The 144,179-nt window shown below is 44.5% G+C and overlaps 1 protein-coding gene and 1 long non-coding RNA gene across 2 annotated transcripts; one reads left to right on the top strand and one right to left on the bottom strand.

Moving 5' to 3' along the window:
* Positions 1-64,045: 64,045 nt before the first annotated feature.
* Positions 64,046-141,290, bottom strand: BASP1 (brain abundant membrane attached signal protein 1). The gene is made up of 2 exons (XM_083624122.1): positions 141,021-141,290; positions 64,046-65,885 (listed from the first exon to the last, which is right to left on the bottom strand). Exon 2 carries the CDS (start codon positions 65,874-65,876, stop codon positions 65,139-65,141), a length of 738 nt encoding a protein of 245 aa, XP_083480248.1. The 5' UTR covers positions 65,877-65,885; positions 141,021-141,290; the 3' UTR covers positions 64,046-65,138.
* LOC310767295 lies at positions 67,092-75,500 on the top strand. The gene is made up of 2 exons (XR_014550850.1): positions 67,092-67,615; positions 75,136-75,500. It is a non-coding gene; the product is annotated as an uncharacterized lncRNA (long non-coding RNA).
* Positions 141,291-144,179: the final 2,889 nt, after the last annotated feature.

Below are 144,179 nucleotides of genomic sequence, written 5' to 3'. Positions count from 1 at the left end.
CAGCAGGAAGGTCACCAACTCAAATACAGGTATTTTGTCTTTGTCTTACCTAACTTAGCTAATTAGTACTTTCCAGAGAAATATGCAAACCAAAATACAGCCATCCATAAAAATTCACAAGTGTTTGAATTTTGCAGGGCAGTTCTCCAGTCAAGTAATGTGTTCAAAACATATACTGGGGTAAAGTGTGCATATAAATTCCTATATTAATTAAAAAATAACCCCCCAAAATGCATTGTTTTAGGAGAAATTGCTTTGCAAAAAATGTGTAGATTAGGAAAATGTTGCACTAAAATTCAGGGGCATTTTCATTAGAATATTTTTCTAAACAAAAAATTGCAAACTGATGTGGAATTCCGGAGAACCAAATTTAAGTTTTGATAAATGAAACAGAGAAACCAGAACTGGCCTATTTGCCCATCCCTACCTAAACAATGTAGCCAAGCTCATCTCTCCCTCAACCTTTCACACATTCCAGTCCTCAAATGCTGGACAAAAGCCGCCACCATGTAAAAGTGGGAAAGAGAGCAGGCTTGTGTTGCAAATTGTACAGTATATTCTGCCATGCACTGTGACTGGTAATAAAAATATTTGCATAAGTTGTCATGAACCTCTCTGCTATGCACAAACACAAACCTTACTTTGTACACATCCTGAAAATGTCTGAGAAAATGTATGGGTATGCCAACTCTAATAGAACAGGGAGCTGGTAAAATATTGGCAACAGCCCAAGCAAGAATGGCACCAATGGCAGGGAGGGAGAGAGCAGATCCGCATAAATGTTGAGGTTTGGACAATCAGTGACTGGGTTGCCTCAAAACATTTTGTTCCATGTTAAGTATAAATTATTCAAAGTTTAAGCAGCAGTTCAATATTAATGTCCATTGATCATATACAGGGTATATGGAAATTAGTGTCTTTTACACAAAAGGTTATTTCAGGTCTCCAGATCATTTTATGCATGAGTTGAAACATTAAATTCACAAGAAATATACAATATACATAAGTATTATATAGATAATTTCCTCTCTGCCTAGAAGTCAGATGCATATAAAATATCCCTGTCAGGTTGGAAGTAAATTTGTCCCTCTCCCTTCCAGGAAACCCCACACCTCTGCCTCACTTCAAACAGTCATGTTTTTAGTGATGTGCTTGATTAAAGAGTGTAGAATCAAATATTATTCATGTGGCAGTTATTGTGTTAGTCAAGTGGAGCAGAAGCTATTTCAGATATTAATATTGTGCAGTTTGAAGCATAAGAACTAGCTCCTTTTGGAAGAAAACATTGTGCAGACCCATAAAAATATTCTTCAAATTTTATTTGCAGAACTCCGAAAATTCAGAACAAAATACATCAAATGATATATCCCAAGCATCCATACAATGTCCTGTGCTTTCCAGCACAGGCTCAGCATCTTAGAAATGAAAGATAACTCAAAAATCAAAATAGTGTTTCTCCCCCCCATTCCAGCCTGCCTTAGCCTGCCTAAGGATATGCAACTTCTTGGAGAGCTCCGTTTACATGCATTTGTTCTCTGTGGTGTTCAGAGAAGACTAAAGCCACCACCCTTTCAAGATGGTGATTTGCAACTCAATAGCCTCATCACATGATCAAAGTTTACATTCAGTTTAGAGCTAGAGAACAGTCAAAGGATAATCATTAACCCATTAAAGGAGCCTGTTAGAAAAGAGGGGGGGAAAGAGGGAAAGTTAGCAATACGCATTTAGCCATTCTCCATGTTAAACCTTCATTAATATACATAGGCATGTTCCCATTTCTGTGTGAATGAAACCAATTATACTTGAACAGAAGCTGTTGAGAAAGGGCTGTGGCTCAGTTCTTGCTTTGCCTTCAAGAAGCCCCAGGTACAGCTGTCCCCAGCATCTCCTGGTGGGGCTGAAAAGGTTTCCATCTTTGACTCTGGAGAGCCACTGCTTGTCAGTGCGAACATTGTTGAGGTGGATGGGCCAATACACTCACTCTAAGACACCTTCCCAGAGTGCCATATCAGATCATGAGAAAGGTCCACATGTTCCTATCTATTGACACATGTTTGGCTTTTTGCCTGGCCTGCTAGAGTACACTGTTTCAATGTGTTCCATTGTTTGCTCCATTTTTCTGGAGGCTTGAGTCCAATGCTATGAGATCTTATCTCATGGCAGAGTAAACTGAACGGAAGGGCACTAGGAAATGCTGGAGAGGATGTGAAGAAAATTGTTATCGTCATACAGTTTCCACCTGGTCAGTAATTGAGACGACGTGTTACCTGCTTTTCAAATAAAGACATTCAATTAAATGCACATGGTACCAAATCTTTAATGTGGGTGCCTTTAACAAGCATGGCCTACAGTGGTCTTTATAACTAAAGTATAACTAGCTGGACTTCACTGGCTCCCATTTTCAAAGGGCAAAAAAAACCCCTGTTTTCGAAGCAAAGCTTGTCACATGAGATATGCATGAATACTTAATCTCCTTTATCTGGCCACATCTGTTGCACATGGGGAGCAAGGCTGCCAATTCTTTCTCATCTGGCTTTCCCCCAGAATTTTCAATTCAAATGCTAATAGAAATTGTTACCATATTACTCAGCCACATAGCCAAATGCACATTCCCATCTATGTGGTGCCCCAACATGACTAGCAACCTCAGTCAGGCTGAGAGGCCTACTATGTGGGACTTTATCTCCACATAGCCCATACCAGAGAAGAATGGCAGATTAAGTTGATGGATTATGCCAAAACGGCTAAAATGACCAGATGAATCAGAAATCAGGAAGACCAAAATTTTAATAAGGGGAAAAATTATAACTTATCTTCAAGACCATTGTTGTTGTCGTTTAGTTGTTTAGTCGTGTCAGACTCTTCATGACCCCATGGACCAGAGCACGCCAGGCTCTCCTGTCTTCCACGGCCTCCCGCAGTTTGGTCAAACGCATGCTGGTAGCTTCGAGAACACTGTCCAACCATCTCATCCTCTGTCATCCCCTTCTCCTTGTGCCCTCCATCTTTCCCAACATCAGGGTCTTTTCCAGGGAGTCTTCTCTTCTCATGAGATGGCCAACGTATTGGAGCCTCAAACAGTTAAAAATGTTAGGATTGGAATGTCACTTGTAGTTTAATGGTGAATTTTGGATGCAATGGAGAAATTAAAGATTTGGATTATTATAAAAGATGCAGGAGGAAATGATTAACAATAGGACCCACAAAGGGGAGGAGGGAAGTCCAGGAGATTCCTTGGAATCTTGTTTTTATGTTGTGTGTTGGGTATGCGACTGTAAAATTTTAATCTGAAAAACCAAATAAATACATTTGCGTGGACAGGCAGAGTCCCCAGATCCCGCGCGGTCCCCCCGTCATGTGGAATAATGACTCAAGACAACGTGCTATGGGATTAAATTGGCCACAACTTTATTAAATTTCAAATGTGGGTAGACCTTGGCTCAGGCATTGGGCGTTCTCCCTCCCCAGTCCCCAGCCGGGGACCTAGGGAGCATCAGGGTTATCCAGTGTGGGGGGGGGGATGGGCCGGCTCTGGAGAACATATGTTCAAGCGGAGATAGCCGCCCCCGTAACGCCGCCGCCGCAGAGGAGAGCAATGACGACCTTTCGGTGTACGGTCGAAGCCTCCCTTCAGAAAACCCCTTTAACGGGGAACCCTGGTATCGCCGCCGCAAAGAGGAAGATGGACAAAAGGATTCCGCCCAAGGCCTGATACCGCCAAAGTTGTGATGTTTTGCTACGGGAAAGGCGAAACCTGCCAATGCAGGGAAATTCCTTTCCGGCCCTTTAACAGCGACCTTAACGTAGCAGCGCCCGCATACCTGTGAAGAAAAGTTAACCTGCAAAACCTGTGAAGAAAAGTTAACCTGCAAAATAAGACATTAACTGAGGGTGGGTAGGGTGGGAGAAGCGCTGGAGCCAAGTGAGGATTCCCAGGTAAGATCCTCCCTCTATTGTGTGGGCAGGTAATCCCTCCCCTACCTGGCCTGGTCTCCTTGGCAACGCTTCCCTCAGGTGGGATTGGACAACTGACTGAAGTAGGCGGAGACCTCCAGGTATCCCACCTGAGGGAAGGCAAAGCCAAGCCTATGCTGTTGGAGCCGCTCCAGATCTAGGGGCTGCACACGTCCATGCAAAGGGCGCCCCCCGTTTTAAGCGGGGAGCGGTCATTATTTTAAAGAGAGAGAGAGAGACCTACTGTAAACATCTTCTGTAAATCCAGGACTGTCCCTGGAAAATATGGACACTCGGAGGGACTGGTTCCCTCTCCCCATCCTCCAACCCCACTTCAGAGGCAGAGCAACAAGAGGACTCCCCAGTCAAATGAAAGGTTGGGTTGCTTGGAAGGTGGAGAATTAGCTGGTGAGGTTAGTTAGCAGTAGGGGACAAAACTGACTGCATTACACACTGTGAGTACAAATAATTGTGGGCACTGTAGTTCACCCCTCACAGAGTTGCAATTTTCAGCAACCCTTAAACTACAGTGCCCACAATTCACCGAGGGGGGAAATGTGCTCTGAATGTGCTTTAAAGTTATAAATAAAAAGGAGCACCCAGCTGACCTCTTACCATTTTATTTTATTATAGTGCTTAGTGTGTTTATAGCATTTGAAGTGTTAAGTGCAGGATAAGGTTGCCTCAAAGCAAAACTGCATTCCATGAATTTTTACCTAGCACAAATGACATCAGAGGACTAGAAAGCTGATTGAAAGAACATTTTCATAGTTAGCAGCCAAAGAACCTGTAGAAGCTTGAAAAAGGGGTTTCAGACAATTGTTTATAGCCACTCTATCTCACTGCAGAAAGTACATACAAAAACAGCTACTGAGCTCAGCTTGTAGACAGTTGTACCTTGGAAGTCAAATGGAATCCATTCCAGAAGTCCGTTCGACTTCCAAAACGTTCAGAAACCAAAACGCAGCTTCTGATTGGCTGCAGGAAGACGTTCAGCTTCCAAAAAAATAGCTCGCAAACCAGAACAGTCACTTCCGGGTTGGTGGTGTTCAGGAGCAAAAACGTTCAACTTGCAAGGTGTTTGGGATCCAAGGTCTTGGGGGGGCGTTATCTGCCTGTCCCAAGAGTCAATGGAATGTACCTCTGAGGGTGAAGTTAAACTGGTGGAGAATCACAGCACCTGCTGTGGCTGCAGAGACTGGTAACTCATACCTGCTGCCTCCCACATTGTTTTTGCTGCATTAGCAGCACTGAAGTGACCTCTCTGGGGCGCAAGCCTGGCCAGTGTGTATGGAGGTCCTGGGCTGCCCAGATAACAAGATCTTGGCCTCGCTGATGTGGCCCAAAGCAGAGAAAGGCATTTGGCACCAGCTTGGCTGCAGAGGTTGCCTGCAGGGAGTGGGGTTAGTGAGCATTAAGTCAAGTTGTGACCGACTCTAGGGTTGCGGCACTCATCTCGCTTTATTGGCCAAGGGAGCCAGCGTACAGCTTCCAGGTCATGTGACCAGCATGACTAAGCCACTTCTGGTGAACCAGAGCAGTGCACGGAAACGCCGTTTACCTTCCCGCTGGAGCGGTACCTATTTATCTACTTGCACTTTGATGTGCTTTTGAACTGCTAGGTTGGCAGGAGCAGGGACCGAGCAACGGGAGCTCACCCCGTCACGGGGATTAGAACCACCAACCTTCTGATCGGCAAGTCCTAGGCTCTGTGGTTTAACCCACAGCGCCACCCGTGTCCCTATTTTAGCAAATATCTTAAAGCAAAATATGAAACAATGCTTTTGAAATTACTTTACCTTTCATTTCAGTCAAGAGAATTAAAACACAGGTTTGCATTGCTCAAGCGTATTTTGTTTGTCCCACACTTAACCCGAAGGCTTTTCCGATTCATCAGGCAATTGTCAAGATTTCTCAGCCCACGATGATTAGCTCAGTCTTGATTAGCTCAGAAGGAGGCACAAAGATCAAGGAAGGAGATCTTTAAGTGGCTAGTGGGGCAGGTGAGTATGAAACAATAAATTCTTAACATGATGCAGACTCAAGAACTATTGGCCTTGGAAATACAGATGATTCCTTAGCTTCTGTAACATTCTAGTGTGGCCAAGAAACAAAACCCGGGGTGAGTTTATGCTACTGAAAGAGTAGGGCTATGCAGATAGGAGAAAGATTTGCTAGACATGGGCATAGGAAGGTGCTATATACCGTATTTTTTGCTCTATATGACGCACCCAACCATAGGAGGCACCTTGTTTTAGAGGGGGAGAACAAGAGGAAAAAAATCTCCCCCTCTCTGCACAGCACCCCTTCAGCAAAGCATTTCTCCTGAAGGGGCGCTGCGCAGAGAGGGGGAGATTTTTTTCCCCTTGTTCTCCCCCTCTAAAACAAGTTGCGTTCAGTGCGTTCAAGGTGTGTTCAGTTGCTTTCAGTGAAGGCAACCCGAAGCCTCCGGAGCACGGCAGGAGTTCCCGCTGTGCTCCGGAGGCTTTGGGTTCCTTTCAACCTGCTCTTTGGGGCTGGTGGGGGAAAGCCTGGCTTTCCCCCACCGCCAGCCCCAAAGAGCACCGCCAGCCCCACCAGTCCCCCCCCAGCCCCAGGGACCACAGATTCGCTCCATAAGACGCACAGACATTTCCCCTTAGATTTTAAGAGGAAAAATGTGCGTCTTACAGAGCGAAAAATACAGTACATAGTCAGACCATACGTGGATCTCCAGGGTTTGAGGCAGGAGTCTCCAACCATATCTGGAGATGCCAGAGACTGAACATGAGACCTTCTGCATGCAAAACAAATGTTCTGCCGCCAAATGATGATTCTCAATGGGTGAGGTTACTGGAGCCCGGGGATATTGAGATTTGCAGTACTGGCCTGAATCCCTGGTGGCAAGTCAGTACATCAAGTCCCCATTCCAGGGTCAATCCACATATCCAAAGTCCTGCAGAGATCCTGGAGCATCCAAGCTGAGGTCCATCAACATGGGCAGTTGAGCAGACACAGAACAGACACGTTGCTTCTTGATTGCAGCATCTGGGCTTGATGAGGCAGGTGACCCTCACCAGTTATAAGCCTACTCCAGCTGAGGAATCACACACCTCCTCCCAGAGCTAGTAAACCCCACCTGGCCAGTTAGGGAGCTGGGCTGTGGGCCCTTGCCTGCCTCAGCCTCCTGGAGCACCTGCCCATTGCTCCCTAAGCATCAGAGCCTGCCGTGTTCATGGAGACAGGAGTCTCTGGCTGTGATGATGGGTCCTGCTGCTCCAGTTCCTGTGCACTGACCTTCATCCCCTCATCATTCTCCATCACCCCGTGAATACTTCCTACACCAGCTTCCCCTTCCCAATGACCCTGTGTGCCCCAGTCCTACCGAGGATGCTCTTCCTCCTCCCCGTTGTCCTGCCAGTTCATAACAAGTTCAATCTTATGCATGTTCGCTTGGATGGTCTGATAATAATAATAATAATAATAATAATAATAATAATAATATACCCCGCCCATCTGGCTGGGCTCCCAACAGATTATGAAAAACACGATAAAACATCAAACATTAAAAACTTCCTTAAACAGAGCTGCCTTCAGATTTCTTCTAAAAGTCAGATAGTTGTTTATTTCCTTGACCTCTGAGGAGAGGGCATTCCACAGGGCGGGCACCACTACTGAGAAGGCCTTCTGCCTGGTTCCCTGTAACTTCACTTCTCGCCAGAAGGCCCTTAAAGTTAGACCTCAGTGTCCGGGCTGAATGATGGGGTGGAGACGCTCCTTCAGGCAGGGATGCCGCAAGAGGGGTGCGGTCCGCCCTGAGTGTGGGGGTGTGTGTGACAAAATCCCTCCTAGTGGATCGGCGTGGCGGCGCTCACACCCCTGATTTTCGCGATTGGCACGATCATCATCATGAAAATTTGCCCACTGATTGGGCAAATATGCCCTGCGATCAGCCTTGCACCCCCTGGCGGGAGGTGTTCGCATCCCTGGTGGGTGGTTTTACGCAATCAGCGGTCGAATTTTCACAATAGGCAAGTGGCAGGCGGCCGTGTCTCATCCCTATGGGTGTCGCTCCCCATCCCATATGGGCTCTGCACCCATATGGGTGCCGTGGCTCACCCTATGGACCCCGTGCTCCCCGTGGCATGTGGTGCCCATAGGGATGGGGGGCACCACCGCGGCACCCATAGGGATGGCACTGGATGGCACGGGACAGAGCGCGTGGCGCCCATAGGGACAGGGTGCGCCATGGCACCCATAGAGACAGGACAGGATGGGACAGCACAGCATGGCACGGGGTGCGCGGCGCCCATAGGGACGGCACAGGATGCTGAGCACCCCGTTCTGCACCTATGGGCGCCACACGCACCACCCCTATGGGCGGTTTGCCCCGCCCCTGGGCACTCCACCCCAGGTGCCAGATAGGCTTCCTCCACCTCTGCCTTCAGGTATACTGGGCCAAGGCTGTTTATGGCTTTAAATGTCAGTACCAACACTTTGAATTGAGCTTGGAAACGTACTCTAATCACTACACCAAAGTGGTGTACACCAAACACACATGCACACACTCCCACTAGATAGAGGTGACAGTGATTTCTCTCTCCACGTTCAGTTGGTAACAAGCAGACCTGATCTGCAAAGCAGTTCACCACAAAAGTTTCCATATTTCATGGCAGCCTTGCTGAAAACGTAGTGATTTTGTAACCCCCTACAAGACATGTATTCTGGTAGAAAAAATAATCCTTTTGATTTTGAAAGGGGTTCTCTGGAATCTGGGGCTGTGCAAAACGATACTTTTGATGCTAAAGCCTAAATTCATGCAGCAACAAACTGTGGGGGGAAATGTGGCATGTATTAGTGGAACAGAGAAGGAAAGAGATCCAAGGAAAACCAAGGATCCTTTGCTATTAAAACAATTGGTGAAAGAATGATGTAATTTCACTTACAAAATAACAGGGTGTTGGTGGGGATCAGGTGTCCCTGAGCTGACTTCCTATATGTAATCCTACCATGCAATTAATTTCCACATTCATGGAAACGGCTGCGTTTTGGCAGACTTGGATTTCCCTGCTACTGTCAGCCAATTGTTCTGAGAGATCCCAACATGAAAGGCACAAGATGAATGAAGATCCTTTCCATTTAAGTTCCTCTCTTGTTTTTTAAGGGAGTTGGAACAGGATGGGAGTTGTAGGTTTGAATGACCTCTGCTCATTTTTCCTAACATTTCAAGCAAGCCAGCCAGCCGGTCTCTTAGGAAAATCCCATTATATCCACTGATACCAATCTGCTTATTCTAAGGAGACAGGCAAAATGTCCATCATTATGACAGGAGAGGAGGCTGGTCCATTAGCAAGTGCGGCACTGCCCCACCAGACTCAACTAGCTCCCAGCTGCCTGCTTCCTTGCTTCTAACCAGTCTAGGGGGCTGGTTGCCCTTGTACAAATCAGCAGAGAAGAAGTGAATGGAGACAGAACTAGAATTTATTGGCTCTTCCTGTCAGTGATTCTAGCTCCACCTACTGTTGGCCTCCCTGCCTTCCATCCTATCAGTGTCAGTATTTTATCCTTCAGATCTTCACAGCATATTATTCTTTGAAGGAGAACTACTTGAAAATGATTTCCAGATGGTATTTAACTCTTGTTGAGATGTATAAGATGGAATCAGATAAGTGATGGCAATGCAAGGAGGTTGAGAGAACGTTTTTCATGTGTTAAAGGGTAAAAAGAGTATTGGGAAATAATCCATAATGAACTGGGGGAAATGTTTAAAAATACTTTCCCCCAAAAACCCAGAGCCCTTTTTGTTGGGGACAATTCAGACGGAAATTCCCAGGTGTCAAAAAAGGCTGTTTATGTATGCCACAACTGTGGCCTGTGTATTGTTAGCCCAAAAATGGAAAACAAGTGAGTTTCCAACTAAAGAAGAATGGCAACTTAAGCTGATGGAATATGTGTGGCTTGCGGACCTCACATATAGAATAAGAGAACAAGAAGAACATACGTTTAGAGAAGATTGGAAAACATTTGTTGTGTATATGGGGGGAACTGTGTACACTTGAAAATGTTGGCAGCATTAAGATAAATTCAGCAGTGTAAATAAGTTTTGATGGATGTAATAATGGAATTTTGAATGGTTTAGTTCATGTAAAATATGCAGGGATTTATGGTATGTAAAATGAACCATGGAAGGAGAAAAAGGGAATGTTTAAATGAGTATTCAAAATTGTAAAACAGAAAATTTAATTAAAACACACACACACACACACACACACACACACACACACATATATATATATATAGTATTTTATCCTTCAGTTAAAATAGGATTGCTAATAAGAATATATTCCACAAGCAACACTAATGCTGTATTTTAAACTGTTGTGACCTGCCCTTACTGGTTGTTGAGAGCAACTTCTGTCATAAAAGAGCACACTGAACTGTGAAACATATTGAAGAGGAGTTAAAGAACGGAGGTTAAAAGCATTTCAGTTTATTTCTAGAAGAAGGGGGGGGAACCAGATCCTCTAAAACACAACCTGCGATTTATTGGCTGGTTCCTGAAAATCCTGCCAATGTGGTACATACCTTATTTGCTGAGTGGCCATTTGGAGCCTGAAACTCTGCTGTGACTGCACTGGGCTCTGTTTCAAATCTCTGTTAATCCTCTAATGAACCTTCATTAAAAGTGGACCGATATTAAATCAGTACTTGGATGTAAATTAAACAGGAGGAGGCACTGAAAGATCTAAATCTCTCTTTCTCTGGGATCAGTTCTAGCGTCTTTCTTGACAACAGCAACATCTTTTTTAAAAAAGAAGAAGAAGACAGAAGCATTTGGGAAACCACCCAAGAATTTTCCCCGCCCCCAAGCTTGGCATGGTTTTAGATGGCTTGGACAGGCTCCTTCCTTGCTGCACTGCTGCAACTTTGTTTTGAAATGGTAGCCCGAACTTTTACTTTTGCGGTATTTCTTTTCACTTGGCGGGTGGGGGAAAAGGGATCAGCACAAAGCAGATGTCAGGAATCGTGCAGATGCTTCCAAATCAAATAGGGGCATTCCGTACTGCAATGATGAGGAAGCTATGGCCTCCAAACATCAATAAAAGAGGAAAACTTTTCTCTAACCACTTTCTTAACACCATGCAGAACACTGGACTACAGCCCCCACCATCCCTAGCCATTGGCCATGCTGGCTGGAGCTGATGTGAGATAATAATAATAATAATAATAATAATAATAATAATAATAATAATTTTTATTTATACCCCGCCCTCCCCAGCCAAGGCTGGGCTCAGGGCGGCTAACAAGCAATAATAAAAACAAGTTGAATGAATACAACTTAAAAACAAAATTAAAATACAACATTAAAATATTGAAACATTAAAATATTAAAATGCAGCCTCATCACGGGAGGAGAAAGGAAAAGAAAAAAGAAAGAGGGGAAGGGAATCAAATTGGCTCCAAGCCAAAGGCCAGGCGGAACAACTCTGTCTTACAGGCCCTGCGGAAAGAAATCAGATCCCGCAGGGCCCAGGTCTCATGAGGCAGAGCGTTCCACCAGTCCGGAGCCAGTGTTGAAAAGGCCCTGGCTCTGGTGAAAGCTAATCTAACTTCCTTAAGGCCCGGGACTACTAGGGTGTTGCTATTTATGGACCTTGAGGCTCTCCGAGGGACATATTGGATGGAGTCCAACAACTTCTAGAGGGCCACAGATTCCCACTTCCTACAGCATGGGAACAAGGAGAAAACATCAGACTCAGGACTCAGCTGCACAGCTGCAAATGTAACATTTTAAGTGCATTATACGAATGTGACACTAGATGGTGAGGGTGAGCTGATGGCAAATTCAATATATATTTTTAAATGCTTTTTTTTAAAAAAAGCATTTTCACTGCATTTTTTATATATGTCTAGATTCTGCCTAAGGTTGGGCTCATAATGCATCATCCTCATTTATCTTCTTTGGCGACCAATCCTAGCGGAGGAAGTTTGTCCTCCATAAACACGGTTTTAACAGTGAGTCAAATAATACAAATACAAATACCTTTATTGGCATTATAATAATTATAATAATAATAATTTATTATTTATACCCTGCCCATCTGGCTGGGCTTCCCCAGCCACTCTGGGTGGCTTCCCAAAAAATATTAAAATACTGTAATACATCAAACATTAAAAGCTTCCGTAAACAGGGCTGCCTTCAGATGTCTTCTAAAAGTCTGGTAGTTGTTGTTCTCTTTGACATCTGGTGGGAGGGCATTCCACAGGGAGGGCGCCACTACCAAGAAGGCCCTCTGCCTGATTCCCTGTAACTTGGCTTCTCGCAGTGAGGGAGCCGCCAGAAGGCCCTCAGCGCTGGACCTCAGTGTCCGGGCAGAACAATGGGGGTGGAGACGCTCCTTCAGGTATACTGGGCCGAGGCTGTTTAGGGCTTTAAAGGTCAGCACCAACACTTTGAATTGTGCTCGGAAACGTACTGGGAGTCAATGTAGGTCTTTAAAGACCAGTGTTATGTCGTCTCGGCGGCCACCCCCACTCACCAGTCTAGCTGCCGCATTCTGGATTAGCTGTAGTTTCTGGGTCACCTTCAAAGGTAGCCCCACGTAGAGCACATTGCAGTAGTCCAAGCGGGAGATAACCAGAGCATGCACCACTCTGGCAAGACAGTCCGCAGGCAGGTAGGGTCTCAGCCTGCGTACCAGGTGGAGCTGGTAGACAGCCGCCCTGGACACATAATTAACCTGCACCTCCATGGACAGCTGTGAGTCCAAAATGACTCCCAGGCTGCACACCTGGTCCTTCAGGGGCACAGATACCCCATTCAGGATCAGGGAGTCCTCCATACCTGCCAGCCTCCTGTCCCCAAAAAACAGTACTTCTGTCTTGAGGATTCAACCTCAATCTGTCAATTATGAGTTAAAACATTTCAAAACACTAGGATAAATTTAAAAGGGACAGAAGTGAGGCTGTCGGGGATCACAAGGTACTCAACAGTTCTGCTTCACCCTGTCTATTCCCTAGAGGGATGATTCATTAAGAACCCTTTCGGGTAAGATGCAGATGAAAAAGAAAGCCACTGGGGCAGTAACGTTCTTGTCCCTATCCGCTAGGAGGAACCTCATTTGGCTCTCTCTCGGAGTTGTGGATCGCAGGTCCAATATCTTACTCAGTGAGTCCGTGACTGTGGAGGCCAGTTCTGGATCCACATGTCCTTCCACAGTGGGGACATAGGTTTCTCGGCAGGAGTTGATCACAGTGAGGGTTTGCCAATCGTGCCTTCCTCTTAGCATGTTTCTCCCTGAGTTTGAGCATCTTCGAAGTCCATGACACTTTTGGTAAGGGGTGTTCTCCAATTGGAGAGCTTGCAGGCCAGTGTTTCCCAGTTGTCAGAGGTTTATACTACATTTTTAAAGATTTGTCTTAAGAGAATCTTTAAACCTCTTTTGCTGACCACCAGCATTGCGTTTTCCATTTTTAAGTTCAGAATAGAGTAGTTGTTTTGGAAGATGATAATCAGGCATCCGAACAACATGACCAGTCCAAAAATGTTGATGTTGAAGAATCATTGCTTTGACACTGGCAATCTTTGCTTCTTCCAGTACACTGGCATTAGTTTGCCTGCCTTCCCAAGTGATGTGTAAAATTTTCGGAGACACTGTTGATGGAATCTTTTGAGGAGTTGAAGATGGCGTTCATAAGTGGTCCATGTTTCACAAGCATACAGTAAGGTTGGTAGTACAATAGCTTTGTAAACAAGCATTTTGGTTCACTGTATATATATTTACACCAGGGTCTACTTTGGAGAGAGTTAAGAGCATTGCATCTCAGCAGGGGCTTGTTCCCTACAGCAGTAGAGCATCATCTCCCTGCCTCTCTCCCAGCCAGCCAAGATGGCTCTGGCCTTCACAAAAGCTCATGGAGATCTGCCCACTTCCTTTCTTCTTCCCAAGAACCCCTGCTTCAGGTTGACATTTAGCATCCTTTTCATTTAAAAACACACACACACACACACACACACACACACACACACACCAGAGCATCCCTTGTAGTTGCAAGGCTTACATAACAAAGCAGACAGTTAACAGTCCTGGCATACTGTTGACTTAACAAAGAAAATGGCACAGCCATTCTAACAGTCTCCTTTTTCTGCAGAAATCCCATCTCATAGCTATCAATTCAGAGCCTTGGAAGGAACCCCAAAAACCTGTTTAGTCCAAGCCCAAAGTTATTGGACCAGTAAAAGGAACTCTGGATGTTTCCCAGCCAGTAGTTGCCTTCTGAAAACCAACCTCCAAAACAGTTCCAGGAAATAAATAAATAGCTGGGAGACATAGCCAAAGATGTGTCTGCAGGACAGAGATAAGAGTCAAGTCCAAAATGTGGAGTGGCTGAATAAAATTGAATTATGGACAGTGTACAAAATGGCCTTAAAGAGATGAACCAGTTGTCTTAACAATGGGATGTATGCAGAAAGGGAGGACTGATCTGCAACTGAAAGAGCATCTAACGTTGCCATCTTTTTGTATGAAAACAGGGGAAATCCTATAAGCCTAAACACCTGCTCAAATTTATTACCTCTTAGAAGCAATGCCTGAGCATCCCTCCCATTTATCACATTCCTAAAGATTATTCTCCATCAGCCATACACCATCATTTATTCTTTAATAGTGTTACCTGCTTCCTACATCCAAGGGCACTGCTACCTGGGTTTGGCTTCCTTTGCTAGGTAAAAGACCCCCGGATGGTTAAGTCCAGTCAAAGGCAACTATGGAGTTGTGGTGCTCATCTCGCTTTCAGGCTGAGGGAGCCAACGTTTGTCCACAGACAGCTTTCCAGGTCATGTGGCCAGCATGACTAAACCGCTTCTGGCACAACGGAACACAGTGACGGAAACCAGAGTGCATGGAAATGCCGTTTATCTTCCTGCTGCGGTGGTACCTATTTATCTACTTGCACTGGCATGCTTTTAGAACTGCTAGGTTGGCAGGAGCTGGGACAGAGCAACGGGAGCTCACTCCATCGTGGGGATTCGAACCGCTGACCTTCTGATCAGCAAGCCCAAGAGGTTCAATGGTTTAGACCACAGCGCCACCCGCATCCCTTTGCTAATCTATTTAGAAGGGGCATTAACAGAGGCAAACAGCATGTGCTGTCCTGCGAGGCAGCAAATCTAGAACTTCTACTTCCAGTGGAAGAAGGTCTATCATGGCAAATGGGGCACTGCCCTACCAACCTCTGTCTGCCCTCAGCCAGCCCCCACCTTCCTGTCTTCTTACAACCTGTCCTTATTCTTGGTACTGCCCTTGCAGAAGTCAGCAGGGAGGAAGATGGGAACAAAGCTAGAATGAGTTGGTTCTGCCTGCCTGCCTCTATCTGGTCTCTCTAATTTCTTCTCTATTCATCCATATGGCACCAGTCACAACTGGTATTGAGGGTTTGATTTACTTTTGCTGTTGCTATTTTAGTCCCTGGCGAACTCTGTCTTAGATGCCATAATTTGCTCAGGGGGACCAGACACTGCACTAGGATACCTATAGCATCTTCATAATTGAACCCAAGCAGCTTTGTTCTCTTCCTAGCCTGCCCCATATCCCATTTTATATGTGTCATTTTGGAAAGAAGAATCAAATGCAGAATATGAGCAGCCACCACGTGGACACCTGCAATGTTAGTCTTCCTGCCTTTCGCCCTGCCAGACCCACCACCACCAACATCAGATCTGAACAGAGAAGCACCCTATGACCCAAGGTGTCCCCAGTTTTCAGCTAATTCACAACTGGCTCTCTTTTTCTGCCTTTCTCTCTCCCCCAGGCTGTGCTGTTGCTTGAGTACATAGAGACGAGCCAAAACAGTCACATCCATTTTTGGCGCACCATATTTAGGTGACAACAATGGCAGTGGACAAAAAAACAACAACAACCAGAGTACTTTTTGTTGGGTATAATTCAGATGGAAATTCCCAGGTGCTGAAAAAGGTTATTTACGAATGCCACTACAGCGGCCCATGTTTTGTTAGCCCAAAAATGGAAAACAAGCGAGGTCCCAACTAAAGAAGAATGGCAACTGAAACTGATGGAATATGCGTAGCTTGCAGATCTAACATATAGAATAAGAGAAGAAGAAGAACATATGTTTAAAGAAGATTGGAAAATGCTTATTGAATATATGGGGGGGGGAATTGTGTTCATTTAAAAATGCATGAAGATAAATTCAGCAGTGTAAATAAGATTTGATGGATGTAACAATGGATTACTGGATGGTTTAGTTCATGTAAAATATGCAGGGATGTGTGGTATGCAAAATGAACCACGGAAAGAGAAGAAGGGAAGTCATTGATTTAAGGTTGTTTAAATGAATATTCTAAATTGTAAAACAGAAAATTTAATAAAAAAGTATATATATATTTTTAAAAAATGGCAGTGGAGGGTGTTTCTGGTCTTTTGGGCATGAGTGGATTGGGGGCGTTAAACTCGCAGGTAGTGGCAAAAGCTAACCAGCCTGCTGTCACTGGCCACCATTGTTCCTCACAATCCTCTTTTCCAAGTGATGTTATAACTTACAATCACAAAACGTCCTTCTGAGAGGGGTTCTCCAGGATGACGTTCCCCAGCCTGCCAACCTATCTTAGAATGTCATGATGCAGTATCGCACAGAGGGGAGGGAGATTGCAACCACCCACCACCAGGGGGAGCATATGTTGTAGGCTGTTTTGTTTTTTTAACTGAACATGTTATGCTATTTAATTTAAACCACTTAGGCAATTGCTAAATGGGGGCTGGGAAGAAAGCAGTTACCAGCTGGGAGTTTGATCTATTGGGATTCAATGGCAATTTATCGTCATTAGGCCCCATTTATATTCCTGAGGATTGAAGTGCTCAGAGCCCGGAGAGATAAGGAACCAAAATAAATAAAACACATGAGAAACACACAAACACTACCAAGTCTGGATTCAGATGATCTAAACTTTCCCACAGATGGGAGGAATGCGGATCCAAGTTTTGTTTAACCTTCGTAAACAATTGAACACTAGGGGTGCAATTTCATGTCCCCCCTTCCATGGCAAGGGGGAGAGGAAGAATTTAGGTTCAGCAAGGGCCAACATCCCTTGAATATAGATAAATTTGCAAAAGCAACAACAGTCCCAAAAATGGAAACTGCAATTATTTGTTGTGCTTAATTCTTACTCCCTTATAACAGCTCTGGTGACTTGCCTCACCCACAGAAGAGTCCCAACCAGGCTGGATTTAGGTTTGATGAGGCCCGAAGCTACTGAAGGTAATGGGGCCCTTTATATGTCCAGCTGTCCTTTGTCAACAACATATTGTCACTGTTTTTTGTGTTGAATATATGCTATATGGTAATTTATGGACCTAATAGGTATCTAAAGCCATTTGCACATAACAAATAGGAGCCTACACAACACAAAACACTGTTGCTGTATGTAGGTTTTTGTTTTTTCTTATATTTTAGAAATGTACATCCAGGGTTTTTTTCCTTTAATTTTTTGGGGGGCCCCAAGAGAGTGGGGCCCTAAGCTATAGCTTGTTTAGCTTATACGTAAATCCGGCACTGGTCCCAACCATGTTGCCAAATGGGAGGCAGACCACATTTCTTATGTCTCTGATCCAGCAACTTTGTGGAAGCTGAAAGTATGAAATCAGTTCCTTTGCTGAACCTTGAGTTCAGGGATGCCAGCAGGATTTCCTCAGCCTGCTACATCCCCACCACCCCTGCACAATCTATAGACAAGAGCTGTTGTATATCTACAGATAACAAGCAAAAAATACTGTATTTTTCGCTCCATAAGGCACACCTAGTTTTCAGAGAGGGAAATCAAGAAAAAAAATATTATTTCCCCTCCAGCCCCAAAGAGCAAAGAAGCCAAGACAGCGAGCGGGATCCATCGGGCTGGCTGTCTTGGCTTGTGCCGGGAGAGGCTGCACATGGCTATGGCAATTCCTCCACCTCCCGCAAAAGCCCACAAGAGCCGCACACCCTTTAAGGAGTGTGCGGCTCCTGCGGGCTTTTCTACGAGGAGGGAGAAGGGACTGACTGGCTGCGTCAGTCCCTTCTCCCTCCTGGGGAAAAGCCCGCAAGAGCCGTGTGGAGCTTATGTGCGGCTCTTGGGGGCTTTTCCTGCCTGCCTCCCCCCTGCATTCGCTCCATAAGACACACAAACATTTCCCCTTACTTTTTAGGAGGGAAAAAGTGCATCTTATGGAGCGAAAAATACGGTACATTGAGTACTGTGCAGATTCACAACTTTGGTGTCTCTCTCAGCCTCACCTACCGCCCAGGGCTGTTCTGAAGATAAAAGGCAGGTGGGGAATACAATATCTACAGCCTTGAGCTCTTGGAAGGAAAATCAAGATAAAAATCTACAACAAACAATGCATGTGCATTTTCACAACTCAGGAAAATATACACACGCAATGTTTTGCAAACCTTGATAAACACCGAAAAAATCTTTGTGTTAATGTAAGGTCTAAAGGAATTTAACTTGCTGCGGCTCTAAGGTGTTTAATTACTTGATGGTTCTATTTCCTGATTCATTTCGTATTTTATACTCATTGTTGGAAAGAAGCCTTCTTTGTTTCAAGGTGCTGGTTGCCAGATAGAGACCAATGGATCATAATTTACCTTTCCACAGAAATATTACAGAATTGCAGAAATTTTTGATTCTAAACACAAAAGGCCTCAGATGCTTGTTTCAAATGCTGTTATTTAAAACCTTTCTGAGCTGCTTGAATTGATGTGACATTTAAGCACTCTGTTTTAAAGGCAGAGAAGCCAAGTTATCCATTTGATTGCAATTCAAGGACAACGTACTCAGCTGGATCCAAATTAAACTTCCAAAGAATGTGATGGCCAAACAAACTGAACGAGAAAGGTACCCAAGGATGACAAGAGACTGTTGCTGGAATGATGGGGGAGGTGAGAGGCAGGGGACTAAGAAGGAAGGTAGAAAAGAGTCAAAATTACTTTCAAACAATAAAAGCTAATAAACCATTGAAACCCACCCCTATGCTTATCTTGGGTACATTCATGCTTATCTTTAGTTCTGTCCAGCCTACAAATGCCAAAGTAACGAGAAGGCAAGGGCTTGGTGGCTGTTACGGAAGCCATCAATGTTGATCTGCACTGTGGAAAGAATAGAAAAACCCTGTCGTGTGGGCAAGGGATATTGGACATGATATACAATTGGCATCATGGGGAAAAATTATGGAGGGAAGATTTAAAATCTACAGCATGCTGTATGTTGAAAGAGTATTATATGAAAATGATGTCAGTAACTAGTAAAGGTAAAGGGACCCCAGACCATTAGGTCCAGTCGTGACCGACTCTGGGGTTGCAGTGCTCATCTCACTTTATTGGCCGAGGAAGCCGGCATACAGCTTCCGGGTCAGGAGGCCAGCATGACTAAGCCGCTTCTGGTGAACCAGAGCAGCACATGGAAACGCCGTTTACCTTCCCGCCAGAGCGGTACCTATTTATCTACTTGCACTTTTGACTCGAACTGCCGACCTTCTGATCAGCAAGTCCTAGGCTCTGTGATTTAATCCACAGCGCCACCCGCATCCCTGTTGGTAACTAACTTCTACTAGATTAGCAAAAATGTATAGAACTGCTACAGATACATGTTGGAAGTGTAAAGAGAAAGAAGGCACATTTTACCACATGTGGTGGGCATGCAAGAAGACAAAAGTTACTGGGAAATGATTTACAATGAGTTGGGAAAAATTGTTTTAAATTACTTTTGTGAAAAAACCTGAAGCTTTCTTACTAGGAATTTTAGGTCCAGAGACACCTAAGGATAAGAATAGACTATTTATGAATGCTACGACAGCTGCACGGATGCTACTTGCCCAAAGATGAAAGGAGGACAAACTACCTACAAAAGAAGAATGGCTGATAAAGATGATGGACTATGCCGAAACGGCGAAAATGACGGGGGAAATCAGAGATCAAGTGGACTACAAATTTAATAAAGAATGAGGAAATTTTATAAGTTACTTAAAAGAACACTGTAAACAATTAAATACATTAGCAGGGTTTTTTTAAAAAAACTTGCAATGTAGCAAGAACTATGGTAAGAATTGAGTTTTAAGAAAATATGGAGAATATTATAACGATGCAGTTTGAAAAGAACTTCTAGGAAAACCATTGTTAAAAGTGAAAACGAATAAAAAAAATCTAAAAAGAAAAACTCTTTCATGGGCAATGGACTCAATGGCGGGACTTGGAATCTCAAATTTCAGCAGGCCCTGTGTGACACCAAAATTCAGCGCCCCTCTACTTTTGCACTCAGTTTCAAAAATCATAGTTGAAGACTCCCCAGCAGCATCCACAAGGCTCCGCTCTTAGTGTGACCAAACTGGTCACACTCCCTTCGAGAATTTGTCTGGTGAAAATGGAGGTGTCCTATGCCATAATTTTATTATTTATGCCACGCCGATCTGACTAGGTTGCTCCAGCCACGCTGGGCAGCTTCCAACATATATAAAGACATGATAAAACATTAAACATTAAAGAAAACCTCCCCATACAGGGCTGCCTTCAGATGTCTTCTAAAGTTTATATAGTTACTTATCTCCTTGGATCGGGGATCACACAACCCTCCAACATTTCTCCAGTGAAAACAGGGACAGTCCGGGGTAAAGCAGAAACCAGAATGGCTTTTGTAAATCCGGGACTGTCCCTGGAAAATAGGGACACTTGGAGGGTCTGTTAACTAAAGCCAGCCTACGTTCTGCCAACATCCTACACTTATTACTCTTCCTGGAACCTCGCAATCTGTTTAACAAGTCAGTTATTTTTCCTAGGAGTTAAGAGAATGCCAAATTGACCACCTTCTCAATCCAGCTCGTGGACAGTCCGGGAATCTGCATGTTTTTACATGAGTAGAATATGTCCTTTTATTTAAAATGCATCTCTGGGTGATTTGTGGGGCCTGCCTGGTGTTTTTACATGAGTAGTATGTGTGCTTTTATTTATCTCTCTTTTGGACTACTGCAATGCACTCTGTGTGGGATTACCTTTGAAGGTGACCCGGAAACTAAAACTAATCCAGAATGCAGCAGCTAGACTGGTGACTGGGAGCGGCCGCTGAGACCACGTAACACCGGGTGTCTTGAAAGACCTACATTGGCTCCCAGTACGTTTCTGAGCACAATTTAAAGTGTTGGTGCTGACTTTTAAAGATATACGGCCACGGTCCAGTATATCTGAAGGAGCGTTTCCACCCCCATCGTTCTACCCGGACGCCGAGGGCTTTCTGGCGGTTCCCTCACTGCGAGAATCCAAGTTACAAGGAACCAGGCAGAGGGCCTTCTTGGTAGTGGCATCCGCCCTGTGGAACGCCCTCCCACCAGATTTCAAAGAGAACAACAACTACCGGACTTTTAGAAGACATCTGAAGGCAGCCCTGTTTAGGGAAGCTTTTAATGTTTGATGCATTACTGTATTTTAATATTTTGTTGGAAGCCGCCCAGAGTGGCTGAGAAAGCCCAGCCAGATGGGTGGGGTATAAATAATAGATTGTTGTTGTTGTTAAAATGCATCTCTGGGTTATTTGTGGGACATAAGAATTTGTTCATTTCCCCCCCAAAAAAATATAGTTCGGCCCACCACATGGCCTGAGGGACGGTGGACCGGCCCACAGCTGAGAAAGGTTACTGACCCTTGCCTTAGAGCAACTTCCTAATAAATGAAAGAATGTCTCTTTTCTGGCTGGTTTCAGATGCAGGAAGGACCTGAATGGAATAGCCTGGAGCTTCTTGCATGTGTTTTGTGAACTTCAGAAGTCCGGGAACATGAGGATGGCTCTCATGCACTTTCCCTTGAACTTCTGTCACGCTGCTCCTCATAATTTAAGACCACGATTGCTTAGATTAAATGGGAACGCTGTGTTTATATCCACGCAGCGCAACGCTAAACAAAAAGCAAACTTGTAGAAAAGCACTTGGATTCAAAAGAGAAATAAAACAGGCCTTGAGCTTGAGTTCACTGCAGCACAAGCGAAACAGCTTTGAGTGCTCAAAAGCAGCTTGGCCCCTTCCATTTGAGCAAAAGCTCTTGGGCAAGAGGACCACTCCACACATGGGCCACATATTTATCCTGCATCTCAGTTTGTACTTGCTTTTGTGTTTCTTTTTGGAACCACCTTCTGATGGTGTCGGAGGACGCAAGGCCAACTTATACAGTCAGCAGAAATAAGTTGCAAATCTTTTCGTGGGCTGTGCCTATTCAGGTTACAGAGGTGGGTGTTACAAGAATTTTAAGGTCTTATATACAGTGGTACCTCAGGTTACATACGCTTCAGGTTACATACGTTTCAGGTTACAGACTCCACTAACCCAGAAATAGTGCTTCAGGTTAAGAACTTTGCTTCAGGATGAAAACAGAAATCGTGCTCTGGCGGCACGGCGGCAGCAGGAGGCCCCATTAGTTAAAGTGGTGCTTCAGGTTAAGTACAGTTTCAGGTTAAGAACGGACCTCTGGAATGAATTAAGTACTTAACCCGAGGTACCACTGTGTGTGTGTGTGTGTGTTGTTCATAAATGTACCGAGCAAACACATACAAATGTGTAAACCACATGTCTGAAACCCACAGAAAAGTCCTGAAACCATTGTCTCTCTCCCAAAATGACCTCAAATATTTCTTTGAAAGGTCGAAAGAAATGGGAAATCTCCCCATTGTCTCTTTCACAAATCCTGTCTTAAGGGCACATTTAAGATATGAATAGGGTGTGAGCCTGTGACCTGTGACCAGGATTCAGGAATTGAGTAACCAAAGAGTGGCTGGGATGCCCAGGGGTTCCAATCAAGCAACCTAGCAGACAAGAGGAAAAAACAACACACTCAGATTTCTGTTGTAGCCCTCCCCTCCTGTGATGTATGTATGTATGATGTTTCTGGGGGTGGTCTGGAGTTTGAGGGTGGGCAATTTAAAAAGTCTATATAAGGGCGGGCACACCTTTGTTCTGGGCTCCTCCTGTTTCCTGCTTGTGGTGAGTGAGGACCCTGTTGCAACAGTTTAATAAAGATCAGGCTTAATAGCTGCATGTTGAGGACCCCCAGGACACTCCACAAATAAAGACACAGTTCACACAACATTTTCGTTTTGGTTTTTGGCATAATTTTGGCCACAACTTTATTGAATTACAGTATGTGAGTGGTTGCTTAGGCATTGGTTAGCGACTATCTGTTCCCACTTAGAGGTAGGAACAGAACTGACAACCGCAAGCCTGCGGAAGTCAGTAAGAGTAAATATTTTTGGGGAGAGAATAGAGCTGGTTGCCAGGCTCTCACCTCTCCCCAAATGCTCTCAGGAGCTCTTGCGTGGCCCTAGTCTCTTGCCAGGGGTTTGGACAAAAGCATGGCGAGCCCTGGATTCCTTTAATGGAATACCCTTGCAACAGCAGCATTGGAGGGGCAGGCACAGCCAACCATACCCCTCCACCAACCAAAATTAACCAATGCGTAACCGCAACCTTACAAGTTGTGACGATTTGCTTCGCAGTAGGCAAAAACCAAATGGCACCAGCCAATCAGCCAAATGGCAAAATTCCTACCAGGCCCCTGCCCCAAAGCAGACGACCCCATGACAGGCATAGCAAGGTCAGCACGAACAGCCCTAAATATAGGGAGGGCGGACGGGTGATCCAATGCATGCAGCGAAAAGAGGAAGCAGGGAATAAATAGCACCCCAATCAATCAATCAACTTTGCAACATTAACTTCTCCCCAGCAACAATTAGAGGTGCCCAATCAAATTCGTGGCCATCCATACTAACCCACCCAGCAACAGGGCGTGCCATGGTTGCCCCAACCGCAACACCATGAAGGAGAACCCGCTCTGCTTTGCTTCTCAATATTCTCTGGTTGTCTCTTTTATTTTCTCCTACTGATAGAGATCCTACAAAATAACTCTATATGGGCTCTTGGGTACCCCATAAGGGGAAAGGAGCAGTTTTTTCTCATAACAACACCGAGCTCAGGCGAAAGGCTCCGAGCTTGCTCCATGCTACCACTTTCCAAACGCAAAGGGTTAAGGCAAAGTGACCCTCCTTTGTTGTCTTAATATATGGCAGATACTTGATATCCAGCTACTAGTATCGGCCAGTACTGCTGAAAGGCATAAAGGAACTTGGTTCCTGCAACAAGCGTTCACCCAATAAAGGCTATCATTTTACCCACTTTGTCCTCTAAAAGCCAATACTACTCGCAGCTATCAAATGTCCCCACAAACATCAGGACAAACAGTGTGTGGAAGCTATAAAAGGAATGAAATATGTACATATGCATGATTCTTCTGAAAACATACGAGGACGGCAAAATAAAAAAATGTGATTTCTGAGCAGCTCGTTCAATACAGGTCCTGCTTAGGTGGAAAGTGTCTTAAAAAGTTATATTTATTCAATTATTCACGAATGTAACCAAAGAAAGGGAGCTGAGCTTTGAGAATATATTCCTAAAACCATGGGGGGGGGGGTTTCTTAAAAAATGTTTAGGGAGTACTCTCATTTTTGACTCAAGAAAATCACAATTTTATGGTTCAAATTGGGGAAATAAATACAGTAAACGGACAAAAGTACAACAATTCACAAAATGTTTAGGGGTATGCACACCCCTGCGTCCCCCCAGAAAAAGCACTGCCTAAAATGTAAAATTATCTATCGGATAAAACTTGACAGAGGTGGAAAGTCAAATGTAAAAGAAAACAGGGAATATACTCGAGCTTTGCCAACTTGAGAGGAGGAGACATTAAAAATTCATAGAGCAATCCCCAAACTGCCGACTTGAAAGACATCTCATCGGGGATATCCTGTTGGGATTCCTTCTGTCTCTTTTAATCCCTCCTTACAGCCTACTTTCTCTGCAATGGGTTTTTAGCACCCACAATGTATCGCCTTTTCTACCACTGAACTCCTGGTGTTTCTGTTCTTGCTGCTCCTTCCTCAAACCTCCAGTCTTTCCCTTTAGGTAAAAAAGGTAAAGGACCCCTGGACAGTTAAGTCCAGTCAAGGCCGATGGAGCCGGTGTTTGTCCACAGACAGCTTTCTGGGTCATGTGGCCAGCATGACTAAACTGCTTCTGGCATAATGTAACACCATGACGGAAACCAGATCCCATGGAAATGCTGTTTATCTTCCCGCCAAATCAGTACCTATTTATCTACTTGCACTGGCATGCTTTCGAACTGCTAGGTTGGCAGGAGCTGGGACAGAGCAACAGGAACTCACCCCGTTGTGCAGATTTGAACCGCTGACCTTCCCATCAGCCACCCAGAGTGGCTGGGGAAACCCAGACAGATGGGAACGGTATAAATAATAGATTATCATCATCATCATCATCATCATCAGGGCTTCCTGGGAGAAGCATCCCGGGAAGCTGTGCCCTTTGTCTTGCTCCCGTTCCTTAATTCCTGCTGTCTTTTGGATGACACCCTTAAGTCCATTCATAAAGTTTGGTTGGGCCCTTAAGTTCCTTCAGAATTGCCCCTCAAGGCTTAAAAGTAAGCCTGGTACAAGAATTTGGAATCTGAGCAATTTAGAATTGTATTGACTTAAATTACGCTGATCCTGCAGTTAATGTTCAATCTTTTCTTTATCACATTCAGTCTTGCAAACAATTCTGTGAGCAAATCCTTCGCTTACCCGGCTCCCTGCCCAGTGCAAGGCTGCCAACTTATCAGGGAGTTGAGAAACTAGTTCTGTGCCATCAACGATCACTTAGGAAGCAAGAACTGGAAGGTGCCTTTTTTTTTTAAGGCAGAGAATGAAACTTTATCTTATTTGTATATCTAGCTGGTTTTAAAAATGGAGATGCAGGAGAAGGTCCAATCGAATCCAAATAACTGAATCCAAAATTTAGAGAGAGAGGAAGGAAGGAAGGAAGGAAGGAAGGAAGGAAGGAAGGAAGGAAGGAAGGAAGATGATTCCCAAATGCATGTTTGGTTTAAAGTGGGATTTAGGTCTAAAAAGGTTGACGTCCACCCATCACCTTGCTTGAATGGACAGTGCTCTTAAAAACACACCCTGTGCTTCTATGCAGCTGTAGAGTTTCGGAGAAAAACTAGGAAGGTTTGCATCCTGTGTTCTTGAACTTGTCACTGTCACCATCAAATCACAGGATTTCTCAGGGACTGTTTGACAATCCTGCAGCACAGGAACAGACCCCAGGGGCTTGCGCCATTAAAATAAGCGCAACATCCTCAGCAGATGGCTCAGTGTGGAAAGGATTCCCTGGAGGTAGAAAGCTTGTAAAATGCCATTCTACAGATGATAGATATAGATGATGATAGATAGATAGATAGATGATAGATAGATAGATAGATAGATAGATAGATAGATAGATAGATAGATAGATATTAGGGGGGCATTTTCTAAAGCTAATTCAGATAAAAATTGTGTTACCCACCACCCCAATCTTTGAACAGTGTGAGATTCCAGGAGTTCCAAGTGCTTACCGAAGGTACATGTTTCCTTTTGGAAATGAGGCACAATGGAGACGAATGGTATTTCCATGATACATGGATGATTTACACACATATATAGTCATACCTTGGTAGTTGACGTACCTTAGTTGTCAAACAAATTGGCTCTCGAATGTCTCAAACCCAGAAGTGAGTGTTCCGGTTTGTGAACGTTTTTTGGAAGCCGAACATCCGACGCAGCTTCCATGGCTTCCAATTGGCTGCAGGAAGCTCCTGCAGCCAATCGGAAGCCATGCCTTGGTTTTCGAACTGTTTTAGGAGTCGAACGGACTCCCAGAATGGATTAAATTTGAGAACCAAGGTACGACTGTACAGCCTGCATCGGAGGGCTTCACAGCAACAACACCCCAAAAGGGCCTTATTTCTCCCATAGCCACAGGCTTGGATATTCTCTCTCTCTCTCTCTCTCTCTCTCTCTCCTTGCTGCTTTCCTTCTAAACCACATCACTGCTCCCCAAAAGCTAAACTTGGGCTTTATATGTTGAGGAAGGAGGCCCCACCCATTTCCCATCTTGCACCATGCCCCTTCATCCCCCTAAATAGCTCATCGCCCAGGTTCATCGCCTCACCAGGAGGCTAGCCTGGTCATCCCAAGAATTAGAAGCCTTTGTTAAATTCCAACACCTGCTGGATCCTGGGATTAGAACGGTCTGGCACCCAGCTTAACATCCCAAACTCACGACAGTTGTAAACAGAGCTGCCACCATTTCAGGCTGAGAACATACGTTTTTAAGAGCTGTAACACATGTTTACACTCTGTAAATGATAGATATATCAATGCAGGGCCAGCCAAGACCCTTTGGCACCTGAGGCAAACCACCAAATGGTGCTCCCCTCTCGCCTACACCAGGATCTGCTACCCCACAATGTGGGGAAAACCATGAAGCCAGCTAATGCCTCTCCATAGCTCCATCCTTATTTCAGACATCATCATATATTAGTATATTGTGAGGTTTAACCGGTGATGTTGAAAACCAAATATCACCCAGCCTTACTGTTCGCCTCTACATAGTTCCATCCTTATTTCAGACATCGTGATATATCTTTGCATCGCGATGTTTAGCTGGTGATATATCACAATGTTGAAAACCAGATACAGTGGTACCTCGGGTTAAGTACTTAATTCGTTCCGAAGGTCCGTTCTTAACCTGAAACTGTTCTTAACCTGAAGGACCACTTTAGCTAATGGGGCCTCCTGCTGCCACTGCGCTGCCGCTGCATGATTTCTGTTCTCATCCTGAAGCAAACTTCTTAACCTGAAGCACTATTTCTGGGTTAGCGGAGGCTGTAACCTGAAGCTTATGTAACCTGAAGCGTATGTAACCCGAGGTACCACTGTATCTCCCAGCCCTAATGCCAGCATGGTGGAGGAATTTGCTTCTAGAAGAAGAAGAAGAAGAAGAAGAAGAAGAAGAAGAAGAAGAGGAGGAGGAGGAGGAGGAGTTTGGATTTGATATCCTGCTTTATCACTACACTAAGGAGTCTCAAGGGACACGGGTGGCACTGTGGGTTAAACCACAGAGCCTAGGACTTGCCGCTCAGAAGATCGGTGGTTCAAATCCCTGCAACGGGGTGAGCTCCCATTGCTCGGTCCCTGCTCCTGCCAATCTAGCAGTTCGAAAGCACGTCAAAGTGCAAGTAGATAAATAGGTACCGCTCCAGCGGGAAGGTAAACGGCGTTTCCGTGCACTGCTCTGGTTCGCCAGAAGCGGCTTAGTCATGCTGGCCACATGGCCTGGAAGCTGTATGCCGGCTCCCTCGGCCAATAAAGTGAGATGAGCGCTGCAACCCCAGAGTCAGCCACGACTGGACCTAATGGTCAGGGGTCCCTTTACCTTAAGGAGTCTCAAAACGGCTAACAATCTCCTTTCCCTTCCTCCCCCACAACAGACACTCTGTGAGATGAGTGAGGCTGAGAGACTTCAAAGAAGTGTGACTAGCCCAAGGTCACCCAGCAGCTGCATGTGGGGGGGGGGCAGGGAAGCGAACCCGGTTCACCAGATTACGAGTCCACCGCTCTTAACCCCTACACCACACTGGCTCTAGTTCACAACTTCTTTATTTTTATTTTTACCTTACCGTGGAAAAACAAAGCAGGTGTACATTTTAATTAATAATTCTGAATGACGGTCCACTACCACAATGGCAGAAATTCTACCTTAAGGCAGGCTGGGAAGCTAGATGGTTAAGTAGGCATGAAATTTAATTTAGAGGAATAGAACAACAATTCAGGGTAGCTGGCTAGTTTTTCCTACTGAGCTGCGCCTGACTGCAATAGAGATAGTACAAACTCATTTTTCTAAATGGCCTGGAGAGAAAGCCATTTAAATAATCAGAAACAAGGATAAATGGCAGCTCTAAAAGAATAGCAACTATTAAACTATGAAATAGTAATAGTATTATTATTGACCTACATGAGGCTACTTTGACAGCCCAGGGCCAGTTTATGCAACCGACAGGACGAATCATAAAGCTGTTCCTGGACCGTACCATTTCCAGCTTCAGCTATATGTGTGTGTGGACTGTTCCATTTTTGAATGCTTCTCTATCAAAACAAAAGCAATATATTTATTATTTTAAAAAGTACATATCAGGGACAAGGGTTCGGCTTAACTTCCCAATTATAGGTTAAACACTAGCTTTTTTATCAAGAATTAACCTAAAAAAAGTAAAGGAAAAGGACCGCTGGACAGTTAAGTCCAGTCAAAGGCGACTATGGGGTTGCGGCGCTCATCTCGCTTTCAGGCTGAGGGAGCCAGCATTTGTCCAGAGGCAGCTTTCCGGGTCATGTGGCCAGCATGACTAAACTGCTTTTCACACAATGGAACACCATGACGGAAACCAGAGCACATGGAAACACCATTTACCTTCCCGCCGCAGCGGTACCTATTTATCTACTTGCACTGGCGTGCTTTCAAACTGCTAGGTGGGCAGGAGCTGGGAGAGAGCAACAGGAGCTCACCCCGTTGCAGGGATTTGAACCGCCGACCTTCTGATCAGCAAGCCCAAGAGGCTCAGTGGTGTAGCCCACAGCGCCACCTGCATCCATTCACCTAAGCAACTAGCCTGCTAATGGGAGGCAATTGGCCAAGAGCATGTGACAGTGACACCTCAGGTGAATCATTTGCACTGGTTGCCCATATGCTACCAGGCCATAAGAACATAGCACAGTCTACTGGATCAGGTCAAAGGCTCATCCAATCTAGCATCCTGTTCTCACAGTGGCCAAGCAGATGCCCTTGGGAAACCTGCAAGCACAAGAGCATTCACCCCTCCTGTGGCTTCCATCAACTGGTATTCAGCAGCACAGGAGACAACTCCTAGGGATTGAGGTCCCTTCGACCCCCCCCCCAAAAAATTGAGGTGGCCGGGGGCCAGGAGTGCCAACTTGGCCTTACGACCATGGGCACATGAGGCCGTGGGTGCCAGGCAATGTGCATCAAAATGTGTGATTGCCTGGCCCCTTCATGGGGAATTTTGTGGGTGCTCGGGTATCCAAGAACCCAGGGAGTTGGCACCTATGTTGGGGGGCCCCAATGTTAATGAGTGTCTGGGATCAATTATGTGGGGGCAAGGCTTCCCTGTCCCCCTCAATATTTTATCTAGGTTGGCACCCCTGTTCAGAAGCATTGCTGCCCATGGTTCATCCTCGGACACTTGACTTAATTAGCTTTTGACACTTGGCTTAATTAGGTAAGTCAGTTAAGTCAGGTTCCCCAGAGTGGGTGAGGTACCTTGGCTTATTTAAAGGATTAGAAGGGTCTAGCACACAGCCTAATATACCCAGCTTAATGCATATGGATCTGGTTATTTCCTGGTTTTAACACCCCAATCCTTAATTAAATTCTAACACCTACTGGACCTGGGAATTTAGGGTGTTTAGCACCCACACATTCCTAACACTATGTAGAACAGTGTTTCCGAAACTTAGGTCTCCAGCTGTTTTTGGACTGCAATTCCCATCATCCCTGACCACTGGTCCTGCTAGCTAGGGATAATGGGAGCATCATTCAAAAACAACCAGAGACCCAAGTTTTGGGAAACACTGATGTAGAACAATGTTCGCAGGACAGCAATCAGCTTTTTGCATTTGGAAAAGAAGTGTTCATTAACTACAGTTTTGCTTTGCTCCAATCTATTTCCCTTTTGGAGAACAGTAAATTCAGGACCTTATCTGAGGGGATAAACGTACAGCCTTTTATACACCGGCCAATAATCTAATCATGGGAAATGCTGATGTGCCCTTTATTTCTGCTCGTTTCAGCTCTTGCTCAGCTGACTGGAAAATACTCTGGTGCTTTAACATATTACAAAACGTGTAGCTATTTAAGCACCACAGTCTCAGCTGCTAATGTGTCAGTGTGAACTCAATGGGCCAAATTCAGCCGTGATGCAACTCTTATCAACAGCCATGGAATTGGCCACATTATCTTGCAATGTATATCAGATCAGCAGTTCAAGGCCCAAGTATTAGGCAAAGTGAGACAGCTTGCTCAGGTAGCAGATGTTGGAGGGCAGTAATCTCCTTCCACCACCACCCCCAAAGTCCCCTAAACTAACTTCCTCTGTACCTCCTAAACGATCACGCTCTCCTCAGGCATGGTGAAGGATATTCTTCCATCACCGGTGTTGAAGTAATTCTATTGCCAATCCAGTCAAATTGTCTATATGGGATGAAGAGGGTGTTGGAAATGCAACAACAGACATCATTCGGTTCGCAACTTAATAGTTACCGTATTTTTCGCTCTATAGGACGCACTTTTTCCCCTCCAAAAATTAAGGGGAAATGTGTGTGCGTCCTATGGAGTGAATGCAGGCTCCTTGGCTTCGGTGATAGCAACGTGAAGCCTCCAAAGCGCAGAGGGAGAGCGAGAGGGGTCGCCTGAAGCCTTTGGAGTGCAGCGCAAGTTCCCGCTGTGTTCCGGAGGCTTCAGGTTCCTTTTGCTGAAGCCGGGAGAGCAAGACTCTCCTGGCTTCAGCAGAGAGGGAGAGCTGCGCAGCGCCCCTTCAGCCAAGCGGGAGGAGAAATGGAAGGGGCTCTGTTTCTCCTGTCGCTTCGCTGAAGGGGCGCACAGCAGAGAGGGGGAATTTTGTTTTTTTCTTGTTCTCCCCCTCTAAAACAAGGTGCATCCTATGGTCGGGAGTGTCCTATAGAGCGAAAAATATGGTAATTCTCTTGTGTTAAAATCAACTAGTCCAAGAAGGAGATGAGCGGAACTTTGCAAACAGGCATAGTGCCATGATATTTACTCAGAATGCGTTTTAATTGGTTGTGCAGTTGTGAGAGAGTTTTTCTCTCTTATGTTTAGTTGATAGTCTTCCTGCTATGTACAAGGCCTGACCTAAGCAAAAGGAAACGTCTCTGTTCTATTCTCCTCAAATTATACCATTTTTTTCCAGTTTCCTCAATAAAATGTTTCCAAGACTCTCTGCCCTCCGTTTGCATTATTTAAGTGGTTTTGCTAACAGAGCAAACCATCTTGTCTTTCATCTCAGGCAGCAAAAGGTCCTGCTGCAGTTATCTAAAATCATGTTTAATACTCCTGACAAAGAGATACAGTGGTACCTCGGGTTACAGATGCTTCAGGTTACAAACTCCGCTAACCCAGAAATAGTACCTCAGGTTAAGAACTTTGCTTCAGGATGAGAACAGAAATTGCACAGCAACGGTGCGGCAGCAGCGGGAGGCCCCATTAGCTAAAGTGGTACCTCAGGTTAAGAACAGTTTCAGGTTAAGAACGGACCTCCAGAACAAATTAAGTTCTTAACCCGAGGTACCACTGTATAGTAGAAACATTCAGATTTTAAAAGAAAGAAACATATTTTTGGTTGCACAAGATATAAATCTGTATTGTTATGACGACAATATTAAAAGTAAAACAGGATGAGCACTTGTGGGGGGGGGAGATGTTGGGTTCTGCTTCACTTCTGCCAGATGCAAAGGCAGAAACTTTTTTTTTCTGACACAGACACTTTCTTTTTAGTTGCATGATTATGCTATCAACCTGTGTGGGCATAGACAGGAATACTTAAAGAAAAAAGCCATACCCAACACTCTCTGACTTCCAATTAAAGTTGAAACATCAGCCAACTTCAAAGAGAACACTTTTTGCCATCAGTAGTTCAATATAGACAGCCGTTGCTCCACTTTGGAATGCTGACATCTCTGCAAAGGAATGAAGACGGACTCACATTTGACTGCAATCTGCTGTGACAGATACATTTTTTTCATTAACCCCCCAAACCTCATGAAATTCCTGACACTTTGCTGGTGGTAATTGCCTACATGTGTGCATTCGCTTCATATTCAGTTGCAAATTGTTGTACCGGAAAAGAAGATTTCAAGGAAGTGTGTGAAAATCTACATGTATCAGGATTATTATTATTATTATTATTATTATTATTATTATTATTAATTGAATTTATATATCGCCCGGCACCCGGAGGGGTGGTTCACAGAAAAGATCAGAATATATAAAATAAAAATAAAAACAATAACCCAATAACACACCCCCCCCCAAAAGAGCCGTATTTTAAAAGGGTATAGGATTGGCAAGAAGTCGCAAGAAAGCTGGTTCCGCAATAAGGATGCCAAATTTTGCTTGAAAAGGGTATATTGTCCCCACCCACTCCTAGGATGCTGAAGGGGAGCAGAACTGGGAGGTGGAAACTGACAGGTCAGAAGCAAAGCCAAGGCAGAATCAAATGGATCAAAGATGGAAGCAGGTGGGATATGGATAGGGAATGGTGAAACATGGAGTTTACTCGGTGCAGGGATAGCCCTGGTACTGATTTCCTAACACCTTTTCGGCAAGGAGAGTGCTACGACCTGTTCTTTCAAAATTTGCACCACCCTGAATGTTGCAGTGCAGTTCTGCAACTGAGTAAAATATGCAGAAATTCACTTGCAAGGGTAAAGTGTGCATATCAATACTGATGGTATCTAACACCGAGTAAATTGGCAAAAATGTATAAATCTAAATCAAATAAGTGTTGGAAATGTAAAGAGAAAGAAGGCTCTTTTATCATATGTGGTGGTCTTGTAGAAAGGTTAAAGCTTAGTGGGAAATGATGTACAGTGGTACCTCGGGTTACAGACGCTTCAGGTTACAGACGCTTCAAGTTACAGACTCGGGTTAAGAACTTTACTTCAGGATGAGAACAGAAATCGTGCAGCGGTGGAGCGGCGGCAGCAGCAGGCCCCATTAGCTAAAGTGGTGTCTCAGGTTAAGAACAGTTTCAGGTTAAGAACGGACCTCCGGAACGAATTAAGTTCTTAACCCGAGGTACCACTGTATAATGAATTGAAAAGGATGCTTAAAATAACTTTTGTAAAAAAAACCCAAAAAACCAGAAGCTTTTCTTTTGGGAGTTATAGGGACAGAACTACCTCAACTGTACCAAAACTATACCTAAACTGTATAGAAACTTATTCATATATGCTACTACAGCAGCAAGAATGTTACTTGCCCCAAAATGGAAAGAAGAAGTCCCAGCAAAGGAAGAATGGATACGAAAACTTATGGAATATGCAGAAATGGTAAACTTGCTGGAAAAATAAGAAATCATGTGATGCCTTATTTAGGATCTTCTCCCACATGAACCTGTACTCCAGTTAAGTAAGTCCTGCTTTAGAAGCCCTTCTTTGGGTGTCCCCACTTCTGAGGTTATGCAGGTGGTCCCCAAATTGTGGGCTTCTTTCTTAGACATGCCCATTTGGTGCCAACTCTTGGCAAGGGCAAGACTATGAGAAGGAGGCACAGGGCCCCGCCTCAGCAAATGTGTTGTTGTTGTTGTTGTTTAGTTGTTTAGTCGTGTCCGACTCTTTGTGACCCCATGGACTAGAGCACGCCAGGCACTCCTGTCTTCCACTGCCTCCCACAGTTTGGTCAAACTCATGTTGGTAGCTTCGAGAACACTGTCCAACCATCTCGTCCTCTGTCGTCCCCTTCTCCTTGTGCCCTCCATCTTTCCCAACATCAGGGTCTTTTCCAGGGAGTCTTCTCTTCTCATGAGGTGGCCAAAGTATTGGAGCCTCAGCTTCAGGATCTGTCCTTCCAGTGAGCACTCAGGGCTGATTTCCTTAAGAATGGATAGGTTTGTTCTTCTTGCAGTCCATGGGACTCTCAAGAGTCTCCTCCAGCACCATAATTCAAATTCACCTGGAGGAGGAACCGGCAAGCCACTCCAGTATTCCTGCCAAAAAAACTCCATGGACAAAGACAACAGGCATATTAATCAGCAAATGTACCAGCTCCCAAATGCACCAGAGGTGGCTTACCACATTTTGAAGTAAGAGAAATCACAGACATTGGCAAATGTGAATGCTACCATGACTGGCAACGAAATTACCTAACTGCACCACAACCTATTCCGCTATCATGGCAATCCCAGACCAAATCCATCCTATTCTCTCACATCCTGAATGCCTTTGAGTCAGATTCAAGACCCTTTTGAATTGCTTGCTGTCATTTTATCACTTTCATTGGTTGTATAAGCTGGTTTTATTTCATTCTGCTACTGCTTTTATGATTTAATTACTGTATTGTAGTTATATATGTCGTGTGTTTAACTCTGCTTATTGTAAGTCACCTTGAGGCAATGTGCAATAAAAGAGGGATATAAATCATATCAATCAATAAATAGACCAATACATGAAGAGAGACTTAAGCGTTACTGGATTCAAACTGGGAAATGTTGATAGCTAATACACGTTTGTTGCCAGCATATAAGAAGACCTATCTAGGAAAATGAGATGTTTCTGAGGGCACCTCCAGACTGTCACTAAGTTGAAGGAGGAATTCAAGCAAATACTGGAACTTTGGGGGACGAATTTAACATTGTGCTAAATTAATCTCCTAGTGATGTACTTGTTGCACTCCACCAGTGGCGTAGCGTGGGTTGTCAGCACCCGGGGCAAGGCAAGTAATTTGCGCCCCCTAACCCATGGATTTTAGCACTCAGAGAGCTGCGAGTGCGTCCCCCCCAGATGTTGCGCCCGGTGCGGCCGGGCCCCCCTGCACCCCCCACGCTACGCCACTGCACTCCACAGCTATTATTCTTGCTCTTATGCTAGTGCAACAGCCCCTGTGCTGGCAGTCAGCGAACTCTGAACCCAGACCTAGATTTCCAAAATTAGAGTGGATTAAAGTGCTCTGTTGTAGTGCAAAAAAATCCACTTTTAAAAAATTGACTCTCCATCCCCCTTGGTGTCAGGATGCTATCCCGGCTGGTTGCCCAGGACAAGGAAGCATTTCTTACCGTCCTTTTTTATTTCAGTCTTTACCGAGAGAGGCCATAGAACCCAGCCTCTTGTATAATGGCATTGTCCTGAGTGAATATCCACCCCTCCGTCTCTCCCATTTCCTCATTCGTCATTCTCATCAGCTCTTCAACAGGTGCTGCTATGTGCCCTCTGTCTCTGAGCTCTTTGCTCTCCTACTTTTAAGGCTTGCCTGATTCTGGGGGATGGAGGGTCTGGAATGCTTTCTAATGACATCGTGTCACCCAGGTGTTGCTCTGGCACTCCCATTATTTCCCAACTTCCCCCTCATCTGCCTCTGAGCTGTGACCTCCCGCAAACCCCTGTTATAAATCTATACTGTCTTCCTCTTCCTCCTCCCTGGAAGGGTCCAGATGGCGAGGTGGTTTCCACCATTTCTCCTCTGCCTAGCCCTTGACACTTGGTTATTGATTTATTGACAAACAAACAAAAAAGTACCCAAAGATTATGCGAATTGCTCTTCTTCATTTCATTTCATTTCATTTCAATTTTAATTTGTATGCCACCTTTCTATATGGCTAAACACAAGTCGGTTTACAGCAACAAAACAGACAACAAAGAACACAAACCTTGTATTAAGCTGACCCAGTACAAAAGCTCATAATAAAACATAACTTTAAAAGGGAACAATTCATATCAAATAAAGAAATATTCAATAATCCATTAGGAATGTAAAGGTAAAGGGACCCCTGACCATTAGGTCCAGTCGTGACCGACTCTGGGGTTGCGGTGCTCATCTTGCTTTGTTGGCCGAGGGAGCCTGCGTACAGTTTCCGGGTCATGTGGCCAGCATGACTAAGCTGCTTCTGGTGAACCAGAGCAGCGCACGGAAACGCCGTTTACCTTCCCGCCGGAGCGGTACCTATTTATCTACTTGCACTTTGACGTGCTTTCGAACTGCTAGGTTGGCAGGAGCAAGGACCGAGCAATGGGAGCTCACCCCGTCGTGGGGATTTGAACCACCGACCTTCTGATCAGCAAGTCCTAGGCTCTGTGGTTTAACCCACAGCGCCACCCACGTCCCACCAATTAGGAATGTAATTGTACACAATAAAGTTAATGCTCATAAACTGAAAACACCTGAAGGGCAGAGCTCAAATGATCGGTTTATTTCACATATGGCATAATTTTATTTCTTATGCAAATATCGAAGCACGTGGTCACTCAGTATCTGCAAATGTCCGACACATCTAAGGCTATATAGATCCTTTCTTTTCAATAATAATGGAACTCCCAGGTAGAAAGTACTTTTATTTTTACAAATCTTTATTATTTGTAAAGGGGATCCTTGTGTCAGTCAATACTTGATTACTGCTATGGAGCTGAGCTGCATCTTTGTACTTTTCTCCTTCCAGGTTCGTGACGCTTTACGGTCCTGATTTTTTGATGAGGAAAATGCATGGAAAACTGTGGGTTGAACAAATGCCTGATTAGAAGACATGTAAACATCCCACATCTATTCTAGAAGAATTGATGCTTTTGAATTACGGTGCTGGAGGAGACTCTTGAGAGTCCCATGGACTGCAAGGAGATCAAACCTATCCATTCTTAAGGAAGACTCCCTGGAAAAGACCCTGATGTTGGGAAAGATAGAGGGCACAAGGAGAAGAGGACGACAGAGGACGAGATGGTTGGATAGTGTTCTCGAAGCTACCAGCATGAGTTTGACCAAACTGCAGGAGGCAGTGGAAGACAGGAGTGCCTGGCGTGCTCTGGTCCATGGGGTCACGAAGAGTCGGACACGACTAAATGACTAAACAACAACAACAAAACATCCCGTAAGCAAATCAGAATGAAGGCTCAATAAGGACCAGATACTGCCTTGAAGCATAACCTTTATTCTAGCAAATCAGGATGCATGCGGGATAAATAAGGATGTAGCAAAGTGAGCTACTCCCTATGGAGAAAGCAAAAGTGTTTGGCCCATGAATCTGTGCAGCTAAGGGATGACTCCTGGCTGTGATTCAAAGGTCTACTAGGTAATGCCGTCCTCTCCAAAGGGTGGAGCTGGAGATATTTCTAGGTGCGATGAGTAACAGAATGACTCTGACGCCCCGCTCGAGAACTGGAGCCGGTGCTGGGAAGCCGAGTCACAAAACTATGTGCCTCATGACTGGCTTGGGCTGTCTGTATGAGTCACCTGACCTCGACATGAGAGCCTGCCAAGGCTGGATTATTTTTTAAAACAAAAAGAAGAAAAATCTGGCTTTATCGTTCCCTCGGGTTTTACATTGCTGAGCTGCCGTTCTAGAAAAGGACAACCGTACTAACAAAAACCACCTTCTTGGGTGGGGTAATATCAATGGGCTCATTCTGGGTGCTCAGATAACATGGCATCAATGCCTTTGTGGCTAAATAAGCAAAGTGCCAATGTGCTAGCCATTTACAGAGCTTTTGTAACTAGTCATTAGACGAATCGTCAGCCTTTGTTTTCACACTTAATCCCTAAAACCACTTATTTTATCGCACCCAGCGATGCAGGGGAAGCCAGAGCAAATGAATCAATAAGACCGAGCTGAATTATGACAGTAAAAATTCCACCGCTATCAGGAAATGGCTTTGCTCTGGCCCTGCAGGTTATTACCAGCAATGTATCACTTGTTTTAATGGGGAGCTGGGCTTACAGCACACCCAGAGACTGTTCCAAAGCTCTTTGAATTATGGGGGGAGGCTGGTTCATCTTCCAGGAAAGGGACACATGGTGGCATTAGCTATCTATTGTCACTAAACTGAGAAACGCCAAATGTTAAACAGACACTAGGGCTCTTCCAGAAAACCTTGAAGTAGGCTTGGAGGGTGTTATTTGAAAAGGGAGGAAAGAAAAACCTTGGCAACAAGGGGGAATACACATAGCATAGTCGCAGCAGCTCCTTTTTGCGAAAGAATTCTCCAGTCGTGAGCCAACATGAACCACCAGCAGTTTTTTAGTACTGTCACCAAAAATTACGATTAGAATTTGAAGCAAATGCAGAGAGAGGTCTCCACAAGTCTAAAATGTCTGGCTTTTCTTGTTGGAATCCATCAAAGATACTGTGCACAGGCTGAAAGTTCAGGAACTCATGGTTTAGTAATACTCATTATATTTATTTATTTATTTATTTTATTCCCTTATATGTCATTATGTCATTCAGTATTCTTTTCATAATATTGGACATAATGCTAAACTATCAATTGTTCTCCCTTCTGCACTGCCAGGAGCAGCTTAAACAAGCCAGTTTAACAAACCATTGGGTGCAGTGGTTTTTAAACTAAATGTTGTTCATGTTAACCACAGTTTGTCAGTTCAGATGAAACAACAAACGGTGGTTAAGCAAAAGTTCCCAAATCCTTCCAGGTTCCTTCACACAGAAAAAACCTGGTTCACTTTGGGGCTACTGGGGACCAGCCCTCCCCAAGAGAATGGCAAGCAGTTTGAAAAAATCCCTCCCAAATCTCAAAGCCACACGCTCTTTCTTTTCCCCCACGCATTTTATCCTTCTGTTTGAACTCAGAGAAGCCCTGAAAACATTTTGTTCCATCTCCTGTTCTCTGGCCAACCAGAAAACTATTGTTACAGATCTGGTGTAACAGAGTTTAGAGGTGCAAAGGCACCAATAACTGCTAGAATTAGTGAATGTTAGAAATCAAAGTGTTCTCGAAGCTACCAGCATGAGTTTGACCAAACTGCGGGAGGCAGTGGAAGACGGAAGTGCCTGGCGTGCTCTGGTCCATGGTGTCACGAAGAGTCGGACACGACTAAACGACTAAACAACAACAACAAGAAATCAATAAATGGTAGAATTTAGATAATATTTGGAGCATGGAGGAAAGGTGCCAAACCAGTGAATAATACAGGCCTAACTATTCCTCCTGTTCAAGAGATTGCTGATAGTGATGCCATTAAGAACACAAGGAGAACTAAGTGTTGAGCCATTGAAGAACTTCTGGCTATGCAGATGCTGTACTCCCCCGCAGCTGTGTGTTAGTTGTTGTTGTTGTTGTTTAGTCATTTAGTCGTGTCCGACTCTTCGTGACCCCCATGGACCAGAGCACGCCAGGCACTCCTGTCTTCCACTGCCTCCTGCGGTTTGGTCAAACTCATGCTGGTAGCTTCAAGAACACTGTCCAACCATCTCATCCTCTGTCGTTCCCTTCTCCTTGTGCCCTCCATCTTTCCCAACTTCAGGGTCTTTTCCAGGGAGTCTTCTCTTCTCATGAGGTGGCCAAAGTATTGGAGCCTCAGCTTCAAGATCTGTCCTTCCAGTGAGCACTCAGGGCTGATTTCCTTAAGAATGGAGAGATTTGATCTTCTTGCAGTCCATGGGACTCTCAAGAGTCTCCTCCAGCACCATAATTCAAAAGCATCAATTCTTCGGCGATCAGCCTTCTTTATGGTCCAGCTCTCACTTCCATACATCACTACTGGGAAAACCATAGGTTTAACTATACGGACCTTTGTTGGCAAGGTGATGTCTCTGCCCCTTCATGGATCATTGCTTTGCCGTGGTGAAGGGGCTTGAATAACTCAGAGAAGCTATGAGCTATGCCGTGCAGGGCCACCCAAGATGGACAGGTCATAGTGGAGAGTTTTGACCAAGCGTGATCCACCTGGCAAGCCACTCCAGTATCCCTGCCAAGAAAACTCCATGGACAAAGACAATAGTCTCACTGTTTACAGCACACAATTCCCTGAAATTATGCATACCTGAAACTCAGATTTGCACTGTCTGCATCTGATGAACTGTAGTCCAAGAAAGCTTATGCCCTAATACATTCATTGATTTTTAAGGTGCTGTGACATTGGATGTATGTTTTAATGTTTAAAATAATTTAAAACGCACATGTACACACATCCACATTCCCCACACAAAATAAGAACAGGGTTAGAAAGTGCATGGAATGCTTTCTTTACTGCCATGTTTTGTTTGATGGGAAAGATGTTGCCATGCAGTCATAGCTACAACAAAAGAAGTTTGATTTTTCCACTGTTGTCTATTGTCAGCGCTAGACTTTGGAACACGTACTGTAAGAATTGTGCAGTGTTTAACTAAAGGCCTGCTTGCTACACCCTCTTGTCTTTCATGTCCATCATGTATTAAGTTTGCAGCGGCAAGTATTTATAGTTTGTGCAACAGGATAAACCATTTACAGGCGTCACACATGCAAGGCGCTTTATCAGATTTAATGCAAATTGTGGCTTGCGCATACAGACCAAGAATAAACATTTTAGACAGTTGGGGATTTTTTCTAAACTTTCACATTTTGCCTATATATTCTAACATCCTTATATGGCAAACATCAAGCGGCTTCTTGTTCATGGCCTCACAAATAACTGTTTTGTTCTTCTCGGATTTGATACGGCTCTGCAAGCACGTTTACAGATGGCACAATCAGGAGGTGTTGCTCAATAGCGCTTAGACTGAGCAAGCAATTCAGGCTTCTTGTTTGAAAAAGATAAAAGTTTGTATGCTTTAGCCAAAGGGAGGCACAGCTACAATTACGCCATTCTTATGCACCCTGCACAAACAATATGCAGCTAAATATCTAGCATTACAGATACCATTTCACAGATACCAAGGACCCTATCTTGTTCAGTCTTCATAAAAATTCTTTTATAAGCAAGGGCCAATGCACACAATCAGAAATCCACCTTCAGCACACAGTGATTTGAAGAGAAAGCCGTGGGTGAAACAGCAAAGCAAACTTCTGATCCCTCAGTCAGGAGTGCTGGGTTTGGATGGCAGGCCTCTGATCGAGACCAGAGAGGCTGATCTTCAAGCCTGGAACAGACAGTCCCTCAAAGAGCATGGTTTCAAATCATTTAGAGATTTAAAAGTCAACGCCAGAGCTTTGAATTGATCCTAAAAATCAATAGGCAGCCAATATATCTTGTAGACGTAGAGCAGGGGTCAGCAAACTTTTTCAGCAGGGGGCCGGTCCACTGTCCCTCAGACCTTGTGGGGGGCCAGACTATAATTTGAAAAAAAATATGAACGAATTATTATGCCCCACAAATAACCCAGAGATGCATTTTAAATAAAAGCACACATTCTACTCATGTGAAAACACCAGGCAGGCCCCACAAATAACCCAGAGATGTGTTTTAAATAAAAGGACACATTCTACTCATGTAAAAACATGCTGATTCCCGGATTGTCCGCGGGCCGGATTTAGAAGGTGATTGGGCCGGATCCGGCCCCCAGGCCTTAGTTTGCCTACCCATGTTGTAGAATATTGGTGTCATACAGTGGTGCCTGCTGCCCATTGGCACTGATAGGATGGAAAGCAGGGAGGCAAACAGTAGGTGGAGCCAGAGTAAGAAACCAAATGGAGGCTGTCTAAGGGGACACTGAGCTTGGTGAAGCAGTGCCCCATTTGTCTCAATGTATTGGCCTCTTGTTGCATGTCGACGTCCTCAAGCCACCCCCCAAATAACTCACATCACATACATTATTTTTGTTTAAGGTTTTTGGCATAATTTTGGCCACACCTTTATTGAAATACATAAGCGTGAGTGGTTGTTTAGGCATTGGTTAAGACTATCTGTCCCCCCGCCTGGGGACAGAACTGACTTCCGGGCACCACCGAAAGCCAGTAAGGGAAAACAATATTGGGGAGAAATGGAGCTGAGTCACGGGCCCTCACCTCTCCCCGCGTGCTCCCCGAGGCTTGCTGGCCCTAGCCCCATTCCAGGGATTCGGACGAAATGATGGCAAGCCCCTGGATTCCTTTAACGGAATTCCCTTTCCACAGCAACCATGGAGGGGCAGGCCCAGCCTATCCTAACCCCTCCTCCAACCAATTTATAACCAATGCCTAACTGCAACCTTACAAGTTGTGATGATTTGCTACGCAGTAGGCAAAAACCAAATGGCCCAGCCAATCAGCCAAATGGACAAAATTCCCACCAGGCCCCTGCCCCAATGGCAGACGACCCCATGACAGGCATAGCAAGGTCAACGCAAAAAAACCCCTTAATTTAGGGCAGGTGGACGGGTGATCCATTGCATGCAGCAAAGAGAAAGCTCCAGGCTGCGTGCAGAGTATTTAAAACCTTTTACCCCTCCCACCCAAATTGCAACATAACTTTTACCCCAGCAACCCAGCCATCCAATTGTTGCCCTAGGCCCCCTCTTTAGGAACCCTGCATGGCAACAGAGGGGTGGCTCGGCAGACCCCACTGCAACACGTGCTCTCCATGAGGGAGAACACGCTTTATATGTTGTGGATGTCTGGCTCCCCAAGCATTCTGCAGCTACATTCTATACCAGTTCAAGTTTCCAAACTGTCTTTAAAAGCAGCCCCACACAGAGGGCATTGCAGTAGCCTAATCTGGCTGTAACCACAGTCTGTGTAACTGAGGCAAGGTTCACTTTCTCTCGATAGGATCGCAGCTGCCAAACCAGACTGAGCTGGTTAAATGTGAAACAAGATGACTGTGTTTTACAATCCACTGTGAACACTGCTAAAATGAATAGAGTGTTGGAGTTCTTCTTCTCTGCTTAAAAGAAAGAGCAAAGCTTCAGGAGAAGGTAAAAGTAGAAATCTCTCATGGGAGCTGCAAGGCATGGCCTAACTGAGATACAGAAAGCTGAGTGCTAAGCTCTGGATAGAAAGGAATATACAGTTGTTTGGAAATTAGAAGGAGAGACTGCTTGGATGAGCTTGTGGCTGTAAATATTATGTTTTAATTCATCTATAAGTATACGTTTCTGCAAGTAAAAATTTTGAATGATGAAGTCTGGAAATGAGTTTAATTTCCAAAGAAGAGTGTCAGTCAGGTATATGATTTGAGCATCTTAGCTGTGATTTTACTCAGCTTACTTCAACAGTGGTTTGTAACAAGCACGCACAAAAGAAATCAATTCTGTATACAGTGGTACCTCAGGTTACATACGCTTCAGGTTACATACTCCGCTAACCCAGAAATAGTGCTTCAGGTTAAGAACTTTGCTTCAGGATGAGAACAGAAATCGTGCTCCGACGGCGCAGCAGCAGCAGCAGGAGGCCCCATTAGCTAAAGTGGTGCTTCAGGTTAAGAACAGTTTCAGGTTAAGTACGGACCTCCGGAACAAATTAAGTACTTAACCTGAGGTACCACTGTATCAGGTGAGATCTGGGTGTCCAGTGTTAAGCCCTCCATATGTTGTTGGACTCTAGCTCTCACCAGTCGCAGCCAGCATGGCCAAAGGTCAGGAATGATGGGAGTTGGAGTCTAGGAACATCTGGCTATCCCTGGGTTAGACTATCTCAGTAACTCCTTTTTAATGCTAGCTTGAAATGACAGGGATCACTCAAAGTATGCAATTGAGCAAGGCTTCAACAGGATGATAGTTAAGGCTATTGCCAAGCTACATTCTCTCGACTAATAGAGTAATGCAGACTAAGGAGGAGGAGGAAATTGACAGGCAGTGCCATCCTCTGGATTGGTTGTTAAGTATGAAGGCTGGCAGGCAGGGGCTGGCTGAAGGCAGATGGTGGGGCCCTAGTGGACTAGCCTTGTATATTCTTTAGTATGTAGTAAGGCCATGTGGCTGGAAGGAATCTCTGGGAAAAGTAAAGAATGCCATCCAGCAAACGACTTTGTGGGCCCCATGTTTTTGAGATTGCCAAGATAAATAGTGGTGGTGCCAACTGACTTCAAGGTCAAGGCATGTGGCCAGAATTCCCCTTGCATGGCAAACCACTTTTAGTTGGGGCAACATCAGAATCCTAGAAAAGCCACCCTCTCTCCAGCCACCTGGCACATACAACCAGGAATGCAGGTAGTGCTGTGGTCTAAACCACTGGGCCTCTTGGGCTTGCCGATCAGAAGGTTGGTGGTTTGAATCCCCTCAATGGGGTGAGCTCCCATTGCTCTGTCCCAGCTCCTGCCAACCTAGCACTTTGAAAGCATGCTAGTGCAAGTAGATAAATAGGTACCAAAGCGGTGGGAAGGTAAACGGCATTTCCATGTGCTCTGGTTTACGTCATAGTTTCCCATTGTGCCAGAAGCAGTTTAGTCATGACCCAGAAAGCTGTTTTTGGACAACGCCAGCTCCCTTGTCCTGAAAAGCGAGATGAGTGCCGCAAACCCATAGTCGCTTTTAACTGGACTTAAGCGTCCAGGGGTCCTTTACCTTTACCTTTTTACATACAACCTGTTCCAGCCACAGTCAGATGAGATGCTACTGCATGCTGCTGCCCAGGTGACTGCTGCAGTGGGCAACCCAGAGTTCCTTGCACGTTTGTATATAAGAATGCAGAAATTCTTATAGCTAGTGCAGGGGTCCTTGATTCTCATATATGTTTTAGAATTATCTTGTGCCTGGCAGTGCAATAACTTGCAGCAACCCAGGGAGCGCAGCCATGGCAACTTCTAATTTCCAACAACAATACTGGCACTCCTTTTTTCGGTGGGAAACCTGACTCCCTTTTTTATTTTATTTTTCTCTTCAGACTTGGTCAGCCATCACCTCCCAGGGACTACTTCCTGGTAAAGTGGCAATGCAAATATGCAATGCAAGATGTGTTCAACAAAAGGGGTGGTGGAATGTGCTACATAACCTTTTCCCAGTGCTATTTTTCTAGAAAAAGGTGGGGCAGAAGTCACCATGAACCTTGTTCTTTTAGAATGGCAATGGCACCCACCTGAGATGTGCTGGGACTAAGTTCCGGTAAGTTCCAGCTGGGGAAAAAGCCCTGCATTTACCACATAATGCTATTTTCTGTTTAGAATGAATACCTTATTCTGCCTAGTAGGGCTGCTACCATTTCTCTGAGGGGAGATGGGAGACTATTACCATATGAATATGCTATTAAGTGAAAAAAGTACCAATTGAATAGCACTGTGGACGAGCAAGCATAACGCTTTTAAACATAAATATATTCCCAAATAAACTACACTGGCTCTAAACATTTTACTGCCTGAAGCACAGCTCAAATTGTGTACCCCGTTCCTCTTGCTAGGGCCAACGTTTTAAAAAGTCTTCCTGTACCATTCAGAAACCAAGTCTGAATTTTGCCCATCATCCCTTCAGAACCATGAGGTTCTGCTTCACATCAAGGTTGGCCCTGAAATACTAGCCAAGCCTGTAAAATCCAGAGCGCATTGCAACACTGCGGTCAAAACATACATGCAGTTTTCTAAATGAAAGTACAGGGAATATCACTCAAAGCCAGACAGGGGAAAGTGCACTAGTCTGTATAAATCTGACCAGAGGAAAATGGAAATGTTCCTTGCCAGCCTACTTTGACCCACAAAGGGAACAGAAGGCCTGTAGGTCAAAGCTCTCTCAGAATGCCCAACCCAGGTCTTTATAAGGTACAGGATAGGTGAGATAGCAAGAGGGGCGTTGTGATTGTTGACTTCAGAATAACCTTTACTCTAAGCATGTTTAGAGCCACCACACAGAGACAGGAAGAGGAAATGTGGCTGTCTTGAAACTGCCAATTCAGGCTGGTAACTGGCCGTTATTTCCTGAAACGATTTCCCTATTTTTAGTGAAAGAAATAAACTTCTCACATAATTTCTCTTTGCTGAGGGAAATGACCCCTCAGTCTGCCGAAGCAAATGAGCAAACGCTTCTTTTGTCATACCCTCACCCAGAAGTTTTCAACCTTTTTGAGTCCGCGGCTCCCTTGACCATCTACATTCTTTCTGCAGCACCCCTGTAGGGCTCAGGAGCCCAGTTATGTCACCCCTCGCCCACAGAGCTGGCAGCCTCTCACCCTTTTCCGAACACCCTCCCTTGTGGAGTGTTCCCTCAGCCTCCTCTCCCCTCTCCTTGGGAGTCCTCTGGGCAGCTGCTGCTGCCCCCCACCTGCCCCAAATAAAGGTGCTTCCTCACACTGCCCCATAGGGGCCTGGGAAAAGGATGCCCCCAGCCTTAGAGCCCAATGGAGACTGACCAAAGGTGAATGTGAGGCCAGCATCTTACCTTGGGAGGCAGCAGGGGCGGCAGCAGGCACTGCCCGGGACCTGCATGGCGGAAAGGCTCCCCTTCAGCACCGGGCACTCAGCTCCCAGGCAGGCCTTGCACACAGCAAGCACAAGAAAGACCAGCCTGCTTGCCCGGCCTCCCACTTATCTGTCCATTCCCAACAGCAAGGGCTGGTCGACTGGCTAGCTGGGCTCCCTCACCTGCTTGCTTGCTTACTCCGAGGCCACCTCAGATCCTGGCAACCAGCACCCCCTGGTCAGCCCCAGAGGCACCATTCACCTGTGGAGCACATTGTAGCCAGGGCTGCTGCAACAAACAAGCCTTTGGGAGGCAGAGACACAAGAGGGCATCAGAGGAGGGAGGGAGGGAAAGAGGGACAGAGGCCAGTGTTGCCCATAGTATGGAAGTGTTGCAGATCCGGAAGATCCCCCTCCTTTCTCTCATTTATCCATGAGCACCACGAGTCTAGGGTTGTCATATTTCAAGAGGTAAAAATTTGGACAGAAAGTGGTTGAGCTTTCTTTAGGGAAGTTGTAGAGCTTTTTTTTTGGGGGGGGGAGTTTTGAGAACCCAGAAATTCCCCCTGGACACTAATTCCAGATAGCCAACTCTAAAAACTTACACCCAGTGTTTGTCATAAATGTGTGTGTGACTTTAGCACTTTAAATCAGCCCTGAGTGCTCACTGGAAGGACAGATCCTGAAGCTGAGGCTCCAATACTTTGGCCACCTCATGCGAAGAGAAGACTCCCTGGAAAGGCCCTGATGTTGGGAAAGATGGAGGGCACAAGGAGAAGGGGACAACGGAGGACGAGATGGCTGGACAGTGTTCTTGAAGCTACCAGCATGAGTCTGACCAAACTGTGGGAGGCAGTGGAAGACAGGAGTGCCTGGCATGCTCTGGTCCATGGGGTCACGAAGAGTCGGAGACTAAACAACAACACAAGTGCACTGTTCCCACTTTAATTATGCTCATTTCCTGCCACCTTGTAATGTTCTCTGTTTAATGATGAGCAAGTCAGAGAAGTTGAAGAAGTGCAGAAAGAAGAACTGCCATGGTAGATCTGCAACAAAACATGGCTCTCCCATGCTGGTCTCTACAGCCACAGCGGGTACTGTAACTCTCCAGTGGTTTGGCTTCAACCACAAAGGCGCATTCTCGAGACAGACAGATACCAACCAGTTTTATTTAAGAACTATGCACACCAAGTATTTTCTATTTTAGCCACTTTCTCATGCTGGTGTCTAACCCTGCCTTCTACTTGGGCTTCCTAAAATGGATATTTGAGGTGCCCTTATAGGTATACGCACATTCAACCATACACACTTCTCCTATCTTTCTGCTCGCGCCTTTTCTTTAAAGAAACAGAGGTAATGTTAAATAAGAACTAAAGTGTCCCTGTTTGTGGATAGAGTGCCTTTTCCAAGTTTCATATTGCATGCTTGGGATTAAAGAGCACAGCTCCTTTGTTTGGCAAACACTGAGATGCCCACATAGGTTTAGAGAGCCAGTGTGGTGTAGTGGTTAAGAGCGGTAGTCTCGTAATCTGGGGAACCGGGTTCGCATCTCCGCTCCTCCACATGCAGCTGCTGGGTGACCTTGGGCCAGTCACACTTCTTTGAAGTCTCTCAGCCCCACTCACCTCACAGAGTGTTTGTTGTGGGGGAGGAAGGGAAAGGAGAATGTTAGCCGCTTTGAGACTCCTTAAAGGGAGTGAAAGGCGGGATATCAAATCCAAACTCCTCCTCTTCTTCTTCTTCTTCTTCTTCTTCTTCTTCTTCTTCTTCTTCTTCTTCTTTAGAGTCTACAGTGGTACCTTAGTTCTCAAACACCTTGGTACTCAAACGCTGAAAACCTGGAAGTAAGTGTTCTGGTTTTTGAATGTTTTTCTGAGCTGAATGTCCGATGTGGCTGTTGGCTATTGTTTCTAGGGCTCCTGCACCTATCAGAAGCCACACCTTGTTTTTCAAATTTTTCGGAAATCAAACAGGCAGTGCCTGTTTTCAAATTTTTCGGAAGTCAAACAGATTAAGTTTGGGGCTTTTGTTTTTGCAATTTATTTTGCATTTTTGTTTTTGAGGCTTTTTCAGTTAATTTGTTTTTGTGACAGTGTGGTACTCAGTTCAGCTACTGATTGACTGATTGATTGATTGATTGATTGTGTGACTGCAGAAATGAATAAAAGCCCCCCATCCAAAAAATGACTATCATCAGTGCAGGTAAGGGGGAAAATAGTTTTAATTTTTATCATCTACAATGCTGTCTTATTTATTTTATAGTACAGTACATTGATTATTACTTTCATTTTATGGATCAACAGTTTCATTGGATGGTAAAACTCATGTTAAATTGCTGTTTTAGGAGTTGACTTTAAAAGTCTGGAAAGGATTAATCCATTTTGCATTACTTTCTATGGGAAAGCGCATGTGGTTTTGGAATGCTTTGGTTTTGGAATGGACTTCCAGAACGGATTAAGTTTGAGAACCAAGGTACCACTGTACATATTTAGAAATTATGCCCTTTAAAGAAATTATGGCAAGGAGTGAAATGGGTCTTTTGAGCACAAAGCACAAGTTCTTTCACTTTCTGGCAGAAATTTGGAATGATGACGAAACTCCAGGTCAGCTGGTTGGCCTTAAATAAAAAGCAGGCCGTTAGAAGCTGTGGTTCCTGTTCTCCAGTGTGAAACTATTGGCTCTGTCTCAGTGCTGGCCACACATAAACAAAATGCTGACGCACAGCTAGTTCTTCAAAAACATCGGCAGAGATGTTCATTAAATCATACATTGAAATATGCATGCCACAGTAACGGGCCTGCTAAACAGAAGCTGCAGAAGCCCCCTCGGACATTCAGCTTCCAAAATAACATTTGAGAACCAGAACAGTCACTTCCGGGTTTCGATTGTTCGGTAGCCAAAATGTTCGAGTACTAGGCTGTTTGAAAAACAAGGTACGACTGTAACATACTTTTACAGTCTAGAATGTAGCCACGATTGTTTCCATTTCATATTAAAAAGGTAATAAATAAGGTTTTCTCCTCCTCCTCCTCCTCTTCTTCTTCTTCTTCTTCTTCTTCTTCTTCTTCTTCTTCTTCATGTGGGAATTTGAGCTCGGGTGTGTGTGTGTTTGTGTGTTTCTTTGCCTTTGCCCAGAAGAGCACAAAACAAAAAGCACACACAGCACAGATTGCTCAGCAGTCAGCAGTGTCCAGGAGGAAGGGATTTTCCGGGGCATTTTTGCACAGTTCATCATGGCAAGTTGGCAAACAGCCGTGCCAGTTCTGTCCAATCAGCATATACACTTCTTTAAAAAGAGTCTTCCTCCTCATTATTGCCCAGGCTTGCATTGTGAAAGTTCATAGCTCCATGCCAAACCTCATTGTCCCAAGGCTCACTTTCTCCCTAGCAACTATTAACGGGCAAGTTTAAAATTGCCAACTGGAATTTCAAGCAATATTTATTCTGTAAAGGCATGGAGGGAGCTGCAGCAGAAAATGTTTCTGGTGTGGCATGCGATCATTATAGGGTACAAAGCAAATATGTGTAGTTTGGCCTAATGCGATTAAAATTAAAAGAATCCAACCCTCGTGATTTGCACTTCTTTTTTCAGATAAAGTTTTCAATGACGTTGGCAAAAGACGTTATTGGCAAGGATAGGGCTAAATAAAACTGTTTCACACATGCACATGTATATCTCAGTTTCTCAACACTGGGTGACTTTCATCTGAATGTGGAAACTGTCTCCATAGAAAAGTCTTGTATTTGATTTGGCATCAGACAATTTTATTTATCATGTTTCTGCTGGACCCTTCCTCAATTCAGCAGAAGGCAGCAAATATGGGGTACCTTCTCAACAACCTACAAAATAATTTTGAGAGAGTGCAATTGATCCAAGGCTGCCCAATTAGCTTGATACCTGAGCGAGGTCTCCCAAGTACATGTCTGTCAAAGATGTGAATGGTGCTATGGAAGTTTTTCCTATGCTAAATGTAGCCTAGGAGGTTTGACTGGTTGGGTCCTGAGTTTGGTTAATGCATCATTGTGCAAGTTGCTGGTCCCCACTGCCTTGAAAGAGGTGGCGATACACCCACTCCTCAAGAAGCCTCTTTGAGCCCATTGGACTCAGAATAACTAAGTAAAGATTTTTAGGACCCCTAGATGTATAAGTCCAATTGAATTTGACTATGGGGCGCGGCACTCATCTCCGCTTTTAGGCCAAGAGAGCCGGCATTTGTCCACAGACAGCTTTCCGGGTCATGTGACTAAACTGCTTCTGGCACAACAAGACACCTGACAAGTGCCAAAGTGCACGGAAATGCCATTTTCCATCCTGCCACAGCAGTACCAGTTTATCTACTTGCACTGGTGTGCTTTCGAACTGCTAGGTTGGCAGAAACTGGGACAGAGCAACAGGAGCTCACCACCGTCGTGTGGATTTGAACTGCCGACCTTCCAATCGGCAAGCCCAAGAGGGTCAGTGTTTTGGACCACAGCACCACCCCTTCAGAATAACTACTGAGCAGTCATAGATACCCCTTTTTATTGGGAAGGTGTTAGAAAGATTTGTGACAGAACAGCTGCAGGCATTCTTGGATGAGCTGGATTATCTAGACCCTGGCTCAGGTTTGGGCCTGGTCATGAGACCAAAGCAGCCCTTTAACAAGAGCAGGACATGAGGAGTGTGGACTTTCTCCTTCTTCCTGAGCTGTATGGTTTTGGATACTATTGACCATTGTTCAGTGGTACCTCAGGTTACAGACGCTTCAGGTTACAGACTCCGCTAACCCAGAAATAGTACCTCAGGTTAAGAACCTCAGGTTGAGAACAGGAATCGCATGCCAATGGCGCAGCGGCAGCGGGAGGCCTCATTAGCTAAAATGATACCTCAGGTTAATAACAGTTTCAGGTTAAGAACGGACCTCCAGAACAAATTAAGTTCTTAACCTGAGGTACCACTGTATCTTCCTTGCCTGGCACTTGGCTGGAATGAGTACTAAGGGCACAGTGTTACAGTGGATACTTATGGAACTGAGTCTAAAGAATACTGTTAGGAGAGTGTTTTTTTTTTTTATCCCTCTGGCAGTTATGCCATTGAGTCCCAGTGCTATTGGGAGCTGTTGGGAGTGGTCATAGGGAGATTGGGGGCAAGATGTCATCAGTATTTATTTCTCTGACTGGAGCTGTTGAGAATTGTAGTCCAAAACATCAGGAGGAAACCACCCCAAGAAACCAGAGGCCTTTCTCTTGGGTATTGTCGGCCAAGGGGTGTTAAAGACGGATATAAATTTCTTTATGTATGCTACAACAGCAGCTAGAATACTCATTGCGAAGTACTGGAAGACGCGAGAACTACCCACACTGGAAGAATGGCAGATGAAGGTGATAGACTATATGGGCCTGGCAGAAATGACGAGCAGAATCCGAAACCAGGGAAGAGAAGCAGCGCAAGAAGAATGGAAAAAATTCAAGGACTATTTAAAGAAATATTACAAAGTTAATGAAAGTTAGAATGATGTTGGATTGGAAAGTAAATGGTTACTATTAGCAATGGTTATGACAAGGAGAATAAGGAAGAATAGTCTAAATTTAAATTAAAATAAGGGAAGATTTGCTGAACAATCGATAAGAATTTGGAATACAGAAAGGGGAGGCATGAGGAAGTCGGGGAAGATAGGATATGAAATTAGGATATGAAAGGATACATGTTTTTTGTTTTGTTTTTGTTTTTGTATGTTTATGTTTGTTGTATTGTGTTTATATGGAAAAATAAAAATATTATAAAAAAAAAAAACAAAACATCAGGAGGAAACCAGTTTGCAAAAGCTGAAGTGGAGCAGGCACACCTTTAAAACTTTCATAGAATCTTAGGATTGGAAGGGACCCCAATGGTTATCTAGTCCAACCCCTGCAATGCAGCAATCCCAGCTAAAGCATCCATGACAGATGACCATAGAGCCTCTGTTTTAAAACCTGCGAGGAAGGAGAGTTCACCACCTCTCGTGGGAGTCTGCTGAACAGCTCTTACTGTCAGAAAGTTCTTCCGAATACAGTCATACCTTGGGCTAAATGTGCTTAAGGTTGAGCGTTTTCAAGTTACGCTCCACGGCGACTCAGAAGTTACTTCCGGGTTTCGCCGCTCGCACATGCGCAGATGCTCAAAATGACGTTATGCGTGGAAGCGGCAAAACGCGACCTGCGCAGACGCGTCTTACGTTCTACTCAGGATGTGAACGGGGCTAAGGAATGGATCCCGTTCGCATTCAGAGGTACCATGGTATTACTCAGAATCTCCTTTTTTTCAACTTGAAGCCAGTGATTTGAGTCCGACCCTCCTGAACAGGAGAAAACAAGCATGCTCCCTCCTCTATGTGACAGTCCTTAAGATATTTGAAGATGGCCATCATATCTTCTCTCAGTCTCCTCTTTTCCAGGCTAAATATCCTTCAAGCACTCCTCATAAGGCTCTGTTTTCAGACCCCTATTCATCATTTTGTCGTATCCGTTACCAATATGCAGACCATTTCCACTCAAGTTCCATGAAGAACGATGGCAAAATATTGAAATCACAGCATTCAATACTACAAAGCCCTGCCCGAAAGGTTATTTGGGTCTAATGAGCGCTTAAACTGCTCTTTTATATCTTAGCAAGTGAGAGCTACAACAGTTCATTTTTCCAAACAGGAAAATGCTAGCTTGGTAATACTTTCTTTTATTGCAGAAAGAAAGAGAGGGAAAATGAGGTGCAGCTGACAAAGTTGGATAATCTGACAGAGCAGCAGGGCTTAAAACAACAATGTGTTTAGCTCACAGACATGTGATATCTTTTGAAATCTGTTCAGGGACTTGTCCGTTTGTTGTACGCTGTTTTGGAATCCAGGGTTATCAGAAAATAAAAGCACTGCTCTTTTAACCTCGTGCTGTTCTGCATCAGCATAAGAGTCTTTAACCTCTGCCATGTGCACTGTGGTCACATCTGAGTTGGGTAGAGAGTGAAACCTCTCTGGATTTGCTCCCCAGCAGTTGCAAAGCTCAACCACATTAGAAAGGCAGGCAAGCAAAGCCTAATCCACTCACTTTAGGGGTGTCCTACCTACGCGGGTGGTGCTGTGGGTTAAACCACAGAGCCTAGGGCTTGCTGATCAGAAGGTTGGAGGTTCGAATCCCTGCAACGGGGTGAGCTCCCGTTGCTCGGTCCCTGCTCCTGCCAACCTAGCAGTTCAAAAGCATGTCAAAATGCAAGTAGATAAATAGGTACCACTTCGGCGGGAAGGTAAGCGGTGTTTCCATGCGCTGCTCTGGTTCGCCAGAAGCAGCTTAGTCATGCTGGCCACATGACCCGGAAGCTGTACGCCGGCTCCCTCGGCCAATAAAGTGAGATGAGCGCCGCAACCCCAGAGTCGTCTGCGACTGGACCTAATGGTCAGGGGTCCCTTTACCTTTACCTTTTTAGGGCAAGGGACGCAGGTGGCGCTGTGGTCTAAACCATTGAGCCTTGGGCTTGCCAATCGGCGGTTCAAATCCCTGCAACGGGGTGAGCTCCCATTGCTCGGTCCCAGCTCCTGTCCACCTAGCTGTTCAAAAGCACATCAAAAAGTGCAAGTAGATTAATAAGTACCGCTCCGGCAGAAAGGTAAACGGCATTTTTGTGTGCTGCTCTGGTGTTGGTGTTCCGTTGCGCCAGAAGTGGCTTAGTCATGCTGGCCACATGACCCGGTAAAACTGTCTGCGGAGCGGACAAACGCTGGCTCCCTCGGCCTATAAAGTGAGATGAGTGCCGCAACCCCAGAGCCATTCACGACTGGACTTAACTGTCAGGGGGTCCCTTTACCTTTACCTTTTACCTTTTTAGGGCAACATTTGCACATTGTCTAGCCTGCCAAGGAACCACTGCATATTTTAGAGCATTTTTAGGTGCACATGGAGCATAAGGTGCCGATCCAAGCCTATTGGACCCCACAATCACTGCAAATGTTACAGAAAATGGCTTCTAGAGAAAGCTGTCACTATGTTCAATTGCTGACGTGCATTTCTGAAGATCAATAGCAACAAGCTATTCCAGGGACGTTTGTCCCTTGTTACTCTTTCTTCAGGTGAGAAATCCCCTATAAGCTTCTCAGGAACCTTCAGGTTCCAAAACATTTTGAAAAATACAAGTGTGGTTCAAAACCTTCTTTGCTATATTTTGAGCAGCTAGTTGATTATTCTGCTTAACTTTATATGTTCCATCGCTTAACATAATTGTTTCATTTGTTTGATCTTCCTTACTTTGGAGATTATTTTGTGGCTTTGCCATTAGAGCAAAGGGAGCTCACGCCATCATGGGGATTCAAACCGCCGACCTTCTGATCAGCAAGCCCAAGAGGCTCAGTGGTTTAGACCACAGTGCCACCCACGTCCCACACCTATTGTCAGGACATTACTATAGTGCTCAAAATTTTGCACTGGCTGCCCACATGCTATTGGTCCACGTTCAAGGTTCTTGTATTAATTTATATGATACTTAACAATTTGGGTTGAAGATATTTCAAGGACCACCTGCTCCCTTATATCCCTGCCTGTTAACTGAGATCTTTGGGGAAGTCACTGTTAGTGGTCCCCTATGGCTCAGATGCATAGCTTGTATTCACCAGGAGCCAGGAATTCAGCACTGTGGGTCCAATTTTATGGAACTTCTTTCCTGTTGAAGTCAAACAAGTCCCCTCCTTGTTGATCTTCTGGCGTTTATTGAAGACCTTTTCCCCCAGCGGGCATTTTAGTTGAATTGCAATTTTAAAGTTTTGACTGATTTTAATTTTCACTGTACAGTGGGACCTCGGGATGCGAACAGGATCCGTTCCGGAGCCCCATTCGCATCCCGAACAGAACGTAAGACGCAACAGCGCGTCTATGCGTGTGCAGGTCACGTTTCGCCGCTTCCGCGCATGCGCGTGACATCATTTTGACCATCTGTGCATGCGTGAGCAGCGAAACCCAGAGGTAACACACTCCGTTACTTCCGGGTCGCCGCGGAGTGCAACTCGAAAGTGCTCAACCTGAAGCGTATTTATTCCAAGTTATGACTGTATGAGTTACTTGCTTAGAGATTATTATAATTAAGTGGTATATAAATACTCCAAACAAACAAACAAAAGAATATGCATGCAGACTTTAAAAAATACTTCTGTCAATACCTCAGGTTTCCAGTGGCATAGTGTGGGAGGGGCCACAGGGGCAGTTGCCCCAGACGCAAAATTGTTAGGGGTGCAAAATTTGAATACCTGGTGCTGCCACAATTCCATTGCTGGTTTCAATTGAAAATTGTTTCTCCATATGAACCAGGAAGCAACCTCTTAAGACAACAGAATGACTCCTCTTTTCTTATATCTACGGCTACAATCTCCTGGGTGACATGGACATTGTTAGGCAGTTGAATGCACATGCATACTCCATCCATTTCCCTCCCACCCACCCATCCTGCCTTGCCCTAGGCCCTGGTAACCCATGCTACGTCACTGGAAGTTTCTTACTGTAATGGGGTAAAAACACAATTGTTGTCGTTTAGTCGTCTAGTCGTGTTCGACTCTTCATGACCCCATGGACCAGAGCACACCAGGCACTCCTGTCTTCCACTGCCTCCCGCAGTTTGGTCAAACTCATGTTGGTAGCTTCAAGGACACTGTCCATCTCGTCCTCTGTCGTCCCCTTTTCCTTGTGCCCTCCATCTTTCCCAACCTCAGGGTCTTTTCCAGGGAGTCTTCTCTTCTCATGAGGTGGCCAAAGTATTGGAGCCGCAGCTTTAGGATATGTCCTTCCAGTGAGCACTTGGGGCTGATTTCCTTCAGAATGGATAGGTTTGATCTTCTTGCAGTCCACGGGACTCTCAAGAGTCTCTTCCAGCACCATAATTCAAATGCATCAATCTGGTAGTAGGAGGTATATTGCCTCTGAGTATGGAAATGCCATTGCTAACATAGCTGATAGTTCCTGGAAGATGACAAGGGTTGAAACTAAGGTAAGTTGTTTTTTTAATGGGTCCTAACTTTGTCTGGGGTCATTTTAGCCTTTTTGAGAAGGCTTATAATGGCTAAGCAATTGAACAGGAAGTCACTGGTTCAAGTATTACCTGTGCCATGAACTCAAATAGGTGGCATTAGGTAAGCTGCTATCTCATCATCTCAGTTGTTCCCCCTACATGTAATAAGAAACTAATACTGATGTGATGTGATGCATCTTGAACCCTCTACAGCTCTACATGAATGCTAAGAATTGTTTAGAAGAGCTAGAAATCACATCTGCATAATTGTAAATTGATAAGTGCCCACACTGTTTTGGTCCAAAGATTAAGCAAATCCAAAACTAGTATTCAATGACTGGTACACATGCAAGTGGATTAACACTGGAGTGCCAGTCGGAATGGAAAGCAAACAAGATTTCTATGTAGACCAGACATGGTCTTTGATAGGATTGCTTCAGAGGGAATGTCTCCATTTTGAGCCTCCCATAAGCATCCACATTACAAGGTCATGGTGGCCAGATTCATCTGTAGAGGGCAGCTTGCCATGCACAGATGGCATACACTGTCAAAGAAGTGCAAGAAAGCAAGTTGTGATGTTCCCTTCCCTGCGTTGTCCCTGTGTCTTGGAGGCAGTCATGTCTAGGCCGATCCATTTAGCACTTTTTAAATGGCTAACTTCCTATGAAGCATGCATTAAAAAATAGAAGAACTAAAAGAAGCTGTGTTGGCTCAACATCAAGGAGCTGTAGCAGAATACAAAGGGAATTAGTCCAAGGTTTGATAGGTCACACAATCTCTTTTCATTCTTAGTGGATACTTTTATTGCTTCATCCTTCAAAGTCCTTTCTTCCTAGTTTTCCTGGACATCTTCCCACTTTTGAAGAAATGTGTGTGTATGTGTTTTTGGGGGGGGAGCATGGCAATATATTATTATTATTATTATTATTATTATTATTATTATTATTATTATTATTCCCCGCTCATCTGGCTAGGTTTCCCCAGCACTCTGGGTGGCTTCCAGCACATATGAAAACATAATAAAGCATCAAACATTAAAAACTTCCCAATACAGGGCTGCCTTCAGATGTTTTCTAAAAGTTGTGTAGTTCTTTATCTCCTTGCCATACGACGGGAAGGCATTCCACAGGCTACTGCTAAGAAGGCCCTCTGCCTGGTTCCCTGTAGCTTCACTTCTCGCAATGAGGGCTAAAAGGCCCTCGGAGGTGGACTTCAGGGTCCAGGCTGAACATTGGGCATATAAACAAGCGTACCATCCCTCCTTCATTTCTAGGATATCTCTGATGCCAAAGGAGAAACTTATCCCTCTTTCCATTTTATGTGTCATTGTGTAATTTCCCCATCAGGCATGTCATCTTGGAGGAGCCTGGTGTCCACAGCAACCAACTTCTATTATCCAATGACCATCCCTGCATTCAGCCAGTACCCATACCTGAGTTGGGAGTTTTTAATTTAAAAAAGTATGTTCTTGCCCTGTTCCAACTAGCACAATTACTGCAGTTCCTTGGAAGCGAGGGCTTTCCTAGGGTCATTGGGACACCAATTAGATGGTCCTCATTACATCATGTGCAAGTCTATCTTCCTCTTTCTTCTCACCATCACCTATCCTCCCACATAATAGGGGTGTGCATCAGTTTCAGACAAATCCTGAATTCTGAGACGAAGTGTGGTGCCTCAAGTTGATTTTTGCCCTGTTGGGTTGCTAACCAGGATTTATATGAGGCAGCAAGAGTGGGAACATGGAGATCTGAAGCAGTCTGTGGAACTTTGTTGTCTCCAATTTGGAGTTTTCTTACCTAGGAGCACCTATCTCACATCTGCCGTTTTGAGACCAACAGCCCACAAAACACTAAGGGGGCAGAGTAAAGCGGTTCCTTTTTCACCCAGCTCGAAACTGGAATGGCTGTCGCTGTGGGAAAAACCAATGCAGCTGTCTTTTGAAATTTGGCAGGATTTATACACCCTCAGAAGGGGTGACCTTCTCTGCAAAGTTCATCAAACTCTGCCCCAAAATAGAAAAAGTAAAAATAAAATAAAAATCAAACTTCAAAGGTGCCCAGCACAAAAACCTCTAAACACATTTGCCTATAATGTAGTAGCCTTTATTCACCCTGGAAAGACGGGTGCCTGCAAATTTCATCCACTTTTGTCAAAAAAAGTTGCTGCCTAAAAAAAAAATCAATAGTTAAGTAGGGGGGCAGGGATTATGAAGCAGATTTAAACAGATGGACCCTGAGCTGAATCAGACAGCTCACAAGGCACTTCTAACCAAAGTAGGCAGTTTTCTGAAGCACTGAACTAGGGTTCTGACTAAATTTTGTTGGTGGTGCACACCCATACCAATTAGCACAAAAAAATCATTTAGAAAATTGCATTTGTCAGGGACTCAGGAGCAGGAGCACTGGGGAGAGAGGAAATGGAGAGCGAAGGGGAAGAATCCGAGGGCAGCGTAGGGGAGTATGACAGTGGCCCGAGAGATTCCATGAGCTTCTCCAGCGAATCAGAAGATTCCCAGAAGGGGGCGCCTATGGTCAGGGCAAGGGGGGTCCCAGGGGGGACGCACCAGAAACAAGGAGACAGAGGGGAACCCCAAAGGAGCAGTGGGGGATCGGGACCAGTTTCCCCACCAGAGCGTAGTGGGGGGGAAGAGTCACATGTGTCAGGGCCAGCGTCCCCTCCAGCGGGGAGAGTGAGTCAGGGCTGACCACGCCTCCAACGGAGGGGAGGTCAGTTGCAGCTAGCCCCCCCAGAGGGGGAAGCAGTGACAGCAGCAGCAGTGAAACGGTCAGGAGGAAAGTTACCGGCTGGGCGCGCGCGCCAAGTTCAAATGTACAGGCGCGGGGAACAGCAGGAGACCCGGATGGGGAACCAGCTCCTAAAGCCCGCCGGAGGGAGGGGGAAGGCTCAGGGGACTCAGCGTCAGAAGAGGCTAGAAAGGGCGAGACCCCAACGGCCAGGCGGAATCAGAGACGGAAGGAACTAAGGAAGAGGTGGAGTAAGGCTAGAATCTTAAATTGGTGTCAGGGGGGAGGAGACTCAGACGGAGCATCAGCGGTCTAACAGTTGAGATGTAGAGCTGCGCGCTGCGGCTCTGGAAGTGAAACTGAACTTCAATAAAGACTTTTGTACTTAACAAGAAGCAGCGTTGGTCCTTTGTGAGCTGGGACCTTGGGCAGCGCTGACAGCATTATTACTGTTGTACAATTGTTTTGGTTATTTCAGAGGCTATGTGCTCAGTCTGTGCATTTCTGGTGTATGTATCTCTGCAAATGACTTTTAAAAGGCTTTCTTCAGCTACAATGAAGGCCAAAGTCTGTATTCCTTACCCTCTTCTATACAGGGCTCCTCCTCACTGAGTGGACCCTGCCTTTTCAGCTAATGCAAGCATTGTTCATACAAAAAGACCTTCCACTTAGGATATAGTTTTATCTATGTAGCAAGCATGGTTTAGTTAGTCGAAGCAGATGTAGTCTTGCGATCTGCTTTGTTCAAACCATTCAGGTTATCTGCAAACAAGATGCAATGGCAAATCTCAACATCTCATTGTCTTCAGGAGGCCCAAGTGCTGGCAAGGAATTCAGGCAGGCACAGATCAATAAACCCCCTCAAGGCCTTCCTCACTGATAAATTGCTCAGAATGAAGGAGCATATCAAATCTGGAAGATTTATAGCATCCAGCGGCAATTTCCTGTTCCAACCAGCAATCTTGCTGCTACATGGAGCAGTGAGCCAGTCGCTGACTTGTAGGGTTGCTAGTTCAAGATCCACTATGGCTTGGCAGCCTGGTATCTCTCATCCTTTCACATTAGCTGGGGGTTTTTTTTAACGTGTTTTATAAAAGTTCAACAGTTTCTCTGTGCATGGGGACTCATATTATTTTCTTCAACTATGGCAAGTACCAATAGGTGATCAAATGCAGCAACAGACACCTCCCAACCACATATCTGCATCTATTTTACAGTAGCATTGGTTGTAGATCTGTGGATTAAGTTCAGCTTTTCCAAGATGCTGCTATGGAACAGGACACAAATCGTGGACATCTGTACCACGGGAAATGACGGTTTCTCAGTTCCACCTACAAGTATCTGAAACAGTATAATCAGGAAAGATGTATGGGTTGTATCTTCAGATATAGCCTTCTAAAACCCAGCCTTACCTGGCAAAGTATGGATTACAGCCATGGTTCTGAGTCCAGGCAGGGATGCCCAACACTGAGTTGTAGCACAGGAACTAGAATGTGAACTACTGACAAGCAACATCTTGAGAGGAAGGCACTCTGTAGGACACCCCCTTGCACCTTTTCCCCTTTTGAAATTGTGTGACAGTGCACACACAGAATGTGTGCATGTTGAATGTGTGCATGTATGTCAAAAGTGGCTCTGCCTACCACCAGCGACAGCCACAGCTGCCCATGCCCACTGCCATGTACCCACCTAGAACCTGCCCAATGCCACACGTGGCTCTGGGTGGCAAAGATGCTGCTGATTCCTGTCCTATGGCAACAGGAATTCACAGTTGTTTCTTCTGAAGGGTAAGAGCAGAGGCGCCAAGTTGCGCCCAGCATTGGGGAGGCTCATAATGCGTGCAGTGTGTGCTGCCACCCTTGGCACAATGTTGTGTGACTGCTGCAGATGCTGCAGAGACCAGGGCAACATCTTGCCAGGTTGCACGGCATCTCCCAAGGTGGTGGAGGACAGCAGAAAAAAAAGTAAGAGAGAGGGAGGAGGGAGGGGCAGGTGGGTGAGGAAGGGCTCTGCTTCTCCCGCCCCTTCAAGGTTGGGTGGACTAGGCCCCATCCCAACAGACTTTGGGAAGGTGGAAGACACCTCAGCCTTACAGAACTGGCACCTATGGGTAGAAGGTAAAGGACTGGACAATTGGGTCCAGTTGTGGCCGACTCTGGGGTTGCGGAGCTCATCTCACTTTATTGGCCGAGGGAGCCAGCGTACAGCTTCTGGGTCATGTGGCCAGCATGTCTAAGCTGCTTCTGGCAAACCAGAGCAGCGCATGGAAACGCCGTTTACCTTCCCGCCAGAGCGGTACCTATTTATCTACTTGCACTTTGACATGCTTTCGAACTGCTAGGTTGGCAGGAGCAGGGACCGAGCAACCGGAGCTCACCCTGTCACAGGGATTCGAACTGCCGACCTTCTGATCGGCAAGTCCTAGGCTCTGTGGTTTAACCCACAGCGCCACCCGCGTCCCTGGAACCTATGGGTAGGAGTCACCAGACACTCCTTTCCCAAAGTGAGTTTCCACCCAAACAAGCAGCTGGACAGGTCTTCAAATCCAAACTGAATAAGAGGATCTGTAGTCTTCAGGGACAGTTGAGGCTCAAACAAAAGGAGCTGCTAAAGCCCATGTTATGGCACTTCATGTCTGACTGGAAGGAAAGCATAAAGCGAGAGGGACCAGAAAACTTCCTACTTATTCTCAAGGAACACCTACAGGCCTGTGACATTCTCCAGGAAATTGCTGAAGAGCTATGTTGAGGCTGGTTGGTGAAACACCCCATGGCAACAGCTTTAAACAAAACACTAACAATTGATTTCTATTCGTTAAAACAAACATACCGTTTGTTTATTTCATTTTATGCTTCCTTGAAAGGCATGGATTCTTCCCCAGGTGCTTTTTCAAAAGAGTTGCTGAGGAATGAGTGCCATGCTCAATCATTTTGCACCATAATAATCTTCCATGTCAGCTTTGTTCATACAGCTACTCTGGGAAGAAAAAGGTGCTCACCTGAGAGGTGTCAGAACTGAGATCTGGTGGGTTCCTGTTGAAAAAAGGCCCTGGGTGTCACCAGTACAGTGGTATTTTGGTTTATGACCACAATCCGTTCTGGAGATCCATTCGTAAACCAAGGCGCACTTTTGCCAATGGGGCCTCAAAAAAAAAAATTGTTCATGATCCAAAAAAATTTGTTCATAAACCAAAAAAATTGTTCACAATCCAAAAAAAGTTCGCAAACCGGGACACGCACTTCCGTGTTTGACAGGTTCGTAACTCAAAACATATGCAAACCAGACTGTTCGCAAACCAAGGTACCACTATATGTTGATGTGGCAACTGCTTTTCTGAAGGGTATATGGAATCAGTACTGGGCTCCACAAAGGTGGATAAACTGAAGTTCAATCCGGGTTATGTCTGAGCAATATAGCAGGTGACTCACTGAACTGGCTAGCTGGCCATTTTGGCCGGGATTGCACTCTCCCCTGTGGAACAGGCTCATGGTTTGGAGGTACTCTTGGACTTAGCATTACAGCCAGATTTAGAGTCTCTGATGGAAGCTGTGGCCATTTATTAACTTCAGCTGATTTGCCAGCTACAACTTTTGCTGGAAAACAATGACCTGGCTACAATCCGACATGCTCTAGTAACCTCTAGACAGCAAGACTGGAATGCATCCTTTGTAGGACTGCCTTTGGAAAGAGTTCAGAACTTTCCACCGGTATAGAATGCTGTCACCTGATTCTTCAAGGGTGTGCTGGAATGAACACACCTCACCAGTTCTGATATGCCTGCACTGGTTATCCGAGTCCACTAGTAAGTGCTAGTTTAGACCCTTAAAGCCCTACACAGCCTGGGTTCTGGCTATTGGGGAAATGCTTCTCCCTTCAGATATCTTATAAAGGTTGCATAGTTATTTACCTCCTTGCCTAGGGGGGCCACATAACTCCATACCCTCCAACATTTCTCTGATGAACATAGGGACGTCCTACCATACCAACATTTCTCCGGTGAAAATAGGGATGTCCTAAGGAAAAGCAGGACATTCCAAGATAAAATCAGAATCCAGGACTGTCCCTGGATAACAGGGACACTTGGAGGGTCTGCTACATGTGCCACTGCCCCTCCATGGGAATCCAGAGGCCTAATTGCCCCCAAGTAGTTATACTGCGTCTTTACCTTGCTCTCTTCTCTGCCCTGTGATTGGTTATTGCTTATTTCTGCCACTATAGACATTTCCCTTTCCTGTTAGTGGATTACGTCCATTTGACAAAGCACCTTGAATATGTGACTCGCAGAGAACTCCTTGTTCTATCTGCTCTTGTTTGCTTCATGGCTACATTTCTTTCCCTACTTCTTTGGCCCCACTGATCCTACCACCAACTTGTCTCCACATCCACCAGCACAGCCTTTCGAAAAAACTGACCTCAGCTTGCGACTCTGAATTTACTGTAGCCCTTGGTTTGAAAATGGAGAGATCCAAATCTCTCCACTTTTCCTCTGCTAGGCTCTGTGGACTCCAATTAACCCCAGCCAGCACAGTCAAATATCAGGGATAATGGCAGGGGAAGCCATCTTTGAAAAGAGGGGGGCTCACATTTAAACTACCATGGACAGCTCCAAATATTTTTCACTACGTTCAAGCAAGGAGAGTTAATCTGAATAAATCTGCAGCCACTAACACCTTAAATGTTTTTAAATTATTTAACTTTTATTACTGTTGCACCATTTATACAATTACATATAATTTCAATGCATCCATTGTACATTTTGCTTTTTCGTTTGTTTTTGTTTTGTTTTTTTCCCCAATGAGTGGTGTATTGGTGTCTGTGACACAGAATGGAAGAGAAACTGGAACTGCAATGAACGCAGAATTTTTTTTTTTCATTTTCACTGACCAATAAACAGAACTACAGGTGCACCCAACCACGGACATGCATTAAACTCGTCATGAGAAATCTAGGTAGGCTAAGTAGGATGAGAATGCGTTTTTTTTTGTCTTTTTTTGTCTTATTTTTATTTTTTTTAACTCCCAAAAATATTTGGAGAGGAAGAAGAATCAGAGGATTGGCATTGAGAAAAAATGTGGACAGCTGTGTGAGTTTCGTCTGAAAGCTGCCGTTCATCCACTGCATAAAAAATACAAAATGATAAAGGCTGTAAATTAAAAAAAAAAATACAAACCACAGGAAATACTGCTTTCATAAAGATCTGATTGGTGTGGCACTGAGCCCAACTGGGCAGAATCTTCAATTACATCATCACTCCCAAACCCCCCCATTAGAGAAAAAGAAGAAAGGAAAAGATCCAAAGATTGGTGGAGTGCATTTACGAAGCGGTTCACGTACAAAAAAAAAGAGGTACTGCATTTTCGGACATCTGGGTTGCCTTATTTGAACTACTGATTGAAATACAGGACTTTGCAAAGTTGGCAGAAAGTATGATATTTCCCCCACAAAAATACTATTTGGATCCCCACCCCAGCCCGTCCTCTGCCAGAACCAGCACCCCAACCCCCTCCCTTTCAACTTGATGGGACAATCTGTTTTTTTAAAACTTTGTTTTTTTCCTTTTTTATTTTTCCTGGGCAATACATATTGTTATTTCAGATCTGAAATGAGTTAGTAGAGCTGGAAAAAAAAAAAAGAAAGAGAGAGAGAGAGAGAGAGGTAATAATAATAAAAATACACAGGTTGTTTAAAGTGGTTAATTTGTCGTCGTTGCTGCTGCTGCTGCTGCTGCTGCTGCTGCTGCCGTTTCGTTTCCCAATAGGCTGTCCAAATTTAATCTTTCACTGCTATGGTTTGATCCGAATTAGTTGCCGGGGCTTCAGATGGTTTTGCTTCCTCTGGCGGGGCCGCAGGCTCCGAGGCCTTAGGAGTAGAACTAGGTGCTTCTGTTGTTGCCGGGGTCTCCTTGGAAGAAGGCGCAGCCTCGCTGCTGCTAGGTTTTGAGTCTGAAGCTGGGGCCACTTCACTTTTAGTTTCTTGGGGGGCTGTGGGTACTGCAGGAGCCTCAGTCTTTTTGACTTCCCCTTCCTCCTTGCCCTTGTCATCTACTTTACTAGTAGCTGTGGCTTCTGAAGGCTGGGAAGCTTTTGCATCGCTGCTGGGCTCAGAAGGTTTCGGCGCGTCGCTGCTGGCTGGAGGAGGAGCGGCAGGGCTGGGCTCCTCCGCCTTGGGGGCCTGCTGCTCGTTGTTCTTCGGAGGCTCAGCCTTGGCATCGACGACAGCCTCAGGCTTCTCCGGCTCAGGTTTCTTGGGCTCTTCCTGGCTCGGGGCAGCCGTCTCTTTCTCCCCTTCTTTCTCTTCTGCCTTCTTGGCCTCCTTGTCTCCCTGCTTATCCTCCTGGTTGTTCTCCTTCACTTCTGCCGTCTCCGTTGTGGTGGCCTGGCTCTGCTCGTTCTCCTTCAGAGCCTCGCCTTCCTCCACGGCCGCCCCCTCAGCCTTCTTGTCCTTGTCTTTGGCCTTTTCGTCGTTCACATTGTAGCCCTTCTTCTTCTTGCTCAGTTTGCCTCCCATGTTGGAGCCCTGGGGACAAGGAAAGAGAAAGAGGGTTACCCAGAAGGAAGGCCATCTTGTTTTGAGCCAGGGTCAAAACACAAAACACTCATGAACTGACTTTTCCCCTCACACCAGCATTGGAATTTGTTGTGGCGAGGGGAATGATGAGCAATTTACATCACCGCAGACTGTGGGCATAACTGGGACCTACATTCCAAATTTATGTTTGTTTTCTACTGGTCTGACTTGTCATGGCTTTCCTTAAATAAGGTTGTAGTTTAAGGACAGCTTATCATTCTCTCTTGGAGCCCCATCCTGCACCCCACATGACAGTGCTATAGGTCCCTGGATTCCTCAGGAGAAAGGAAACAATAGTTACACCATTTTAAGTCTATAGTACAGTGGTACCTCGGCTACAGACGCTTCAGGTTACAGATGCTTCAGATTACAGACTCCACTAACCCAGAAATAGTACCTCGGGTTAAGAACTTTACCTCAGGATGAGAACAAAAATCGTGCAGCGGCAGTGGGAGGCCCCATTAGCTAAAGTGGTACCTCAGGTTAAGAACAGTTTCAGATTAAGAATGGACCTCCAGAACAAATTAAGTTCTTAACCCGAGGTACCACTGTACATGTACACTCACAGTAAATAAGGAACTTGTTATAATTATTATTTCACGTGCAATCCAAGCCACCACATTGTAACACTAGTAGGAAACCACTGTTCCCACCCCAATTCCCAGAAAGAGGAGTAAGGAAATGCTTATCCCCCCCCCCCGGGTATTGTCAGGGGCTGGACTGGGGAGGAACGGTGGGGACCACCCACCCCTCTCTCTGCACCTTCCCAAGAAGAGGAGGACAGTATAGATTTAGAACGGTGGTTTGCAGAAGGTCATAGTTCAAAGGCTGCAGAGGGGAGAAGCTGGGAAATATTGGAGGGAGAAACAGCACCATGGGAGAAACACCTAACAGACTTAGTATCTCTAGAAAGCCTTCCTGACCCCGCTTCTCCTAGGAGCAAGCATGTCCTGAGAATCAGCCAGCGCAGGGATGACGTAGAATAGGAGGGACTGAGAGGGTGGGACTTTACTTGGAGCAACGCCATTATCTACGAGAGACCACATTCCCTCGTATCTCTTGGTGAGTACTGAATAAACTACTGGTAAGAACTCATTGTTTATCTACTTCTTGGCATCCCACCATGAGAGGGATAGGATTCCCTGAAGCCTTGACAGGTATACATGTGTACAATGGAGCATAGGAAGAAAGCCACTGGTTCATCTAGCGAAGTGCTTCCCAAACTTGGGTCTCCAGTTGTTTTTGGACTACAGTTCCCAACATCCCTAACTAGCTGTGACATACCAAGGATTGCACCCAAAACCTTCTGCATGCAAACCTTCTGAGCTACAGCCCCTGACCATATGTGCAAACATCATTAAACAGATGGCACTTGCATAAATATGCCCAACCTCCCCACCTCAATAAATTCCTAACATTTATATCTCACCTTCCTTCCATTATGGAACCCAAGGTGACGGGTGGGTTGTCACTCACCAGGCACTGACCACACCCAGACTTGCAAGACGGTGGCCTCATATGCCTTCAGACTGTTCCCTGGGAATAATTTCATTATCTACCTTCTCTTTACCTGCCCTCAGAATTCCTACAGATATTAAACCTTAGCAGAACCTGTTGCAAATTTCATTCCAGGCAAATTTTGGCAGAAGCCAGAATCCAGAACGCCTTAGAAGGCAAAGGTTTGATTAATACAGTGGTACCTCGGGTTACAGACGCTTCAGGTTACAGACTCCGCTAACCCAGAAATAGTACCTCGGGTTAAGAACTTTGCTTCAGGATGAGAACAGAAATTGGGCGGCAGCAGTGCAGCGGCAGCGGGAGGCTCCATTAGCTAAAGTGGTACCTCAGGTTAAGAACAGTTTCAGGTTAAGAATGGACCTCCAGAACGAATTAAGTTCTTAACCTGAGGTACCACTGTATAGCCTTCTGCTCCTTCATATAACTAACTGTTCATACCATAGATCAGAACCACCCAAAGTCCCAATTCTGTCTCTAATAAGACATTGAACAGTAATACCTTGGCACAGGTGGCTAGATTAGAAAGCAAGAAAAATGGGAATCTGCAATAGAAGGCACGCCTCTTCTTCTCTTTTCTAACACTCACAGTTGTGGCTGGGAGACAGGCTCTGCATTAAAATCTACACATAGCTACAAGCCAACGCATTGCATATAGTATCCAAAGCGAGATGTAGCTGAATATCTCTGCCTTTCAGAACATTTTATTACAGTGGGATCTCAGTTTTTGAACATAATCCGTTCTGGAAGACAGTTCAGCTTCCGAAATGTTTGAAAATCGAGGATCAATGGGCTGGCTGCAAAGTCAATGGGGGGGGGGGAGAGATGAAAAATGCCCCTCAGAAGTCATTTGACTTCCGAGGCACATTCAAAAATGGAAGCAATTACCGTATTTTTCGCTCTATAAGACGCACCAAACCACAAGACGCACCTAGTTTTTGGAGAAGGAAAACAAGAAAAGATATTCTGAATCTCAGAAGCCAGAACAACAAGAGGGATCTCTGCGCAGTGAAAGCAGCAATCCCTCTTGCTGTTCTGGCTTCTGGAATAGCTGTGCAGCCTGCATTCGCTCCATAAGACACACACACATTTCCCCTTACTTTTTAGGAGGGAAAAAGTGAGTCTTATAGAGCAAAAAATACGGTACTTCTTGGTTTTTGGCGTTCGGGTTCTGAATTGTTCAGCTTCCAAGACGCTCGAAAACCAAGGTTCCACTGTATTGTTATTTTTAAACACTTACATATTTTCCTTACAAATGAAACAGTGGGTAACATTTTTACCCACCATTATTTAACATTTGATAGGGATGTGGGGGGAAATTGCTTTGTAAACCAGACCCAGGATCTGTCAGTGGTATAACTATCTCAAATAGTCTCCACCCTAAAAAGTAGGCATTCCATAATTCTAAACCGGATATTTCTAGAAAACATAGTCAACCCTTTCATTTAGAAGAGTCTGGTTTGGCAGGTCCATGTCCGCATTTGAACATCTGAGGCTTTGTAAATCATGATTCATAGATTCACGCAAGCATCATTCATCCATGGCTACATAAACCATATATGTTTATGAGCCTGGGACATGTGTCTGACATGGGCAAGGCTGGTTTATACGTGGTTATTCTTCGCTGGGCCTCCTGTGACACAAGGTGAAGAGCTTGTGGCCCTCACCTGCAGTGAGATTTCTGAGCCCAAGAAGACGTCTTGGACTCACAGCCCTCACTGTGGGTACAATAATCTGCATGCATCCTTTGATTGAACGGGAGAGATTTTGATGCACTGGTGCTCACTGTGAAACAGTTCATAATAAGTGGTAATTTGGCTCCTCTGAAGTTATGAGGTTAGGGGGAGAGCTTCCAAAATGGGCTTCCCACGTGCCCACAAGAAAGGGCACCCACCACACTTGGGTCAGGAGCACAGTTACTGGAGTCTAGTAACAATGCAGCCACCCCAGTTCTCACAACTTGCCCATGTAGGTCACAGTGCACTTATTATATAAAGAAAATGGGAGTTTTCATGCCCATCCAGTCACATTGCACTTCAGAGCAGTTTTGCAAATCAGCAGGAACAAAGATTTTAAACAATAGCGAGAGCTATATTTGCTTGCAGATAGCCAATCCCCAATTAAGCCTCTATTTGTTTGCCCGGCTATGCTTGGATAAAACAAGTGTGCTTTTGTTTGATGTGCCTCTTACAGTTTTTTTCAAAGTCTTTTGCTTTTGACATGGCCAGCAAAATGCCTGCCATCAGGATGGGGGTGGGGAGAAGAAGGCCAAGTAGATGATGATGATGATGATGATTTCAAGAGGTGGGAGCACAATATCTGCTCCACACTCACACAGCATATTGCTTCCCCCATAGGCTCATGGCCAGTGGAGGTTGGGAGGTTGGCTAGTATCACAAGATAAGGCTTTGCCCCCGCTGCAATGTTGACCTCAGTGAAGTGCAGCACTTGCCCATAGGAGTGAATGGGAAGCATGCATTCATTTCAACAAGAGGAGGGTTCAAAATAGTCCCGTCACTGACTGTTTCTTGCAAAACTAGGTTTTCCATACAGGCTTCTAGAGACACAAAATATTCAAGGTGTTCCCTGAAGTAGCGAGAGTAAATGAGAGATTTCTTAAGTTAAATGTTATGATCCCCAGACAAAAGCTCAACAGATGATTGTAATGCAACAGCAGAGTGATGCTTTCATTATAATGAAATAAAAGCATCACAAAATAATGAGCAAGCTTTTAAGTTCTTAGAGCTCTTCTTCGGGTTGGTTGCTTAAGGAAAAATAAAAAGGGCTGCTAGTTTGTTTTGTAGCATAAGAAAATATAATGATGATGATATAATAATAATAATAATAATAATAATAATAATAATAATAATAATAATAATTGGATGGGGAAGAAAAAAATCGCTAGGTGTGATGCAATAGCCTGCAGCTTATGGCGACCTGTTTCTGTTGCCCCATGGGGCCAATAGAAACTAGGGAGAATTTTCATGGGTGAAAATGATGTGGTCAAAGTGTTGACCCCACTCCCATTGCGCCTGATTTGTTAGGCATTAAAAAAAGAGAGAGATCCTTTTCATGAATTGTGCCACAAGGCTTCGCATGTACTCTGACGATGCTGGGTGCAAAAATAATAATAATAATAAATCTTAGGCACAAAGAAGAAATAGCTGCTTAGCATTTGTAAACATAAATGGCGTCTCTAGCACTAATCAGGATGCATGGATATTTAAGGCCAGGGGCGTATCATGGGGGGGACGGGACTGCCACGGTGATGGCCCCGGGGAACATTTTTCTGGGGGACACTGGCAGGGTGGCGTGAGAAGACAAAAGGGTGCGGCCTTACGGGTCAGAAGTTTGAATCCCTGTGACGGAGTGAGCTCCCGCTGCTCTGTCCCAGCTCCTGCCAACTTAGCAGTTCGAAAGCATACCAGCGCGAGTAGATAAATAGGTACCACTGTAGTGGGAAGGTAAACAGCATTTCTGTGCACTCTGGCACTCGTCACTGTGTCCCGTTGCACTAGAAGTGGTTGAGTCATGCTGGCCACATGACCCAGAAAACCTGTCTATGGATAAATTCTGGTTCCCTCAGCCTGAAAGCGGAGAGGAGCACTGCAAAGTCAAATTTGACTGGACTTTACCATCCAGGGGTCCTTTACCTTTTACCTTACTTATTTATTAAGAATGTTTAAAATGCACCCTTCACCCGAAGGTCTCAGTTTGGAAAGAACATACATATTAAAACACATTTAACAATGAGAAGCTAAAGCAAAATATTGCAGCACTAGCGTTCTTTATTGGAAAACCACAAGGCAGTTAAACCGCAGAGCAGTGGCAGAAAAGACATTCTTGTTGCTTCATGAAGTGCACCCCTTCCCAAAGACCTGGACAAAGATGTGCCTCTTTACCTGCCAACAAATTAAAAGAAGAGTTGTGGCTAAATGCACCCCAGACAAGAGATTATTTCAAAGGCCCAGAACTGTTCTCCTATGGATTCCTGCACCATAGAGCTCATTAAAGCACAGGGACCACTGGAAAGATATCAGAACAAATATTGAGGATTGGGGCACTTCTTTATCAGGAGCATGGGATATAAATGGTCCTGTCTAGGATTTAGGGCCAGAAGCCTAGACAATGGCAAGAGAACAGCCAGGACAGCATCAAATGCAGAAGGTCATGGAAAGCGAAAGTCAACAACCATATTTCATACCCTCCAACGCTTCTCTGATGAAAATAGGGACATCATATTGCATATCCTCCACCATTTCTCCAGTGAAAATAGAGATGTCCTATTCCATACCCTCCAACATTTCTCCGATGAAAATAGGGACATGCTGCCATAACCCCCAACATTTCTCTGATGAAAACAGAGACATCCTAAGGAAAAATGGGACATTCCGGGATCAAATCAGAAACCAGGATGTCTTCTGAATTGAGACCGTCCCCTGTAAAACAGGGACACTTGAGGGGAAGGGTCTGATATTTTTCTACATCTGGCCAACAGATCAGACAGGCAGTTGAAGTGGTTGTCAGAATGGGAGGGCAGAAATCCACTCTGGTCCCCCAAGGAGCAGGCAAAGCCCACATATGAAGGAGGTTCTCTGAGTGGTGTGCCTATCTGGGCAATATTTCTAGCAAGTTGTTCAGAGTGTGAGAAAGGAAGGCTGTAGAGGAAGCAGCAGCCTCTTCTTGGCACTTACAAGTCACCTCACAAATCTCACTTAGCAGCTTCAATATGTGATGAAGCCTTCAGATGGGGCAGCTGACCCACCAGCTTCGTGGTGCAAAGCCTGGGATTTCTTGGCACTTGTCAGCTCAAGTGACAAGAAGCTGCAGTTCTCATAAGTAGTCAAGTGCCCAAATATAACCGAGCAAAAGGCTGATAGGGAAGGGAGGAAATGCTACTACAGAAGAAACAGAAGTGTCATCTGAACCTCTTGTCAGCAGCCGCTGTGTCTGAAACTGGAAAATTATGAAAGTTTCTTCCCCTTGGCAAATCCTTGACTTCCTTTTTTCTTCTTCTCCTCTCTTCCATAGCGGTCTTGTCAGACCACATTGCTCCATATCCTCTTCCACTGTTTCACTAAGCATTACTCCGGCCTCCCTCTCCATTTCCTCCTGTTCACCATTTTCATCTCCTTTCCAAAATAATCAGTTGCTTCTACGCTTGCCCTGAAGCAGTCTCAGTTCTCTGAGTTTCTGTTCTTCCTCACTTATGGCTCCAGTTCTTCAGGAAAACATCATTTGGGAGTATCGGCTTCCCTTCTAGTAGTGAGTCTTCCCCTCCACGGTGGGAAGAATCTTATCTATATCTCTGAAAATTCTCTGGAATGCTACCTTTGCACCCTTTCTGTTCCTGATGCTGCAGCATTCTCTTCTTACGTTAAATCACAAGGTTTGTCTGTGGGTCTGGCAACCAGTCCTCCTTTTCTCAGGGGCAAAGAGCTTGATTACACAGCTTGATTTATTTAAGTGGGGACCATAGATTTTTCTGCAGCTACTCTGCCCAACCTTAGTTGCACTTCTGTAGATGTGTCCCCACTGTTTGTGCTGAGCTTATAGACAACTCTGTCATTTCAAAATACATAAAATAGAACATTACTCAATACTCAAGATTTCTACACCAGGTTGCCCACCAAATGACAGGTGGATAAGCACATCTTAAAGTGATGTGCTGGCTTCCCCCCTCCTTTTGCCCCTCCTGACAACATCACCATCATCACCATCACATCATCATCATCATCATCATCATTATTATTATTATTATTATTATTATTATTATTATTATTATTATTATCCCCCTATCTGACAGAGTTGCTCCAGCTAATCTGGGAGGCTCCCAACAAAGTATTAAAACATCCCCTTTGAAGACAGCTCAATTGGTTAGAGCATAGTGCTGATAACACCAAGGTTGCAGGTTCGATCCCCATATGGGACAGCTGCATAGCCCTGCATTTCAGGGGGTTGGGCTAGATGATCTTCGGGGTCCCTTCCAACTCTACAATTCTATTATTTTCTAATCAAACATTAAAAACTTCCCTACATTTGCTGCTTTTATGCCACAAGTCAACTGTGTCCTATAACTTGTTCAATCTGAACAGCAGGGTCCATGAAGAGCTTCAGGGTGGAGGAATGGCAGGGAAACTAAGATGCACAATATTGCTCCTCTGCAATCCATCACTCCCTATAGAAGAGAGGTGAAGCAACTTTTTCAGCTCAAAAGCCACATTCCCTCACGGGAAACCCTTCAGGAGTCAGATGTCTGTCTGTGGAAGTGGCCAGAGGCAAAACTGGTTGCAGCAATGGGTGTGACGCTGACCTTTGTACAACAGACCAAATTCCAACCATCCAAAAGTCAAGAGGTTTATATACTTCTACTCATATCACTCAATCCTCCATCCTAGTACAGTATGCTTACTGTATACTTGTGAAACGTGGACCACTTATAAACGCCTTCTCCAACTCCTTGAAAGATTCCATCAACGGTGTCTCCAAAAAAATTTACACATCACTTGGGAAGACAGGCAAACTAATGTCAGTGTACTGGAAGAAGCAAAGATCACCAGTGTCAAAGCAATGATTCTTCAACATCAACTTTGTTGGACTGGTCATGTTGTGCAGATGCCTGATTATCATCTTCCAAAGCAACTCTCTATTCCAAACTTAAAAATGGAAAGTATAATGCTGGTGGTGAACAAAAGAGGTTTAAAGACTCTCTCAGGGCAAATCTAAAAAAAAATAAATAGTATAAACACCAACAACTGGGAAACACTGACCTGCGAGTGCTCCAATTGGAGAACAGCCTTTACCAAAGGTGTCATAGGCTTTGAAGATGCTCAAACTCAGGATGAAAGGGAGAAATGTGCTAAGAGGAAGGACGCTTGGCAAGCCCTCACCGTGATCAACTCCCGCCTGGAAACCTATGTCCTCACTGTGGAAGGACACGTGGATCCAGAATTGGCCTCCACAGTCACTTATGGACTCACTGTTAAGACTGTGTGCATGGAAGACAATCTTACTCGGCTATGAGTGATCGACAAAGAAGAAGAAGACAGCAGACCACATTCCAGCCATCCAAAAATCAGTGGTTTATACACCTCTACTCACATCACTCAATCCTCCATCTAGGTAAAGAAGAGGCATTATTCCAATTCAAACACACACTCCAAGCCAGCCCAAAGCACTCAGGCAAGGCTCAGAGCAGGGCTAGTAAGCGATGCAGACCACATCCGATTCAGCCAAGTTTTATTGTGCCTTGTTCTGTGTAGAGCAGTGGTGTTTCTGGAAACTCACCCTGGCGGAATTCAAATGTAACAATAAACCATGGTTTGTTGTTCAGGAGGCAGGTGGGCATAAGCTTTTGGTCTTAATGCTCCTTCTTCCTTTTACCCCTTCTTCTACATGGGAGGAAGAGAGATTAGAAGCTTCTGCTTAGTTAGTGGGCAAACCATGGTTTGCCCACAAACTAGGATTCCAAGTCAAAACTGTGGTTTGAGCAAACCCTAGTTTGCTACGTTTGGATGCAAGAGCAAACGTAGAAAGTGGAAGGTTCTAATCTCTTCGCCTTATGTGCATTTGAGGAGGGCAAAAGGAGCACACGAGACTTAGACTTTACCTCATGGCAAACCACTGCTTGTCTTTACCTCTGAATTCAGCCTATGCTAATTTCTTTGCATTTGTATTCTAATAGGAAGAAACACACACCCGTGCATTAGTGTGATAAAATTCATTGCTGAAACTGCAAACCTGGCCTCTGCACTTCATGCTAACGTTATCCTGGAGGAATTTGACATAAATGGTTCTCTGGGCTGAAGCAGAATCGCTGTGCTTTGCAGAAAACTACTCCAAGCAAGAAGACATTTCACAGAACGGTCTGGGCCTTTAACACAGAAAGTTTACAATTGCAGGATGTCCCCAGTGATTTCCTAATGAGATAAGGGTTTGTTTCCCATAACCATCTGGAAACATGTGTTGCATTTTATGATCCAGATGCTGCATGTAATAAAGTTTGCACCAAGGGATGTTGCCATTTGTGGGGCCACATTTCCCAAGTAAGCTGGATAATTTTTTTCCCCCTGCAGCAGGATAGCAATGGGAGAAAACGACATATAATTCTCTATAGCAGCATCAAGGGTCAAAAAGTGCAGTGGGGTAACTGCAAGCTTCTCAGTTCCATCAAGAGTCCTAATCAGATAATTACACTACTGGGAAAACACATTTTAACCCTAAAGAGTTCATAACGCTAAGAGTCACGCCACCCATCAATCCATCGTGCTGCTTACCAAAATAAAGCAATTAGGCAGAACTCAGTGCGTCACCCTGAAAGAACATAAATTGGAACTGGGTGTTGAATCCCACATCCTTAGAACCTCTTCCCCTCTTATTCCCCTCCTCTCTCTTACAGAGTTGAGCTTCTAGCTCTTAAGCCTATGAAAGTACCCTTGGAAATGTGTAGACAATGCCTTGGGAAATCTCAGAAATGGCAACAGAGCTATACTAGATTTTTAAGCCCATTGCCCTTCCCCAGGAATTGTACCAATGGTCAGCCATATTGGGCTTATAGATAAACTGATAGAGACAAACACATATTTTGCTTCATTTGCATATTCTGAAAATATGCCAAAATTGCATCACCATGGTATCCATTTCTGGTTTAGGGTCAGACTATACACAGCTCTTCTATGATACAGCAGAAGATACAGGGTTGGAGTCTGTCTTCACTATCTTCTGCAGGAGCATCCCTAGAGTGGGACTCCTCCTAGAGGACATGTTCTCCAGCAGAGAGAAGAAGCAACTTTTGCCAAGGCCCCCTTCCCCAAAAGCAATCTATGGATGGAAGGAGTCATTCCATCCATGGAAGGCTAAGTCTAGATCCAAACCACAAAGTCCTCAAATGCTCACTCCTTATGTCAGGTTTGTTAGAACATTGCTAACTGCCACCTCACAGTTGTCATACGTAAAAAGCAACATTAACACTGAAAGACTGGGAAACGAAGGGATCCAAAATCGCCAAGGTAATAGTATTGCAACAGATGAATTTGGTGGACTAATATTAGGACAAAGCGGCAGCTGCACGGATGTTATTAGCCCAGAAATGGAAAGAAGATAAAGTCCCTACCAGAGAAGAATGGCAGATTAAGTAGATGGACTATGCCAAAATAGCTAAAATGACCGAAAGAATCAGAAATCAGGAGGACCAAAATTTTAATATGGAATAGGAGAAATTTATAAATTTTATTAAAGACCATTGTAAACAGTTAAAATTGGATTGGAATATCACTTGTAGTTTAATGGTGAATTTTGGATACAATGGAGAGATAAAAGATTTGGATTATTATAAAGGATGCAGGAGGAAATGATTAGCAACAGGACCCACAAAGGGGAGGAGGGAAGTCCAAGAGAATCTTGTTTTTATGTTGTATGTATGTTTTAATCTGAAAAACCAAATAAATAAATTTACTAAAAAGCAAACAAACAAACATTAGGGCAAAGCAGAGAGAATTAGCCCCAGTCAAGCCATACAGTGGTGATCAGCTATTCAAGCATAACAACAGAACAGCTATCAAACTGGAAACTGCTGCCAGCTTTAAAATAAAGAGCGCCACAACTTATCCCAAATCTTTCCTGTTGATGTACGGCCATCAGTGTACATGGATGGAGTGCTAAAGACTGAGGGGAGCAAAAAAAAAAAAAAAGCCATTCCCTGCCTCAGAGATTAGAGTTTAGACAAGGGGGAGAGAGAGATAGGAGGTAAAAGATTGATTTATAAAATTTGTATGCTGCCCTATGCATGTAGGTTTCAGGGCAGTTACAACATAAAATCACAATATAAAAACGCAAAATACATAATAATAATAATAATAATAATAATAATAATAATAATAATAATAATAATAATAAAAACATCCCAATAAACCCCCTCTCCCCAACACATTTTGAAAGATGTCAATCAGCCCAAGGCCTGGTTAAAGAGGAACATTTTTGCCTGGCACCTAAAGGTGTATAATGAAGGCGCCAAAGCCTTTTCACTTGCCTTGCGCCTTCCTTCACACAAGGACTAATCAGTATTCAGCACTTAACCATGCTTCCCATTATATCCTAAACCAGTGACAATGTTCAATTGACCACTGGAGAACCTCCAGACATTGCAGAATTACAGCTTCTGATATTCCTGACAGCTGGCCAAACTGGCTAGGGATGATGGGAGTTGCAGTCCAACAAAATCTTGAGGGTTGCGCATTCCCTACGCCTAGCTAATGAATGAATGAATGAATCAATCAATCAATCAATGAACACTCTTTCCCAGGGTTCAGCCCATTCCCAGTGCATCCGCCCATGTGGAAACAACCTACTCAAAAGTTGCTCCCTGCACCAGTGCTGATGTTCCCAGAAACTGGGGCAAACTGGGAGAAGACACCCTATGAGAGCCAGTGTGGTGTAGTGGTTAAGAGCGGTGGACTCATAATCAGGTGAACCGGGTTCGCGTCTCTGCTCCTCCACATGCAGCTGCTGGGTGACCTTGGGCTAGTCACACTTCTCTGAAGTCTCTCAGCCCCACTCACCTCACAGAGTGTTTGTTGTGGGGGAGGAAGGGAAAAGGAGATTGTTAGCCGCTTTGAGACTCCTTAAGGGGAGTGAAAGGCGGGATATCAAATCCAAACTCTTCTTCTTCTCTTCTAGGGAGCACTCTGTCATCATGGCCTCAGGAAAGATCCCATGACAATTTTCATGACGTGAAGTGAGGTGACAAGCGGCTCTGTTTCACTTTGCTGTGCCAGTTTTTGAGGGAGCGCTCTCCTTCCCTTGTAGTTCCCAATATTTTGTAGTCTGGCTGACATTCATCTTGTGTTTTCCTCAGACTCGAGCGAAAAGCCTACAAACTCAATGTTTGTTTCAACTTTGAACTCAGGCTATGGTCATTCTCCCCTCGTGCGCTTGAGACCTTTCCCACCAAATAAAGAGAGATCTGGTGCGTGAGTGAAGCTTGACATTACATGGAAAATATGAAAATATTGGTACTAACCGGCAGCTATAAATAGAGGAATGGGGAAATAATACTGGTTCAACAGGACAAAGATGAGCCGAAGTTAAGCCCCCATCCATTTTGATGGAAAAGCTAATCATGTGTTTAACCGACGTTCCACTGGTATCAAAAGGGACTTTTAAATGGATTTACTTTGGCTGGCTCATGTCCAGTGTTTGGAAACGAGGCATCAACAATCCCTATCGCTGCTTTGCTTGGAATTTCAAGTCCAAATTCTGAAAATGGATATCCAGCTGTGCTTTAAGAATGTTTATATGCCAACAGAAGTAAATACTATTTAAAAGGCGCTTGTTTACAGGGAACATTTGAATAGGAGTGGCGGAGCAGGAGGAAGTTCAAACCAGCTTAAAGCATCCCGAGCTAGCACAACATAACACGAGTTAGGAAATAGGGTGCTGAAGCTCTACTGTAAACAGTAATGTTTCAGCTACACTGGTCCATCTCTTTTCCTCACGTGGGTCTCTTCTTAAGGCCACCCCATGCTTGTTCTGAGAGGAGAGTTTACTTTGAAACTCAAAAAAGTTTCAACTTCACAGTCTGAATTACTAGATTCTCACCAGTTCAAAGCCACGTTGCTGTAAACATGCCATGCAAGATTTAGTTTTGTTTGAAGCTGCATTCCCATCTCGGTTTCAAAACAACAGATTCTTTCTGTTGGTAGTTTCCATGCATTTCTTCCCACAGTCTTAAAAAAAAACAACACCCCTTTTTTTTTTAGTCCATCCTACTGGGGGTCTCTGTATCGATCAATGAATTCCAGAGTGATAGATAAATAGAAACACACACACACATATGAACACACAGCATAGGGCCACTTTCTCCTTCATACATGGAAAACTAAGAGCACACCGTTGACAATTTGGTTAGAACAAAAAAGGGAAGGAGGAAAGGAATGGCAGGTTAGTAACTATCTGTTGCAGTTGCACCCCATTAATTATTACCTTCCCAAACTTGCTATTGTCTTTTCACAAGCAACCAGGCAATTCACTCTTCATTCCTTCATTTGTTACATTTTTTATCTGCAATCTCTTCCTGCAAGGAGCTTAGGGTGGCATATATGGACGTTCCCATTCTCATACCAGCCTCAAGGTAAAAGGTAAAGGACCCCTGAACGGCAAGGTCAAGTCAAAGGCGACTATGGGGTTGCAACGCTCATCTCGCTTTCAGACTGAGGGAGCCAGAGTTTGTCCACAGACAGCTTTCCGGGTCATGCAGCTAGCCTGACTAAACCGCTTCTAGCACAACTGGACACCGTGATGGAAACCAGAGCGCACGGAAACACTGTTTACCTTCCCGCCGCAGTGGTACCTATTTATCTACTTGCACTGGCATGCTTTCCAAACTGCTAGGTTGGCAGAAACTGGGGCAGAGCAATGGGAGCTCACCCCATTGCGGGGATTCAGACCGCCGTCCTTCTGATCAGCAAACCCAAGAGGCTCAGTGGTTTAGACCACAGTGCCACTGGCGTCTAGGCAGAGAAAATGACTGTTTCAATGTCACCCACAGTACTTCATGGCTGAGTAGGGACAGCAACGCTGGTCTCTTCTGTCCTAGTCCAGCATTCTAACCATTACACTACAGCAGCTCTCTGTGACATCCAGGTATAGGGCTGTATATAAATGATGATGATGATGATGATGCACAGAGGCAAGGATGTATCCAGGGCTGGCCCGAAATATTTTGGCACTTGAGGTGAACCCCAAAATGGTTCTCCCCTCCCTGCCAGGGAAGAAGGGGTGAGGGAAGATCGACAACAGTAACAAGGGTGGAAGAAAGATTGACATCAAGATTTGCTGCCCCGATGGATCCTGCCACCTGAGGCAGTCACCTCAGCTTGCCTCATGGGTGAGAGTCGGCCCTGGATGTACCCTTTACTACATGCCATAGAGACCACAACCAAGATTTTCAACAGCAGCATTAGCTGCTGGCTGTTGCACTGTGGAGTTGCGACATTTTTGTTGCAGCAGGGCTTACGTGCCTTCCCAGAGTGCACTGCGTGCATGTCATGCAGTAGCCATGACATTACTCAGCATGGCGATGGTCATGCCACCTCTGCATGAACAAAGATGTTGGCGACCCCATTTGCCTTCCGTGCTGTCAGAACTGACCCGATGCTGCCCAGCCAATGGAACCACTTAACTGTATCTCTGCTCTGCTGATTGGATGGCTGATGGCTCCTCCCACACTTGTTCACTTTGGTTATCTTCATGATGAGGAACACACAAAGCTCAGGATCTGTATTTGGGATGGGAAGCCGTTTTTAGCACAGGGGTCGCATTCCCATTCCCTTGGGTTGTTTTGGTTCTTATTTTTATTTTGTATTTTGTGTTTCAATATTGTGGTTTTATGTTGTAACTGCCTTGAGAACAGACAGACAGACAGAAATAAATATTTTGAGCAATCTTTTGGGAAGGGGGCACATACTAGAAATGGATGGGGCTAAAGCATAGCTGTCAACTTTTCCCTTTTCTTGCGAGGAATCCTATTCGGAATAAGGGAATTTCCCTTTTAAAAAGGGAAACGTTGACAGCTATGGGCTAAAGGCAAAAGTGAGTGGATAAATTAATGCACATTTTACCTTTGCACAGCAGGCTAGTTTTTACACACGCACACACACTTATTGGAGTTCAAGGACACATTCCAGCCAGGCAAAAAAAGGATCAGTAAGAGTGTGTGCTTACTGTGGAAGGACATGTCGATCCAGAATTGGCCTCCAGAGTCACTAATGGACTGTTAAAACCGTGTTTGTGGAAGTCAATCTTACTCAGCTATGAGGGATCGGCAAAGAAGAAGAAGAACCGGAATTGGTGGTGCCATCACCCAGAAGTGTAGACTGGGCTTCCCCATCCAATTGGAAAGCTGGGACCCAAACCAATCAGGGTGTCAGAACAGAGGAAGAGGAGATGCCTTTACTGCTTCATAACCTTCCTGTGCTGGCTTGAAGCACTGATACCTCTGTCCCAAAGAGATCAGAGTTTGTTAACTGTGGGCTGTTAATTGGGACCTCCTCCTTCCCTCATAACAGCAGATCTTTAAAAAGGGGAGAGAATTTCACTAAACCTAGGACTGCAGAAGTGTATTCTCTAAATTCCATTCCACTGTTGAAGTGTCTCAGAAATGCAGCATACATCCCAAAAATGCTCCAAATCATGCAAGCCCAGCAATTCCTTCTAATACATTTTGCCCCTGTTGGCAAAAAAATGACTGGAAGTCTCAGGAATCAAGAAGACCAAAATTTCAACAAAGAATGGGGGGAATTTATAATCTATCTTCGAGATCACTGTTAGCAGATGAAAACGTTTAGCAGGATTGCAACAGCATTTGTAATGTAGCAAGTACTATGGAGTTGATGGAGTTATATAAAACATGGAATATTGAAAAAGATGCAGTAGGAAAGGTGTAATAACAGGACCCATGGAGGGGAAGGTGGGAAGTCAAGAGATTCGGAAGAATATTTTAACTGTTGATGAGCATGGTTGTATTGTTATAATTTAATATTTGTAAAATCAAATAAAAATATTTCAATAATAATAATAATAATAATAATAATAATAATAATAATAATATTTTTTGTGCCCACCCTGCAGTGGACTATGGAATACTGGTCAGTGTCATAGATATTTTATGGTGGGATTGTTTATTGCCTGGCTGTTCCAGTATGACAAACACCAGGGTCAGATAAGCTCTCATTAGAAGTGCATGTTTATGCTTGTTATAACAGCGCCCAGATAAGAGTGCTAGAACAGAGTAATGGATCCCAAGAGTCAAGGGTTGAGGAGAAAAATCAGCATAGCTTTACACTTAAAGAAGCTCAGAGTGAATCACCCACCACCTGGCTACCTGCCTATTGTCAAAGCTAGGCTTATCGTCTGTCTCCCACTGATGTTTATCTTGTAGCTCACATAATGTGAGAAGGGATACCGGCACCTTGAGATCAAAGCACCCCCAGGGCAAACCCAATGATAAAAGAGCTGTGCGTTCCTGAAATCAGAGTCACCGCATTCACAAATTACTCCCTCAGACTGATGGGCCACTTTGATGACAGAAGAGTGGGCTTGGTGCAAACTCCTTTCCAAACTCAGCCAATACCTCAGCAGTGTGGTCTGGCCATTCCTCAGCAAATGAACCACCAAGGGAAGATAAATTTTCAGATGTGCTGAAATATAAGCCACTGTGACTAATGATTGCCTGAGCAACAGACTAATGGCTTCATCTGAAAACCGGGTCCACTCTTACCCTCGGATCACATTTCATTTCAGCCTTTCCTTCGCCCTGAAATAATCTTTGCATGTATCCCATATACATGCATTCCTCCTTAGAACTGCACAGTCCTTTGAAGTACTTCAGGGTCCAGGGTTCCCTGGCAAGAGAGAATGACTCCTAAAACCACCCATATTCTGCATGTAGATAGATACTTTTTTGTGATAGGTAGTAAGGAAGCAGAGCTCACACAGAGATGGAATTGTGGGATGTGGAGCATTGTTGCTTTTCACCTGACTATTGTTTAAAAAGGTAAAAGGTAAAGGACCCCTGGACGGTTAAGTCCAGTCAAAGGCAACTACGGGGTTGTGGCGCTCATTTCACTTTCAGGCCAAGGGAGTCAGCATTTGTCCACAGACAGTTTTCCGGGTCGTGTGGCCAGCATGACTAAACCACTTCTGGCACAACGGAACACCGTGACGAAAAGCAGAGCGCACGGAAATGTCGTTTACCTTCCCGCCACAGTGGAACCTATTTATCTACTTGCACTGGCGTGCTTTAGAACTGCAAGGTTGGCAGGAGCTGGGGCAGAACAATGGGAGCTCACTCCATCACGGGGATTCGAACCGCCGGCCTTCCGATCGGCAAGCCCAAGAGGCTCAGTGGTTTAGACCACAGCGCCACCCACGTACCTACACTTGACTATTAAGCAGCAGGTGGCATGATAAGATGCTGGTCCAGGCAGTCTGAGATTTGCTGCACTTGTTCTTATTTTTTCATAGAAAAAAGTTATGAAGGACAGATGTGTTGGTGGCTAAGTTCAGGTTGGTTATATGCTACCTAGAGAATTATAGGCTGCGGGGAACATCAGTGGGAGCTTCATGCCTTACTTGTGACCTTCCCACAAGCATCCAACTGGCTGCTGGATCTCATTTTATGTTATTATTTTCTTAAGAAAGCAAGTTGCACCAACAGCCATGCCAGTGCAAATGCATCAAACCTGGCAGCTAAAACCATGCTTTTTTTAATTTGCATTTTTATTAAAGATCTTCTTGAATTACAAAAGTACATACTGTAGAGTGTCTCAGTTTTCTGTTCATAGAATCTTTCTTCAAGAAGCTATCTTCAATGTGAGACACCAATGTTATAGATAAAGATTGGGAAAGAAGAGAGGTAGTGGGAAGAGCAAGAGAGAAGATTGGGATAGTAAACTTTCATATTTTTACACAGTGTATGTGCAAGGTTTTTGTGCCAACATCATGTGCGTAGGCTCTCTTTTTTATTCACGTATTAGTTTTCGTTGGTGGTGAGAGAAGTGAACTTTTCATTTCAGAGTAAAAATCTTCACAAACACACAAAAAGATGTCAAATAGCCAGACCTATATCATGCTCTCCAACATTTCTCTGATGAAAATAGGGACATCCTATTCAATAAGAATAAGAAGAATTTTATACCTCACCCATCTGACTGGGTTGCCACTCTGGGTGGCTTCCAACATATAAAAAAACACAATGAAACATTAAACATTTTTTTAAAAAAACATTCCCTATACAGAGCTGCCTTCAAATGGCTCAGGGGTCAGACACCTCCATACCCTCCAACATTTCTGCGATGAAAATAGGGACACCCTACCTTTCTCTCCAACATTTCTCCGAAAAAAATAGAGGCATCATAAGGAAAAGTGGACATTCTAGGATCAAATCAGAAATTGGGACAGCTTCTGTAAAGCCGGAATACTTGGAGGGTCTGCGATATTCAGAAAACTAAGTGTTTTTTAAACCAACAGAGCTGGGGTTTTTTAAATAGTAACTATTCTGGCAATATTACAAACTGTCTGGCCTTGCTGAAGAGGTCTGGTTATGCAACGCCCTTTCAGCTAGGCAGCACACTATTTGAAGAAGGTGTTGGAAACTTTCATCTAGTTAAGAGCTATCACTCTGTGTTGCTCTTTGAAACCAGCAAAGCTGCAAAGGCTTTCATTTACACAACATGGTGTTATCACCAGCCTTGCAGAGATGGTGTTGTGACTAGCTACACCAAAGTACATGTTTGAAATTGGAGGCACCGACTTATACCAGCCACACAGAAACCAAAATATTTCCCTTTAAGACCATAACGTCTCAAAGGCTACAATTCAGAGTAATGTAAAAGTAATTAAGCTTTGCGGAATCACAGGACTTACAAACAAGAGTTAAGCACATAAATCTCATGTATTTATTTTGGACTCCAGCTCAGTTCTTTCCTGTATTGCGACTCCAAAGGGACAGTACTCACATGGTGAATATTTCAGCATAAAATCCATCGCACCTAAATGCAAATAACAGCACAGTCCTATGCATGTCTGCTCAGACATAAATTATATTGCGTTGGAGAGGACTTACTCCAAGGTTAGTGTGTACAGCAGATTTAGCAGCCTTCCGGGTGTTTTGTACCACAACTCCCATCAGCTGCTGGCTGGTATGTTACATGTGAATTGAACCTCAGCCTAGTCTACTGGAGACTGCCCAGAAACCCCACCCTATTTGGGCTTCTAAAAGAAACTGAATATAATGAGCAAAGAACCTGGGGAGGAGCAGAGCAGAATTTGCCCCGCATACTCGTTTGCTGCTTGCTTTTGGAACAGGCTTGTCCCTTTATTCCGTGGGAAATTTCATGGTCATAAAATGGCCCTCTGGGCTGTTCTATCTGGCCCCAAGCCATGTTCCCTCCCCCATTTTGCTTGCTGGAATGTGCCCTGGAACGTTGATAATGACTCTGTCTTGTCTGGGTGGATGATAGAGAGGGGTATTTGAGGGTGTGCAGAAACTGGCCTGCTATACAAAGGTAAAATTTGCATTCATTGCACTGCCCACTTTTGCCTCGGGCCCTATCCACCGCCTCTCTTGTGGGCCAGAAGCTTCTCACCCTTTGTTTAGTAGGAACAGACAGAGTGAAAACTGTTTTAATAAAAGTCCCTTCTGTCCATTTCCAGTCTCTGCCTGCATTGCCAGATTATTGAACAGCCACTGCATTCGGTGCAACGATAGCACTGTCTATAATAGAAGCCTACAATATCTTCTTTGTGGAAATGTGCTAGGGTGGAAATAAGCTATTTGTCAACTTTTTTACCCCATGCCCTATTGGTAGGATTTCAGACATTTTAGGTCTCCATTGTGAACCTGGGTATTGTCCATTCATGCTGAGTTTTTGTGTACACAGGAAGCTCGCAACGCTTCCAGATTTCTGTTGCATTTCATTTTTAGTCGTGCATGTTCTCCAATGACAACTTATCCCCACTTTCCCCCCTTCCGGATTGTGGTTGAAACCATTGCCTACTGCTTAAACCCACAAAAGAAAAGAGCAAGTTCCTCACAGGGCAAAGGAACCAAGCCAGAGTCTGCACTGAAAGCAGCGACACAGAAGATCAAATTCCTCTATTCTGTTCTGCTTTCCCACACATTAGATTAAGGTTCATAGTCATCCATGGGCTTAAGACATTTCGGGCATGAGGTATTGAGTATCAAGCTTATTAAGCGGCTTAAAAACACACCTGGGCAGGAGAAGATGACTTGCCTGTCAAAAGAAGACCGTTAAATTATATAATATCTTCTATGATAGTTGCAATAATCAGTGGGGCAGGTGGTCTGTGGGTGACAGCAACAGCCCAGTCATGTACATGACATGCTGGCAACCACATAGCACCAGGCTGAAGCAGAGTACTTTCCTTTCCCTTCCAGTCTAAACAAGGCTGGTTTCACAACCCATTTCTGAAGCTCATATGATGCTGTGTGCCTTTTCACCACCTCTCGAGTTTCTACATCTCAGAATCGTCTTTTACCAGCTTGTTTGGGCAATGAACTGCTCGTGTCAGTAAGTGGTTTATGTGGTGCATGTGAGATGAATGCACTCACGGAAGTGTCAAGAACACATTGCACCGAGGCAGTGGGAGAAGCCATTCAACAAAGGCTGCTGTCAAAATGCCAGCAAGTATCCTTGCCTAATGTTATGCTGGCCACCACCCAGTGCAAAAAGACTACTTACAAAAGCAGTATGGTTGTCTGCACATGTGCGCATGTGTATGCAAAGGAGCTGCAGGAAAGCCCATCTGAACTGGATTCAAGACTAGTTTTACTGGTGATTGTAATCCTAACCCCTCTTGCCTGGGAGGAAACCCCACTGTATTCATTAGGATTTATTTATGAGCAGGAATGGTTAGAATTGCACTGTGAAATGCCATGCTGTGGATCTTGGAGCAATGCAGGTGCAATGCATAAATCAACAAAGGATTGTGGTTAACAGTTATGCTAGCTATAGGGTGTATCTAAATCAGGGAGAAGGGAAGGAATGCCCTGACTTGGAAAGTTGAAGTTTAGTTTTTGAAGGCGCAAGATCAGTATTATATTGGCAAGATATAGGGAGGGTGTTTTCGGCTATCTCACCCCTTGCCCATGGAAGTGGCTACAGGAAAGGGCCTGTGTAATCTTGCTACATTTATAGTATTGAAATGTAGGGGGGGGGGGTTGTATGCTATTATATTTTCTATTGGTTTGCTATGTTGTTATGAAATGGTTTTCGTTGCATTTGTTTGAAATGAATTCCTGTTTTCTTTGTTGTAAGCTCCGTTTCCAAGCAGAATTCAACGTGCTGGTGCTGACCTTTGAAACCCTAAACAGCCTCGGTCCAGTATACCTGAAGGAGCGTCTCCACCCCATCGTTCAGCCCGGGCACTGAGGTCCAGCTCTGAGGGCCTTCTGGCAGTGCCCTCACTACAACTATCTGACTTTGAGAAGACATCTGAAGGCAGCCCTGTTTAGGGAAGTTTTTAATGTTTGATCTTTTATTGTGTTTTTCATATTCTGTTGGGAGCCGCCCAGAGAGGCTGGGGAAACCCAGCCAGATGGGTAGGGTATAAATATTATTATTATTATTATTATTATTATTATTATTATTAGTGTGGAAAATCTGCATACAAATAAAAATGAATGAAGATATGTAGAAGGCTAGATCCAGACTGCCATTTCTCTATCATACGAAATTTTACGATTTTATCTGTTTGCCCCATTAGGGACACAAACTTTCAAAAGGTTGCTTGGTTGCAAGCAAGTGCAAATGGATGAGACGTTTTAGAAGGCTGCACATGTTTTTCACTACTTAACAAAACCAGAAGATGAAAGGAGCGTGGAAATCTGGATATTATAAGTCTGGAAAAGTCTGGTAGAAGACAAGGAGACCAACAGACAGAGGGAGAACATGAGAAATGGGACCATAAAGAGTCAAGTTGTTCATGAGAATTGGATGGATGATCTGCCTGTTTTTAATGCGTTTCCTTCGTACCTGTATGTGGGATGGTCCTCCAGATATTGCTAGACTACAACTCCCATCATCCCTGACCATTCATTGGCCATGCTGACTGGGGCTGATAGAAATTGTGGTCCAAGTCATGTAAGGTTATAAAAGCTTTCTGGGAGATGATATATAATGAAATGAAAAAAATGTTTAAAATAACTTTTGTTAAAAAACCAGAAGTTTTTCTATTAGGAATTATAGGTACGGACATTCCAAAGGAACGGAAAAGACTTTTAATGTATGTGACAACAGCTGCTCAGATGCTACTAGCCCAGAGATGGAAAGAAGAAAGAGTGTCTACTAGACAGGAATGGCAAGCCAAGTTGATGGACTTCACCGAAATGGCCCAGCTTACTGGAAAGCTCAGGAAGCAAGAGGACAAAAACTTTTTAAAAGAATGGGGAAAGTTTATAATTTATTTAAGAGACCACTGTAAGCGGATGAAAACATTAGCAGGATTTTAATCCCACTTGTAATGTAACAAATACTGTGGATAACATGGATGGATACAAAATATAGATTATGTAATAATATGCAGTTGTAAAAGTTGACAATAGGACCCATGAAGGAGATGGGGGGAAGTCTAAAGATTCAGAGCAATCTCTATATATGAATATGCATTTGGATTGTTATAAATTTTTATTTGTAAAATCAAATAAAAATGATTTCTTTAAAAAAAACCAACTGTGGTCCAAGCCACATATGGAGAGCTACAAGTTCCCCAACCCTGAACTAGGCTATATTGGCAAGTGATCTCAACTGCAGAGAGAAACACATTGATTTCTGAGCACATCTGTTTTATCGTTGCCGACAGCCATAAACGCATTCATTCATCCCTTGTTGTTTTAAAGAGATTGCCGTATTAAGTTTAATGGTCACGTGGTGACATAAAACCAATGGAAAAGAACAAGTATCAGGCGATGGTCAAATCAGGCACACAATTCCAAGAAAAACTCACATGCACTTCCTCCTTATGATTGTTGGAATGGTGTAACTCAACAGAATTATTATACACTCCCTGGATAGAATGTCAGAGCGACCTAAAGGAACCTGGGTATTCATTCCCATTCATGTGAATAGAAATTGGACATTATTCCTCTCCTATGTGATTCTTTTTCAACAACGAAAAAAGCTCAGCCATAAAATTAAACACATAGCTTTCAGACTGGGAAGTTAATTTATCAGACACAGCTCAGTTGCTCTAGAATTCAGCACAAAATAGATTTCTGTTTTCAGGTCACTTGAACCTCATTTAGTCTTCTTTTTCTTTCTGCTTAGCTTTCAACTGGCATTTATCAGCAGCTCATGAATCACAAATATGTAAAAATGTGAATACTAACTAGAGGGGATTTGTTATTTTCAGTCTTTCATTGGTTCCAGTTCTTTTGGTGTGTTAAGATATCACCACAATGTAACCTGATGTGCCGGAAGAACAAATTCCATGGACTCTGTGTGTGGAAGGGACACTTTCAATTCTCGTGAACACATCTATAGAGATTTGAGAAGCTAAATTCAAATTCCATATGCGGTGTGGTTAACTACAATGCTACACATACCAGGATCAATTCAGGCAGTCATTGTCATAAAATGATACTGTTTTTCAGTTAAAATGGAGTCCATATGAAACTAGATAATTTGAAGGACCCACCATACATACATTCAGATTAGCAACCCTAATTACACCAGTGTGGCGTAATGGTTAAAGCAGGGATCAGCAACCTGCAGCCCATGGGCCACAAGCAGCCCACGGGGGTTGTTTAAATGGCCCACGAGCCACCCCTGAACCAAGCCACCAGCTTGGCGAGTCTCCCCCCCCCCCACGCTGCGCTAAACCGGCACAGCACAGAGCGGGGACTCGCTTCCGCAGCACCGGAAATCACACCTGCACGGATGCAGATGCCGGAAATCTGCGCAGACGTGATCCATCTCCGCGGGAGTGAATGGGCCCTGGCAAGGTTAACCTTGCTGACCCCTGGGTTAATATGTTGGATCAGGACCTAGGAGAACAGGGTTCAAATCCCCACTGTGTGACCTTGTGCCAGTCACCATCTCTTAGCCTAACCTACCTCACAGGGTTCCAGCGGGGATGAAATGGGGTAGAGGAGAACCATATTAACCACCTTGAGCTCCTTGGAAGATAAAGGTGCCATATAAACATAGCAAATAAATATAAATAACCATGGCTAAAAATTGAGTCTGCTGAACACCTTCAGGCCTGAGATCTGCCCAGTTCACTAGACTAGGATTCTGCTGGATCGACAGGATGTAGCAGATGTGAAAATCACGTGCAACAAATGCTTAGGAGTCAACCCAATCACATTAGAAAAAGTGCTCAGAGAAAGTGCATGGAGTAAACATTAGAATTACAAGCTCATTGCTGTGTCCTAATGAAGGAAGCAGAGGGAGAAAATTGCAAGGTGCAAGAGTTCTGTGTTAATCAAACAAGGAGTCTTGTTTGCAAGGTATGTTTGCAAACATGTGTATCACACACATCTATTTGTCGGGAAGCCAGAAACAGCATTGTACCAACAGTGGCAAAACTGGTTTTCCCACTCGCACATAAGATATGCCCAGCACAAAAAGAGAAAGATATGTGAATTTATGGTGGAATGAGGCTTTTCACGGGACTGCCTGGGGGTACGGGGGGGTATTTATTTGTTGAAATGCATTGTTTGAGTAATTGTAGGTCTGAAACCTTTTGAAAATTGGACTGGTAGGGCAAAGGTTAACACAAACCCAAAACTTGACCTCCTCTTATTGGGCTGAGAAGGAACCATCTGAAAAAGCCTCTACAGTGAGGGAAGTTTGCTTTTCAAGTGGCTTTGTTTTTTCCTAAAATTTATTTGATTGACTATGTGTTTAATTACAGTGGTACGGTTACATATGCTTCAGGTTACAGACTAACCCAGAAATAGTGCTTCAGGTTAAGAACTTTGCTTCAGGATGAGAACAGAAATTGTGCTCCAGCGGCGCAGCAGCAGCAGGAGGCCCCATTAGCTAAAGTGGTGCTTCAAGTTAAGAACAGTTTCAGGTTAAGTACGGACTTCCGGAACGAATTAAGTACTTAACCTGAGGTACCACTGTACAGCAATCTCTTCTCATAAATGACAGGGGGGTTATTTTGAGCACCCTTCTCACGGGGGATATTTGGGGTAGGGGTGGCAAACCTGGGTCTGTCTGTATGCAACAAAGCTTATGCGCTGCAATTAAGCTACGGTTCCTTCATTTTGCTCTTTTTCTTTTCCCCCCATTCACAAAAGCAATCTTCAGAAATCACCGAGGCACTTTCCTCTGGCAAATGTACTAGTTAACAGAAGAATTTCTACCTTTTCCCATTCAATCCAGTTCACAAAGGAAGGGTGGGAAAGAAAGAAATGGACCAACTGGACTCCCTGTGCTCTGACTAATTTGAGCTAGGCCAACACTGTGCCCCAATCTGTCATGGTCAGAAACCACAAAAATGCCATTCCAATCTTAGTGCTTCCCTTCTCACTTCCTTATCTGATTTTGGTGGGCTTACTTCAATGTGTTTACTGCCATTTCGGACAGGAAAAAATAAATCTTGCACTGGCATCAGTACAGTTCTTCTATGGAATTTTTTTTTTTTTTAAAGCACCCCATAGTGGCCTTGAAAGATTAGAAGGTTTATGCACTCCTGTTGTTTTTAATAAGACTTCTGTTGAAAGAGGATTAACTTTAAATTTAGAAACCAGGCACAGACTTGGGCTTGAAGGGTGAAGCTGTCAGTTTGGGGATGACTTTGCTGAGGGAAAAGTTCAGTTCTGCCACTGACTTCAACAAGTGCAAGACTGAAGTTCAGAAGGCACACAACTGAGGAGCTTTTCACAATCCGCTGATCCCGCCAACGGCACATTTCACTTACTAACTGCCTTGCCAAATGCAAAGCGGCTCTTTTAAAATGAGATTCAGAGGCAACAGAAACACAAGTGAGTGGAAAGATTAAAGATTTTATTCTAAACAGCAAGCATTACAGTGGTACCTCAGGTTACATACGCTTCAGGTTACAGACTCTGCTAACCCAGAAATAGTGCTTCAGGTTAAGAACTTTGCTTCAGGATGAGAACAGAAATCGTGCTCCGGCAGCGCGGCGGCGGCAGGAGGCCCCATTAGCTAAAGTGGTGCTTCAGGTTAAGAACCGTTTCAGGTTAAGTACGGACCTCCGGAACGAATTAAGTACTTAACCCGAGGTACCACTGTTTGAGAGTCCCATGGACTGCAAGAAGATCAAACCTATCCATTCTGAAGGAAATCAGCCCTGAGTGCTCACTGGAAGGACAGATCATGAAGCTGAGGCTCCAATACTTTGGCCACCTCATGAGAAGAGAAGACTCCCTGGAAAAGACTCTGATGCTGGGAAAGATGGAGGGCACAAGGAGAAGGGGACAACAGAGGACGAGATGGTTGGATAGTGTCTTCGAAGCTACAAACATGAGTCTGACCAAACTGTAGGAGGCAGTGGAAGACAGAAGTGCCTGGCGTGCTCTGGTCCATGGGGTCACGAAGAGTCGGACACGACTAAACGACTAAACAACAACAACAACCACTGTTTATACATTACCAAGCATGCACTTCGATCTGCCACTTGGAAGCCCTCAAGAAGTGGCGAAGGGACTCCACCAGGTAGCCTCAGTTTGCACAGCCCTGTGATCGATCAGTCTGGGCACGAGCTTCTGAAAAACTATGCCCAACACCATCCGATTTATAGAGATCGCTATATAGCTAGCCTGTGGCTTGCCTGACTGGCGTGCAGATTATTCATTAGCCACCCTCTCCCAATGCCTCACTTTCTCCAAACAATGTCCAACATCAAAGAAGGTACCCAGTACTATCGCTTCCTTCCAACAGATTAGAACATTAAAGGCTGTTCTCAGCCATCAAAGAATTTAACAAGAGAAAGGGAGGGGGAAGGAACAGGGGGCAGGAAGGATAACCATGTTAGAGAACTATCTCCTCGAAATACAAACATCTTCCGGATAGATTGCCCACACAGTAATTTTTCTCAATCATCCTCTTAGTAGATCAACTAGGCAGGTCCTTAAATATTCCCATTTTGCAGATTTGGAGCTGAGGTTTAGAAATATTGGATTGCACAAGGCCACCTAGTTAATCTAGGGTGGGGCAGAGTTAGTCCTTTTGTCTTGCTGAATTCCTGGGCCTTTAATTACCACGCAGAACTTCAGGAAGAAAACACAATTCTGATCCCTTTTGTCCATGTCAAGAAACATTTCTCTGCGATATGTTTACCTGTTAAAAAATAAAGGGACCCCTGACCATTAGGTCCAGTCGTGGACGACTCTGGGGTTGCAGCGCTCATCTCGCTTTACTGGCTGACGGAGCTGGTCATGTGGCCAGCATGACTAAGCCACTTCTGGCAAACCAGAGCAGCACACGGAAACGCCGTTTACCTTCCCGCCGGAGCGGTACCTATTTATCTACTTGCACTGCATGCTTTGGAACATGTTAGTCCGCTATTAAAGGCACAGGAGTCATACCAAAAGCAGGATTATTGTAAGAACCCGCAGTTTCATAAGAGTATATATATTTAAAGTAGATACAGTGGTACCTCGGGTTACATACGATTCAGGTTACAGACGCTTCAGGTTACAGACTCCGCTAACCCAAAAATAGTGCTTCAGGTTAAGAACTTTGCTTCAGGTTGAGAACAGAAATCGTGCTCTGGCGGTGCAGCGGCAGCAGGAGGCTCCATTAGCTAAAGTGGTGCTTCAGGTTAAGAACAGTTTCAGGTTAAGAACAGACCTCTGGAACAAATTAAGTACTTAACCCGAGGTACCACTGTAATCAAATGAGCAAATTAAATGAATTTGGATATGCAGAAGATATTCAAAAACAAATTCAAGGAACCACAGAAAGAGGAAGGGAGTCAAACTTTGAAATGTTAAATTGATTATAAAACTAATGAAATGTATAAACCTGAAAAGTATAAATAAAAACTTTTTTTAAAAAAAAAAAAAGGAGAAGCACACACACACATTTATACACACAAATCATCTGGTCCAAGCCCCAACAGACTTCCTGCTCTTTTTTGGCATAGGCTTCATCTATGCAGAGCTGTGGAATCCCGGCCCCCAATTCTCAATGAAGGGACTGGGGCCCCCCAAAGTGCAGTGACGGCTGTGTGGGCACACCATGACACAAGCACATGTGACATCACCATGGCATGAGTGATGTCAGCACACTGTAGGGCGTGGTGATGTCATGCACACATGCCGTGTGGCATGGTGACATCACTCAGCTCCAGATGCAAGCTGGCGCTATTGGTCCTTGGGGTGTGGCTTGTTCCTTGGCAACTCCCAGATAGAGAAGACTCCTCTTCATCATGGGCTGAGCAAATTTAAGCTGCTCAGCTCCACTCAGTTGCCTCAAAAGGTCCTCAACAGGAACTGTGGCCTAGGAACAGCCAGCTACCAGCTTGCAGACTTAACAAATAGAATAAGACAGGAGTCAGCAAACTTTTTCAGCAGGAGGCCGGTCCACTGACCCTCAGACCTTGTGGTGGACTAGACTATATTTGGGGGAGGGGGAATGAACAAATTCCTATGCTCCACAAATAACCCAGAGATGCATTTTAAATAAAAGGGCACATTCAACTCACGGAATAAGAGAACATGGAGAACATATGTTTAGAGAAGATTGGAAAATGTTTATTGAATATTTGTAGGGTAAATTGTGTACACCTGAAAACAGTGGCAGCATTAAGATAAATTCAACAGTATAAATAAGTTTTGATGGATGTAATAATGGAATACTGACTATCCAGGGATTTAGGATCTGCAAAATGAACCATGGAAAGAGAAGAAGGGAAGTCATTGATATTTTAAGGATGTTTAAATGAGTATTTTAAATTGTAAAACAGGAAATTTTGTGTGTGTGTGTATCTATCTATCATCTATCTATCTATCTATCTATCTATCTATCTATCTATCTATATACACAGTGGTACCTCGGGTTAATTACTTAATGGGGTCCGGAGGTCCGTTCTTAACCTGAAACTGTTCTTAACCTGAAGTACCACTTTAGCTAATGGGGCCTCCTGCTGCCGCTGCGCCGCTGGAGCACAATTTCTGTTCTCATCCTGAAGCAAAGTTCTTAACCTGAAGCACTATTTCTGGGTTAGCGGAGTCTGTAACCTGAAGCGTATGTAACCTGAAGCGTATGTAACCTGAGGTACCACTGTATTGCAGCGCTCATCTCACTTTATTATTTTTTTATTTTAATTTTTATTAAGTACAAATTAGAAAACATACATATTTACAACAAAAGAAAATACAAAAGAAAATACAAAAGAAAAAGAAAATACACATAACCAAGGAAAAAAATTAGAGAATACTTTGTCTCTTTTCATATTTACAGTTATTTATACCTCTATAAAATGCTATTCACAATAAAGGAGTGAAATGAAAAATAAGATATCAGAAAAAAGAACAAAGAAAAAATAAAGAAGTAAAAGAAATAAAAGAAAAAGATCGTAGATGAAAATTTTTAAAAGTAGATAAGTATTCACTATACATAGCCATTTCCCATCTATATTTATATTCAATTGTATAATTGAATATGACTTGGGACCCATCATGGGACTCACATGAGGTCTAATGGCTTAGCCCCAATTGCCTCAGAGACCCTCCAAGTGGGAAAACCAAGAATGATGGAGGAGAGGGGAGGAAAAATGCATCTTGCTATTTCTGATTATGTGTACAAATTTTCTTGAATGCAATTATATTGTGCAAATATTTTGGAGGCCAACTTGAGAGTCTCAAGGAACAACAAAGTGGGACACAAGTATGCGAAATAAATGCTATAAATATCTTTGGCGAACAGGAAGCATTTCTTGAATGCTGGCCTTTCACCTTGGTTTGGAACTTGTAGGTTGAAGGCAAAAAAAGCGGTCTTCCTTCTTTGAGCAAATACCACTGCCAGAAGACTGGAATGACTGGAATGTATTCCAAAAAACCAGCACCCTGGGGAGCTGTCCCTAAACTGGCAATGGTAGATGTTTAAGAACAGAATATAGCATCGCCCACATTCCAAGCATTCAGGTGCCAATGTATTAAGTTATAGCCCACATTAAGCTATTGTAGCCTGAGGTGTAGGAACTCTCAAAGAATCCCAGGAAGATTTGGGAGGGAAGAAAAGGAGATCAAAGAGAGAGAGATGGCAAAATTGGCTTTTCTTGAGAAGACAGGAAACCCAACACATTTTTAACTAGAATAAGCTAAGTCACAGTCAGAGAATCCTTTGCAGGAGCAGTGCTTTTGAACAGAAGATCCAGTATCACCCTGTTAAAGAGCTTTCCCTAAGCTTGAAATAAGTTGTTTGTCCTGTGCTTTGGGGCAGAATCTTTTGACAGAATCTTCTTTTGGTCTCGAATGTCATTTCCTTTCTGTTGGGATTGACTGCATGCTACCTAGAGGCAAGGCTGCTTAAAGTGGTATGATACTGCTTTAAACATTCAGTGTGGCCTTTGTCTTTTATTTAGCCCTGCTGCAACAGGGATTCTCATTCTTTTCCCAACTCCTCCTAACAACAGCATTGTGAAGTAAATCACCACAATAGATTCAGCTCCTGTTTACAAGACGTAGGAGTGACGTAGATGAATAGGGACGGAGGGAGGAGTATCCCTTAACTGGGAGCACCGCCATTCTAGGAGATGTGTTCTTTATTCTCTTGCTGTGATTATTAAATATTATAACTGGTAAGGTGTTCCTTTCATTTGATCTCTTATCTACTGCCACGGGGGAAGGAAACAGATTCCCCGAAGCCTGACACGGTACCAGATTCAATCCCAGGAATCTCCCGTAAAACAATATTGGATAGCAGGTCTGTAAAAGGATTCTGGAGAGCCACTGCCAGTCAGTGTGACAGCTAGACCATCAGGCCCACAAGGTGACTGCTAGGGTCATCCACACACCCCAATGCATAATTGTGAGGAAGAGAACTTTAATTTGTGATGAGGCATTGAAGTGATTGCCTGAGCCACCACTGCTTCGCAAACTGGTGGTGCTGCAGGCAAGCTCTGTGGCCATCTCAGCCACCCAGTGGCATAGCGTGGGTTGCCATCACCCAGGGCAAAGCAAGCATCCTTGCTACTGCCCACTGACAGGCTGGAACGAAGGGGCAATAACTCAGTGACCTACCTGAGTGGCTGAGGCATGAGCGTCAAGCACAGCACATGGGAGATTGGTCGGGAGCAGGTATCTTTCTAAAATAATTTTTATTTGGTTTTACATATTCAAAATTATAATCATACCACAACATACCCACAGTTGGAAGATTTCTCTGAATCTCTGGACTTCCCACCTTCCCCTCCATCGGTTCTGTCATTAAACCTTTTCTACTGCAACTTTTTTCAAAAATCCAAGTTTTTTAGAAGTCCATTATATCCAAAGTTCTCGTTACATTACAAGTGTTATTACAGTCCTGCTAATGTTTTCAACTGCTTTAAGGTAGCTTATAAATTTTCCCCATTCCTTATTAAAGTTTTGGTCTTCCTGGTTTCTGAGCTTTCCAGGCAGTTTTGCCATTTCAGCATAGTCCAACAACTTCATTTTCTGCTCCCTTGGAATTTCAGCACCTAAAATTCCTAATAGAAAAGCCTCTGGCTTCTAAAATAAGTTATTTTCAACATTTCTTTTTTTTTCAGTTCAGGAAGCAGGTATCTTTCGAAAGCCTGTGCAGAGGGTGCCCTAGCAAGCAGCCATTGCCCAAATCCATTACTCAGTCTACCAATGAACACTGAGAGATTTTCTGTGTGATAGAAAGGGCACACTATTTTATATTAGTTTTTATAATAATAATAATAATAATAATAATAATAATAATAATATGCCTCTAAGACTTTTACACTCAGGGCCCACCCACACGATGCCACTGCAACCACTTAAGAGGTTTTCTTACAATGAAGCAGCACATAAATTTTGTTCAATAAATAGCATAGTGCAGTTTTCCCCTGAACTTGGGTCTCCCGCTGTTGTTGAACTACAACCCTCATCTTTCCCTAGCTAGCAGGACCAGTGGACAGGGATGATGGGAATTCCAGCCTAAAAACAGTTGGAGACCCAAGTTTGGGGAGCTCTGGTTCAATGCATCACACTGGCCCTGCACTGTTCATGGCCAGGGGGTGAATGAGTGGTTTTAATGTGGGATCAACAGTTAACAGAAAAGTCCGTATTTAAATCTAAGTTACAATCTTGCTAGTGCAAGTTTCCATTACAAACTGATAGAAACAAAACATGATTCCAGGCTAATGTTTTTGGAATAAGAATACAAAGCAGAAAACCCAAAATAAATAATGCTATGTTACTGGTTTTGTTCCTCAGGATATCAAGTCTTCCTACATTTTTATTCTTTTTGTTCATGGGCATTAAAGCATTTGCGTGTTAAAACAACATTTCCCCCACAGTCTATCTGCACCGATTCAACAAGGCAGGATGTCGGTGAACTAAAATTAAGCATTTCGGCTATGCATGTTTAAGATGATCGAAAAGTTGCAAAGTAAACTGGCAGCTGGAGTTTACACTCCATAGAGAAAGAGGAAATAAAAGGGAAAGTGTTTTCCATAAAAGGACATTTTGTAAACCACTTGACTGCCCACATACACACACGTGCACAAGGTAGCCAGGCTCAGCCACAGCTCATTATTTCAAATGTCTCTCTCCCCCACCCCCTCACTGAGGCTGCATTAAGCCAAGGGTTGATTCTGGGAGAACATCATGGTGACTTAGCAGTAGCAGCTGTGAAGATTGCTCTCACACCCGTTTCCATGTGCAGCTCCTTTACTGTGCACTAGGTAAAAAGGTAAAGGACCCCTGGATGGCTAAGTCCAGTCAAAGGCGACTATGGGGTTGCGGCGCTTATCTCACTTTCAGGCTGAGGGAGCCGGTGTTCGTCCACAGACAGCTTTCTGAGTCATGTGGCCAGCATGACTAAACTGTTTCTGGCGCAACGGGACACTGTGATGGAAACCAGAACACATGGAAACACCATTTACCTTCCCGCCGCAGCGGTACCTATTCATCTACTTGCACTGGCATGCTTTCGAACTGCTAGGTTGGCAGGAGCTGGGACAGAGCAACAGGAGCTCACCCCGTCACGTGGATTTGAACCGCCGACCTTCTGATCGGCAAGCCCAAGAGGCTCAGTGGTTCAGACCACAGCGCCACCCGCATCCTTGAACTAGAATCAACTGCGCACTAGAATCCATGTGCTCAGCTCAGCTTATCTGCCAACACGAGCCACAAGAGGAAACAGGAAATTGTTGTCATCAGCTGTGCCCCTGTTGGGAGTCCACCACATTCTGCCCCCTGGCCTGTCTCGCTCTTCCCACTAGCCTCACCCAGATGCCTTGACATTTGAAAGCTAAACATTGGCAACCCTGATGACAAGCTCCTGCAAAATATAAAATGCCAACTGAGGGTGAATGGGAAAATCTGTAAGAGGCAAGGCTAGCTCCACAACTCAGAACACCCAATAAGGGTACCAGGGTATTCGGTACCTTGAAAACTCAGTCTCACTCACAGATTGATTGATTGATTGATTGATTGATTTTGTATACAGCCCTATACCCAGAGGTCTCAGGGCAGTTCATAGAATAAAATCACAATCCATAAAATCAAAATAAGAGCAATAACCCAATAACACTCCCCCCCCAAAGAACCACATTTTAAAAGCGCAATAGATGTCCATCAGGTCAACCAAAGGCCTGGTTAAAAAGGAACGTTTGGCCTGGCGCCTAAAGGTGTATAATGATGGTGCCAGGTGAACTTCCCTGGGGAGAGCATTCCACAGATGGGGAGCCACTGCAAAGAAGGCCCGTTCTCGTGTTGCCACCCTCTGGACCTCTTGAGGAGGGGGCACACAAAAGAGGGCCTCAGAAGATGATCTCAGGGTCTGGGTGGGTTCATATGGAAAGAGGTGTCCTTGAGGTATTGCGGTCCTGAGCCATTGCTCCATATGTTCTCCAGCTGCCACTAAATGCAGTCCTAGACCACTCGATGAGTGTTGCCCCTATCAACCAAACGCTCGCATACATCTGCCCAATCCTTCTGAAAACTGGCAAAATGGCTGAGCAGTGGGAAAAGCAGCAGGAAAAGAAACAGAAAGCCACATGTTTTAGAAGAGATTCCTGATATCCCGTATGTAGCAATTACACAGCTAGAATTGGCCAAGTACAATGGGCTTGCATGCAACAGTCGCCAACACACACACACTCCTTCAGCAAAGAGCATCCTGCCTGGGACACCTGAGATGCTTGGACCACACTGGAGCTGCCACATGAAGAGCAATTCATGGTCCATGGTTAAAATGATCCAGCCATTGGCCCAGCAACCAGCCTGGCTGATGTAGGCCATAGCTGCTGGAAGCTTCTGCCTTGGTGTCTTGTGGGGTTTAAAAGGTGGTGGCATTATTGCAGAACGTGCCAAGGTTTATCTAAACTTAGAAAAGTGCAGGCCAAGGAGCACTCCTCTGGATCTCTCTAGGAGCACGGAGGAGGCAGATGCAAGGAGGAGGAGAAGAAAGGCGATAACGCACAATTTTATTGCCCGTGAAGCAGGACCCCAAGGGTGGCGACAACACTTTCCTTCCTCACTTTTCCACAACATTCCCGCCCCACTCTGAGCTGGAAGCAGGGGGACCAGTGTCATGTGCTCAAGCATCAGGGAAGGTGCCTGAAATATACTCGGAATCAAGTGTGAATTTCATGCTCTTTATTCAGCTCGTAGTAGCAATGAATGCAACTTCCCCCAAAACGTCTAGCTATATATACATCATTTACACAATGGGTCCTGTGTGATTGGCTAATTCCGGGCTGCTCCTGTAGGCCAATCAGGTCGCTGATTCACTTCATCCAGGAGCCTGATTGGGTGGCTCCTGCAGACCAATCAGACTGCTGCATTCTGGATCCTATTGTTCTAGGATTCAACTCAGTACATAACAGTGCCACACGTCCCAAGCAAGCTGGCCTAGGCAGTAGGATTCCATCGCTATTGATTGAAAAATGCACAATTTGGGCAGTGTTCATAACTAATTGCTCTTTCAATGTTTCCACGGTTGGAGTAGAGAGAACTTTGTTTTCCTTCTCCCTGTTGGAGTTCCTCAGGGCTCTGTTCTTGCCCCTTTACAATATACATTGTACCCAAGTAGCCTCATCACATCCCATGGCTTTCACTTCCACACAGAACTTTTTTACAGCCAGAACTCACTGGAACTCCAGTCCAGCACTTCTTAGCTGGACACCATATTAAGAGAACAAGGGGGGTGTTCATGGTGAGTTCCGGCACCTTTTTCTAGAAAAAATGCATTGCTTCCACCCATATGCTCAGTTGTAGCTCTCCATACCAGAATATTCTCCCTTCCTCCTGCTTCCAATCTGCAACTTCCCCTGCTTTTTCCATACTTTGTGACCATCTCAAAGCGCCAGATATGTCCAAGACCAAACTTCTCATTGATCCTTCCAATGATGATCACTGTTCACCTCTGTGGTCACAGTAAAGTTCTACCCATTTTGAAGCTACTAGTTTGCCTTGTGAGTTTATTACAGTGGTACCTCGGTTTAAGTACAGTGGTACCTCAGGTTAAGTACTTAATTCGTTCTGGAGGTCTGTTCTTAACCTGAAACTGTTCTTAACCTGAAGCACCACTTTAGCTAATGGGGCCTCCTGCTGCTGCCACGGCGCCAGAGCACGATTTCTGTTCTCATTCTGAAGCAAAGGTCTTAACCCGAGGTACCATTTCTGGGTTAGCGGAGTCTGTAACCTGAAGCGTATGTAACCCAAGGTACCACTGTATTGTCATTTTGCTACCAGTTCATGGTATTGCATTCTGAATTTTTACACCAATGATTTCCCCTGTGCAAAACAAAAAAAGGTTAGTTAATATTTTAAAACGCATTGATCCCCCCCCCCCAATATAAATATACACAACTCAAGGTTCTGGCACACAGATATGCTTGCCAGACATAACAGTATCCAGGCCGTAGCTGATAGATTTAGAAACACACTAGGCAGCGACATAAAACAGATCTCCACTGTTTGGAGTTCTGGGTTGCTTGCTACCGAATCTGCAGGGCAGGTCATTGACCCACAACCCATAGGAACCAAGTGCCTCACAAACAAAGAGTGTCACAAGGACTATGTAAACAGTGTAATCTAGAATTAATTTCTGAATTGGGGAACTCAGAGGGAAGAAACTTTAAATCACTGTTGCTAGAACTTTTAGCCACATTGGGCGTCGAGCCTAGGGGGCGCCGCAACTAAGACGGAAGTTGGGAGATGAGGGAGCACCAAATTTTGGACTTGCATGGAATTTGAAAGACCAAGTCTTTCCTTACTGTAAAACAAACCACCAGTAAATTCTTCTGTGAAAGAACCACTGAGATCAATGGCAGCTCGGCAGGTCAGGCAAGAAAATTCTATTTGAGATCAGTTATATATGCTGTGGTCTAAACCACAAAGCCTAGGACTTGCCAATCAGAAGGTCGGCAGTTTGAATCCCCGTAACGGGGTGAGCTCCGGTTGCTCGGTCCCTGCTCCTGCCAACTTAGCGTTTCGAAAGCACATCAAAGTGCAAGTAGATAAATTGGTACCGCTCTGGTGGGAAGGTAAACGGCGTTTCCGTGTGCTGTTCTGGTTCGCCAGAAGCGGCTTAGTCATGCTGGCCACATGACCCGGAAGCTGTACGCTGGCTCCCTTGGCCAATAAAGTGAGATGAGCCTGCAACCCCAGAGTCGGTCACGACTGGACCTAATGGTCAGGGGTCCCTTTACCTTTTTATATGTGGTGGACTTGTGTTTTGTCAGCCCCAAAATGGAAAACAAGTGAGGTTCCAACCAAAGAAGAATGGCAACTTAAACTGATGGAATACACGCAGCTTGCAGATTTAACACAGAGAATAAAAGAACAAGAAGAACATACGTTCAAAGGAGACTGGAAAATGTTTACTGAGTATATGGGTGAAAATTGTGTTTGTTTAAAAATGTTAGCAGCATTAAGATAAATTCAACAGTTTAAATAAGATTTGATGGATGTAACATTGGATTACCGAATGGTTTAGTTCATGGGTAGGCAAACTAAGGCCCGGGGGCTGTATGCTGCCCAATCACCTTCTAAATCTGGCCCATAGACAGTCCAGGAATCAGCGTGTTTTTACATGAGTCGAATGTGTCCTTTTATTTAAAATGCATCTCTGGGTTATTTGTGGGACCTGCCTGGTGTTTTTACATGAGCAGAATGTGTGCTTTTATTTAAAATGCATCTCTGGGTTATTTGTGGGGCACAGGAATTCATTCATTATTATTTTTTCAAAATATAGTCTGCCCCCCCAACAAGGTCTGAGATACAGTGGACCGGCCCCGTGCTGAAAAAGTTTGCTGACCCCTGGTTTAGTTCATGTAAAACATGTCTGCACCATCCCCAAGATTAGATTATGGTGCGAATCATGGTTGCAGTTATGATTCTAGGCATAGAAAAGCCTATTACTCTTGAGTTATGTATGTTATCTGACTTCATTCCGCTGTGACATTTTGTACAAATAAATCACTGTTAATTCTGCCGACTGGTCAGACCAGGTAACTGCCATTGTTTTTCCATATGGAAAATCAGCCCCCTGCCCCCACACACAAACACAAAGATTGTTAGGGTGTGCAACATTCTTCAGACAATGCTTCAACACAGTTTAAGGAAAGTTGAGCGACCGAAATGAATTTTACTGGGAGGATGAGTTTTATAGAGGGAAATGTCTTTCTACTCTAATTGGGTAGACACATCAGCCCTTGTTAGAGTACCTCATTAAATCATTTGTTGTTTATTGAGGCATGCACTGGAAGATTTCATTGGCTGGCTTTCAAGGGTCACCGAGAAACCTTTTCCCATTGAAATCAGAAATTAAGTTGTCTTTCAATGACTTTTTGATAAACATCGTTTGCATTTAACCCATGTTGGATGCATGTTTTATTGAGATGTGTTGTGTTGTCTTCCAAGAAAGCTGAACATAGCTTCTCGTATCTTTGTCAGTAAGTAGCTATTAAAGTCTTAGTGACTTTGGATAGAAAAATAATATAATTTGTTTAAGGTTGCCATATTTTCTTACTGCTTTTGCTCCTGTGCCTTCAACAGTGGCTCAATCCTCCAACATATTAACACGTGCCAACTCTCATCGCCAAACTGTGAAAAACTTAACTTCACGATTCCTGCTGAACTAGCTTTAATTAAGACCCCCTTCAACCAAAACACTCAACATCTCTAGCAAGTTTGTTAAAGGCTCAAGGTGCATGGCAGATTATATTTTCTGGTCATTCATCAATTCTATGCTCGCTGATAAAAAAAGTTTTCCTACATCAATTGCAGCAACGGCAATTGGACCCTGGTTCAAAGCTTCTTGAAAATCTGTCCATTGGCACTGAAGAACATTAGGTCCCCTCCATCAATACTTCACATACAGATAACACCAAAATAATGGACATATTCTATTCCAAACCAACCTTTTGGGACATCCCTGAGCTGGGTTATCATTTCAAGGCTTGAATCAGCTGCCTTCACCCAAAGGAATTACTTCATGGGATTATCATATCAGTTACAGGCAGGTAGCTGGTAAGTATCTGATCATTAGGGGTGCTAATCAACAAAGAAGGGAGGGGATCGCCATAATATTTTTTAACCCCTGGTCCAAGTTGTCAGATTAAAGGTAAAGGTACCCCTGCCCATACGGGCCAGTCGTGTCCGACTCTAGGGTTGCGTGCTCATCTCGCTCTAGAGGCCGTGAGCCGGCGCTGTCCGAAGACACTTCCGGGTCACGTGGCCAGCGTGACGAAGCTGCTCTGGCGAGCCAGCACCAGCGCAGCACACGGAAACACCGTTTACCTTCCCGCTATAAAGCGGTACCCATTTATCTACTTGCACTTAAGAGTGCTTTCGAACTGCTAGGTGGGCAGGAGCTGGGACCGAACGACGGGAGCTCACCCCGCCGTGGAGATTCGAACCGCCGACCATACGATCGACAAGTCCTAGGCACTGAGGTTTTACCCACAGCGCCACCCGCATCCCCAGTTGTCAGATTAGTTGTGTGTAAAAGCCAGAAATTTGGGCTAGCTGCCAGAATATTTTCAACAAAAGTAGTCACCAGCATTTTTCTCATAGGAAAGTTGCTTGAGTTTAGTGCTCATGTGCACATTAAGGAGCCCAGGTCACTAAGCTCGTCCCCAGCACAACTGTATGTGAGAGATCTTTGCACATAAAATCGTAGAGTTGGAAGGGATCCACCTGCAGTACAGGAATCCTGCCCACAGCCATCCCTGGGTGGGCTTGAACCACCAACCTTCTGGTTAACAGGTGTGCCACCTGAAGGTCATGTGTGGTTCCTCTATACCTGCTTCCCACAATACCTGCTCAGCATACTAAAGCACTGCTCAGAGTTCAAGAAAAAGGAAGGAATAAAGGCAAAAAGTACTTCCAGTTTTGGAGGCATTATTGTTTAGATTTAGGGTTCAATGATTCATCGCAACAGAATTACTACAACTCTGTGTGTGGTGTTTTCTTTTTGATTGTTATTGTGGTATGTATTATTGTTTTTATATGTAAATTACCCTATGATCTTTGGATGAAGGGTGGTATAGACCAGGGGTCAGCAACCTAAGGCCCATGGGCCACAAGCGGCCCATGGGGATTGTTTAACCAGCCCATGGACCCCCGCCACCCGCTCGGTTGGATCCCGTGCGCCACACTAAACTGGCACGGAGCAGAGCGGGGACCACCTTCTGCGACACTGGCCTGCTTCCCATTGGCTATATTGGCAAAACCTATTGGTGTTTCACAACTTTCTGACTAGTTGCAGGACCTTAGGCAGACCTAGCAGAGTAAACACAGAGTTCACGAAAGCAATTGGCAACTTGGCTGCAGACAGGATGGACGAAGCAGGAACCAGGAACTTGTAGTTAGGTGTTTATTATATACTGTGGACTATTTACAGGAACAGAACAGAACACGGATCTTTGACTAGCTTTCTCATACATGACTCACAGCTTCTACACTCAAACTCGTACTCGTACTAACACACATTCCAGTTAGTAGGCCATTAATCATTATTCCCGTGAGAGAGCTTGACCAATCAGGGAGCTGTCTCCATGCCTCTGTATCACCTGGCAGACTTACTCCTTCACATTGCCTTGGCTGTTGGCCAAACCCTAATTGACACTGTGTGTGTAGCTGCACGTATGCAGATTCCCAACAGGCTACAGGAAGCTCCTGCAGCCAATGGGAAGCTGCACACGCCTCCTCCGCGCCGGAAGGAGCGCCGGAAATAGCGTTTGCACTTGCTTGCGTGCGTGCGTGCACACTCCAGCCCACCACGGCGTCTGTGGGACCATGAACTAGCCCAAGCCACAAAAACTTTACCGACCCCTGGTTTAGACTGTTGTTGTTGTTGTAGAAGGTAAAGGACCCCGGGACAGTTCAGTCCAGTCAAAGGCGACTATGGGGCTGTGGCACTCAACTCACTTTCAGGCTGAGGGAGCAGGCAATTGTCCACAGACAGCTTTCCAGGTCATGTGGCCAGCATAACTAAACCGCTTCTGGTGCAATGGAACACCATGGTGGAAACCAGAGTGCACAGAAATGCTGTTTACCTTCCCGCCACAACAGTACCTATTTATCTACTTGCACTGGCGTGCTTTTGAACTGCTAGGTTGGCAAGAGCTGGGACAGAGCAACGGGAGCTCACTCAGTCATGAGGATTCAAACCGCCAACCTTCTGATCGGCAAGCCCAAGAGGCTCAGTGGTTTAGATGACAGTGCCACCTGCATCCCTTCTACCTATTATTATTACAGCTGTGGTGTCTGTTGTAGTGACCAAGGGTAAAAACCATTAACTGCAGTTTCTCCATTTTCTTTGTAAGTTAATGTCTTGCCCTCTGTGATGAATTGGATAATAATTTCTCAAGGACTAAACTAAGCATCTTAAATAAGTACTGTAAGCAGATGAAAAGATGTCTAGTTCTCACCAGAAGCTTACTCAACAATCCCAGCTGGATTCGGTGCAGCCACATTCCCCTATTCTTCCAAGTTTCAGTCAGTTTGAACCACAAAAGCTGACTGTTCAAAATACTGGTGCTTTCATTGCCTAAAAGAATAATGAAATTGAACAAGACGATGGATGTCCAATGCAGTTTATCTTGCAAACAGACTGACTGCTTCCGTAAGTCCCATAAAACACAACCTAAAACTAACTTCTGAATCAACATGCAAAGGATTGTGCTGTGAAACAGAAGAAGCGGGACTTAAAATGTTACTGGTGTATCTCCTCCCTCTTTACAGGAGTGTTCCTGCTCAGCGATCCAGCCACCCATTCTTTCCAAGCAGAGCATTCCCACCCACTAGGAATGAAAGTTTTAACTCCACTGTTTCCTTGCATACCTGTATTTCTGGTCAGGTGTGCAAGTTCGCTGAAATTATTCTTGATGCCCGGAATGATAATACACAACAGTTTCCCAAGGGCCCATATGCACACTAGAGTAAATTAAGGTACAGGAAAAGGGACCCCTGACCATTAGGTCCAGTCGTGACTGACTCTGGGGTTGCGGCGCTCATCTCGCTTTATTGGCCGAGGGAGCCGGTGTACAGCTTCCGGGTCATGTGGCCAGCATGACTAAGCCGCTTCTGGAAAAGCAGAGCAGTGCACAGAAGCGCCGTTTACCTTCCCGCCGGAGCAGTACCTATTTATCTACTTGCACTTTGACGTGCTTTTGAACTGCTAGGTTGGCAGGAGCAGGGACCGAACAACAGGAGCTCACCCCGTCCAGGGTTTCAAACCGCCGACCTTCTGATCGGCAAGTCCTAGGCTCTGTGGTTTAACCCACAGCGCCCCCCGCGGCCCCCTAGAGTAAATTAGCACTCGGTAAATACTTCTCTCTAATCACCCTCTGATAGTCCCTATGCTTTTTTGCAGCTAGAATTCACCATAACTTAGTTCCGGCACCTCTCAGGTGGACACTGTTGTCATTATAAGAGAACAAGGAGAATTCCAGCACCTCTTTTTTCTAGAAAAAATAGCACTGCAGCCTTCTTAACCTGGTATCCTCCATAAAGTTTGAGCTACAATTTCCATTATATCTGGTCTTTGACCAGGGATGGCTTGGGGCTGATGGGAGCTATACATAGAGTATGTCATTTTAGAGCATGGGTAGGCAAACTAAGGTCTGGGGGCTGGATGTGTCCCAATCGCCTTCTCAGTCCGGCCCACGGATGGTCCGGGAATCAGCGTGTTTTTACATGAGTAGAATGTATGCTTTTATTTAAAATGCATCTCTGGGTTATTTGTGGGGCATAGGAATTTGTTCATTTTTTTCCTCCAAAATATAGTCTGGCCCCCCCACAAGGTCTGAGGGACAGTGGACCGACCCCCTGCTGAAAAAGTTTGCTGACCCCTGTTTTAGAGGGTGAAACTTAATTTTTGCTAATTTCTTTAGCGAGGGGTCTTAAAAATATTTTGGGGGTGTGTGAGGAAATTACTGTTATTTTTGTGATTGGACAACATTTAGCTTGGTATGTCTACACTTGATGAAGAAGCACTTAAACTTCTTTCAGAAAACCAAAGAATTTTAATTTTACCTTCTGAAAATGCCAGGCAGTGCTAAATAGTAAATAATTATGATTGTAATTATATATAATATAACTGCAAATACTTGGCAATCATTTAAAATGATTTCTATGCAGTTTTGCACACAAGAAAAACTAATGTATATTCATTTAACCAAAATATATTTTGAATTCCCAAGTCATGCTGCAACTTTTTAACACCCCTCATTTTTGTAATTTGAAAGTTGAAAAAATCAGTATGCCCTAGAGCTATAGTCCCAAACCACTAGAGTGCATCAAACAGGGGGAGGTTGTCCTACAGAAATCAACCCAGCAAACTTAGGTTTGAATCTAGAGCAAGCTTGACTTCTCCATCACCATTTTGCCCCCATATTTTCAGAATCTATACACCTTCATTTTAGGATTGCCTAAAGCCATTTCGATACAGTACATATAAAATTAAGACTATAAATATTTAAAATATTTAAAACAACCCACTAAGAGAGGCCATGACCATTACCCACACAGCATTGATGAGAATGATGTTAAGAAAAAAGTAACTAGTTTTTCATCACTTTCTGGAAAAAAGCTTCCCTTATTAATTTATTCTCAATTGTGTCATCATATAGTCCTACATGATTTATGTCGGCCCATCCACCACATGATCATTGCTTGGGTGAGATCACCTATGTGACTATTCCAGGAAAAGACAAACAGCCAGAAGACAAAATAATAACAAACAAGTTTTTTAAAAAGGAAATATCTGTACAATCTTAAGTATCGGGAAGCAAACAAATTCCAACACACCGAAACTGCTAGTGAAAATTGAAACTGGAGAATATTCAGTGCGGCTATCATTTCTAGCACCTGAAGACGAAAAACAAACTGAAACAGTGCCAAGTCATGTTATTCCACGTATCAGGCTTGAAGTCAGTAAAAATGACTGCTCTAAAAACATACTGCAAATTGCCAATATGTAGGCAACGGTGGGCCTGAAGGTTAAATAAATGCCACGTCTACTTCAGGGACAGAAGTAAGACAGGTTAAGCCAGTTGTATAATATCCACAGAAAAGACTGCTCCGAAACTAGGGAGCTATCATTTGAACAGTCCACCTGCACGGAAAACTGGGCCAGACAGAGGTGTTTGCATTGCCAAACATTCAGCCTATTCAAACAATTTAGAAAGCAGGTGAGCAATTTCCCTCCTGCACCAAGTTCAGCCTTGCAAAGCAACTGTGATCACTATTAAGTTTGGCTAGCCATGTGCTTCAAACGTTTGTATATACTGTAGCTTGGTTTTAAACAGTCTTGCTTCTCCACTGACTTCTCACATGAACACATTTCTTCCGGAGAGCAGATAAGAATAGGTGTGTTGCTGCCATTTAAATTATATATACAGTGGTACCTCTAGATGCGAACGGGATCCTTTACAATACGAATCTTAATAGGAGTTAACTGATTTGTTACTGAATCCCTTGACCCAGACTTACTATGAAAATTTGATTTTTCCAGCCAAGATCTGCTAACCACTTGCCATAGCTGACATTGGTGGGAAGTGAACCTCCCTAAGGAGGTGCAGATATTTGCCAAGGGAGACATCTTGTTCTTCCCAGTCCAGGTTATGCATTACAGAAAATACAGTATTAGCTTTCTGTCCGTCCACCCATCGCAATATTTGCAGCTGCCCAACCTGCCTTTTGCTGAGGCAATCATTCTTTGCCCTTCACATGAGCCTGTCATGAGAACATGGAACAAACCGGAAGACCCATATGACACTGTTCCCATCTCTTTCCTTTTGATTTACTGAGAGATCAACTGTGTTGATTCATAACAGTTTTTTAAAATGGCAGAAAAGCTCCACAGGTAGGTATATACGTCTTACTACACCAGGGCTAGGCAGAAAACAAACCGAAGAATGGCAGTGCCCTAAGAAATTAAAAGATTTGTTAAGTATGCACTCTTGCTTCCTATAGTAGGCTAGATCCAGAACTGTCCTTCCATCAATAAGGTAGATATAACCAGCTCCACGTTTCCGTGCGCTGCTCTGGTTCGCCAGAAGCGGCTTAGTCATGCTGGCAACATGACCCGGAAGCTGTACGCCAGCTCCCTCGGCCAATAAAGCGAGATGAGCCTGCAACCCCAGAGTCGGCCATGACTGGAGCTAATGGTCAGGGGTCCCTTTACCTTTACCTTTTAACCAGCTCCATGGGGCTGGAGGTACTAGAACCATCAAAGGATTGGCTTTTTCATGTGCTCTGTCCCACCTCATGCATGGGACTTTTCTAAGATGGAAGAGCCTTTCTGAGAACATAATAGTAAGAAGAAGAAGAAGAAGAGGAAGAAGGAGGAGGAGGAGGAGGCTTTAAAGGTCAGCACCACCACTTTGAATTGTGCTCAGAAACATACTGGGAGCCAATATAGGTCTTACAGGACAGGTGTTATACGGTCCTGGTGGCCACTCCCAGTCACCAGTCTAGCTGCCGCATTCTGGATTAGTTGTAGTTTCCGGGTCACCTCAAAGGTAGCTCCAATTCATATCAAAAAGGGCTTGTGCAGAATCGTTTCAAGTATGTTGTGCCCTTCATCACCCTTTCCTAGATATTCAGAAATGGCCCAGAGAAGGAAAGAAGATAAAATCCCTACCAGAGAAGAAGGGCAGATCAAGTTGACGGACTATGCCGAAATGGCTAAAACAACCAGAAGAATCAGAAATCAGGGAGACCAAAATTGTAATGAGGAATGGGGGAAATTTATAACTTGTCTTAAAGACCACTGTAAACAGTTAAAATCGTTAGTAGGATTGGAAGATCACTTGTAGTTTAATGGTGAATTTTGGATACGATGGAGAGATTAAAGATTTGGATTATTATAAAAGATGCAGGAGGAAATGATTAACAATAGGACCCACAAAGAGAAGGAAAGTCCAAGAATCTTGTTTTTATGTTGTATGTTGGACATGTGACTGTAAATTTTTAATCTGAAAAACCAAATAAATATTTATTTTTTAAAAAATAGATATTCAAAATTTGAAAGAATCTACAGCATTTCTTGCTATTCTATTTGCCAGCATCCTTTCCCCTCACACGTCTACATATGCATTCATTTGATATTGAAATCAAACCCTTTACAGCAGCCACCAGTGCTTACTGTCAGGTGCTGAGCCAATTCCTGCTTTTGGGAGCTCTCCAACTGCAGCAAATATGATTACATGCTTACCTTACCTGGGGGCAAGATTTACCCTGCCTCCCTTTAGCTTCTTTCAGTCTCTCACAAGCAGAAAAGAAAACATTCACCATGAAATGGTCATTACATTGTCACCCGATCAAACGGAGAGGATATATCCTAATTGGGCATGATGAAAGTGTCAAGCAGTTCAAAAGCACCTGAAAAATAGGTGAGCTTGTGCTATTAAAATCCGAGCCAGCAAAGCATCCAAAACGGACTCTAATGAATGTGCAGTCTTGCAAAGCCATGGCTTGGCAGAGAAAGCCTCCCGTCCCTAATGTGATAGCTGTTTCTGCAAGGCAGGCAAGTTTGTAAAGTGCTTTGACAGCCATTGTAGTGCAGTTAATTTGCAATTGTCCTGCGATTGGCTTACAATTTACTACGGAAATCACACAGGTGCTACTGTTCTGTAATGAAACCTGCCAGTCTCTGCCAATATCTATGTTAAGGGGAGGAGAGGGAGACTGCTGGGCCAATAGGTGAATTGGCTGCTTGCCATGAAAGGTCTATACCTGGGTCACCAGGAACTGTGGGGTGCTTAATTCTCTCTTAAATATTAAGCCACGTGTCCCTTGAGTATAGCTCTAAAATATATATATACAAGGGTATATATATATATATATATATATATATATAGGAAAGGAAGAGAAAAAAGGATATACCTATAGAATTATGAATCATTTTTGTAAGGGGTCAATGCCAATTATTCATAATTCTATATGTACAGTGGTACTTCGGGTTAAGTACTTAATTCGTTCCGGAGGTTCTTAACCTGAAACCTGAAGCACCGCTTTAGCTAATGGGGCCTCCCACTGCCGCCGTGCCGCCTCTGCACAATTTCTGTTCTCATCCTGAAGCAAAGTTCTTAACCCGAGGTACTATTTCTGGGTTAGTGGAGTCTGTAACCTGAAGTGTATGTAACCTGAAGCGTATGTAACCCGAGGTACCACTGTATATCCTTTTTCCTTCAGTGAGGTTAGGATGATGTCAACAAACCTAACCGCATGATACCTGCCCACAGACTGTCTCGCCAGAGTGGTGCATGCTCTGGTTATCTCCCACTTGGACTACTGCAAGGTGCTCTACGTGGGGCTACCTTTGAAGATGACCTGGAAACTACAACTAAACCAGAATGCAGCAGCTAGACTGGGAGAGGAGGCGGAGGAGGAGGAGGAGGAGGAAGCACCAGGGGAGTGACAGCTGATGGACACAATATCTTTAGAAAGCATCCCAGACCCTCAACACATACCTTGCATAGTATCTGTGTGTGCAATTGCACTGAATAGATATGTATCGCTCCTGATGGGGGGAATTTGAATCAATGACAGGGACTGTGTTGAGGAGGGCTGCACTGAGAAGGAATGGTGGGAGCCTCCCCCTGCTCCGGATCTGGATCCTGAATCTTCCCAGGAGCAGGAGGACAGTATAGATTTGGAACAGTGGTTTGCAGAGGGACATAGTTCAGAAGACAAAAGCTGGGAAATACTGGATGGGGAACAGCTAGCAGAAGAAACGCCAGGAGAGAGAGTTAACAGATTCACAGTCTCTGGACAGGATTCCTCCGCTCAGCCCAAGGTCAAGAAGAGCTCAGAAAGTGTCGGAACAGAGACACAGATGATACAAATTCAGATTACAAGACATAGGAGTGACGTAGATTAATAGGGACGGGGAGGGAGTGACCATTAATTGGAGCGCCGCCATTTCTAGGAGATGTGTTCTTTGGTCTCTCACTCTGGTTATTAAAGTTTCTAACTGGTAAGACATTCCTTTCTTTGATCTTCTTATCTACTGCCATGGGGGAAGGAAGCCAATTCCCTGAAGCCTGACAATCGGTTCATTTCGGTCACTGACCAGAGTGCTGATGGGGGGGAAAGGATATGGTCTGCCACATGGATCCTGTTCCCCACCCCTGCTGTGAAGACAAACCTATAAGAAGCTATTTCCAGTTTGCTGCCCTTTAACGGTACTCCAAAATCTGCAACTGTGGTGGCGCATATCTCACCCATGCTTAATGGGTTTTCGATAACATCTAGACATATCAGTAAATAGGGACACGTATCCAAAGTTCTCACTCTTGTGTGTCTTAGAAGCAGGTGGGATCTATCTGTACTGGTCAACTAAAAGTTGTGTGTCTGAAAATTCTTTTTGAGGCACTTGAGATGTTTTACTAAAAATGAAGGCATATTTCTCTGGGCTAACTCTGGTGGCTGTGGTTGGTTGAAGCACATCTAAATGGGGCAGGATTTACTGGACAAGAAGAAGCTGACGCAACCAAATATAGGTGATAAATGTGTCTCTGTTTAGTGATTAATCACATGGTTATCTATCACCTCTCACAGGTATTGATCATGCATTGGCTCCATTGTACTCCAAACAAAACAAAAAAATATCATGTTCAACAACACAGAGAGGAGTAAAATAGAATGTTGTCTATGACACATCAAAAAGGAGTGGAATGGTTTATTGGAATCTTTCTTAGAAAAGAGGATGTGTGCTAAACTGCCCTTGCCCCTTGTGCCTCTCTATTCAATGAGCATTATCCAGTCAATGTTAAGGCAATTAAGTCAGATTGATTTCAATGGGGAGTTAAGCATGTGCTTATCTCCTTTTATTCAGATGCAGGCAAAGCTGTGGAAGTGCTGAATCAATGTCTGAAATCAGTACCAGACTGGCTGAGAGCCAACAAACGGGAGCTCAGTCCAGGCAAGATGGAGGCATTACTGGTGCAACCTGTTTCAGAGGAGGTTGCAGTGCCCCCCAAAAATCAGGTTCACCACCTAGAGGTGGTGTCTGTTTATTTAAAGGTAAAGGTACCCTTGACCATTAGGTCCAGTCGCGGATGACTCTGGGGTTGCAGCGCTCATCTCGCTTTATTGGCTGTGGGAGCCGGTATACAGCTTCTGGGTCATGTGGCCAGCATGACTAAGCTGCTTCTGGCGAACCAGAGCAGCACACGGAAACGCCGTTTACCTTCCCACCATAGTATCTATTTATCTATTTGCACTTTGACGTGCTTTCGAACTGCTAGGTTGGCAGGAGCTGGGACCAAGCAACGAGAGCTCACCCCATCACGGGGATTTGAACCGCCGACCTTTCGATCAGCAAGCCCTAGGCTCAGTGGTTTAACCCACAGTGCCACCCCACGTCCCTTCTGTTTATTTAGGACATTGGTTATTAATAACAATTATAAACTGCTTGCTCACAAAAGAAATCTCCAAGTCCAATTATATCCAGCTGTGGCCTTGTCTTTTGAGACCCATATCGCATCCATGACACAAAGTACTTTTCACCAACTTAAGATGGTACCCCAATTCCAGGGACAGCCTAAATGATGATAGCCTGGCCACAACTGTCCATACTCTGGTAGCAACCCAGAGCTTGTACCAGATCCTGCCAAAGTTTCACAGTTCTAATTCCATTTATTTGCTAAGTTAGAAGTTTTCAATCTTTTTGGGTCCACGACTCCCTTGACCAACTACATTCTTTCTGCAGCAGCCCTGTGGGGCTCAGGGGCCTAGTTATGTCACCCCTTGTCTGCAGAGCTGGCAGCCTCTCACCCTTTTCCAAACACACTTGCTTGTGGAGTGGTCCCTCAGCCTCCTCTCCTCTCTCCTTGGGAGTCGTCTGGGCACCCGCAGCTGCTGCCCCTGGTCTCTTGAGATGCCCCCCACAGGGGCGTGGGAAGCACCACCTGGCCAGCCCCATAGGCACCATTCACCTGGGAAGCTTGTAGCTGCTGCATCCAGCAGCTGTGCAAGCCTTTGTGAGGCAGAAACATGAGAGGGCATCAGAGGAAGGAGGGCAGAAAAGAGGGGCAGATCAGTGTTGCCTGTGGCACCCCTGACCGTCATTCAAGGCACCCCAGAAAACCACTGAAAACCACTGTGCTGTGGGATTGCCGACATAAATGAAGTCCACCGAACACTTAAAAGGCACTATATAAATAAGGGACACTATCAACTACTGGGGATTGAAAGTCACTAACTTAGGCTTTGCAGCTGCAAACTCTAAACCCAAACTTGGATGCAATTTTAAATGACCTAGCTCTATTTAGATTAGACAACTTCCATGGACTGGCACTTAATCCATATTTCAAGGGCAGGCAGTCCCCCTTTGTAGAAACCAATTTAACAGTGAAACTGATTCCAGAGAAGACACAACAGCCTTCTGTTGCAAGCAGATGACTGCACAGTTTGCCGGGTTCAGGAGTCCTAACAAGGCCTTGGACGCAAATCAGTATGCCCCGAAGGCCATTCCTCCCTTTAGCAAGCTATCTGACAGTTATGTCTGTGCCCTGTTGTACAGCATTCTTAGCTTCTAAACTATTTACGCCTCCAATTTTTTTTATAAGATGTCTTGAAATCTGCTTGGTCCCGGTATCTGTTTCTGGAGCAAGTAGTTTCATCTGCCTGGAATTAAATGTCGCACTCTACCAATTGTTCCATCTGCGCAAGCATCTCAGGTGGCCAGACAGAAGCATCTCCCCTTCATCATCCAACATCTCAGTTATGTCTGGAGATACAGGCAACTATGGAGAGCGGTCATGGCTGCAGAGGCAGATTTAGGGCAACGTGACTGATTCTCCTGCACAGGGCACAGGAGTCAAGTGCTTTTTTCAGGAGTAGTAAGTGCTTGTTTCAGGAAGGAGGCATGATGACTCGTCCTTCCCAAAGCCTAGTTACTGCTTGCCCAGCTTTGGGAAGGAGTTAGGAGGGCTATAAAGGTAAAAAAGGTAAAGGTAAAGGAACCCTGGATGGTTAAGTCCAGTCAAAGACAACTATGGGGTTGCGGCACTCATCTCACTTTCAGGCCAAAGGAGCTGGCGTTTGTCCACAGACAGCTTTCTGGGTCATGTGGCCAGCATGACCAAACTGCTTCTGGTGCAATGGAACACCGTGACAGAAACCAAAGCGCGTGGAAACACCGTTTACCTTCCCGCCGCAGCGGGACCTATTTATCTACTTGCACTGGCATGCTTTCGAACTGCTAGGTTGGCAGGAGCTAGGACCGAACAACGGGAGCTCACTCCGTCACGGGGATTCAAACCGCTGACCTTCTGATCGGCAAGCCCTAGGTTCTGTGGTTTAGACCACAGCACCACCCGTGTCCCTAAAAAAAATTTAAAAAATAAAAATACAATAGGGTTGCCATATTTCAAACAGTGAAAATCCAGAAAGAAAAGCTATTTGGGGGGCCAAATTGTTGAGCTTTGCCCAAAGAGCTATTTTAAGGGGAAATTGGCAAAATCAGCACTGCCGATATGGGCTGCCATATGTCCAGATTGTCCTGGACATTTGTCCGATTTCTGCCAGGACACTGCTGACAAATGTGGGAAATGTATGGTGTGTCATTCATAGCCTTTGTCAGCCAACGGGAACTAGGTGGTTTTGTTTGGCTGTGATACCTAGGTAACAATACCATCAGAAAAGAAGGCAGAAGAGAAGTGTTAACGTCGCACGGCACTTTCAGACAATCCCCACCATCCCCAGAGAATGGCCTTCGACTCAGCGCAGCCTCAGGGATATGACCAAGAGGACAGTGCGCCTTAATGGACTCTGTCAATGCAGCACATTGTCTTGGCCAGGTTCAGAGCCTCCACACAAGAAGCCCTGCAGTTCAGTTGCCATCACTATCAATAATTTGTTTAGAAATCAGTTTGTCAGAGAGACCAACTCGTCTGGAGAAGTACATGACAGCTGAACTCCCAGTGACCTGGTAATTATTCAAATGCCTGTGAAAAGCTACTGTGCCTCACATTTTCTGGAGACTTGCTGGAGTCTTTTATTCAAGGTTCTATGAATAGAATTCCCAGAGCACATTTGAGCGCACCAGAGCACATCTCCATTCCTGGCCAAACAATACTGAATGTAGCTTCTGAAATCATCTTATGATCGTGGTGGGATAGAGCTTTGGGGTTAGGTCTCTCTATGATTTTTCTTAATATCCTTTAATCCATTGGTCTTCATTGGAGGGAGTTGGAGACCCGAAAGTGGGACATGATGGAACATACCAGTGACTTGAGTGCAGTTTTATCTCTCAGGTTATACAATGAGGAGAGAAAGGCAAACATATGTGGCAGGGAACAAAAGAGAAGCTGATCTCATTCTGTAAAAGGTAAAAGTAAAGGTAGCCCTGACCATTAGGTCCAGTCGTAGATGACTCTGGGGTTTTGCGTGCATCTCACTCTATAGGCCAAGGGAGCTGGCGTTTGTCCGCAGACAGCTTCCAGGTCATGTGGCCAGCATGACTAAGCTGCTTCTGGTGAACGAGAGTAGTGCACAGAAACACCGTTTACCTTCCCGCCGGAATGGTACCTATTTATCTACTTGCACTTTGATGGGCTTTCGAACTGCTAGGTTGGCAGGAGCTGCGACCGAACAATGGGAGCTCACCCCATCGTGGGGATTTGAACTGCCGACCTTCTGATCGGCAAGCCCTAGACTCTGTGGTTTAGACCACAGCTCCACCTATGTCCCTTCTCATGCTGTAGGTCGGGGTTAAAGCTGGCGTCTGGGTGTGAAAAATGTGAGGACATTCTCAATGTTCTTCCACCTTAGCCTCCCAGGAAGGCAAAGGACTACATCTCAAGAACACTACTCATCAGATGGAGGGTCAATTGACACAGCCATTGCGACCTGCAGGGATATATTTCCAGCTTGTTGTGCTTGCATTCCTCCATTTGCCTTTGGCAAAGCAGCCATCTGCACGCTCTCCATTTTGCAGTGATTGCCAGCATTCCCAGTATTGTAGGAAAAACTCCACGGGAGTTTACTGCTGATCTATGCTTATGATACAGCAATAATATGGCCAATTTACCCTGGATAAAAACGAGCACAATGCTGCCATGCCAGAACTGTGTGAACTGGCCCAGAAGTACAACAGCCAACCCTGTTTGTCTCAGGCTAGACCCAGGTGATCCGAATGCATTTTTCCCCCTCTTATGCCTCTGCATCTTATTTGAGGACAAAGCCAGGCTCTTTTGAGCAAGGGAGGATGGCCTAGGGGGGAAAGAACAAACTCCCTTCAACACCTCAAAAAGAGAGGTTATTTCCCAGCTTTCCCCCCTCATCTGCCTCTGAGCTGTGATCTCCCTCAAACCCCTGTTGTAATTCTGAGCTGTCTTCTCTGGAAGGGTCAGGCTGGGGAGACAAGTCTCCACCATTTCTCCTCTGCCCAGTCCCTGACACTTATGCACCCCACAGTGCATTCCCTTCCGCCTTGGCGTTGGTTGTTCCTCCACTGAACTGCAGAGTACGGAAGCTGAAAGGCAAGGAGACTTGACCTTAAGCAGCTACCTTCCTGTTCCTGTCCATGTATGCGACAAGCTGCCTGGTCTTTGGCACAAGCTGCCCACGCTGCAATTTGCCAGCCATGTCGCAGCACGTTAAACCCCACAGTACCCCACCTCCTTTGATGACATTGGGCGGGTGCGTGCTGCTGAACGCTAAGAAGAAGTTTCCCTCTCCCCCATGCTCATGCCTTCTTCCTGAACAGGGTACATTCAGTGCCTATGAAACTGATCAAACCATTGTGAGGGCATTGCCCAATGCAAGCAAGCTGTTCTCAGACTTAAGTACAGACATGCATCAAAATGTTTTATCTTTTAAATCTATATTGCAATGGTCACGGGCCATGACAAGCACATGTCAAAACTACTGAATGTTCTAGCATTTCCCTGTGTTTGTGGCAACAGTAGCTTTAAAGAATCATGGTCAATGGGAGGGGGGTGTTTAAAATGTTAGAGCAGGGGTCAGCAACCTTTTTCAGCTGTGGGCTGGTCCACCGTCCCTCAGACCATGTGGTGGGCCGGACTATATTTTGGGGGGAAAATATGAACGAATTCTTATGCCCCACAAATAACCCAGAGATGCATTTTAAATAAAAGCACACATTCTACTCATGTAAAAACACCAGGCAGGCCCCACAAATAACCCAGAGATGCATTTTAAATAAAAGGACACATTCCCGTCCACGGGCCGGATTGAGAAAGTGATTGGGCCGCATCCATTCCCTGGGCCTTAGGTTGCCTACCCCTGCATTAGAGTATGGTTTAGGAATTCAATTGCAAGTTACCAAGTTGGTGAAAATGTTAAGTCTCAGTCCCAACTGAACAGCAAACATCTTTGAAAAGAATTGGACAGAGGTATGCAGCAAGATCATCACTTTTGTAAAATAGATATGACCCATGGCTTGAATGTTTTGTTGTGGGTTTCTGCTGCAATTGTCAGCCGTCCATTTGCAGTTTCGTCTCAATGTGGCAACTAATCGAGGTGAAAAGAGCTGATGGGCACACTTACCTGAGATGTGAGAATGACTCGGTGTATAGAACACTGTTTTTTGACAGATAGAATGAAGGGAGAGCAGGGCAGCGGGGAATGGAAAACAAAAAAAGATTTGTCAACCCAAAAAGCATACCCAATGGTTGAGAGGGCAGGGTTCAACTCTGCTGTGGTCCGCTTTGCCAGTGCGTTCCCTACAGAGAGGAAGAGCCTTGCAGCCAACAGAACTGAACCCTCCACTCATCAGCTGATGAGCTGTGGGTTTAATCCTGCTCAGTTTGGCTGTATGCACCTGTTCCCTGCTGGGAGGCTCAAACAGCTGTGCAAGCTGTTTGAAAGCCCTTTCTCAAACAGTCTTCACTGTGCTTTGAAGTCCTGGTGGTCGGGGCTTCAAAGCATAGCATCACCTGAAGTCACTGTGATGCCAGGTGATTGACAGGCGGCCCTCCAGGTGTGGGGAGATGAGTGTCTGACCACTAACCAGAAAAGATTCTGCGCCCCGCTTTGGAAAGCCATTGACGATTTTTGTTAGCTAGTGAACCTACACCTCATTGCCCAGGTCGTGAAAATTATAATGAGCCACTTCATTTGCAGCTGTTTTCATTTTTTGCCTGCATTTATGCATTTTGAAGATGTCGTAGGATGTTTTCATTATTATATCTATATCTGTATCTATTTTGTTTTATTGACGTCTTGCTGCTCTAATGTTGTGGTTCCACCTGGGACCAGGTGGTGAAGGGCAGGTTAGAAACAAACAAATCTTATGATTTGTAACTAGGCTAAATACAGCCTCAATTCAACAAATCTTTGGAGAGGGGATAGAATATATTCCAAAGTCCCTGCAGACTTCAAGAAAAAGAGTGAAAAGGGATCGAAAAGAAACCCTTACCGGTCTTCTCTCTGTCTATACTCTGGTCTATATTACCTCTGTGAATGTGTGTTCTATTTATCAACCCATGTGAGACAGGATATAAGAACAGGTGAAAATACTCTTCTCTAAGGAGCATTAGTTGATGTTTGGGGTGCTTGCTTACTGGAATTCAACAGAAATTCCTTCCTGCTCTCTGTCTGTGGTCTGATCATGGAAGCCATTTTTCTCTTATGTAAGCTGATCTGAGAGGGATGTTTTGAGCACAGTATTTCCTGCTTCTGTGCCGATGACTTGTGCTAAATGACCCATGAGGCCCTTGCAAGTTATAATTCTCTACATGCGCAGGAATTGGAGAGAAAGTGAAGAAATTATTTATGTTCTTGGGGAGGATCAGTTAAGTCCTGCTGAATTAGAGCACATCCATTCTTTTGAGACACTTTCTCCCTCTGTCTTCCAAAACAAAGGATTGGTGCGGTCTGGGAGTGCGCTGAGAGCTGTGACTATGTTTATATCCTTTTCATTTACAAGAACAATAAAACAAACATTCTTAGCGACCCTAATATGGTTTTCTTAAGAATGTACTGTGAAAAGGAATCTTACACGGAATACTTCAAAACAAACATATTTTCTTTCTTTCTTTCTTTCTTTCTTTCTTTCTTTCTTTCTTTCTTTCTCTGTCTCTGTGCCTGTCTCTCTCTTGTCCACACATAATTAACCTCATTAACTTGGATTTTTATTCTTATTCTTATTCTTATTCACACCCTGACCATCTGGCTGGGTTTCCCCAACCACTCTGGGCGGCTCCCAATAGAATATTTAAAAACACATTAAACATCAAACATTAAAAACCTCCCTAAACAGGGATGCCTTCAGATGTCTTCTCAAAGTCAAAACAAAATTAAAAAAATCATTCCAGTAGCACCTTAGAGACCAACTAAGTTTGTTCTTGGTATGAGCTTTCGTGTGCATGCACACTTCTTCAGATACACTGAAACAGAAGTCACCAGACGCTTATATATAGTGAGAGGGGGGGGAGGGGTATTAATCAGAAGGGTGGTGGGGGTGGGTGATTGGCTGATAGGTGTGGTAAACCTGTTGACAACTGTTAACGACTGCAATTGGTCTTACAGGAAAAAGCAAGGGATGAGATGGCCAAAAATAGCTTTATCATGTATAATGAGATAAGAATCCAATGTCACTATTCAGACCAGGTCTCTCCATGGTTTTAAGTTTGGTAATAAGTTGCAATTCAGCAACTTCTCTTTCCAGTCTATTTCTGAAATTCTTTTGTAATAAGACAGCTACTTTGAGATCTTGTATAGAATGTCCTGGGAGACTGAAGTGTTCTCCTACTGGTTTCTCTGTCTTGTGATTCCTAGTGTATCTGAAGAAGTCTGCATGCACACGAAAGCTCATACCAATAACAAACTTAGTTGGTCTCTAAGCTGCTACTGGAAGGAATTTTTTTATTTTGTTTCGACTACGGCAGACCAACACGGCTACCTACCTGTTTCTCAAAGTCAGATAGTTGTTTATTTCCTTGACATCTGATGGGAGGGTGTTCCACAGGGCAGGCGCCACCACTGAGAAGGCCCCTTGCCTGGTTCCCTGTAACCTCACTTCTCGCAGTGAGGGAACCACCAGAAAGCCCTTGGAGCTGGACCTCAGTGTCCTTCAGGTATACTGAGGCCATTTAGGACTTTAAAGGTCAGCACCAACACTCTGTATTGTGCTCGGAAATGTACTGGGAGCCAATGTAGGTCTTTCAGGATCTTAAGTAGCTCCTCTGTTCACACAAGGGTGGAATGTGATTTCCACCAAGTCTCCATCCTCATACAAGGTATCACCCACCACTTCCAAGGGTCCCCCAGCTCCTAGGAAGATACTTGTGGTCGGTGGGAGATGTATGAACAAGGAACTGCAGAGGGAAGGCTTCATTCGGTGAATGTAATCTCTTGCTCCATCTGCAGTTATGATCCAAACCCTCCCCTTTCTTATGCAGAAATACTGATGTAAGGAGCTGCCTTACAATAAGTTACACTGTTGGTTGGTTAAGGCCTGTCCTGTCACCTCTGACTGGCTGAAAGGTTCTTTACCAGCTCCGCTGCCAAATATCCTTTCAACTGGGATTGGCCCTAGTGCCTTCTATATTTAAAGCCCAGGGGCATATCACAGGCATAAGTCTGTAGCATCTCTGTTTCTCTGGTGCACCTGAGTATGGTAAATGTGATTGGTTAACTCATGTGCGCTGATTGTTAGCACATTTTGGATTCCTAGCTTGAACTGACTGACCACCTTTCTGCAAAAGGCTGGAAGCAGAGAATCCTACATCTGCAAGTGGCCCACCTATTTTACAAATATTCCCATCCTATAGATACCGGTAGTAAACAAATCCCTGGCTGGAATCCAAAGAACTCATTTGTGTGCATCTCAGGCCTGTGGATTTGTCATTTTTATTCTTTCTGACCATAGAGGAGATTTCCCTGCTGCACCATATACGAAAATCCCCTCAGGTTTCATAAAAGGCTTGCCATTCTGTCCAAGGACCTAAACCCCAACATGAGTCCTAGGGCTCTGGATGCAAATTTCTGACTTGGGTGCTGCCACAAGAGCACAGCCAGCTGGCTTTGCCCCACCCTGTCCCCTCATCCATACAAAACAAAACGTTTACTCTGCTGTGCAAAGAAAGAAGAGAGCCCAGAGGGATTTGATGCAAATATAGTGACATATTCATTTCCCAGGATGGTCTCACCATCCCAAGAATTGTCATGTACTTACCAGGGCACAATAAGTGTGGATTCAGCTGCAATCCACACACACACACACACCACACCCGAAACATTTTATTATTACATGGATATCCCATCTCTCCTTCAAGGAAGGAGGAATGCCTATCCCCCTCTCCATTTTATCCTCGCAACAACTTCGTCAGACTGTAGGCAAGGCTGAGGTACTGTGACCATCTCAGGATCACCAAGGGAGCTTCATGACTGAGTGAATATTTGAACTCTGATCTCACAGATCCTAACACAACACCCTAACCACACTGTCTGAATCCTGTATGGATATTCTGAGTTCACATTCTCAACAACAAACCACAGTAACACGAACAACATGTTCCTGTGAAGATGGGTTTGAAGCAGGAATTGGGGAGGGTTAGCTGACAGAAAATGTGGCTTTATGTTTAACTTTGCGGAAGTAAGAGTCTGATGAAGAACTCAGACTTAAGTGAGACACTTGAGAGACGGATAAAGTGACATTAGATAAAAGTAGCTGGTTAGATGACAGAAAACTAGTATTACAAAAAAAGGTTAAAAAAAAGAGTAAAGGATCCCGGCATGGTTAAGTCCAGTCAAAGGTGACTATGGGGTTGCAGTACTCATCTCGCTTTCAGGCCGAGGGAGCTGGCATTTGTCCACAGACAGCTTTCCAGGTCATGTGGCCAGCATGACTAAACCGCTTCTGGCACAATGGGACACCGTGACGGAAACCAGAGTGTGTGGAAACGCTGTTTACCTGCCCACCACAGCAGTACCTATTTATCTACTTGCACTGGTGTGCTTTCAAACTGCTAGGTTGGCAGGAGCTGGGACAGAGCAATGGGAGCTCACGCATCGCGGGAATTCGAACCACCGACCTTCTGATCGGCAAGCCCAAGAGGCTCAGATGGCCTCTAATGAGGCGTGGCAGGGCACAAGAACTGTAATAAAGGGAGCTGAGAAATGTAGCTGGAAAATAAGAGAATAGAGTGTCAGAGGAAAACTACACCACAACACGTATCATTTATATTCCAGTTTCATGGCTTGCTCCAAAGACTCTTGGGAAAATATAGCAACTCATCTCTTGAGTACTGCACTTCCCAGGATTGCTTTGGGTGGGGAATGACCATTAAAAAAAGTATGTAATTCAGATATCTTGTTTAGTGAAAGGATGCTGAGCTTCAAACAGAAGGCAAGTAGTGCAGAAGCATTAAGAAGTACAGTGGTACCTCGGGTTACATACATTTCAGGTTACATACGCTTCAGGTTACAGACTCCACTAACTCAGAAATAGTACCTCAGGTTAAGAACTTTGCTTCAGGATGAGAACAGAAATTGTGCTCCAGCAGCGCGGCAGCAGCAGCAGGCCCCATTAGCTAAAGTGGTGCTTCAGGTTAAGAACAGTTTCAGGTTAAGAACAGACCTCCGGAACGAATTAAGTACTTAACCCGAGGTACCACTATGAATGAAGGAGATAGGCGAAAGGAGAGAGGACGAGCCAGGAGGAGACCCACATCCATAAAGACAAAAGATCACCAAGACACGAGAAGGAAGTTTAGCAAAAGCAGAAGAAAGACAGGGGCAGATCTTTGGAGAAGTTGAAAAAGCAGCGGCAGCAGAATTTGGCAGACGTCTGCAAGAGGTTGCAGTGAAAAGAGGAGGGCATGCTATGGGGAGGAAGGAGATAAAATGGCAGGTAAACGGCAGAGCTCCCTGGTCACAATGCTAGATTTAGGATGACAGCAAGACATCCACTGGGGGGGAAGGGCAAGAGAAAAGAAGAGGAAAGAGATTATAGAGGAAGGCCATCTGCACAGCTGGGCATTCATGCATATGTGGGTCGCTGATTCCATGTGCATTCGTGAACCTTGATCGCTTTCACAATCTATCTCAAGTGTTTTCTATCCACACCAGTACGTGGTGCCCGGTGGGGTTTTTTGTGCTGCGTGTTGCTGTCCCTTCTCTTAAAATGGTACTTCACCAACCACCTTAAGTTTCAGAGAAACCTGAGATCCACTGTGGGCATGCACACAGACTTGAGTGGTTTAAACCAATTTATTGGCCCAGGTTTTCCTGGTGTGGTGTGTAGTGTCGCTCAGGAAGACCCCCGTTAAAAATCTCACAGCATGTTAGTAGGATTGGAATATCACTTGTAGCTTAAGGTTGATTCTGACCATAATGGAAGAGGCAAAAGGACTGGGATTATCATAAAAGATGTGGAAGGAAAGGATTAATAATAGGACCCACAAAGGGGAGGATGGAAGTCCAGGAGATTCCTTGGAAACTTGTTTGTATGATTTATGTTTGAAATATCTCTGTAAATTTTTAATTTGAAAAACCAAATAAAGAAATTTTATAAAAAATCTCACAGCAGCCTTAAGACTCACAAGATGGCCTCCGATGAGCCGATGTCCTTCAGCCTCAGCACCCAGCTTAAGGGACAACATAAATGCATCTTTTGTGCTCTGGGTGTGTTTCACTTATCTGGAATGTAATACAGAAGCATCTACACCTTTCGCTTATCATGTTAATAATAATAATAAAAAAATTTTATTTATATCCCGCCCTCCCCAGCTGAAGCCAGGCTCAGAGCGGCTAACAACAGTAAAAGTAACACAGTTTACATAAAATCACAATCAATTAATTGAAATGCATTCTAAAATCAGTTCATTCTAAAATCAATTCTGAATCAAATTAATGGCAACCATTGCACTAGAGTTCTATGAGGACTGTGCCTTGGCCAAAGGCCTGGTGGAACAGCTCTGTCTTGCAGGCCCTGCAGAAAGATGTCAAGTCCCACAGGGCCCTAGTCTCTTGTGACAGAGCGTTCCACCAGATTGGGGCCATGGCCAAAAAAGCCCTGGCTCTGGTCGAGGCCAGCCTAACCTCCCTGTGGCCCGGGACCTCCATGGTGCTTTTATTTGAAGACCGTAAGGTCCTCCGTGGGACACACAGGACATTGACACATGTTGTTCCTTTTTAAAATGGATTCCTTGCCTGAAGAGGCCTTACAAGAGTTTCACCACAGAAGCTTAACCTCTACAACCATGCACCAGTGGAGCATCAAACCACCTTCTAGACTTGGCAGGAGAAGGGCCAGCAGCTTGTCAGGAGAAGGGCACATTGCCAAATCCTCTCCTGTCATCAGTCACCTGAAGGGACACAGCATGAAGCCTCCTCATGATTTCCGTATATTTATACACTCCGGTGTCGTTGTTGAGCCTTGTGTAAAAGCATGGGAAAACAACTAGTGCTGTGGCACACACACAGTCAGGATGTGTGTAGTTTGGCCAACTGGGCAGCAGGGAATCTGGCATCTGCTACAACATTCTGTGGAGAACCCTTGCTGTTTTCTTTCTCAAGGCATTGTGGCTTTTTGAAGAGGACACGGAAAAACACATGGTCACTGTGAAGAAATGGTTCAAAAGACACAAGGAGCTCTGGGCAGACTGTCTAGATCCGATATGAATTTCTCCCAGGAGGTAGAACACACATGGCATGTCAAAAACGTACAGCTACACATAAAAATGTCAACAGGAAAAACCGTTCGTTTGTAAACCCATGTGCCAGATAGATGATTTCAGCACAGAGCCAGGACTAGCCCTGGGTCCCTGCTGAGTGCACAGTGGTTGGAAACCCAGATCTGCAAACACAGCATATGTAAAAAAAAAAAAAAAACACCAAGTCTCTGCTTTGCCATTGCTGCTTCTCCTTCCTTCCTCTTTGCATTTGACTGTATCAGGGCATTCCCCCCAAATCTATATTAGGTGACAACTTGACTTTTGCACTCCAAATACCACCTTGCAACTAATTAAGTGCATGCATGCAAATGATTATAATTTGCATACGCCTTCTTTCCTTTATACAGGAGTGTAAAATGTAGATTCCCCCACCAACACATAAAGTACATTTAACTCCATACATGCTTCCAGATCCAAAACTTTTGTGCTGAGTTCTCAGAAGACTAGGATAGAAGGAACAGAAGCTATATTACTTTCTTCTTTTTTCATGCCTCAGTATAACCAACAGTCAATTAATTAATGAGTCATGCAAAGGAATATGCTTCTTAGAGAGGAAGTAAAATCTTGTTCCTTGGGCTTTTTAAATAAATGGTTGCACTGGGGCTTGCATTGCAAGTTTTATTTCCCAGCATTCTAGCCACTACACAGTAGCTCTCCTATTCCGGCATCTTCCCATTTTTTGATCACAGCTCTATACAGTCCAGTATATTCCATGAAGTCAAGCAGATTCTTCTGTGGGTGCCTGATTTTTACTGCACCATAAGCGTTCTCTGATTGCAAAATGAGAACCCCTTTGCAATACAGTCACCAAAACCCAGCACTGCATACCTCGCAGTTAGGAACAGCAAACGCCTCCTAAATCCTTGTCTCTCCCCTCTCAACGCCCAATTTAACCAGCAGAGCCTAATTTCCCCTGCTGTCCATGTGCTATATGTAACTAGAGACAAAGGCAGAGATTTTAGCATGCACGCACACAGGGAGAGAGATCTGTAGCAATTCTGCGAATATAAGCAAGGGGTGGAGAATGAAGCTAAACTGCAGGATCCAAGATTTACAATGAGCTACATTTGCTCGGGAGTGGGGCATGAGGGAGGGCTTGCCCAAGAATATTAATTGGCAGAGAGCAAGCCATGGGGTCCATGCAATATTTCTATTAGATCTATTTAAGAATGTGTTATCTGTCTTTGCACAGAGAAGAAACACCCTCCATAATACGGCTTCCTTCCAAGTGCTTGTTGTGGGCATCCGTTTGTGCCTTTGGGAGTGAAGTCAAACTGTTGGAAGGTTGCAGTGCCTGCTGCGGTTGTAGAGACTGATACGGGAGAGACATGTTCTGTTGCAGCTGGGGCAGGTGAAGGTGTCCGGTTGTACTGGTGCAGATGCACCATGGCGTTTCTTCTCTCTGCCCTCCTCCCGGTGGTCATTCCTCCTCTGGTCACTGCTGTGGATACAGGACCTGACCATCTGTCTCCAGGCACTGTGGTCATCTGCAAGGGATTCCCACAGGGTTGGATTGATGCTGCCAGCCTTCGTGTCACATTTTCTGAAATCTTTGTAATGTGGAGTTGGTCTGACAACAGGCCCGAAGCAAATTGCCCATGGAGCAAGACTTTGGGGGTTCTGCCATCTTCCATTCTGCAGACATGACCAAGCGAGCATAGACATTGCTGGGACAGGAGTGCAAACGTGCTCAGAATGTGGGACTGGGAGGACAAACTTTTGTTTGAGGCTCTGTCCTGCCATGTGATGCCCAAAATCTTCCTGATGGAAGGCACTGAGGCATCGCTCCTGGTGGTTGCAAGCTGCCCAAGACTCACCTCCATAAAGCAGTGTGCTAAACACACACACCTAGTAGACCTTCAACATGATACTGGACATTAGCATCACATTTTCCCATACTCCTTTGGAGAGGTGAGCCATTGCCGTAGCTGCCTTCTTCTGGATCAGCATCGAGGGAGAGGCTGCAGGTTATGGTGGAACCCAGGGAGACAAAATTGTCTACTACCTCAAGTGTGTGGTCACCAATCCTGATGTGTGGAGTGCTGGGGATGTCCTGACCCAAGACGTTGGTCTTTGTCAGGCTGATGGTAACACCGAACTCCCTGCAGGCTTGGGGAAACAACCCATGTGTCTCTGTAGACTGCAGTAGTTCTCAATCTGTGGGTCCCCAGACGTTGTTGGACTACAACTCCCATCATCCCTGAGCTCTGGCCTTGCTAGCTAGGGGTGACGGGAGTTGTAGTTCAACAACATTGGGGGACCACAGGTTGAGAAAGGCTGCTGTAGAGCTTTCTCTGAGTGTGCTGTCAAGGCTGAGCAGTGCAGCCTCTAGTTATCTCCCACTTGGACTACTGCAATGTGCTCTACGTGGGGCTACCTTTGAAGGTGACCCAGAAACTACAGCTAATCCAGAATGCGGCAGCAAGACTGATGACTGGGAGTGGCCGCTGAGACCATAGAACACCGGTCCTGAAAGACCTACATTGACTCCCAGTACATTTCCAAGCACAATTCAAAGTGTTGGTGCTGACCACTGAAGCCCTAAATGGCCTCGGCCGAGTATAACTGAAGGAGTGACTCCATCTCCATCGTTCAGCTCAGACACTGAGGTCCAGCACCGAGGGCTTTCTGGCGGTTGCCTCACTGTGAGATGTGAGGTTACAGGGAACCAGGCAGAGGGCCTTCATGGTAGTGGTGCCTGCCCTGTGGAACGCCCTCCCATCAGATGTCAAGGAAATAAACAACTATCTGACTTTGAGAAGACATCTGAAGGCAGCCCTGTTTAGGGAAGTTTTATATGTTTGACGTTTTATCGTGTTTTTAATATTCTGTTGGGAGCCGCCCAGAGTAGCTGGGGAAACCCAGTCAGATGGGCGGGGTATAAGTAATAAATTATTATTATTATTATTATTATTATTATTATTATTATCTGCAAACTGCATCTCTCAGATAAGGACTATCAGGGAGAAGAATATGTCAAAGAGAGTTGCTGCAGGAACACAGCCCAGTTTCACACAGCTCTTTATAGGGAAAGCATCTGAGGATGAGCTGTCCTATTGGACGGTACCATGCATGTTCTTGTGAAAGGGCACCATCATCTTGTGATGCTTAGGTGGATATCTTTTCTGGCTGATGAATACTTTTCGGCCTTCTAAATACTGCTAGACCCAAAATTGGCATTTCTGTAGCATTCAGCTACAGTGGGTGATCTCTATCAGCACCACCACAGTGCCCAAGAACCAGGAATCCCATATAATCCATTGCATTTGAAGGAGGATGTAGAGGGTCTTCATCTTTTCTGGTACAGTGCTTTGTAGCTTCCAGGACTGGGCAATGGAAATCTTCTAGAAATTAGAATCTGTGGGCATGTTATCACTGAGACAGTATGCTTGTCTCTGGACTGTACCACTTCAGACTTCTATGGGTTTTTTTTCTTTCCATACAATAGAGTTCCCTCCATATAGAAAACTAGATGTCAAAGAGAAGGGTTCAGTTCTTCCCTTCCCTTCCTGTCATGGGGGGGGGGGGCTTTCCATCATTTGAGCTCCCATCTGCAGTTTTAATCCACATGGATTCCATCTTTTTAAGAACCGCGGATAATCAAGCCAAAAGTAAGAAATTTCCAGCTACACTGATTTCAGTGGGAAAGATTTAATTTCATCTGTCTCAACAGGATAGATAAATAAAATGCCTTTAAATGTGTCCTGCTTGTGACCATTCATAGCAAGTAAGTACAAACGTTTACAATTTTTTTGTTCACACATATTGGGGGGTGAGGGATCAGCATTCCTTGTGTCAGCTTGTGCGATGTTGGGGAAAGAACTTAAAAGTTTCGTATTTGAAAAAAAGCAGAAAAACTGGAAGGCAAAAGGCATTGTGGAAATGGGAAGTTTCTATTTTCTTCTTTGTTTCATTCATTTGACAGGTGCAAATTGTAATGAAACTATCACCTCTCTCTTTAAATAAGATGTCAAGATGCTATCGGGATCCAGAAAGCAAGAAAATTGTGGCACATGTGATATTGCAACGCTGCAGGGGAGAGATCCATCGTACGAGTGCTTTCCATTCTCCACAGGCATTTTTTCATACAGTATCTTGAAACCACTTCTTAATGCATTAAGCCTCCATTACACGTTGCATATGGTTTCTATTTTCAAATCTCCGATGCTTTTAGGAATTTGTTCCTTGACTTCATTCATTGGTGCCTGGCTGCAATTAGCGTTGACTGACAAGAAGAAGGCCAGCCGTTTCTCTCCCCCTTACCCCACTTCCCAAATTTTCTGTTTCCTGACTCAGCTCAACAACTTAATCCAAAACATTCATCTTTTAGAAGGGATTGTTGTCTGGCAGGAAGACATCTTCTCTAGCGTTTTTCCTGTTTGGGCACTTTTCTTTTTTTCTTCACAAGATGGAGCCAGAACCAAAGAGAAAAGGAAAACACGAAGCATATGTGATGTCTCTATGAAAAAACAATTTGTATTGTTCATCATCGTCAGGTGGAACCTGATATTTAAAGAGGGTGCAAATCTATTGTCGATTTGACTGCATAGGATGTTTAAAGATTTGTATTAGCGCATGGTTTTCCGTTAAGTGCTTCTTTTTGCACCATTAACAGTGGCTTTGCATTACTTCCAGGTGCTGTGCAGTAAATGACACACACAGCAGCAAATTGAATATGGAAAGCAGCTAGGAACAATTAATCCTACTGCAGCAATTCCTACATTTGTGTGCCACAAGAGAACTGCTGGCATGCCACATGAAATAAAAAATTAATGGCTTCTTTCAGCCCCAAGTACCCGCCCATGGTTGCCTCAGCGCATCATTCGCTGTTTTCACTGGCCTGGCTACATTCCCATTGGTTCTGCTGGTGCAAGGTAATTCAGCCACATCTTTACATTGGTTGTGACTGGATCGTTTTATCACACCAAGGCAGAGACTGGGAAGAAGGCCCTTACTTCAGAAGAAGCTGCTCACTATATCTCCGCCCTGGTCCAGTCGAGAACAGTGGCTCAGGGATTTCCACGCTTACTTTTTGGCCCACTCTTTCCAGACAAAGGTCCGCACTTTAACGCTCCGCACCCAAGCGTAATTTTTCTTTTGCCCCGAAATTTCCCCCACGAAAACCCCACTCTCTCGAGCTGAATCGGAGCAAATGTCAATTTTTGGGTTTTGCATAGATTGACGTTTGTTCCAATTGAGCTTTTAAAGAGCAGGTTTGCTAAGGGAAGATAAGCCTTTTAAAGAGCAGGCTTACTAAGGGAAGATAAGGAACTTTGCAAATGTTCAGAGTGAAGTGTGCCTGCTACAAAGGTGGATTTAGAGGAGTTTGAGTAGTTTGCCTGCACTGGGTGCCAAGACGAGAGGGAGCTGCAGGGGGGCGCTGCAAAAATGACTTAGAACAGAAGGCAAGAGAAAGGGAGGTACCAAATTTTGGCATCACACAGGGGACTGCTGTAATTTGAATGCCCATAGTCCGCCACTGCCTCCAGTTTCAATTCAGACTAAAATGTGACTCGGTTGTCAGAAGCTTGGGAAACACTTGCTTGCCGGCATGCAAATAGTACATTACATTGACCATGGGTGGAATTATAAACTGCAAACATACCTGTGTAACCCGTGTTCACTTTCCAGAGCAGAAAATCAGTTTTGGGAGTGTTCGAAATCAGTGTTGGAAACTCCCATTGTTCTAGGGGCATTTTGTGACAGGGAATTCCATTGGTGTGAGATGTTTCTGAGCTCTGGGCGCAGTACTGTGCCTAAGATTTCAGATTAAAACTGCAGAGTGGAAGGAAAGGAGGTCCTTTTCCTGCCTCCCCACTTCCAGCTGCTCTCTGAAGACTGGAGAAGAAACCATCTTAAGAATATTAGGGGTGTGGGCAAGGAAAGGACTATACCATGTTAAAAATGAACATAATATTTTAGATGCGGTTCATTCATGTTTAGCTTTGTATTCTTGTTATTAAAAAGCATGCCTGGACATTCCGTTGTTGTGCCCATAACCAAGGTTTAAGGTGCCATTTAGCTCCTCAGTTTCTAACACGGTATACAATGTTCTTTATAATTATTTTCTGCTTTCTCCTTATAACTGTAAGAACACCAGCAACCTCTTTACCTTGCAAGTCTGCAGGTGGGACTTGCTTTTAACATCATCCTTGTACAATGGCTATGTTTTCAAGACACTTTGTAGACCCTACATTATGATTACTGCCACAGTTACCCAGTAAGATTCACGGGCGGACGGCTACGTGAATGTTATTGGCCCAAAGATGGAAAGAAGATAAAGTTCCTACCAGAGAAGAATGGCAGATGAAGTTGATGGACTATCCAGCGGTTCTCAACCTGTGGGTCCCCAGATGTTGTTGAACTACAACTCCCATCATCCTTGAGCTCTGGCCTTGCTAGCTAGGGGTGATGGGAGTTGCAGTTCAACAACATCTGGGGACCCACAGGTTGAGAAAGGCTGGACTATGCCAAAATGGCTTAAATGACAGAAAGAATCAGAAATCGGGAAGACCAAAATTTTAATAAGGAATGGGGGAAATATAGAACTTATCTTAAAGACCATTGTAAACAGTTAAAATCGTTAGTAGGATTGGAATACTACTTGTAGTTAAGGGTAAATTCTGGATACAATGGAGATGTAAAAGATTTGGATCATCATAAAAGATGCGGGAGGAAAGGATTAATAGGAAGTCCAGGAGATTCCTTAGAATCTTGTTTTTATTATTTATGCTTGATATATCTCTGTAAATTTTTAATTTGAAAAACCAAATAAATAAATAAACAAATAATTTTAAAAAGAGATTCGTGGCTGGGGATGGAGTCTGAGGAACCATTCTCCAGAACCAGTGAGGAGGCTGTTTCCTGTCACTAAAAAAAACCATTTATCTAAATCAACTCCTTCTCCAACACCATTATCTTACCCTTACTGTTCTGCTCAATTCTGGCTTCCCTCAATATTCTTCTGGACTGTGAGTGGACATTTTGCCACATGCAGAAGAGCAATACAGGTAACCAAGCTAACTTAAGAAAAGCCAACGTGGGAGTTTGGTCTCTATGAAATATCAGGTCAACATAGAGTCACAGATCCAGAACCACATAGGCACTAGCCATAATATCCAGCCCAACACACCATACCCGTCAACTGTCCCGGATATCCAGTTTTTTGGGGAGGGCATTCTCACATGACGTGCACAGAAGATGGCCGTCCTGGTTTTCCAGTGGGATGTGTTGGAGGCTATGCACACTGGTCAGGGGTCCACGCATCTATCTCTTAAATGAGGGGTAGAAGACATGTGAATTAATCCAGAATGCGGCAGCTAGACTGGTGACTGGGAGTGGCCGCCAATACCATATAACACAAGTCCTGAAAGACCTACATTGGCTCCCAGTACGTTTCCAAGCACAGTTCAACATGTTGGTGCTGACCTTTGAAGCCCTAAACGGCCTCAGCCCAGTATACCTGAAGGAGTGTCTCCACCCCCATCATTTAGCCCGGACACTGAGGTCCAGGTTCAAGGGCTTTCTGGCGGTTCCCTCACTGTGAGATGTGAGGTTACAGGGAACCAGGCAGAGGGCCTTCACGGTAGTGGTGCACGCCCTGTGGAATGCCCTCCCAGCAGATTTCAAGGATTTCACCTCTATTTTGTGAGTGATTTCTTTTCATTCCCACTCTAAATTTCTGAAAAAAGCTGGGCCAAAAATCCTGGCCCTGCTCTAGTCGATGGCCTCAGATTCCTCTTCTTTCTATTCCTGCTGGTGCCTTGGGAGCTCATTCATTTCTAGCAACCCAGCCCCATGCTCTCCCATGCCAAGAAACCCAAAGACTGCCTTCCCAGTAAATTATGCAGATGTTTCCACTAACATAGGAAACTGCTATGTAAAGGCCATTGGTCCATCTAGTCCAGTTTGGCGAGGTTTCAGACTGGGATCCTTCCCAGCCCTACCTGGGGATACCAAGAGCTTGAAGCTGGGGGCTTCTGCATGCTAAGCAAATGTTCCCTGTCTTTACATGCACTTGCAAGATGTGCATCCTATATACTGGTTGCAAAACAGAACATAGTCTCAAAATGTCAAATGTTCTGTCGGGAATGGGAGGGCAAAGGACAAGGAAGAAGTGTGGGATGTAACATAAGCAGTCAAATACAACATTTCCTGTTTGCCTAGAGTGGACATGCAGGGGAATGTTGGTCCAGCGAGTTGAAATTCCTGTTACACCTGGTCTGGAGCATCCTTCCTTGGTAAGGTGGGCATGACCCTTCCAGACCCCACAAAATGTCCAGTCACACAGCCACTTTCCTTTTTTGATGCCTTTTCTTCTCTTGGACTACACTGTGGCTCTCAGCCAGCAGCATGTGGGATGAATTCCCATATGGGATGAACTAAAACCCTCTTCTGTAACTCTAAGCTAAAGCCTGCCTTCAGGGCTCCAACTGTGAACTGAATGTGAGTAAACTTATTACTTTTAAAAGAAGACTGTTGTGTTTTTATTCTTTTAGGAGGGAATCAAAGGGGTCTTACCAGGAATAGTAGAACTTAAGAGATTCTAACGAATCTGCAACCAGCTTCCTGCTGTGTAAAGAGGGGGATGTACTCTGCTGTATGAATAAACTCACTAGCCTGAGTTAGGAAGAATAATATTTAATCAATATATCCTCTCCTGCTACCCACAACATTCCAACAATAAGTGCAGACATGGCTGTGTGGGTGGCAAAAGGATACGAGGAAATAAGAGATTTAGGAGATCCAGAAGTTCTACCCCTTCCCTACATTTAGTTTCTGATCTTTCAGGTGACATGGTTTGGACACACTTTTCTTGGAAACCATGTGGGCTAGGAATCTTTTCAAAACAAAGAAGTGAAAGCCCTATGCTCTCGCTCGGTGAAATTTTGCACATCAAAATCACATCTGTAGAATTAAGGGTCTACTAGAATAAGGCAATTGGCAGCCCAATACCTAAGCAAGCGGACTTGGAAGCAAATCTCGTTGATTTATGTGGGTTTATGTCCAAGTTTACTTGGAAGTGTGCTCTCACAAGTTGAAATTTTGCACATCAAAAGCACACCTGTAGAATTAAGGGTCTACTAGAATAAGGCAATTAGCAGCCCAATACCCAAGCAAGCTGACTTGGAAGCAAATCTCGTTGATTTATGTGGGTTTATGTCCAAGATCACATGGAAGTGTGCCCTACTGACATTTACTTGGAAGTAAGCTCATTTGAACTCAGCAGAACTTACTTCAAAGCAGTCATGGGATCGGGCCATGTTACTTCTCCAGATGACACTTATCAATAATTGTTCCTCAGGAGGTCTTGTTTAGTACTGGCTCTTAACTGTTAAAAATGACCATAGAACTTCATCAGTCAACTTGCACCCAATCCTACATATTATGTAGAAGCAAGTTCCACTGATTTCAGTGAGATATACTTCTGGTTGCTATGTTAAGGATGTGAGCACCAACCACTTACTCAAAAGTAACATAGTTAAAAAGGTAAAGAGAATTTATGATGCGAGAGGAGGAATCCATTTTATATTGTGGGTTTCAGCAATTGCTTATTAATAAAACAAACCTACTTCTGTTTTCTGTGGAAAAGATGTTTTTAGAAGTACAACTGATGACACAAATTGCTTGGTCAGCAGATCAAAATGTCAGCTGCAACAAGGGATTGCGAGAAAGACAGATGAATACAGGACGCTTTAGAAAATACAAATTTTATTTGTAGCTTCCGGTTGCAGTTACTAACGCTGCAATTTTTGCAGATGGCCATGATTTCACAGAACACATGGGCATGGTGCAGTTTTGGAACTATGCTATATTTCATTTTTTAACAAAAACTGAAATATTTCTTATCTTCTACTTTCTTTTGATACATGGGGGGAGGGGAGAAAGAAAGGCTATGAACAATATTGCAAGCAGAAGATTCGACAAGTTTGGGCAGTGTTGGTAAACAGCATGCAGCAAGGGGACTGGCAGATCTGGGGGGTTTTTGCAGAGCAGTGTTGTGTGATGTGCTTCTCCAACAGTTATTTCACTAACAAATTTCCTGAGTTGCCCAATCAGCTGCTTTGACAAGTTAACATGTGGGGAGCTGCTGGTTTCCTGTCAGCAGTTTTACTTGACTGGGGAAAGCAGCTTTCACCATTAATATGCAGCCACTAATAGGTGGAAAAAAACAAAAACAAGTGGTAGTGGTGACTTCTTTCCTTCGATTCATGCTCCTCCTCTCCATCTAAAACTTCACTTTCTGTTTTCTTCTCCAAACCAGCTGTGCCGCTCAGTAAAACAAAGGGAAATAATCCTACCCACATTCTATATGTCTAACCAACTATTGATCAGTTATTGGGTCAATACACTAGGCATTCCAAAAGCACAAATCCTTTTGCTTTGAGGATTTGGGTTCTGTGCATTTTTACTGCTGTTTGTTTGTTTAGGTAACTGATTAACCTGCAGTAAGATGTGTATGTGTGTATATATATGTGTGTGTGTGTGTGTGTGTGTGTGTGTGTGTGTGTGTATACTACTACAGCTGTTGTTAAAATATACCATGCTACTGTTTGCACTGTAATAAATCTGGGAATCTTATGCCAGCCTTTAGCAAAGTCCCCTCCCCTCTTCCCCCACTCTGAGACTGTGGTTCTCAGATATATTCTGTCACTTGTTGTTTTTTATGTCCTGTGGGCAAGGCAATAAACTGTTGACGGACTGACTCTGAGGCCTGTGGACAGACATTACCCAATCAGCATTCCAAGATATCTCAAAATCCAGTGTTTGGCTGGATCGACAGTTCTAATACATACATATATATATATATATATTTAGTTGGGTCTAGAAGTAGCAATTCAGATGTGACAGCTCCTGTGTGTTGGCAAATTCTTGATTAGATCTGTGCCTGGGTAAAGCTGCAAATCCAAGCAGTTCATCACTGTGGTTTCCTCTAGACTAACTAGCCAAGGTTGAGCCTGGTCATTTGCATCAGCCTCCCATGTGAACAAGACAATGTTAACACACATAGGAGCATGGTAAACTTGTCTCAATTCCCACATTGTGCGTAGATGTTTGTACCTCCCAAACTGCTGTGTCTAAGCAAATGGTGCTTCTGCAGATCCTTCCCCCAGCTCTTATAAATGGAAGAATTTGAGTATGATGCCAAGGTTTTCACCAGGAACCAAAATCTGAGTGTGGGCTCACTACTAAACTAATTCATCCGTATTATCCTGCCAAAATGCTGCCTGTGGAGGGTTTTGCCACACTTCAATTGCAGATGTGGGGGCGGGGGGGGAATGGGCATCTGTATCCACCGTACAGTACATCTTGGTAAATCCCATTTCTTGAAATGAATGAAGAGAAGATTGGAAAGAAGAGAACTAAATGAAAAAAAACAGGACTGTATAGGAAAAAATGCGAGAGAGGAGGAGTGTGTCTCCCTCTAGGTGGAGGAATTTGGCAGACAGTGTCAGCCGGGGTGCTTCCTATAGCGACAGATTCTTCACAGTATCATTAAACACGGACTTTAATTGAACTAGGTACACGGAAGTTGCCTAATTGTCCTCTTCTAATGGATCGGCCTCATTAGTGTACTTCATTTGGTACCCCCAAAATGTTTGCAGAAAAGATGGCCAGCCTAGCAGATAATAGACAGGGTGGGGAGAAACGCATTGAAATGGTTGCCCCTATTCCTCAGCACAGTTCTTTGAAGGCCATTTTGCAAGATACTAGACAGTGAAGATTTTCCAGAGCCTACACCCCAGCATGGCCATTTCTTTACCCTTCCCCCCTCCACCCCCATATTCATCTAGATTAGAAGCAATTTTTTCACTGCTACATTGGAAAAGGAGTTGTGATAGTATGGGTGGACTGATGCACAATCTTAACAGCGAACAGAAATCACCACCGCTTAATATTAAGCAGAATTTCATTCACATGGGCTTGTAAAATTGATGCTGAGTCTACAATCTCCCTCTCCCTCTGCCCCTTTAAATCCACTGGAGCATTTAACAAGGTGCTTATGCAAGATGGATCTGCTGGCAAAAAAAAAAGGATTCCCTCCAATGCTGTCCTACAGGTCTGGGGAGATCCTTATCTCAAGATGCCTGCCTTTGTTCTGCCAATTCTGATAAGTGCCTGACTAACGATGGAGAGAGACTTGCCTCGTCCGTCTTCCCCACCCTGCTCTGCTACGCATGCGCGAGGCGAAGACAAAGGAATAGGTAATTACAAGAGAGTTTCATTCATTTTCCCTGCAGTATCGCCAAAAGAGGAGCCCAGCTGGGAGGTTTTCTCACCCAACACCGACCCGGTGTCGTAGACGACGTATGAATGCGCTGGCCTCGGGGACGGCTACTTGAAAAGGCATCCCCCCAAAAAGAAAGCGTGGTACCCGGGAGCCTCATCTCCGGGAGCCACTAAGATGCGCTCGTTTTCATGTGCCATGATTCGGTGGCTAACGCAGCAGAGGGGTGGAGAACGGAGAGAAACTGCAGGATCTCTGATTTACAAGGAACCACATTTGCTTGGGGGTGGGGAGAGGATGCCGGGAGGGGGCTTGCTATGCATATTCATGGCAGAGAGGACGAAGCCACGGGGATCCATGCAGTATTCCTAAACTCCACAGAGATGATGTGGATCTTTGCATTAAAGCAAAAAAAAAAAAAAAAAATCCCCAAACTAAGACACAAACGCTTCTGGTCTTGCAGGCGTTGCATTTAAGCAGGGTGGGAGATTAAAATGTTTCTGGCCACTGCTATCATAGCCCCCCACCCCACCCCGCCCCCTCCTCGTCTGTCTTTCTTTTTCACCCCACAGTCGCGACCAATAATAAAACCAGAAGCTCTTTTCTTCAGGATCGCCTAAGCAAGAACAATCGCACAGTGTAACACCCCAGGATGGTTTTAAAATAAAAAATAAAAAATTGGCAGGCGTCCACTTTACATCTCGCCTGCCCTCTGCTAAGAGAAGATTGAAGGGGTGATTTAAAAAGAAAGAAGGAGGGGGGGACACGTTTAGCCAAAATACACACGCACAGATCGTTTAGGAGTTTTCTCCAAAGTGCTCCACAGGTAATATAACTGCGAAAAACCATCCTTTCAAGCCCAAGCTGAGGCTCTCATGCCATGTTATCTCGCTTTTACGCTCTTCCCCCCTCCTTCCTCTCCCCCCTCCCCTGCATGATCTTAACATGGATGTATGCCCCCTCCCCAATATGCCTTCTTCGAGATATCCATGCTATGCAGTCTATATTTATTTATTTATTTATATATACTGTACATATAGATATATATTTTAAAAAGATGGGAAAAGAAATCTGTAACATCCCCTCCAAAAAAAAAGTGGTGGCTGTGAAAAAAAATTAAAATGAAAAACAACCCCAAACCCTCCATCCCGATTCCCCACATCCATCCCTTTCTCCATCATGCCACCTCTCCAGCCCGTGGACGTCTCCATGCAAAGATTTCATGACATAGGCACTGACTTAAAATTTCTCCCTTTCATAGAAACCCATCGCAAAGGCATGTGGGCTACCTAGATCTTACTTCTCCCTCTTTTAAATATGATATATATATATGAAAATCTCCCAACACACACACACACATTAAATATTTCGAGAGAACAAGCGGTTTTCATTTTTGGAGGCGGGGGCGTTTGTTTCAACAGCAATAAGAACCGGATCGACCAGCTGGCTGCCGCGTAAAAAAACCAGAGGGGGGAAACAAGAAAATCCAAATGGTCTCCAGCCTCTCGGATGGCTCTTACCTCGTTCCTTTGCTCCTCTGTCCCCTTTGGCGCGGCTGCGAGGCTGGGGTCACAAAGAGAGAGAGAGAGCGGGGTCCCGGCTTGCCCTGGCGCCCGCTGAGTCTCGCCGGAGATCTCCCTCGCTCGCTGGCTGGGAGTGTAGTGGCTGGAGCTGTGGCTGCTTGGAGTAACGCCGGCGCCGCCGCTACTGCTGCCGCTGCATTTCTCCCCCTCCCTCCCGCTTCTCTCGGTGACAGTCTGTGGGCAGTTCAAAAGCCACACATGCACACGCACGCACAGACACGCGCACCGGGTTTGGTTCCTCTCTCTCTCCTTACCCCCTCCGCGCGCGCGCGGGCGCGCGCACCCACCCACCCCTCCCTCCTTACCTTTTTTTTTTCCTTCTTCCCCCCCCCCCCAATTATTTCACCCAAAGCTCATCAGCTTCAAGAGATGCCTCCTTTCGCCCTTAGGGGGCGGTCCCGAGCCAAGGTTTTAAATATCCGCTTTGCGCGTTTCAAGACGGAGTCTTGTTTTTTTGGAAGGCGCGTAAACATGCCCATCCAGCTTCCAACCCCCACGTGAAGGGATGGATCCCGCGGTGGGGAGGAACAGCAAGGGCAGATCTCTGTGCTGGTGGATTCTGACTCCTTTCCTAAGAGATCTTGCAAGCCTTCAGAGGTGCTTTTTACTTCGCTTCCCCTGCCTCTTTATATATTACTAATATTATTGTGGTTTTTACGCACGGGGCGGAGCGCAAGCGGTCGTCGTTGTTGGCATTCTGGCACCGCGCGGCTGGATGGGGAATGGGAGAGACGCGCGCCAGCAGAACGGGCTTCTTCTGCGCGCTCTGGGCTTCCTCGAAGGAACGGCAGCTTGTGGCCAAGGGATGGCAAACGCGGATGGCGAAGGGATGAGAGGACCACCCCGGGGAGGCTTCCGCGCAGGGGTGCGCGGCGTGCTGCGTTGGGTTGCAGGAGGGCCGGAATGCTTGCCTTTAAAAGTGCCACCTGCTTGGGACTTCGAGGAAAACCTTCCTCTGGTGATGGGACGGTTGTGAGACAACGGAGAGAGGACTGCGTTTTAATCTCGAAAGCATGGAGGCAACTCTACTCGAAAGAGTGTGGGGAAAGGATGCTTAGGAACTGGAGTATGGACGTGTTGTAAGGGCAGGCAGGATACTTCGCCGTGCACGAAAGATGTGTACGAACTGTCTGAGATATAAGCAACCGCTTATTAAACTAGCTACAAATTGTCTCCAAATATTCTGCAAGCTGGCGACCGCCCCTTCCTTCAGTGACCAACGTGAAGGCAACGATTTTGTGTGTTTTTTTCTATCACAGAGCAAGCAGTGCGTGCGTTTAGCATGCTGCTAAACAGAGATTTTTATTTATTGGCGTGGGGTTTGTATTTGTAGTTCTGTAGCGCCCTCTGCTATTTAAATGACTGTATAGCAGGACATACTTTTAATGATTTTTTTTATTAGCTAAAATAATGGGGCATTAAACTTTGCATATTTTATTGAAGAATATTCAGAAATGAAAGGGAAGCCGTCCACAAAGTATATGCCAATCTGAAAAAACTGCTTAGAATAAGCAGATCTATTGCCACATGACATTGGCTAAACAATTTCAAACTATTGCAACATAAAGATACAAGCCAGAATCTTGTTTTTCAAAATATTTTTAGGAAATATACATATATGGTAATGTATTGTTGCTTTTGGTTCATTATGAAAAGTACAGCACAAAATTGTGCCTGCAAATTGAAGAGCAGGAATTCTATACAAAGGAATTTAATTAACCTGAAGTTGATAAAAGTAATTTGTACTAAGAATTTTGTCTAAGGCACCTGTTTCATTGCTGATATATATTACACCAAAGCATGGTTTCATGCATGGAACCAAAAACACTTGCATTTCCTTCATCTGTAATGTGAACGTAAAGTTGCCTAGAATGTATATTGAATTTTAAATGGCATTTCCCCCTCTCTCCTGCACTGATTTTCACACATATCCACAGCAACAATATGAGAGGCTCAAAAGTGCTTTGTTTGCTCAGAAGCAAGTTCCATTTAGTTCAATGAGAAGTACTCCCTAGTAAGTGTGCTTAGCAGCCTATTCATGTTTTACTGGAAGAAAGTCCTATTGTGTTCAACGGGACTTACTCCCAGGTAAGGTTTGCAGCATCAGTGATGTGCGCAACACACCCTAGCGTAATTTCTTCTGAAATCAGTGGAAATTACTCCAGTGGCTTTTGCCAGTGGGCTAGGATGAAAGTTTGCAACTTTCATGGATCGAGTATATATTATACTGGATCCAGTATAAAAAAGATAAGGCACTGAGGAAGGAGACAAAACTCTGCATAGCAACTACATCAGAATGGTAAATGGGTCCTTTCAAATTCAAAGACTTAATATTCACATATTCTGTTCTATACCATAAAGCTTGTCAGGAATGCTCATCCAGTATTTACTTAAGCTTTGGTAAACGGAATTAGTATAGAAAGCTTAACAGGTGATCAAAAATACAGACTATTGGACCTCCTTCCCAAGACTTCTGGTAAAGGGGAAAAAATGATACGTAGAATTCATTGTTTCAGTGTACAGAGCTGCATGGCTGCAGAAGCAACAAGCCTGTTAAAATTATTTACATATAAATCACCACCAACCATATTAGAACATAGGGAAGTAGCTTGTACGATCGAGAAGAAAAAACGCACTGGAGAATGCAGCCCTGTTTTCTTGGAGAGAGCGATAGAAAAAACTATTAATTTCTCATTTGTAGTAAGCATGCTAGACAAATTCCGGCTGCCGAGAGCTATGCCAATAAAACAATGTTCACCTAATGTGGTATCTAATTTCTTCTGAAATTATGAGTCGGCGTTCTGAAGAAATGCACACAAGCAAAGTTCCTCCATTGATACATCCCCATGCAAATATCCAATGAATCCGACTCTTTATTTTAGAGTTTGCCATGCCACATCATTCCCCAAAACGCACACGTACTAAGTAACTGGCTCCGTTTTCCTGATGGAGACAGCAAGCCCAGCAGACAGCGTGATTGGAATATAGATCTACTCATTGCTATGGAAACAAGAGACAAAGCCTGCATGAGGATTAAGAAATGCAAATCCACTAGAATGTGGTTTGTGCCTTTCTATTAAGCTGTCCCTGCACAGG

This window comes from Podarcis filfolensis, assembly GCF_964270895.1.
Source record: "Podarcis filfolensis genome assembly, chromosome: 7".
In the NCBI taxonomy this organism is placed as follows: domain Eukaryota; kingdom Metazoa; phylum Chordata; class Lepidosauria; order Squamata; family Lacertidae; genus Podarcis; species Podarcis filfolensis.
This window is presented reverse-complemented; position numbering and strand designations above follow the sequence as displayed.

Coding starts and splice junctions, on each gene's coding strand:
- BASP1 (XM_083624122.1), bottom strand. CDS start 65,876: ATGGGAGGCAAACTGAGCAAGAAGAAGAAGGGCTACAATGTGAACGAC.